The sequence below is a fragment of the Triturus cristatus genome, chromosome 1_1, assembly GCF_964204655.1.
Source record: "Triturus cristatus chromosome 1_1, aTriCri1.1, whole genome shotgun sequence".
Classification (NCBI taxonomy): Eukaryota; Metazoa; Chordata; class Amphibia; order Caudata; family Salamandridae; genus Triturus; species Triturus cristatus.
In genome coordinates, this window is record NC_140579.1 from 125,663,573 (window position 1) to 125,807,751 (window position 144,179).

At 44.4% G+C, this 144,179-nt stretch overlaps 1 protein-coding gene across 3 annotated transcripts; it reads left to right on the top strand.

Moving 5' to 3' along the window:
• The first annotated feature begins 14,414 nt into the window (after nt 1–14,414).
• Nucleotides 14,415–120,056, top strand: LOC146869755 (max-like protein X). 3 transcript variants are annotated; one of them, XM_085614187.1, is made up of 10 exons: nt 14,437–14,489; nt 32,949–33,050; nt 48,526–48,599; nt 51,916–51,952; nt 67,655–67,735; nt 68,821–68,927; nt 72,475–72,574; nt 73,516–73,615; nt 76,815–77,016; nt 113,669–120,056. In XM_085614187.1, exons 3-10 carry the CDS (start codon nt 48,552–48,554, stop codon nt 113,726–113,728), a joined length of 735 nt encoding a protein of 244 aa, XP_085470313.1. In that variant the 5' UTR covers nt 14,437–14,489; nt 32,949–33,050; nt 48,526–48,551; the 3' UTR covers nt 113,729–120,056. The 3 variants fall into 3 exon arrangements, with proteins under 3 accessions (XP_085470310.1, XP_085470315.1, XP_085470313.1); XM_085614184.1 differs by lacking the exon at nt 32,949–33,050 and having other exon boundaries at nt 14,415–14,489; XM_085614189.1 differs by lacking the exon at nt 32,949–33,050 and having other exon boundaries at nt 14,429–14,467.
• The last annotated feature ends 24,123 nt before the right edge of the window (nt 120,057–144,179 follow it).

Sequence of the window (144,179 nt, forward strand, 5' to 3'; positions counted from 1 at the left end):
GTACACGGTGCACAGGGGTTCAGGTTGCACGGTCCCCACGAGGGATAAGGGCCTCAGAATTGCTGAGAGCGCAGATCAACTTCAGAGACCTCGGGAACCCACCTCCTGTGTTGCAGAAATCTTCGGAGTCCTCAGGAGCTCAGGAGATGCAGACCGGTCAGATGCGTTTAGGTGCCTGCTTTGCAGGGGAGTAACTCCTTTAGTCCAAGGGAGATTCTTCAGTCATCCAGTGTAGTGTAGATCGTCGAAGTACTTGGTTTCTGTAGCAGAGTTTAGTCCAGGTAAAATCTAAAGTCCTGTAGTCAGGGGTTCCTACTTTATACCCAAGGAAGGGGGGGACAAACTCTGGGGACCCTCCTAGGGGAGGGACAGGACAGAGGGGTGGTTACACCCATGTCCTTTGTCCAGTTTTGCGCCAGAGCAAGAGCCAATGGCTCCTGCAACCGGTTTGAACTGGACTATGCACAGGGACACCAAATGTGCCCCCAGTGCAGACATCAAAGCACTCTCAGAGTGCACCCACCCAGCCCCAATACACTAAAGCCTGTCTGGGAGGTGGTCACACCTCCCTGTGACAGGAAGCCTATTGTCAAGCCTTCCCCTGCTCAAGCACCGCTCAGCAGCAGGAGGGCAGACTCGTGTCTGTGGCTGGCAGCATCCATTTTGTGATGCCCAGGTCGAGAAAGCTGGTACCAGGTAGACCCGTGCCCCACATTAGTGGTTCTACAAGGGAGGAATCATACCTCACACACCAGTTACTGGTGTGGAGGTATGATTCCAAGGTGTTTGACACCAAACACGACATGTTTCTGTGCAGCCGTTTTAAAGTTAGCATTTTCCGCGAGGTTATAATGCACTTAAGTATATATAGTTTGGCTGCATCACTAACAACCCCGGAGAATAGATTCCGAAGGCTGCAGAGGGGTGCATGGGCACCCTCTCACACAAAACCCAGCACCCTGCCTTCAGGATTGATAAGGCCTGCCATAGGGATGACTGATAGGTTTATATGTGTAGTGATATAAGGTAGATATAGTGAACCTATATCTAAGTAAGGGGTGCATGCACCACCTTACACAGGTTGCAGTAGCAGACCTGTGGTGTCAGTTTGAGTGGTCTCTCAGGGGTGGCACAATACATGCTGGAGCCTCTGGGAGGCCTCTGGGGTACCTATGCCCTAGGTACATAGTATACCATATGCTAGGAACTTATAAGGGTACCCCAGAATCCAATATGGAGTGTACCTAAAGTACATACAATCAATTTAGAGGAGAAAGCAGCTAGGCTGGGGTCCTGGATAGCAGGATCCTAGCCAGTCTAAGTCGAAAACAGTGAAACATCAGCAAAAAGTGGGGGTAACTGTAAGAAGCAGTTCCTACTCTCCTACAAAAGAGACCCGTACCGAGGCCCACTCAGAAAAAGGGACGGGCCCACTGAAATACCTGTATGTACATCAACACCATGTGCGACTGATAACATACTGACATGAATGCCTAGTAAAGCCAAGGCAAAAGTCATGTCACCTCAATTCAAATGTGGCACACATGAACATCTAAGTCGTGCTGTGTGCAGAACATGCCGACAAAAGTGACCTGACTCGAAAGCAACAGCAGGCGACAGTGCCATGGACGAGCCCAGCCAGCCCCCCCCCCCCCCCGGAAGGTGAAGCCTCGGATGCATAGTCCCTGGTTTGTTCAGGTGAGAAGGGGACTGATGGGAGCGATTCTCCCAACCCTTGCTTGGCCTAGGACCATATGCATCCATAATGGTGAGTGGTGGGAGATCCCCCTGGCTAGATGTCGGACCTCTCGAATATTGAGTACCTGGGACCAGAATATAGTCAATGCGGGAAAGGCTGTGGTGGGCCCCCGACAAAAAGGTGTGTTGGATCCTGTTAGAACTGGGGGTCTCTAGTTGGCAGAGGTAGGTACCTTTGACCAAATAGGGACCCTTGCTTCTAAGTCAGGGAAAGGGGATTACACTACTGGATAACCCCTGCTCACCCCCTTGGTAGCTTAGCACGAGCAGACAGGCTTATCTCAGAGGCAGTGTGTTAAGGATTTGTGAACACATACAGTAATACAGTGAAAATACTACAGATGGACAACACAAAGGTTTTATAAAACTAAGTATTCTTTATATAGACTTAACACAAGACCACAAATGACAAAAATCCACAATACTGTACTCAAATTTGACTTAAAGGTGGTAGAATTAGCTTAGTTCAAGTTGTTGGTAAATGCAACACAGTTCTCACAAAAGTACCTGGATGCGTAACGCAAAATAAACAAAAGGCTCGCAGTGTTGGAGATGCGTCGGTTCCTTGCTTTGGGGGAGACGATGCGTCACGCCTCAATGCTTGCGCATAGTAGGGGATGCGTCTTGAGCCTCACCGGAGAGGAGTTGATGCGTAGATTCTCATGCTGCAGCCCAGTTGCGATGCGGCAAGATGGCGCCTTGATGCGATATGACAATACGGTGCGATGCGATAAGATGGCGCCCTTGATGCGACGACGTTGAGACGATGCGGCACGCCCTGGCAACCTTGCTGCAACTCTGTACTTTGGAGCCGCGACCGGCCCTGTGACACGCTCCTCCGATGATGCGACGGCAACCCTCACAGTTGCGACGCGCTTCTCCGGTGATGCGACAGCAGACAGCTACGATGAAGGCACGCTTCTCCAGCGATGCAATGACTACAGCTGCGGCAGCGACACGCTTCTTCTCACTGCGTCACACTTCCAGCGACACGTAGGCTTCTGCAGATAGAATTCCCAGCAAGGAAATTCAGAGGGGAGCTGGTGGTGAAGTCTGTTGTCCCCGAGACTTCAGCAGGAGGCAAGCACAAGTTCAAGCCCTTGGAGTAATATTCTGCAAGATGATGAAAGTTCTGTAAAAGTTCCTTCTCCTCTCCTTGGCAATGAAGACACCACTGCAGGCCAACCCAACAACACAGCACACTGGCAGGGGGGCACTCCAACTCCTACAGCTTCCTTTGGTTCTTCTCCTTGGCAGAAGTTTCTTCTTGTTGTTCCAGAAGTGATCTAAAGTCTTGGGGGCTGGGTCCCCATATTTACTACTACTTTTCTCTTTGTTCTCTGAAGGCAGAGAAGCCTTTGCCTAGTCCAAACCAATACTGGTCAGTCCTGGAGCACTTTGTTGACAAGACTCCTTTCCTTTCAGAGTGCAGGGCAGAGACATCAGACGCACCACAGGAGGTGGAGCCAGCGTTGTGGAGGGAAGGCACAGTCCTATTCAGGTCCCAGGTGCAACTCGTCCCACCCATCTACATGTAGATCTTCCTATTCAGCCCTGTGCTGACTCACCCTCTCTCCTGGAATCCCACAGCCCCTGTCACTCACAGAACCAGACACACGATACACAACCTAGCAGAGGCAGGCTTGGACGGTTAAGCAAGAAAATACCTACTTTCTAAAAGTGGTATTTTCAAACACAGAATGTTAAAACCAACTTCACTAAAATATGTATTTTATCATTCTGAGTTCAGGCATACTAAACTCAAATTTCTACCATGTTCCCTGAGTCAGTTAAGATTATAAGATGTAATAATCAAACTGCCCATTCTGGCTTTTGGGGAACAGGTAGCCTTGCAATAGTGAAAAACGAAAATGGCTGTAATTCACTATTAGGGCATGTCACACGCACCAGGGCATGCCCTACCTCATACTTACAATGCACCCTGCCCATAGGGTGTCTGATATGAAGATAAGGGAAGGTTTAGGGACTGGCAAGTAGGTGCACTTGCCAAGACGACATGGCAGTCAGAGACTGCACACAGGCTCTGCAATGGCAGGCCTCAGACACACTTTACAAGTTGCTTCTGTGGGTGGCACAACCAGTGCTGCAAGCCCACCAGCAGCATTTGGTTTACAAGCCCTGGGCACACTCAGTGCACTGTACTAGGATCTGACAAGTAAATCAAATAACCCAATCATGGAGTCACTAATCAATACATCAATTTACATAGGGAGAGCATATGCACTTTAGCACTGATCAGCAGTGGTATAGTGCCCAGAGTCATAAAACCAACAAAAACGGGTCAGAGAAAATATAGGAGGAAGGCAAAAAGTTCAAGGATGACCCTGCAAAAAGTCCAACAGATCCTATCTGGGTTGTGTGTTCTCCACCCATCCACTAACCCCATCGCCTCGAGAATGTTGGGCAGCCACCTGTTAGCAGGTCTAATTTCACGGGGGGAACAAAGAGTTTTAAACCAAGTTTATTTTCTGCAGCACAGCAGTGTGTCCATATCTGAACAGCTCCCAAGAGTAACTGCTCATTTCTCTAGAACTCTATTCAACACTCCAAACAGAATATTAAGCACAGTAAAAGTAAACATGTCGCATGCATTGAATATTTGTTTACAATCACACAAAGCTACTGGAAATACATAAGATGCACCAGAGAATATAACAGTCAGGTTCCTGGTGGCACCCTTCCCATGTGTGTGCCCTTGTCAGGCTGAGACGGCGGCCTCCCGTGTCTGCTTTGGCAAGGCTGCAAGTGCAACTGCCAGGATTGTCCTGGGACAGTGAATTACCCGGGACAGTCCCCAACTTGCGGGGACTGTCCCAGCAAAAACAGAACAGTTGGGAGCTATGGGGGTCATAGGGCACACAGGATGACTTTGCAACATTGACTAATGCAGTTTAATGCGGTCACCTGCATTAAAATGTTAGTCTAATCCCTGATGCGTGGTATCTGGCAGAGCTGCTTATGTCACTATATTTGCTAATATTTGAGATTTCATGAACGCCTCTGTCGGCTGCAAAGCGCTCTAGCGCCTTTGGGTAATGTTCCCGCTATTTAATAATGCAAATAAATAAATACTTTGTGATGCTATGTTTCCCTTATCTGCCCAATGTATTTAGAAGAGGCCGTGGCAGCGCTGACTATCCCAGCCTAACCCACGCTAGATAGATGCTAGATACTAGATAGGAGCTCCCAAGATGGCCGGGGCCTCACTGCGGGTGCTTGAGCCAGGTGGGAGACCTGACTTCGCAGCACAGTTCCGCCTGCCCTTGAGCGCCCTCCTCTTTCCACAATATGGAGTCCAGCATGTCCTCAAGATTAGCCCTGGGATCCAGCATGCTGCTTCCCCCACCGCCTCTCACCCCTATGGACATCTCCATCTCGGGGATCCTCCAGACCCTAGACCACCACCCTTGAGTGCAACTCCACCTGAACACCTGGCTGAACAATGGCAAGAATTTCCTGCTCTGTAAATATGTAATATATAATTGTCCAAGCCTAATCGCTGTTAAAATGTAATCCTGAGTGAATTTGCAATTTGTATATATATATATATATATATATATATATATATATATATATATATATATATAACACTAGTATATGTAGTAGATCTTTGTACTTACTACCATTCCTATGTGATTTTAGAGTTTATCTGTTTGTATCTCTTTCTGGAGTGACTTTACAACTTGTACATTTGCAATTTTTCCCTCCTTTCACTCCACTTGTACATTTGCAATTTTTACCTGTTTATATCTCTTTTGTAACTCATGTAATCCAAAGTCCTTATGTAACGCAACTGGTTCTTTTGTAAAGCGCTCTGACACCTTCGGGTAACGCTATATAAAATCGCATTAAATAAATAAATAAACCGAAAGCAGTTAGTCACTATCCAGGATAAATTACCTGTCCAGAGGCAAGGCTGCAGGTAAGCCCCGCCCACTCCAAGCTGACTACGACTATAAAAGGACGGGTGGGACAAACACACAACCTCACAGGAAACTTGCAGACATTTTTACAAACCCATTTGACCGCTACCCGCAGCCCATCGAAGCGTTAACCGTGTGAAACTGAAACAACAGCAACACAGCAGCCAAAAACTCATCACTGCCTAAGGGCAAACCGCCCCAGCAGGCACCCAAAACTCATCACTGTCAGAAGGCAACCGCCGCGGCAGCCATCAAAAGCTCATCACCGTCAGAAGACATTTGGCAGACGAAAACAAGACTCTGTGATAAAACTTGCTGACACTTCTGCAAACCAAATTGACCGCAACCCGCGGCCTATCACAGCGCTGACCTTGTGATCCAACCTCAACTGTGACAAAGCGTCACACATCAATAAGGCAACTGAAATATGAGAGGTACGAGTAGGCAATCTTAAATGGTAATAAGATTTATTGTGGAATCACGACATCCACAGCCAGGCGCCCCCGCTGCGTGTACCAGGATCTCCACCAACTGATTAACGTTGGTAGAATCCTGCCACGCATCGTTCAGGGCCCGACTGTAGAACTGCAATCAAAACAACACATGAGCTCTCGTGCTGGTAGCGCGAGAGCGTATAACCATATGCAGCATACTACAACTTCTCTCTTTCTAACAAACAAAAGTGAAAAGAGAACTGATAAAACAGTAACATCAAATTGGCATTATTAAGTCAAAACATAGTCATTAAATTTTACATGCAACCTTCTTGGGCGCGTATCCGAAACAGCAGGTGAAGCAGATGCATGCCCAGTACCATCATGAGGAACCTCATCAACCAATTGTCCACCAGTAGATTCACCAGCTTCCCTCTGAGAAGCAAGCGAAGAAGTAATAGATGAAGAATCATGTAACCAGGTGGTCCAGTCAGATTGTTCAAACTGCTGCTTGGATAATTTCAATAAGGAGGAAACTTGTGAATCAGAAAGTCGGACAAGTGATCTCTTGTTCCACCACCCTTTATAACCAAGGAGTGCTGAACCTTTGTTCACATTTGTAACCTGCACTGGAGAAGAAAATTTAGACAAACCTTTTGTCACTCTTTTTGGATTCTTGATAAGAACCCAATCATTGATCTTCAAATCAAAATCATTAAAACTTTTCTTTTGATCATGCACCATTTTCATATAAGCTTGTTTTTCTAAAACTCGTGAATCAAGATTTATATCATGAAGCGTACTCTTAACTTGTTTATCCTGCAACCAATTGGGGCACAACGTAGTGTGAACATTCCTACCTCTTAACAGGGAAAAAGGAGGAATACCTGTTGTGCAATGTGGCGAAATGTTATATGACCATAACTTGTCCTCAAGAAAATCCTAAACATTTTTTCCTGAGGAAAGAGCTGCTTGAATGGCATCCTTGACCAATCTATTAGCCCTTTCAACCAAACCATTAGATGATGGTGAGTATAAAGCAACCTTGAAATGAGTGACATCCTTTTCCGCTAAAAATGCTGAGAATTTCTGCGAAACGAAATGTGAACCGTTGTCACTAACAATAATGGAGGGTGAACCTTCATTAGCAAACACCTTCCTCAAAAATCTGATGGCATTAGTAGAACTGGGTGAGTCACAAAACATATAATAAATCCATTTGGAATGATAATCAATCAACAAAATTAAAAATTTTAAATCATGAGATAAAAGATCATAAGGACCTGAAAAATCTATAGCGACCTTTTCCCATGGTTTACTTGGAAATGGAACAGGATGCAGGGGTGTTTTCATAACTTTCCACTTCTTGTCTGATAAGAGGCACTCTGAACATGAATCAATATAAAACTTGACCTGGGATTCTAAGGATGGCCACCAATAATATAATTTAATGAGTTCCGAGGCTTTTGAAATTCCTAAATGACCATGATGTGCACATTTAATGATATCCTCCCTTAAACTCGATGGGGGAACAAAGGATTCATGTCTCATAATCATGCCATTGACCAAAGAAAGTTCAGAAGCAACCATGGAAAAGGCTTTTAACTCATGTGAAAGTTTCCTATTTTCTGGCGAACCCTTTACAATATATTGCATGACCAGTTTAAGAGTATCATCCTTACTATAAGCTTCTAACCATACTTGTTCAGTGATATTAGGACACTCTTTGATGGCATCAAGTGCCGCAACAACACATTCTGTGTCCTCAACAGCATCCATATCAGAAGCATCATGAAATGCCATGCGTGAAAGACAATCAGCCCTGAAATTTCTTCCACCAGAAATGTGTTTGATAGTAAAATGAATTCTTGCAATTTTGAAAGTAGCTTAACCAGTCTGGCAGAGGTTCTTCCAGGTCCATCACCATCGAGTAAATGTGTAAGAGGTTTTTGGTCAGTGAATAGTTCAAACTCACACCCCAAAATGTAATTCCTGAATTTCTCGATTGTCCATACGCAAGCAAGTGCTTCGCGTTCAATTGTACTATAATGGGTCTCTGCAGGTTTAAGCATTCTTGATGAAAAAGCTATGGTGTGTTCCTTTCCTGCAACCCACTGACCAAGAACTGCTCCCAAACCTGGCGTCCACCGCAATGAAACATTTGGAATCATCTTGAAAGGCATGAAGTGCGGGGGCTTCAACAATGAGTTTTTTTGTTTGATCAAATGAGGATGAAACCTCATTAGACCAAAGAAACTTTGAACCTTTGCGCAATAGGGCGCGCAATGGCTCCACAGTCTGAGCATATACTTTAACAAAACGGGCATAGTACTCTGCCAATCCTAAAAATGATCGAAGAGCATCTTTGTCTTTGGGAGGAACAGCATGACTGATGGCCTTGACAAGCAAAAACTTTGGCTTGATTCCTTGAGAAGACAAAGTATGACCTAAGTAGTCTAACTGTTGTTTACCAAATTGACATTTGTCAGATCTGATAGTCATACCTGCATCATTCAATTTGGTCAGAACACAAATTAGGTTTTTTACATGTGTTTCCCAGTCATTGGCAAAAACAAGAATATCATGTTGATAGGCTTGGACCCCTGGTACATCCTGAAATAGATTATCCATCATCTTTTGAAAAAAAATGGCCGCAGAGGCCAGGCCAAAAGGAAGCCTAAGGTATTTGTAGACACCCAAGGGTGTGACAAAAGTGGTGAGATCTTGGGAATCAACTGTTAAGCGAATCTGGTGATAGGCTCAGCGAAGATCGATTATTGAAAAAAATCTGGCATCCCCATAGCTGGCAAGAAGATCATGAATTTTTGGGAGCGGGTGACAATCAATTAGGATGTTTTTATTCAAAGTGCGCAAGTCCGCACATAGCCTGACCTCACCAGATTTTTTTCGGACAATACCGGTGGGAGAAACCCATTCTGAGGAGTTACAAGGTGCAATGACCCCATTATTACACAATTTTTTAAGTGTAGATTTGAGTTCATCCCTAGCACTGAGTGGTAATGTGCGAACCTTATGTACAAACGGTTGAGCATTTGGTTTTAATTTTTGAGCATTTGGTTTTAATTTTATCTGATGTTGGAACCCTTTGACGGTGCCAAGTTTGTCAGAAAATAAATTAGGAAATAAGTCTAGAATCTTTTTAAGATCATGTGAATGATCTGTGACATCAATACAATCTAATGTGTTCAGTTCGTTTTCTGACCATCCGGCTGAGGAATAACCTTGGGGAGGATCACCACACATGATGTGATTATCCCTACCAGGAACAAGGTACAGACCCATTCTAGCAAGATCCTGCCAACCAACTATATTGCGTCCCCTAACTGCGACATAGACTTTAGTGTATATTGACCTTTGAAGACATTCCAACCTTGAGTTAAAATATCCTAACATCTCTATGTCAAATTCTCCAAACGCTTTTGGATTGATGTCTGTTTTAGTCAAGGGAATGGAATTCTGCCACTTCTCAAAAAACATTACATCTGATAAAATAGTTATTGGAGAACCAGAATCTGCCATAATCGGAATCTCAATTTTTCTAAATACTGCAACACCTAGGGGACCTTTGACATGATGAGGATTGAAAATCGAATTACATTTAATTGAAACAATCATATCATGAAATTGTTTTGTACAGTCCTCAAGAGATTCTGTAACTTCTATGCTATTAACTCTGGTAGGTCTCTTGACGGATTTGCAAACACTTTGAAAATGGGCAATTTTTTGGCATGAAACGCATCTTTTTCCTGAAGCGGGACACATGGGATGATTGCCAAGATGTGGTCAGGAACCACACCTGAAACACATTGTGTTACCCTTTTAGAAAGGATGCTTATAAGATCTATGAACATTAACAGCATTGACAGAATTTCCAGGATCACTTAAAATCGACTTGAAAGAGTTGATAGATTGATCCTGTTGAAGAGCTTTTGATGTAATGATAGACCTTTCAATGCTCTTGGCAATATTAATTGTATCTTGTAAAGATGGCTTTCTACAGCTGAGAAGGTGCTCTTGTATTTTTCTAGAATAGCAAGCAAATATGAATTGATCACGTATATATATTTCTGGATCTGCCTCAAACTCGCAAGTGGATGCAAGAACACGTAATGCAGCAATGTATTCATCCACTGTTTCATCCTCGCGCTGTTTTCTCCTGTGGAAATTATGTCTCTCAAGCATAATGTTTGGTTCTTGGTCATAATGTCTTGCCAAGCGAGCTACGGCTTCTTTATAAGGATTCCAATGATGCGCATCCCCAGCTTCACCAGCTGGTGTGGGAAATGTTGGTAAATTCTCAAATACATGTTGCGCAGCAAGTCCCAGACAACCATAAAGAATGGCAACTTTGCGATCATGAGAAAATTTAACAGCGTCTATAGCCACAATATGATTTTCAAAAGCTTTAACCCATTGACGCCATTGAATCTCAGGTTTGCCGGGTTGTTGTAAAAAAGGAGGAGGTTGCGCAAATTGCTGAGAAGAGGCCATCAAAGGAATTGGATGGGCAAAATGATTAGAACTAAAATATAGGTAAGTGAAACAAACGAAAATAATAAAAATTATGCAAACAGAATTGTGGTTAATATAATAGCAACATTTGTAAAGGACTTTGTTAGACCTGTCAGCCCAAGGGTGGTCTTTCCCTGTGTTTTTGACCTTGCCTCATTTTTTTCACCCTCTTTTTCGTTGGCCTAAGGTCTCCGAGCGCCTTCCCATTGCTAATCAGTGCTAAGGTGCCGGTGCTCTCTTCCCCCAGTATGGCTGCCACAGGCCCCTGCTACTACGGAGTGGTCTTTTTAGAAGCACCCTAGTTGCCAGGAGCTGGCTGGGACCCTACAACAATGTTGCGACACCAGCCCGCCTTTTTCTCCCATAGCTAGAGTAGGGAAGCTCCTGGAACCTGCTGGAACCTTCTAGAATAAGGGTGGGGTCTGCTTTTGCCGCCTTAGAGAGTGGTCACCTGACCTGGGGATACTTAAGGAAAGGAGGGCAACTTTTCAGGCAGTTGGGGCGACGCTGACCTGGGGGAACCTACGCAGGAGATTTAGGCGGTAGGGCCTAGTCAGGGACCTATACCACTGGGAGTGACAGGGCTTAGGTGCTGCCTTCTAAGTTGCGTAAGGAACACTGAACTAGCCCACTGATCTGGCCCAGCGGGAGGGAAACCCAGGGACGACCTGCAAAGCCTGACTAAGAACTCTTTTCAGTCACCAACTCAAGGAACTAAGTCCTAAGGGCGCAGGAGCCAGCAAGCGCCGAAGAAGAACTTGTAACTTCACCACAGAACTGCTGGGGGATCAGCCAGGTAACAGCGCTGTGACACCCCTGCGCCCCCCTGGCTCCCCCTGGGATCCCCCAACCCTTCACCAAATCACCACCGTTGTGTGGCCTGCCCCTCTGGCATGTCCGGCCTGCAGCTGGTGCGCTCGCCCTTCGCTGGGCACAAGGGAGCGTTGGGCGCCAAAACGACAACCCCAGAGTAAGCCCTGGGCCTAGAAGTCCCCACCCCTGCCGGAGTGCTGCCCACAAAGCTCACCTCCCGGGGCCCGCTGCGGAATCCTGAGCCCCGCCGACACCAACGCGTACAGGGCACGCTCCCCTGGTGGGGACCCAACGTTCGTATCTCCCGTGGCAGCCCTCAGCAAGGAGAGGGCCGCCGGAATCCAGCGAAGGCCTCGTTAGGCCTGAAACCATCCAGCGAGGGTCGCCAGGTCGCCAAGCCAAGTCCCGCGTCACCTGACGGGGGCGGACTCCTAAACGCCGCCCCCGCCGCTTCACAATTTGCTGTGCAGGCCGCGCCCCCGCAGACCGCGCTGCCATTGGCGGCTGCGGGCGCGCCTTCCCCCAAACCTCGGAGGAGGAATTCACGAGCCCTGCGGAGTCCTCTTCGGCCCGGACATCGCCGGGAGACCCACGCGCCTGGCGGGAGGGGCTCCGAGGAGAGTGAGCCCCCGCCCGACCGAGGATCGACGCAAGGGCCCGGTGTGAGGCCGAAGATCAAGGTAACCCCTGGGGAGGAGGGCGGAAGGCCGGAGAGAGGCCCGGGACCCACCCCTCCCCCGGGGACGTCTCTTGTTCAGCCCGGTGGGCCCACCACTGCCCCGAAAGGGGGGGGATTGAACCAGCCATGGCCCCCTCAACCCTCGCCCTGTGATGGGCTAAGTGAGTACCTCGCAAGAGGAGTGTTTTGGGCCTAACCCAATAACTGTCTCAACGGCCAAGATGGATACCTTAAGGAATAGCCAAGTTTAATCCCCTAATGAAATGCTTGGATTAATGCGCTGATCAAAGGCTATGGTTAGTGCTGTGATTCCATGCCATGTTTAGCGCTTTGATTGTGCGCCATGACTTGCGCTTAGATTGCCTGCTATGTTTAGCGCTGTGATCTCTTGCCATATTTAGCGCTTTGATTAGTTGCCATGAGTAGCGCTTTGATTTCTTGCCCTAGTTAGCGCTTTGAATACTTGCTATGTTTAGCGCTGTGATCTCTTGCCATATTTAGCGCTTTGATTAGTTGCCATGTGTAGCGCTTTGCTTACATGCCATATTTAGGCCCGTAATGAACTGCTATGTTGAGCGCTTCAGTGAAATGCTTTAATAAATGCCTGGTCTAGGGTTTTATGGAAATGTTCTAATGAAACGGTCTAATGAAATGCTTGAGAACCTGACTTTGATCTAGATAAAGCTAATTGGTTTTTATTCAACCTCACTGGTGTGGTGTCAATCATTGCGTGCGCTTCCTGTCTCAGTGGATGTGAGTGCTGTATGGTCACTTTACACGTAAGCCTTGGATGCCTACCTGCTCGCGCCACGCTACCCCCTGAGGGACTGGTGACCCCAGGTCCTACAGACTTATTATGCTATATTGAATGGAACGATTTTGAATACAAAGTAATAAAATGAGGTGAAAAAGTCACATTATTTTTCTTTTCAAGTAAGACTGTGTATTAAGGTTAAGACAGCTCCTTCAGAAATGTTCAAAAGTGATATTAACAGCACTTAAGTTAATTGTAAAGTGCATATGAAAGGTGTGTCTGTCACCGTGAAAAGCGCAGGCTGAAATGTACTCAAGATAAAAGTGTGCCTGTCACTGTGGGGGTGTGAAGATTGGATCCTACCTGGAATCAGAAGATCAGCAATGAGAAGAACCTTCAGCGTTGAGTTACCGGTGTAAGAAAGTAAATTAAAGTGGCCAACAGCGTGATGGAGCTTGCGTGTAGCGTGATGAACGATGAGCGTCGAAATGCCTCCGTGAAGCTTGCTTCCGTTGCTAAGATACGCCTACGTGGAGCGTAATGAGCAAGGAGCGTCAACTTCGATGAGGCTTTCCCTCGTTGCTAGGCAACAGAGCGTTGGAGACGCGACGTCTCTGAGAGTGAGGAAATCACCCCAAAAGCCTGAGGATGCGGTCCGGAAATCAGGAAGCGGACCGGAGTACATCAGCCAACAAATTGCCAGCAGGAGCGAGTAGCAGCAGTGAGGAGGAGGCTCGTGAAAAACAAAACATACAAAAAGTATAAATCATGCTGGTGGGTGCCAGATGCGTTGGTTCGTCCTTCGTCCTTGTCGCCAATTGAAATATGAGAGGTACGAGGAAGCAATCTTAAATGGTAATAAGATTTATTGTGGAATCACGACACCCACAGCCAGGCGCCCCCGCTGCATACCAGGATCTCCACCAACTGATTAACGTTGGTAGAATCCTGGCACGCATCGTTCAGGGCCCGACTGGAACTACAATCAAAACAACACATGAGCTCTCGTGCTGGTAGCGCAAGAGCATATAACCATATGCAGCATACTACAACAACCTAAACAGCGACTAAAAAACTCAAAATTAATGTGGAGTAATGAGGCTATCGCCTCGGTATCCAAAAACTCACCACTGTCAGAAGGCATCTGACAGACGAAAACAAGACACACAGATGAGACACACAACCTTCACAGTGCTGACCTTGTGGACCAACTTCAACTGTGACAGTGTCACACATCAATAGGAAAATCGAAACAGCGCCTAAAAAACTCAAAATGAATGTGGAGTAATGAGGCTACTGCTACTCATCACTGTCGAAGGCATCTGACAGACGAAGCCAAGACTCGACACCCAACCTACAACCAATTAGCTGGTCAGAGCTCTGCATGCTGCAATAGGATTGGCTGGAGTGTGTCTCAATGTTCCAATCCTAAATCACCTTACACGTTAGCAGCCCACCCAGGAATGTGTTCAGCCGTGGGATTGGTTGTTAGTCCACCCGGAACTTAAGAGCTAATGTTTCACAAATGACATCCGTTGAAAGAGTTGCGACGGTGCGTTGAAGGGAAGCTCTCTGTGAGTAGTGGGTGGTGGTACAGGGGGGGGGCGCTGTTTGTTACTAACGATCCCTTGCGGCATCGAGTATCGCGGCGTGTAGCTTCTGGTCTCCCGGGAGGGCGGCTGCAGCCCAGTTTCCGACATTGTCCCTAAACTTCCACAGGCGCTCTCTGAGTCCTCCTTGTGATGCGGGAGGATGCGCCATTATTGGGTGCGAACGAGGGGGGCTGCACGTCCCCAGTCAATGCTCCATAGATTAACCCACGCTCTACTGCATGTTAAAAGAGTTTCACAGTGGCAGGGTTAGGTGCACAGTAAATCCCTCCCAGCCCCCGTTGACTCGCAACTAGGAAATTCTTGAACCGTTCATGCTTGCCACAGTTTTAACATTGCTAACTCACGTTGCCTCAGTTAGGTAAATATTTTCATGTCCGTATTAGAATGTCCCAGATTGATATATATTGCCTTGCCCCTCTCCCCATACCATGGTAAGATACAGTGCCATGATTTCACATTTCCCATATTTAGGTGCACATTGGCATTCGAGTCACATCGGGTCCAATTCACGAAACAATTTCCGACCGCACACATACGTATAGGCTCGCACAAACCTCCATTTATCTCTGCCTGGAGTTCAAAAATAATTACTGGTAGGGTTAATAGTTTTACTACTGCATATTTTTCTGCTATCGGTGCGGAAAAGGCTGTGGTAGGAAATCCCATACAATGTGAAGTCGGGGTTGTAGTGCCTGGTTGGCTTTGATAATTTGGGAAGTGTTATATCTCCTTTACCAGGGAAATCTCATAGGGCATATCAACAAGCAGGCGATAAAAAAATTATAGCCGCTTTTGTGGCCGTTTTTGGCCGAAAAGCGGCGATAATTTTATCGCCTAATCAGCAAGGCCACGCTAACGCGTGAAACCTTGCTTTAGCGCACAAAATCTTAACGCCCAGCTTTGCATCTCTAATAAGATGCAAAGTGGACGTTCCTAACCTGACAGGAGAAATGTCGCTAAGCGACATTTCTCCTAACGCTATGAAGCATAGCGTCAGGAAAAGTAGCGATAAACACCTGCTTCAGGACTGACTTAGCCATGATATCCTATGGAAGGAGGATATCATGGCTAAGTTTGTGAGTCCCTATCAACAAGCTAACGTGAGATTATCGCTGGGTTTCCAGCGATAATCTCACGTTAGCGCTAGGATTTTTATCGCTGATGAGATAAGCGTTGCTAATAGCACGCTATCTCAGCGATAAAAATAGGCGCTAGCCGGCGATAATTATCCGAGCGCTAAGTGCGCTCAGCGATAATTATCGCCGGTTGTTGTTGATATGCCCCATAGATTTACTTTAGGAAAGGGCTGCATTAACTCTCCTTCCAGGAGGAGAAGGGGAACTGAGCATGCATAGATTTGATGGGTACATGGGGGAAAAAAACTTCTCGACAGGAAAGAATGTTTTTTCTTAGCAGAAGAAAAAAATGAATTTGCCCAGCATGCTTGATTACCCCTGTGCTTAAATGGACATTATGTCGGTTTTCACACAAAGTAAATATGAGCCAGTGGTACACACAGGACACTTGACGTTCCTAGTAGTACAGCTGGAAACCTGACATTGGCACAGCTTTCCAGGTGTGATACTGGGAGAGTGTGTGAGTTCCCAAAAGTATTAAACCTGCACCAGTCTATTGATTTTAGTTGTGCTGGTTTACTTTCTTTCTTTGTTGTTTGGCCCTCATTGTTCTTTGTATAAGAATGTTGTGGGTGAATAGCTAATTACCTTTGCCTTACTTTAGCCCACTGCACTGTTCTAAGAAGCGATGGAAGGATCTTGGTGGCATCGGCTACAAATGGCTCGTCTGCTCTGAATCTGAACTGATAACTGACTCTACCTGGATGCCCCACTGACCATACACTAGATACTGTAAGGCCAGGGGCTATCTGCTTCTTACTGTAATTGGAGCGTCTTTACTGGTTCTCTTCTCTCTCTCTCCTGTCACTATAGCTAGAGTATGCAGTGGCGGCGGGTGAACTTTGAAAGTGGTGAAGTGAAAATGACTATCTTGTACATAATTGAGCGAGCAAGCAAGATCAGCGAGACTAACTCACTACAGGAGTTTTTGTGGTGTAGGCCAACAAAATATTATGAAAAAAGAGAGTCAAATGGCATATTACAAACATGGTAGCAAGTTAGTAATATTTTGCAGCACAATTTAAAGTAATACAATCACAGGTCGAAGACCGGAGTTTAAAAATACAGGCTCATACGGCAATGTCATTGGCAAATTAGACAAAGCATACAAGATTAAACATATTATACAAGTTGTACATGCTCGGGCCTCATACAACAGTAGTGATAATATCATAGAACACTTTATCACTAAAGATAAAATAAATTGCTTCCCACAAGTCATAAAATAATAGCCATCACAGAAAGTGCCCCCTGGCATCAAGTAAACAAAATCAGCAATAAACCTCCCTAATTTTCTGTTCTCTCAAATACAAGCCTTAAAATATAAATATATATATATATATATATATATATTCATCTCTAAACATCAGCTTGTCTATTTTCACCAAGGGCTCAAATGTACTGCTGTCATAAATGACAGTCGTTTTATACCTATTGATCATCTTCATTAAAAAAATTCCACGGCTGTCATGACAAAGTTTTCACCACCACTGTCACATGAATAGTCATATCAAGAATATCCACATTAAGTAAAAGACATGTACCATTGTGCAGAGGCCACTGTAAAGCAATTATTAGGCATAATTACAATAATTTCCAGAATACCCACACTATGTGAAAAATGGGCTCCCTCATACCAGGGATAGAAAACTCAGAATGTGATATAGAAGACATCTGTACACCAGGGATAGCCACAGTGAATCAGGCTATGTCCCTATTATGTCTAAGGTATAGATCTTCCTCCTCACCACACACCACCACAGCGTTTTCCTGCCAACGTACTGACAGACACAAACTTTGCCATCTGTCTTCTGTGAGAGCACTTCACTGTAGTAGGAGACGTAGAAGAATTGTGTGTGTGTGTGTGTGTGTGTGTGGTATGTATCTCTAGTATAGGTTTAGCATAGCTATTGCTCTTTATTGCACAAGCGAGCGCCTTTTATTTCCTATTCATTGCTGTGAAGGGATAGATAAGCTTGAAAATGCATTTGCCTTTGAGGTGATGAGGACAATTCACCCCTGCCCCCAGAATTTATAATACTAGATTATGAAAAAAGTATTTATTTTGCTATAATAAGCAATACGTGCTTGTGTGCTCTGTACTTTGGTGCAGTGGTTACATACACTTTGCAAATGCTTCCTGAATGCTACTACATGCGTTAGTAAGAAAGAAAAGCCCAATGAAACTGTAAGGTAAGCATGTTACCTAAAGCAAGACCCTTTCAAAATTATGCCACCTCTCTGCTTGCTGGTTTCACAATGGAGAATTCGATAGTTATGATCAGATGGTGCCTACTAAATGATGTGTGGCGTTTTTTTTATCTTCACTAAAGGCAATATGGCTGTGGGAACTCTACTGCATAACATTGCTATGCTACTGTTGGGTCACTTACATACCAAGCATTCAATCAGCAGTGAGCTATGTGATTACTGACAAGGTGTTTGGTGAATTATTGTGCCTGTATCATTCAGATCCGTCACTACATGCGCCTGACTTCCTAAGGCCCATCACTGGCTGTGGAAGAATAATTCTAGATGCCATATCTGTGTCTAAAACCAATTGCATAGTTTGTACGCATGTCAATCTGCATGACTTTCTCCGCAATGCTCCGTGAGGTCGAATATGAGCTGACCTTATTACTAAGGTAGGCAGTATTTTAGAATGCATTTGATTTGACTATTTTCGAATCGTGTGCATTGTTTGAGGAGGGTGGCAGTTCATTATGTGACTGTAAAATATCTCCTTATATAGAGAGCACCCACTGGCCCTTTTTAAAGCAGAAAATGAGCAGATGAGTTAATCCAAGCCTTTGAGGTGAGGTTTCTGTGACTGCTTGCAGCTGTGCTTTCTTTTTACCAAATGGAATGCAGAACACAACTATTTCTATTCAGCTCTGCTAGGCGCTCTAAAGTGGCATTATGGCATAAGTGCTATATAACATGGGTTAATACTTATTTTAATAAAACTCACACTCCACTCTTGTGACCTTTTCCGGGGGCTGTTGTAAGCTAGTGTCCATTCCATTGTGTAGTGTTTGTGCATCCAGGCAGCTGATGCGTTGCAGTATATTATCATACATGGTCACTGTCCTAACAATATAATATGAAAAATGCCAGTAGAACTTTGCCTTTCTGGAGCTCCACTGTCACTCAGCAATCAACATGGGGCGAGAAACCCATGCCTATGGAACCTGTTTCCTATAACAATCACCCACTTTGTAGCCAGCCATTCCTTCATGACAAATAATTGAAAACGTTCACTTTCCTTGTCTCTGCATCACACGTAGAAAGCGCAGTACCCGATGAAACAAGTTTATTTTCCAGTCAGGAGCCTGCCGAGTGCTGCTTTCCTATCAGAACTCAGATTATAGCTGGGTGTCTGTCAATTGTTCCTTAAGCTTTATTCTGGCTTCTTATTGGGCCTTGGGCGATGTTGCGAAAAACGCGTCCGCGCCCGAGCATGCTCCTATGTATAGACATGCAGCACAGTTTTGAGCATGCGCTGCATGTCTATGGAGTTGTGAATGTGTGAGAAGGCTAAAATGAAAAGCGCCACTGGCACATGCACAATTCAGAGATGGAACCTTGCAAATACCCCCTTCCTCTCTACTGCTGACATGCGCAATTTGCCTGTTAGCAGCACAGGAGGACACAGATATAAAAACAAAGCAAGCGACAATTTAGTCAGTAATGTGTGTTTACTTTTCCGATGGTCGAAGCTTGAAAGAGCAGCTTCTCTTTCTGTCAGTTCTGGTGCTTGTGGGGCTCTGCTCTTCTGCCCTCTATGCACCAGCCGCCACTGTTTCTCCATTACTTTCGTTAATGTCCTCCCCTTTTTAGGTCTCGGCCTGGCGTGAGCAGCGCATGCGCTGCTCTCGCCATCGCGAGGGCCTTTTGGAATCGATACGGATTCCAGGCGTGCACGTGGTGGGACAGAAGATATGTTCACGTGGGGACAGGATGCTTTACTGGCGATGTGATACTCATTGGACTTTTTTTTCCGCAGCCAGTGAAGCCAGTCCCCGCGTGCACATCTATAATAACACTCAGTATTCATGGTAACCCCTTAATCCCCTTCACTGTGCTTTTTTGTTCTCACAGTGACATGTCTCGTAAAGATAAAAACAAAGCGTAATAATTCGATAATAACGAACGAGAACATCAAAAAAGAACTCCCTTCCTTCACCTAGCGGTTACACTTTAGAATGCTTTGCAAATTAGTGACAGTGGATCATGTCTGGCAATAGGTTGAACTAACAAGGTTTTAAGGGTACTGGATTACTGTTTTTGCACTGTCAGACCATAAATGTATATTCCACATGGCGCACATCCTGTTCTCTTTATATGTGAACGGGGTGGTTAGTTTTCTTCAGGAAATTCCATCCGACGCCCCGGCCCTGGCAAGAGACAGGGTAGTCACACTCCTCTTAGCTGACAATACCTTGTTGATTTCTAAGACCCCGGTCGGGTTGCAGAAGCTTTTAGACAGGTTCCATCTCTTCTGTTCTTTAAGGGGGCTGATCATTAATACTTCGAAGACCAAATTAATGACATTCAACCCTTATAAGCCCTTTAGGCACATTTTCTCTCTGGGTGGAATACCTCTGGAAAGAGTTAGTACTTTTGATTATTTGGGCATTCGACTTTCTGATACAATGCAGTGGAATCCCCACATTAACAAGATGCTTTTAATCCACAGGCGTGTGACTGGGGCAATAGGCAGGGAACATCGTTGCTCATGCAGCAGATCTGTTGCCCCAGCGCTCACGATTTATGTAGCAAAGGCAGTAAGTTCTGCCCTTTATGGTGCAGAACTGTGGGGGTTTAACAACGTGCAAGAGATTTGCAGTTCGGAACATAAGTTCTTGAGAGCTTGTGAGCCTACCCCCAGATGTTCCACTTAAGCCCTTGATGAGTGACATAAGACATTCTTTTAAAGATATTGCTAGATTAAGGCCATTGCTTTATTGGGCCCGGATGCTACGGACTGCTGAACTTGCCAATTTATGCCGCGGCATTCAAGGAAGTAGTTGGTCTGGACTACTGTCATAGGGTTAGCTGGCTTAATAATGTCAAGAAACTTGTGCTTGCATTGGGATTGAGAAATTGTTGGGAAGGCCAGAACCCGCCCAGTAAGGATGAACTTAAAAAAGCATACTGGCTTTGGGTTGATATGCAGGAACTCAGTAATCCAAATCTAGGTAGGATGGCTGATGAATTTTATCAGTTTAAACAACACATTTTTAGAGCCGTACCTAGATTTTATTCAAATCCCAAGAGATAGGGCACTCTACATACAGTTTAGAGTTGGTTCCCTCTTGGTACGTGAGCGTACTGCAAAATGGAGTCCTCCACGCCAGACAATCGCAGATTGCCCTTGTTGTGAGGCACCAAAAGAGTGTGGCCCACCTTTTGTTTGTATGTCCAGTATACTCGAGGGCTAGATCAAAGTGGCTTAAACCAATTTGCAGACAACTGGGCACCACAACTCCTATTACTGCCTTGCAGACCTTGAAATCAGACTCTAGAGCTCTTTTTGTATGTGGTGTGACAAAGTACCTCGGTTGTATCTGGCTTATTAGATCTAAATTCTTGCGTAGGGAAGTGTAAAAAGGAAATGTGAATGTATCACTAAATGTTGGTTTCCTTTACTCCCTATCTTTTAAATGATATCAAGTAGCTGTATAAGAAGTATCTTTCTTTACTCTTTTTTAATCAAATTCACTTATTATATTGCACTCAAAAATCACTAAGCATGCAAATGACATTTCTTGGATCGGGCATTAGAATATCATTGTTATTTTATTAACAAGATTATTTTTTTTATATTGTCCCTGGATCTAATGTATATACTTGTTTTTACTACTGTTTTTATGATAATTTTTACTTTTCTTTTACTCTTGGTTTGTATGAATGAAATTGCTTTTATGATACTTGTTATCGAAATAAACTCCTGCAAATGCTACTGGGCACCAAAGTGAAAAGAATCTAGAGAGCTCATGCATATGCTTCAGTGTCGACTGTTATGACTTCATGCACTTCTCCGTACTGAAGACTAGCGCAGACCATACACTATTTAAAGTGATCACTTGCTCGCGCGGTGACAGTCTGCCTCCCTTGATGTCTTCAGTTTTACATAGTGCACTCAGCCTGTTTATTATCCTTTTTAATTTAGACTTTAGCTGTCCATGCGTAAAAGAAGCACCCCGTATTTAGAACATCACTTGTCATGCAAACTTTCGGCACCAACAATATCTTCTAAAGGAACCATGGTGCAGGAGAAGTGATGCTTAAAAAAATGGCCATGCCTCCGCCGGTGCCCACCTGCCAATCCTTCCTGATCATCAAATATCCAGGGGGAATGGCCATGGCAATAGTGGGGTTTCTTTGAGCCAGGTCTGTGTTAAACAAGCATTGGCATAGCCAATAGGTCTCGCCTTTGGTACCTTATAAGTGTTTATCCATGGCACTAGTGTGAGTGACAGAGTGAGCATCAACACAGTACAGGCCAGCTCAGTCACGATGACTCCAGTCATACTGTGCCCTTTACAGCTGATGCAGCTGATGTCTTTGATAATAGTTTGTAGACGAGTGAGCAGCACTGATTAAAAAAAAGAAAAACGCGCTCCATGTGTTCAGTTATTAGCTAACAAGACCGAAAGAACCGCACTGAGAAACCGAACTGACACATTGTCAGCAGCTAGTAGAGTGTACATACAGCCCCTGTGTGTGTGATGCTGTGTAACTTTGTCGGACGTTTCCATGCAGATGATTGCTTCTATGATGCTGGCCCGGAGCTTTTGTCACGTGCCCCGTTCCACGGGTCACATGTGAGGGGGGTTGAAATTCTCATGTTTACGTGGGGTGTGTGGTCATGAGTTTCGCGGCTCCCTCGTTCTTAATCACACTCTGTGAGTTTTACTCCTACCAGTGACCTACAGAACATGATGAATGGGCTTTATTGGCCATTAGAAACACATTTGTTATCGGCCTTTGACCACTGATAATAAACTGCGCTCCCATCCCAGCGGTGCTGCTTGCTGTGGTCAGCACCCTTTAAAATAATAGGTTAAAGCGGGCCCTCAAGGACCTCCCGCGCTGTGCTCTTTACCTCTCACGAACCAGCCTCAGCGAGCTGTTCTCGCCAATGGGTTGCTAAACTGCACAGCCTGCCATTGTGTTTTTAGAAAGTCACTCCAAACTCTTCTGTCCCCTTAATATCCATTTCCTGCCTCTGAACACAGTACCCATTGATGTCTGAGACCCAGTGACTCGCAGCGAGCGTGGATTTACAGCCCAGCCTCTTCCCCTCCCCCCCCCCCCCCCCCCCCCTTGCTTCCCTGCCAAGGAGAAGCGTGCAATAATAACTAACGGGAACGAGCAAATAAATATAGCTTTGAAAGAAATAGAGCGCCCAAGGCCGTGAGTGTGGCGTTAGGAAAACTAAAGTTTATTTGAAGTGGGGGAAGTGTGCCTGCAGAAACTGACGAGAAAAAAAGTACAGCTGTGAAGGAAATAATAGAGCGCACAAGGCCGCGAGTGTGGCGCTAGGTAAACGAAAGTTTATTTGAAGTGGGGGGGGGGAGTGTGCCTGCAGAAACTGACGAGCAAAAAAAAACCCCAAAAAACAGACCCACAAAGTGTTTCCCTTGCGGGAGCGAGCCGGGGCACCATCTGTTTGCAAGTTAATACCAAACGCATGTCGCCAAAGCTCGCTCCCGCAAGGGAATCGCCAAACGTGCACGCGTTGCCATTGAAAGTAATGCAAAGCGTGCACGTTTTTGGGCGAAAAAGCGAATCGATTCCAAGAGGTCCCCTCCTATGCAGTGCATGTGCGCTGCGTAGGCAAGACCTAAAAAGGGCCAGTCCTCATGGGAGGTTACAAATGAAGACAAGGCGGTACTAAGGAGGGACTAAAAAGCCTATTAACGAATTAGAAGGCAGCATTTACGAAAGACAATGACACAAGCCAATGACAAATATGGGCAGAGAGTGGGCGGGGCTTTAAGTCCATACTACAATACAGCATGCCTGGCAGAGCAGCACATGCGATGCCCAGGCTCGGCCTAAAAAGTGTGCCATGGCTCATTCATTACTTTGGACTTGTGGCTTTAGAAACTGCTGTACTGGGTCTAACACATTAAAGTCCATGTTCACAAACCCTGCATCCAGCTTTGATGAGTATGCTGAAGCGAGAGAAATGTCAGAATTTCCTGAGAAGGCTGGAGAGGCACTGACCTCTCTCACAGATGTCAGACAGGTACCATGTAGAAACCTCTTTGTAGGCTGGTATTGCTTTTCCTTTGTCAACAATGGTCCATTTTTCAAACCGAGTAAACTCCGTGAGAGTCTCACTTGAAAGAGACGCATTCCACAGACGTGTAAGAATTAGTGACCATAGGTGGTTGTAGGTAAGTAGCGCAGGTTGTTTATTTTTTGCCTAACAATTAATACTAAATAATTCAGGTTAGAAAACCCATTGGTATTTAGGGCATGAGGAGCTTACCTTTGCATGCCTTCCAAGTGGCTGTATACCGTGTGCGGTGCCTTCCACCGTTCTTGGTTTTTTTTCTTTAGCCCACAGCACTTTGCATTCTGGGACTTGCAGTTCTGCTTTGGTTTTCACTGCAATCATGAGTTTATAAATCCAGCATGCAAAGTGCTCAAACATCTAGGGCTCGCTAAGGGTTTGCCCGTGCCATGGGGTCTGTCCCACCTTGACACAGAGATAATATTTGTGCAGTTCTTCTGCCTCATTCACAGATCAAGGCTGATACTGTTTACGAATTGGATTTCTCCCCATTTGTCTTTCCTTGGTACCCCTAGAGCAGTAATTTGCTCATAAAACTAGCACCAGGCAGCACGCAGTAGAACATAACCTCTCAAACACAGGCGTGAACAAAGTAGTCCCTCCTTTTCTAATGGGCACTGATGATAGAACAAGCATAAATGTAGCGTGCTCCCCTGTTAACACTAGTGAACAGCTCTAAATGACTCCACATGCATTACAATTAAAGAGCCCGTGGGACGTGGTTGAGGCAGCCCACTGTATAGTTGCCAACACCCCCAATGCATTGTTGGAATTGTAGTCTTTGTATTATAATGGGACTTCTGAAGGTATAACTTCCAGCGTGCTTAGTGGCGTTGGTTGAACTAGCAAGGCTGGCTGTATGGCAACTATCTGCACCAGTGAAACACCACTAACGTGTCATGCGGCTGTTTCACAGCTATGAAATTACCAAGTACAACCATTTAACCCGAACACCATAGAAGAAAGGAAAGAAAGACTCAACAACTCTCTCCTTAAGCGCCGCAAAAGACAGAAATCACCAACAGGGAGAAGCTTAGAGGTGCCAAGCGTTCTTGAACTCGTATTAAAGGAAAACAATAATGAATGTATTAAGAAAGTGTGGAATCCCAGCCGGACTGGTGGATGGCGAGGTTTAGAAAAGAAAATGGATGGGCGAGAAAACACAGCTCATGAAATATTAAGGAAGGTGAAAGAGAGGAGTAGATGGGTTCAAAGTTAAATAGAAATGTGACAACAAAAAATGTATCAAATTAAGGTTCAAATAGCTCTGAGAAAAAGAATTAAAAAGAAAAAGCAAAAGTCAACACGACAGCTAGGGCACTCATCGAAGAATCATTCCAGCTCAGAGCAGCTCTGGTCCGATCACTTGGCGGTAAATTAAATAAGCTGTGTGGAAAGCGGGCGCATGCAAATTACAACTGTACAGCTGCATATTTAATGATGTGTAATAATAAGAATGAGTAGAGAATCTGTGAAATCCGATGTAAATAATGAAGAACAACTATCTGAGAAACCGCAGTAGTGACTGCTAGCACTAATAGGACACACCATACTTTAAGTGTGCACCTGTAGAAAGAACAACAGTAAAATAAATCAATGACGTTTGTGCAGGCCAAAGGCTCTCTCCTGAGACTTCGGAAGTACTTAGCGGGTGCTTCATTGCCAACCTCCAATAATGAACACAGGTCATTATAAATCATTCTTAACCTGCTGCTACAGTGAGTTGCAGGGAGAGAATTTCTGCAGAAACAACACTGGAGAGGTAGTGGCAAAAGAAATGCATGCAGGTTAGTTTTGTACGGCAAATTTTTTGAACTCTCCAAAACCGAAAGCAGACCACGGCTACTTCTGGGCATGATCTAAGGAGCATCAGCATACTGACCAGAACAGTATAGTGTATGTGAAATAAACAAGTCCCCACTGGGTGATCTATCCTCTGCAGGTCAGAAACAATTGGTGAAGCGATAATGTATGAAGAAAGACTTCAAGTTGCGAAACATACTTTAGTGCAATCCCGGTGTTTATCGCGCTTCTGCACAGTAAATTAAACATGTCCAAGATATTCAACATAGTACTTGTGTATGTGGGATTGAAATGAGAATAGGAGATACTCGATCAATGTTTCTTGGAAAGTATTACACACATGGTTAAGGCACCTATGTTGATTTTGTATAACAATGTCAATGATTTCAAATTATTTCTATAGACGTGCCTTGTTTTATTAAATAAGTACAAAAAAGAAGCGTTAGAAAAACTATGAAGTATGATGCACCACTATTGACTACCAGGCCTGGAATCCCAGCCACACTTTGTAAAACACTAACACTTTAGCATGAAAAGGTTCAAATTTGACTCAGTAACCGAATGTCATGATGGCACCCTAACCAAACAAAACAATTCAAAACAAAGTCCGTAAACAAATCGCTGTACAACTCAAAACAGCCACCTGACGTTTTTCTAAGCTACAACAGTGGATAAAACTATGCAAATATTAGATGCAACTGGAACCCTCGATTTTACCCCCCTCCCAGCCTCCCCCCCACCCCCCCGTTTGAGGGTGTAATTTAAGTAAAGATGTGTAAAATACGTTGAATCTCCAGTCGTAATCAAGAATGAAACTGTGACGTCTGTGATTAGGGGAGTCTAACTGGTAATTGTGGAAGTGAAGGTTTATATGTTTATAGGCGCTCGGGGTGTGTGCCTTATCGGGATCTGCGCTGGTAGTCCAGACGATGCAGCCAGTCTTCCAGGAGGGAAAGCTTCCGAATGCATGCGTGCACGCTGAAATGAGAGCCGGCCATTGATTGTAATATACATAGTTAGAGAAATCATTCAGGAGCATAACCTGTAATCTTGAATTTAAGCATCACAACAGAAGAGAGGAAAATTGAGACTAGTCTTCCCTAATGTTCTATTTTTGTGGAAGTCCTGAAAATGCATTCTATGGAAATGGTATGCAAGCTTTCAGTTACCGGGCCACTGTAGATTGGATAGACAATAGCCTGGGTTCAAAAAGATATGGCATTCACGTACTGTTGTCAAATTGCTGCACAGTGAAAGTAAAGTTATGACAAGCGCGTTCCTCGCGCTAAAAGGAGGCAGCAGGGGGAGGCGCGAGAGGAGGGGGCGAGTGAAAGCATTTCACTTGAGCGAGCAGCGCCAGGAGCGATAATTGCTACCATATGGCGCCGCGCGCTCCCGCAAGTGGATCGCCACACGTGCACGCGTTGCCATTGAAGGCAATGGAACACATGCACGTTTTTGGTTGAAAAGCCAAAGCGATTGCAAAAGGTCTCTTTGCCTACGCAGCGCATGCGCGCTGCGTAGGCGAGACTTAAAAAAGGAAATTTGGGCTGTTGTCAACTAACCGTAGATATGGGGGGCATGTTTGTTCAGGGAACGATTGTTAAGAAGCAGGGCTTTGAAATGGCCTTTCCCCCTATCCTGCTTAATCTCATAGACAATAGAATTACCCAAGGACCCTCTTTCAGGTATCACCCCTGTGTTAGTGTTCGAGGAAACCCAACCACAGTGGGAGCAGACCATGAGACTGCAATACTTGGGCGTAGGCACGAGGGAGTGGCAGCTCACTCTCCTGCCTATGGCCCTAAGCTGCATCTCACTGTAGCGCAGGGGTTTACCAATATCGGGGGGAGTCTCCAGTAACCGAGGCACTATCTGAGAATAGAGTTATCACTAGTTCTACGGCAATTGATTGTTTTTTTTTAGAAAGGTAGTAATTTTTTAGAATACATAATTGATACCTCATGGAAACAGTTTTTGTTAATTAAATGTCTCTCGATGTGTGATCAACCTCGTACACAGGAAGACGGCACAGTCTGCATTTGTACACTAAACATTAATATTACTTACTTGATGATTGTGATGACATTTAGAAATCTACTTATACATTTTAAATGCATATTTAAAAAAAAAATGATTCACATTCATGTTAGTGGAGGGGACCCCGATCCCCCTCTTAAATGGGGAGAGTGTATTATTCCCTCCTAGACAGTGCTCTGTTACGAGTGTCCTTCATTGTGACAGCATCGTAAACAGCACAGAACAATTTGTAGGTGTAAACATATATACAGTCATTAGTACAGTTGACACCGACAAGAAATACAGGTGACATTTTCAAGAATACACTTGTACATCTTATAGCTACATTGTTGATGGTCTCATGTGAGACCAGAGTATCTTCTCTTATGTCACGGGGGTTGTGGATAACAAACTTAGTTGCTTAAAGTAACAAACGTGCGCAATCTTCCAGTGTGTCAAGACCCTGTCTGATAGGTGCAACTCTATCCATTTAAATTCCAAGAATTGTAGAATAAATGTGACCTCTCCTCCTCTCAGGGGAACAATAGGCTTTTCAATGAGTTGCCACCGCAAATCATCTGCCGAATGTTTTTGCTCCTGGTAGTTTTGTACTAGAGGGGCAGTTTAAATTTGGCACCGTATATGGCTTCTATGTTGTCCAATTCGAACCTTGACATGTTGTGATGTCTGTCCAATGTATATTAAGTTGCAAGGGCACCAGATACAGTAATTACATTTGTGGAAGTGCAGTTGGTATGTTGCTGCAGTGTGATATTTATATCTCCATGTACGAAATCTTTGGTGCTGGTAGTATATTCGTATGGAATACAATTTCCACACTTATAGTGACACTTAATGGGCGGTAATACCCACATTCCTTGTATGGTAGTGCTGTGTTTAGGAACACAAGTGTTGGAGCACCAAATGGTCTCTAATGTTTTCCCTTTCATGTAGGAAAATAGGGGAAGTTCTTTTGATATACTCATGGTGTTCAGTATCGGCCAGTGTTGTTTTGTTTTGACAATTCTGGTGTTATGCGGACAGAAAATGGTTACACAGATAATCCTATTGCATATCTTTTGTCTGGTTTGAAGTATTTCTTCTCTAGGGCTATGCCAAGCCCTTTTCATGGAGGTCTTCAAGTCTTTTGGGATACCCCCTTTCCGTCAATTTGCAACTGAGAATGGACCTTTTTTTTTTTAAGAGAGCCTCTTTTTGAGTACAATTCCTGCGCAACCTTAGGAATTGACCATAAGGAAGGCCAACCTTGAGAGCCAGTGGATGAATACTATTATATTGTACTAGGGTATTTTGTTTTGTCAGTTTCCTATAGAGGCTCACAATTAGATGATTGTCTAGGTTTTTAATTTCTAGATCTAGGAATGGGATGCTCTCTTTACTGATGTATGTACATTTCAGAAACGTTTGACAAGTGTTTAAGTTTGTGCAAGCTGATGTAATGGTTCTTCTGAGCCATTCTAGATCATGAAAAATCTCATCTATGTAGCGCTTCCAACACTTGATGTTATGTTGGAATTGGTTGGTTATTGTGTTGATAAACTCTTCTTCAAATTGGTCATCATAGAGATTAGCTAGACTCAGAGCAAAAATTGCTCCCTTTAAAGTCTCAGAGCATTGTTGGTAATATGTTGAGTCAAACATTAAGTAGTTAGTGGTCAAGGCAATTTCTAGAAGGCCTATAATGAATGCATGTAAGGACATGGTAAGGTGCAGGATGTAAGTCCAGAATCTTTCTAATCACCTTGATACTTTGCTTCTGCTGGATATTTGTGTAGAGTGACTCAATGTTAAGTGCCACTTGCTAATCCCCAGTGAGGTCATGCGCTAAACCTTCAATTACATTAATCTTATTTGAGCTAACTTGAACATATATGTATTCAATAATGGAACAGTGAATGTGTTTATGTACTCACCAATGGGTTCTAATATGGAGTCACACCCTGATAAAATTGGTTTTTCTGGCGGACTGTTAGTATCTTTGTGGATTTTAGGGAGAATGTACAGGACTGGAGTCATCAGATATTGTTTATTTAGAAATTCAAATTCCAGTTGTGTGAGCGAACCTTCCTAGCCCAGAGTGGTACCCTCCTGTATTCTTCGCGTAATGTCTGCGAAAGGATTAGTCATAAGTTTTCTGTAGTGATTGTGATTTATTCAATTGCCTGGTAACATCTGCTTCATATTTGTCTATATCCTGTATTACAAAACCCTCTCCCTTATCCGCAAGTTTTGAGTATGGACTCTTCTTTCTTAAGGGACAGTAACAACTGTCTTTCTGGGCATGTGATATCGTAAAGTGTGAAGGTTTTTTGTGGTCTTGAGGGTGTTGATGTCTTCTAGCACTGCCTTTTCAAATGCTAGAATTTCTGGAGGTATCATTGCATTAGATGGTATAAATTATGATTTCGATCGTAAATTAGAAGCTGAGAATTTAGATAACGGTACCCTTTCCTGAAATTTTTTTTTTAAATCTTAACTGTCCTGAAGAATTTATGAAGTTTTGATTGTATCTTAAAGAAGTCTGGTTTTTCTGTTATAACAAAGGACAATCCATTGCTCAAAATGGATATTTAATTCCTGTTTAACTGATGGCTAGAGAGATTGTAATTAGGAATGCACTCTTCTTGTGGGCCAGCAGGACTGTCTATTGTCCTTTCGGACCACATGTGTAATACTGCCTCCGTGTGTGACGGTCCCCTGCATACTGGTTCCATGTTCTCCATTGGTCCTGTTTGTTGCCCCTTCCTCTCCGGGCCTGGCCTAAAAAACAGTTTGGTGTAGGATTGCCTGAGCTCGTACCTTCGCAGTTTGAGGAGTCTGACCTTGCTGAGGATTCAGAGAATGTGAACAATTTGTTGTCCTTGTATCTACCCCAAGTAACGTATTTTCCTTGTCGGTTGTGCTTGTAAAGAATAGTAAGTGTGGGCATGTCTTTTCTTTAGTGAAGTCGATAAATCCGATAATCGTTCTGTTGAGCATCTCAAGCTATTTTGGATTCCTCAAGGTTATTGCACCCTAGTAACTCTTTTACTAGGTCCGCTATTTCCTGTATCTTTTTTGCTATTTTTAAGAGAGGTTTCTATTCCTAGCACCGTCCAGTGCCTGGAACAAGTTGTTGAAATGTGACTGAAGCCGCCCTTGAATCTTTTGTCTTCTCGGAACATTCCAGGTCCCCTCCACTAACACGAATACGAAACCTTATTGCCTGGGCAGATCATGCACTGTTCTGCGAGACATGCTGTATTAGAGTATGCAATTGAAGCTCCTCCCATATTTTTCATTGGCTTGTCTTTGTTCTTTGTAAATGCTGGCTTCTGATTCAGTTTTCAGCTTGTTAGTCCCTCCTTATTACTGCCTTGTCTTCATTTGCAACCTCCCATGGCGACTGGCCCTTTTTACTTCTCTTGCGACACGGTATGTTTTATTTAGTCTGTAAGCATTATTTTCTTTAATGGGCTTTGCCCTACTGCAGGCATGACGTACTTTCCTTACACTCAGTGCGCCACGCGTGCTTTCACTTTCTAAGCAGCCGGGACAATGGCGGCTGCTTCTTTCCAATGCCAAAGGTCTCGCATTTAGGAGAGTTTCAGCTATTGGCATTGTAAATGGCAATAGCTTAAACTCTTGCAAATACGAGACCTATTGCTTTACAAATATTTTTGGGGTTGTTTCCAAGCGCCTCATGCCGCTTTTGCACTTAATAGAAGCCACACCCCTTTCTTTAAATGCGGCTTGTTTAAAGAAAGGGGCGTGGCCTCTATTAAGTGCAAGCGCAGGCTTTGGGCACTTGGAAACAAACAATATTTGCAATTCGATGTGTCTCGCATTTCCAGACATTTACAGTGCCAATAGCTCAGTCTCATAAATGCGAGACCTATTGCATGGCAAATGCTTGATTTAAAAATGTGTTTAAAATGTATATTGCCACTGGATTCAAGCTAGCCTGGCTGATGAGGGCTGTAAGCCCGAAACCGGTTCCCGGAGGCTTGTTTGCGGTCCAGGGAAGACATGGTTTGGCAGTTCGGGCTGGACTGTTCCCATGAGGCACAGGGTCAAGGCTGATTTGCATATAGCTGTGTCTGAACTTTGGTGGCAAAGTGAGCTAAAGAAAGATGATGGATTCAACCCAGATCTGTGACTGGGGGTGAGTGTTTAAAAACTGTCAGCACTCTGTCTATCATTTCCTTGTGTTTGCTTTATTCCTAAATATGTCATCAGAATCGTTATGTAAGTAATCATATTAACGTCAGTGTACAAATGCAGACTGTGCCGTCATCCTGTTTACGATGTTGATCACACATCGGGATATTTGTTTATCTAAAACTGTGTCCATTGAGTATTGATTATAACTATACACCATGAATAATGGGACCATAAATTGTCTGAGTATTCACATATATTCTACAAAATTGCTACCCTTTTTTAGAAAAAAACGGAAACAATTGCCGTAGAACTAGTGATATTGGTCTCAATTCTCAGATAGTGCTTGGGCACATGTGCACAGTGATTGACTCCACATTTAGTTATATATGCTTCACTGTTCATTCCTCTGTTAGTGCTCGGGCACATGCGCACATTGACCTACCCCTCACCTTGTGGGTCACCGGTCTAGTGGTGTGTGTTCGCCCGATGCCACGCTGACATACGACATGAACCGGTTTGAGGTTCAACGCGACAGACCTTGCATGGCTTCAGCTCATAAGTCAGAACATCCCACTGAAGCATTGCACATAGAGTGGATTTATTCCCCTTCAACCAAGGTCCACGTTACCGGTAGTCTGGCCAGCTGAGAGGGATTCATTGTACCCACAGTGAGTCATGAGTTTCACCTCCCTGCGCCTACTTCCGCGTCCCGCGCTCTTGGACATGACTGCTTGTAATGAGTATATGGGCGAGAGGAAAGGGCTAAACTAGCAACTGTTTGCTCTCTCGCCCTTTATACAGACATCCACTGTCTAAACTAAGGAACAGCAATCTACTCTGGATTCCCTAAAAATATCCATGCACATTGATCATGGGTTGTACTGTGGACATCCAGTTTCAGTCAAAGAAACCCTCTTTAACTATTACAGCAAATGGTAACTGCTAGTAAAGGGACGATAAAACAAAAATGCCCTCATCTCCCCCTAGGCATCATCAATCCTTCTGGAAGGAATGCCACCTTTCCAAGACTTCCTTGACACCAAGGGAACTCGCTCTGCACGCGTACATGGGAGCATGTCTACTGGGCAGGTAAGCAGATTAATCTGGTTTAAGTAGCCCCTTAGAAATTACTGAAAGAATGCACTAGTGTTACCCTTCTCTAGAGACTGATCTAATACAGCGCTATTTGTAGTCCCCAGGTAAAATTGTCCTGATGAGACCCTTGCACTTCAAGTGGGGTTGAAACGTCATCGGCAACTTGAAAGGATAGTCTAAAAGCAAAAGCACCAGAAAAAGATCTGGCTGCACTTTTCGTGGATTAAGAAAATTAGCACTAAGAAATCCTTATATATACCAATAACCTTTTTAATTTTTATGTCACTTCATTGTTACATTTTCTCTGTGTCTCGTTAAGGTCGCCCTTCTGGGGGCTCTTTATCACTTCTTTCTTTAAAAAAACACCACCCACTACATCTTATGCGTCAATAAAACCTCATGTATTAAGTCAAAGTTTATTTTTATTATACATTTTCACATTAAACAAATATACTACTCAGTTCAGCTTAGTTGAGTTTAACAAAAGAGAACAACTGGGCTACTGAATTTATTTTATGCTTTTGATTAACCTGTAGCAGATATTCTCTGGCTTATTTCTTTTACTACAGCAGTCTGTACTGCCATCTGGATTATTTCTGTCTGGGCAAAACGCATTACTGCATTTGTGTATAAGTGCAATATATATGCAATTGGTACAGTGTTACATTGAATGTAACAGTGTTTCCGGATGTACTCGAAATCATGAGGATCACTAGGTTTGTGGTGTTAACTCATTTGTGTAAATGTTTGAAAGCCAGCATGTCCGCTTGTACTGAACGTCTAATCTGTGTGTGTTCAGTTGTCCAATGTGAACTTGAAAATCCTGGCCAAATCAAGTCGTAAAACAGTTTAACCCGTTGTGCATAGTCTGGTATATATGTTCTACCAAAATTTAGGAAACCCAATTGTTATATTATTCCCTGCTGGAGAAAGAGCTGTAAGGGGAATTGTAGTTTCTATGCAAGCATGGCACTAGACAGCATGTGGTATGAATAGGTGCGTGGTAGCACTTAGTTCGTTTTATTGAGTTGTCTCTACTCCTAGCCGGTCACAGTCTCCGCACGAGGGACAGATAAAAGAACACAAAAATATGAAACCAAAAGTGTAAAGTCTCTGGTATCAATCTTCTGTGGGGGTGAGCCTTCTCCGTCTGGTCGGAAACCTTTTTAGGACTCGTCCGTCCCCATAACGTATGCGGATGTCCCAAAATGCAAACAAAGATAAAGAACTGGTCAGTCCTCTGTATTATAACACTACTGTATTATCCCTCCACCTGTGCAGGCCGCCACCAATGTGCAAGGGAAAGGGGGTGAGGACATACTCCTAAACCGTGCACTCCTTCATGCAGGGTCCCCTTTAACCCCTTCCCAGTCAGTCTCTTCCTATAGCGCAGTAGCGGCATTTGCCTGGGGCTACGGTCCGCCGGGACCGCAGCAAGGGGTATTGCGGCGTCCTGGCTTCCTTGTGGACGGACAGATACACCGGTGTCTCGTGTTGGGGAAGCCTCCCTCTCCCTGGATGCTCCTCCGTCCTCTGGACTCTTCATTGTGTCCTCCGGGGATCCTCCCTCTGTCCGTCCTCTTCTCAGGGAGTTTTCCTCTTCCTCCACTCGTCGTCCAGTGTGGTGGTGTTCTCCGACGACCTCGTGGTCTTCGCTGCTCCTTGCTCCAACCACCCCCTTTTCCGACCAAGTCTTTCTTTTCACCTCGTCCGCCGACTCCCTGGGTGACGTCATCAAGTGGTCGACATAAGTCTCTCGACCTCCGACCTCCTCGTTTGGCTGCTGAGGGCTGGGTGCCATCTTGGAGTCCCCGGCAACCGGGTGCTCCATATCACACCTATTGATTGTTGTTTTTTTCAATGTGTTTGGTGGTCGTTAAAGTGCACGCTTCTCTAAGAGATGTATCACAAGGCTCTTGCCTTCACTTGACAACTCGTATCCCAAGAACAGGACACTGAGAGGCATTTTTCTTTAAATTAAAGTTACATATGTAGCCTATGTAAGCAAATTCTAGAACTATAAGATCTACTCTGGCTAAATGAGTTGAGAGAACCTCATCTGTCAAGTATGTCATTGGCATAGGACATTGAATGTTGGTCTCTGCTTCTCCCCCCTGCCTGGCTCCTCGACACCAGGACTTGCCTCCCCGTTCATGCCTACATTACGACCTCTGCCCAGCGGCATCCCGCTAATTACCTGCTGGTAATTTAGGGGATGCTTTACTTTTGGTGTAGTTCCCTCTGTTTGGTTTACTTTGTCTTAATTTATTGGTTTGTTCTGTTTTAAATTCACTTGCTTCCTGCTGTTAATTCATTGCTTACTTTCTGGCCATTGGTTTCCCTGCCGTTCCATCACCACTGCTCTCCCCTTCCTGTCGGTTTTTCCTTTGACATCCTGCTTAGCCCCTCCCACCCTGAGGACTACTTTTGGAGGCTGCTGCATGGGGGTACTGGTAGCATGTCAAAGGCAAGCCCATTTGGACTTCGCCCAGCACCAGGAACCCCGGACTTCTGCACTCCCACCGGTACTCCTCTGTGGATCTTCGTGCCCTGGTCGCAACAAAAACTGCTGACTTGTTTCATCCTGCTCCGCAGCAGGGCCCTTCTCCTGTCTTTGCTGCAGTTTAGCCACATTTTCCAACATCCGTCGCTGGCACAGTAACCTGCGCCATGCCAGAATCCAAAATCCAACCGGCACAACTCAAAATCATAGAACACATGAACTTGCAGCTACGCACAGACAATAACACCACTTTCAAGGGCACCCTCTCCTAAAAACCGCCAGGACCGTGAACCGGTCTCAGCGACACCATCGCTGACTTAATCACCCCGTTCGGCATTGATTCGGAACACTACATCTTCCTGGGAAACCTCAACAGCCATCTGGAAGACACAACCGACACCAGCTCCACCGATCTCCTGGAGAGAATGGACAACATCGGACTCAAGCAGCAAGTCACGGACCCCACACATGGTGCGGGTCACACGATAGACCCCATATTCACGTCCAGCAACAAAAACAGATGCCACCACAGCTCGAAACTCACCTGATTGGACCATCCATCGTACACTTCACCATCGCCAGACATGCCCAAACTCCCCCCTTCACCACCTTTTACAGACAGAGTGCCCCCTTCCACAGCTGGTCAAAGCTCACCCAGCAGCAAAGGATCGACTCACTCTGCATCTCACAGCCCAAATACACCACAGTTAACCAGGCAGTACAGAACTTCAATGACTGGATCACCAGTGCTGCCGACAGTCGCCCCCACCAGACAAGCCAAAACACCTAGACCCTCCAAACAAGCCGACTGGTACACCCTTGAACTCTGCACTTCAAAACGCAGGTGCAAACAACTTGAAAGAAGGTGGCTCACCAGCAAGAATCTCACAGAGGCAACCTCAAATCAGCCATTAACGACTACCATTGGCGGATCAAAGCTACAAAAAAAGAGGCCCTAACCCGCCTGATTGACACAAGCGCCAACCAGGAAGGGGCTCAAGACCTGGCTTTTCGACTGAGCCTGACATCAAGCGCCTGGATACCCCCATGGGTGACCAGCAGCGCTAAACAAATAACTGTGGCTTGATTGACCATTTCTGGTCATCCGAATCTTGTAAGACTTCTGTTACAAAGGCTGAAAACAACCCGGGGGTATTCTTATACCATTGTGGTAAACGTCAGAACTATTTTTGAGAACCCAAAGGGCTAAATGCAGATAAGAACCTGCTTTCAGGTGCTATATTTTGGCAGTATATCCCATTTGAAATGTCTAATGTGGTTTTGTATTTTTGTACTTCCTATATTGTTCATTAGTGCCACGCTATGCATGTTTTGTACAGCAAATGTGCGTGTAGCAGTGTTTAAGAGTCTGCAATCTATGACTAAATGATATAAATGGTCTGGTTTCATTACTGGAAACAAGGGATTATTCATGGAAGAGGTGCATCTTTCCTCTACACCCTGATATCCAAGTTGTTTTTTAGCCTCGTGTTTAATGGGGTATTGTCTTTGTGGATGTGGGCTGGACCTCACAGGTATGATGTGATGAGAGGATCCTTCATCCCCACCCACATGATTGCGGTATTACGCCGGAGCAGGGGTCCACCACTTTGCGCATATGAGTTTTACTGATTCTGTAATGACGTTGGAAAAAGCTGGTAAAATTTCCGTTTCCCCGTTGGGGCAATCCGTAACAAACTGTGGTGGTCAATCTTTTTTTTGCCAAGAGAGGGTCATAGCCGAATGACAAGTCCTCACAGAAGAGAACGTTTATAGTATGTGGGATATCCCCTTCCATCTGGAGTTGCAATTCATGTAGTTGACAAGGGACACTCAGTCTCCGGTCTGGTGTTTCCACCTGGATATATTCGCTTGTTGCTACTGCCACCAGACACTCGGTTCAAAAGCACTATCTGTGGCATGCTTGACTTTGCTGCTAGGTACCTTCTTTTTGAATGGAGGCTTGGACTGCAGGCCTCAAATCTACTCGGCCACTCGCTATGCTGTTGTGTAGTTCCTATATAACCTATACAGGATCTGCATGTTTGGATAACAAACTGTGGCATTGGTGGCAGACTGATTCCGTACACCCCCACCGGGTATGTTAGCCTGTCTGTATCAGCTAGCTCACAGTGCCACTAGAATCTCCTCTTATCGGGGAGAGAATAGATTCTGGCAACCTCAGAACATGACAACCCTGATCCCTCAGGATTGTGGAAACAATGCTCTACCTTTCGCTCAGTCACACACTCACTTAGTTTCTGAATAAACATACTGGGCGTTTGTCAATAAGGATTTATTGAACAGTTGTTGTTCTAGTGTAGAATAGATGCGCTGCAACAACCATTAGGCAGTAGCAGAGATATATGATTAGAAGTACTATGAAAGTAAAAGGTACCGTTCTACCATCTTGCAGTAATCATGAATATATACGAGTACATAAAATACATGATAAAAAGTGCGTACTCCTACGATGCCCCCCTAACTAGATGTACCTAAATTTACCTAGCATCTGTGTGGTGTTATGCCAAGAAAACTTCTAGGATCAAGACAACCCAATCACCTGAGAATGAGAACATATGGGACCCCGTCCTGGTCTCGAGTTGGACACCCCGTGAGGTATGTTAGACCACTGCGAGCTGGAGCGTCTGCATGCAGGAACCTCAGCGTCTCTGGTCAGTGTGTCAGCCAGGAAGTCTCGGTCTCCTCTGTCTTTCTAAGCAATATGTGACGTGTATATATACTCATAGGTCTCCCGAGGGGTCCTACTTTGCTGTGTTACTGTGTCGGCCTAAAGGATGATGTCGGGCCTGAACTTTATACAGAGATATTATACAGGAGATATTAGTCCTGCTGTTAGTCCAAGAAGCCTCATGCATAATGTATGAGATTCAAACTAGGGAAAAACCCGCGTTCTGAATGCAGTGTCGTATCTAGGTAGAAGGTCAGTCCCTAAGAACTGTTATGTATGTAATGTAAGGAAGAATCTAGTTGAAAGGATGCAATGTTACCTGCGCCTATATAGGGTACCTATATGGAATATAACACCCACTCGTCTTCCGACATACGTAACTTATTACTGTACTATTAACCTAACTAGATATTGGTATGCATAAAGTTCATAAAAACATTTGTTTTTGCTAAAATGTTTAAAACTTCTAAAAAAAACCAAAAAACTTACAAATGTTAAAAAAAATATATATAATTGCAAGCCATAGCTCTAAAGTGTTCGTAGTTATTGTCCGAACCACTATAAGCATTAGAAAGCTATGTATGCCCAAAAAATTAAAGGAATGTCAATTTTGTGTTTGAGTTCCCAAATTGAGCTTGTTTTTTTTTTTTGAAAAAGGGTGAATTTCTTCCAGTACATGACGAGCCAAATGAGTCCATTGTTTGTGTCCCGGCTGGTAAAGCAACATTTTCGTTGCTTGCTTTCGCAGTAGACTGCCCCTGTAGCACCTCGCAGAGTGTGTCAATTGAGCACAGATGCTGTCAAATTTTTACAGATCGAGCTGTATTGAGCACATACTCGTCCATTCTGGCAATTGAACTTGGGCTGAAAGAACCAAGTGTTCTGTTCATTCAGAAAGTGAATGAGTAATAAAGACACCTTTTAAATCTTGTTTTTATTTTGACACATTTGCTGTCTGTTCAAGGACAGAGGTCAAATGTCAGTTTGTCATTTTACTAAATGTTTCTCCTCTTACCCTGGAAAATTGTTTACTTTTCTTTCTCTTATTAATTAGAGATTTTTGTCAAGTGAGCTATCTGAGAATAATTGTGAAACACAAGACTTTAAGAAATCCAGTTTTTTTCTAACATACAATATTTAAATGGCTTATAAATGAATAGTACAAATATTCCAAATTATATCAGGAATTATAAAGTTTTGTTTTTTTTGTAATTCAGAAGAGTAATGCAAACAAAGATTTAAATAGGAACAAAACATATGAGAACACTTTACTTGGTGATGTGCAAATTACATAACTGCAGAAACTTTATTTCCACAATTTATACTCTATATAAGTTTATCAGGAAAAGCACATGTCAGTGGGAAACGTTGTGGTCATTTCAATGTAAAATCTGCTGATTGCTAATTAGCATGCTACCACGTCATGCTTGAGGTATGTATTTATTAAAAGTGGTTGTTTTTAAAGATTAGTTCAGAAACATTCCTGCTCCTGCCCTGATGACAATGCGGTTAATGAACTAAGAGGCAATTCAGGAGTCATGTGTATCCTACATGTGGCACTTCCCCCTACTGTTGTACTCAGTGGAGTTGAAATGATAAATTAGTCCCCACTGCTATCCAACACCTTCTCTACTGTTGCACTCACTGGATTGGAAATAGTAAATTTTACTCCTCCGCAATCCAACACTTTCTCTACTGTTGCACTGACTGGAGTGGGAATGGTAAATTATACCCCTCCGCAATCCAACACTTTTCCTTCTGTTGCCCTCTTTGGAGTGGGAATAGTATATGGAGCAAAGGTTTAGTCTATTAAAAGTGTTTTTTGTGCACCATACATGCTGAACTTGTGTATTTGAAGGTGCTCTCATATGTGATAAAGATGAAAATGGCGGCTCGTAGAATTAAAATATTTGTCCAGGATCACATAATTTGAAACTAGTTAATGATTCGAGCATTATAATTGGGTTGAGTAGATTATTAAAGTCGCTAGACTTGCAGGTCTGGTAACATTTTAATGATTTTTTGAGGCCTGGACTGTTTAAGGTTTTCTTTTTAGGTCTCGCCTAGCGTTGCAGCTCTGCGAGACATATTGTGGTACAGGATATTTCAGAAGGGGACTTGAAACCCCGCCCATCATTTTCATTGGCTGGCGTCATCGTTTATGCTAAACGGTGGCCTTCGTTAGAAAATCAGGCTTTTTTGTTACCGCCCTGTCTCCTTTTGGGACGGCCTATCCGGACTAGATCGTTTGCTTAACTGCTGTTGTGAGGGTATTTCTTATTGAAAGGAGACGTGTAGTGACAGATCATGTTTTCAAAGTCTGTTTTTTTTTTTCTTTCAAAATGTGATTGTCTGCCAGTGCCCACATTACAAAACAGCACCGTGCACAGTCTACACCGAAATAAAGCGTTCACGCCACTGTATTTTTCCTCACCCTAAATATAATGTTTAGTTTAAACTGATTTCTGTGCTGATATACATACACCATCCCCCCCCTGCCTCTAGATCAAACATGTGCACCATCTGCCAGCCGCCGAGGCTCCCTTCAACTCTTCAGCCAGTCACTGCTCAACACCAGAGTCCAGCCTTCCTTTGTTGTTTATTGAGGTCTCAAGACGCCCCTTCATGCCCAAGGGGCTCCATTCGCTTGGCCTTGCTGTAGTGATGTGCTAACAGTAAAAAGGTGTGAGATCACCATCACTTCAGATATATGTGTGAGATCACCATCACTGCAGATATAGGTGTGAGATCACCATCACTGCAGATATTGGTGAGATCACAATCACTGCAGATATATAGAATACCTACGTGTTCAGTATACAAGAGTTTAAGCTATTGGCATTATAAATGACAATGCCTTTTATTTATGTCTTAAAAACAAAAATAAAAGGCATTGTCATTTACAATGTCAATAGCTCAAACTGGTGTAAATGTGAGACCTATTGCATTGCAAATGCTTGTTTGTTATGCCATCAGACAAGCGTTGTGTGTCCTCCTTCGGTTTCACGTACTCCTCTGCACTCTGATTGTCCTCTCTCTCAGCGTTTTTTGGATGACTCTTGAAAGGAACGAGAAGGACGTGTATCAATGTCCTGATACCTATTGGACTGTTTAAGTGAATCAATTGCACAAATTATAGCATTTTTCAGAGGACTCCTGTTGAGGAGATCACCCTGTAATTTAGTTATTCTTTATTTTTCTTACTCTCACACTTTTTTGGGAAGATTCGGATGTCTGCTTTGAGTTTTATGCTTTTCAGAACTACCCTTAATTTGTGGCTTATTAAGTCTGGCTCCCAAATTATCTCTAGCTATTGATGCTCAGGATTCTTCAATAATTTTAGGTGGTTTATGCTCCTGATCTACCGGAGCAACCTGCGTGAGCCGCTGGCATATAGTCCACGCTGCTGCTTCCCCTTTTATATTAATAAGCAGGATTGAGGACACAGCAGCAAAATTGCAAGGCAGGGTCCATCCCGTAATTATTCTGAATCTGTTAAAGCACCTCAGGCAAAATAGTTACTGAGGGTGTACTGTGTGTTCTAGTATATTCTGCAGCAAAGACTGGACCCCAAGTGGTGCAGTCTTCCACCGGGGGAGCCATCAAGCTCTATATATTCTGACTAGAATTGTGTATAGTGTATGTAGCTCAGGTGCAGTAAGTGATCCTTTATCTGGGTAAGGTGTTGAACTGGCTAAGACTGGGCATGTTGCTTGCTCATTGCTGAGGGGACCCAGTCCAACATTGTGGGAAGGTAGTGGGAGCACGCTGACTTCACGTCTCAGCGTCATTACCTCTAGGCATCTTGGTCAGTGTAGTTCATTATATTCTGGCACAGGACAAAGTTCAACATTTTTTCTTGGCTCAATTCCATAACTTTCGTAGCGTATCCCTAGACACGTGTTTCTGGATTTCTCCGTCATCAGTATGGAAAAAATCATAGGTTGCTGGACATGCTGCCGCTTAATTTACTCAGGCACAATTCCTCTCAGGGCATGCAGGCGCTCCCAAGCTCGTCAGCTCAAGGCGGCTCGAGGGAGCCTTTTAAATTGTGGGAAGGTAGTGGGAGCATGCTGACTTCACGTCTCAGCGTCATTACCTCTAGGCATCTTGGTCAGTGTAGTTCATTATATTCTGGCACAGGACAAAGTTCAAAATTCTTTCTTGGCTCAATTCCATAACTTTCGTAGCGTATCCCTAGACACGTGTTTCTGGATTTCTCCGTCATCAGTAGGGAAAAAATCATAGGTTGCTGGACATGCTGCCGCTTAATTTACTCAGGCACAATTCCTCTCAGGGCATGCAGGCGCTCCCAAGCTCGTCAGCTCAAGGCGGCTCGAGGGAGCCTTTTAAATTGTGGGAAGGTAGTGGGAGCACGCTGACTTCACGTCTCAGCGTCATTACCTCTAGGCATCTTGGTCAGTGTAGTTCATTATATTCTGGCACAGGACAAAGTTCAACATTTTTTCTTGGCTCAGTTCCATAACTTTCGTAGCGTATCCCTAGACACGTGTTTCTGGATTTCTCCGTCATCAGTAGGGAAAAAATCATAGGTTGCTGGACATGCTGCCGCTTAATTTACTCAGGCACAATTCCTCTCAGGGCATGCAGGCGCTCCCAAGCTCGTCAGCTCAAGGCGGCTCGAGGGAGCCTTTTAAATTGTGGGAAGGTAGTGGGAGCACGCTGACTTCACGTCTCAGCGTCATTACCTCTAGGCATCTTGGTCAGTGTAGTTCATTATATTCTGGCACAGGACAAAGTTCAACATTTTTTCTTGGCTCAATTCCATAACTTTCGTAGCGTATCCCTAGACACGTGTTTCTGGATTTCTCCGTCATCAGTAGGGAAAAAATCATAGGTTGCTGGACATGCTGCCGCTTAATTTACTCAGGCACAATTCCTCTCAGGGCATGCAGGCTAACATTGTTTCTTGTACGTGGTAGTGTTCCTTCAAACCAGTTTGGTGTTCTTGAAATGTTAATGGTATTTCTAATGCTTTATAAGCTCTGCAGTTGTTAGGAACTGCGGCTACAGTGTAACTGTCTTGATTGTGCATTTACTGCCGGGAATGTGACCCATGGATAGAATACCCCTTGTTTGTACTCTTTGTGGACCTCTACCACAAAGGTAACCTCTCCTTCTCCCTTCCCTCTGTATCAGTGAGCCCATGTTGGTGCAGAATCTGTGTGAATACATGTCTGCAGCTTCCTGGTATGTTAACCAGTGCTGCATTAGCCATTTGAATATGTGGAGTTCAGAGAGGGTACATCTGTGGGATGATCCTTTTTAAAGGTTCAAGCTTGAACAACCTAAAGCCAGAAATGGGGGTTCCCTACTTAGTTGAAGATCTCTACCACCACGGATGTCTCCAGTTAGTAGGTGAGTAGGGGCTTTGGGCACACAAAAGAAAACTACTCTGGAGACCCATTAAGTTAGTTCCAAGCTAAAAAGTTTGTGGTGCCATATCAATTGTGGAATTGGCATTTCAATATTTATTGAAGCATTATGATTCTTACGTAAAATACTTGTGATGCAATTATTAATAGCAGGAAACAAAACGGAGTAATAAGCATCACGAAAATGGTAAAGAAAATGAACAGTTCAACCATTGTGCTGTTGCAGATTATATGCTAAAATACAAGTACAGTTATATTGGTACTCCTACCTAGTGCTCCCTATCCTAGTGTTACAAGTTGGCTCTTGTTCTTTGGAAACAAGGCCATTTATGGGCAGTCTTCGAAATACCCACAGCCCCTGAGCGTGGAGATACATTGTTTTTCCATGGAGGGAAAGTAGATTAAAATGCATATGTGAAATGCATTTGTGTAAATGTTTTCCCTGAGGCCTAAATAGGAATTCAAATTAGAATTACACCAGTTCTGGGAACTTAAAAATGTTAGTTTCTCAGGTGTGCTTCTGGACTCCTGAGGAAAGTTGGAAATTTAGTCCAGTGAAGACATCTAAAAAAAAAGTAATTTTGGCAATTTTTCTGTTGGTTGTTCCCATTGTCTTTATCGACAATTAGTCGATTGAGAACCAGCACCTTTCCCCTTCTGTGAGTACGCTAAGGTGAGTAGGTCCAGTTATTTCACTCTTGTCTCCCAGTGGCTAAAGACCAGCAGTGATGGCTTTCATTCCATGTACAGTTTCTGTAGGATTCTTTTGTGTGCTTTCTTGGTCTAGTTGGACCAGATTTTGTGGGCACTGCACTAGTTTGGTCGTTTGTGAAAGTGGCTAAAAAATGTACCTGACGTTTTTACTCAAAGAAATATGTTTGCTTAAAATTGGTGATTATCGGACAGTCATATAGCTGTGATGGGACATAGGAGGTGTTTGATTTTTCTTCGAAAGATGTGAATTGGTAGAGACTATTTAGTAATGTTAATGTATGCTTCAGAAATAGTTTATAAGTACAATGGTTTTACTAGGAGGGACATGAGAAATATGCCTGTTTTTGTGAAACCAGGGTTCGTTGTATAGCTGCCCTAGGAGAAAATCTTTAGTTCAGAACAAAATACTATTTCTTCTAATTCTGGTTTGGCATAAGCCGCAAGAATGATTTATCCACTATTTTTAGTCTTTATTAAAAATCCAGTTCACCAAAGTCTCACATTTTTGGTAACTATTTAGGAAAAGTATATATATTTTTTTAAGTTACTTTGTCTGAGCCTCCCGTGGCTAATTAGCATTAGGCTGCCAGCAGCTTGTCCCCGACAGTGGTTCCCTTTAAAGAGGTGTAAACACTGCTCCCAGAGCAGGAATGATGGGTTAGGTGTTAGAGAGGAGAGCTGGGTGAGAAATATGTTACACTGCTCAGGAAGAGCGCATGAGAAGGGTCTAGGAAATTCATTGACTTGAACAGAGCCAGGATGAGGCCTTCCTAGTCTAGTTAGGTGTAAAGGGAGACTTGATGAAGAGAAGCCTTTGTTCTCTGGGCCAGCTGTATCCACATAACCAGGAGGAGGGGGGCTGTTCATTTCCCTAAACACCTCCCAGACTGGGACACCAGAAACAATGCATGGGCAGAAGGGTTCTGTAACGATGGATTTTACCCTGAATAGGTCACTGTGGGATAGCTTGCAGTAAGGCACACACAATGTACTGCAAAAACGGAAAAGGTTTCCCTGGGAACTTTTTCCTCATTGGTTAGGGAATGTCCAGAAGTCGCCCCCACTCGCTGACTAGTGAAACCTACAACCTCAGCAGGTGTATTTCCCGGACTAGTGCACAAAGTTGGAGCCGTATTTCTCCCATGTGTGTTGGCTGGGAGTGATGGATTTGGATGAGCCGAGTCTGTACATGTGCAGGTCTTAGACATGGTGTCCAAACGGGCATGGATTAGGGCAAATTCTTCTTTTAGAAGCCCGCTGATTTGATTAAATAGTATGTTGGAAAATGAAGCAGTCCATGCATGAGGCGATAGATCCATATGAATTGGAGGCTCACAAACTCTCTGGTCGGCTACTACCGACACGGCGGTTCCATTGTTTATTTTCCTCTTTTTGCCTCCCACATTCTTGGTTTGAGGATGATAATTGGCCGCACTTGAGTTAGCGGGGGTTTTAGTGCACCCTTTACTTCTAGTAGTTGCCCTACATTTAGCTTCTATATTTGGAACAGGCGTAGAAACCTGACTTTGAATACTGTCGCCCCTTTCAAGGGGATGGGAAAGGTTAGATGGTGACAAGGCCAGGGGAAGGTCCGGAGTTATAGACAGTCGGCGCTCAGTTCGCTGAATTCTGTGGCCACCACTCCTATCGCCCTTTGTAACATCTGATCAATTGATGTCTGGGGGAGAAGTTGGGTGGAACAAGGGGGGGCATGGCATAAGGCTTTTACAGTCTGTTTGCCCATACTCAGCTCTGTGGTGTCGGCTAAAATTGTGGGGGCTTGCTTAATACTAACAAAAACGACAAGCCCAAAGAATCAGCTTACGTTAGCGAAGTAAATGGTAGGACTTACGGTTGTAGTGGTTAGTCACTCCTGCTTCTTCGTTGCCTGACCCCTGTGCAGAACCCCTCACTTCCTGTTACTTCTCTGTAGGCGTGATTTTCAAACCAAGGGGGGCGGCCCAGCCCAGCCTCCTCCAGCCACAGACGGGCAAAGACGGACCCGCCCTTGGCCCGGGCTTCGCCCGGCACTGCCCGCGTGCGTCCCGCGACGCGGGAGCCCTGTACTCCTTATATGCGCCTCCTGGCGCTTGTTGTGGGCGTGGTTGGTGTGCGCGCCGCGCTCGCCGATGGTGGTGCCGGGTAATGGAGTCCCGGAATGGTGGCGCTGTCGGCAGGACTCTGTGGCGGTGGCGGCATGATTGTGGCAGGATTGATGGCCGGTAAATTGCCACCTCAGACAAACAGGGAAAAGTTTTTTTCTTTAAATGATCTCTGGTTCCCGTCATTGGTTTTTAGTCGTTTTATTTTTCTTATTAACGCTTACGCAGTTTTGTGAAACTGGTTGTGGAATTTTTGTTCTGTATAAACATTTTAGTTGTTTTGGTACTTTACACTTTACTTAAATTAAGCCTGTCTACTCTTTTCCATAGGTTCCAGTCATTGAGTCCTGGATTATATTGTTCTTGTTTGTTGGACCTGACAAGATTTTGGGCTTATTACTTGGGAAAGACTTGCATGCCCCGCAGGTCATCATAACCCACTACTGGATTGATCTTGGTGGTAGTTAACATAATAGATGTACAAACAAGCTTCATCTGAATGCTTTAAAATCGGTCCAACCCCTTGGCGTTTAATATCCATGGATAGGCTAGAACACAGTCTCATGGTCAGTATGTCTAATTCTGCTAAGAGATATTCTGTTCTTTGCAATGCTTACCCCTGAAGCAGGCTCCGTGTACTACTTAACACAGGAACGTTAGCACGCTCTGTGCAATACCAAATATGGAATCCTTGGAGATAGTGGTGAAGAAGGGAACCTGATGGAATATGCACTTGGACCTGGATAGAAAAAGCAGGTAAACTTGTTTAAATGATGTCTTAAAAAGAGGACACCCTTTCCTCTGTCCAAGGAGGTGGGACCACGTAATACAAATCCTGGCTTCCTGTGGACACCAGGAAGAAGTTGAGTCCTCTGCTCCATTCATAAGGCCATCTGGAGCTAACACTATAAATTCCATCAAAATCTCCTCTGCACCCCTAACATGCAGCGCTCTCCAGTAGCTTGTTTGATCACCCAACAAGCCTTCCTTTGGAAAAACCAAGGGATGACACCGGAGGATCCAGGGGTCCACCCTGTGGGATGCTCTTAACCCAAGCCTGAGAACAGAGCTTAACTACCTGCAAGTCAGAAAAGGCTTGAAAGCAGAGCGGTTCTAAGTCTCTATCCTATATCAGTAGTAGCAAATGAAAAATGTCAGACTGCGATCTCCTCCACTCCAAATGAACTTCAACTTTCTCCCATGTGTTTAAACTATAGCCCATATTCAGTGCACTGAAGTAAAGGAAAGGAAACTCGTAGTGCTCTATAAGCCCATGAATAAATAATAGTATAAAATACACCTCCGAGGGAATGTTCCTGTGAATTTGGAATAATTTGACGTGAAATTGCATACAAGCTGGTCGTGATAGCTGTTTCATATGCCTTTGGTGGTTTGAGATCATCAAAACAGGAGGGAAGTTTCAAAGAGGACTGATATGAAGTCATTGGAGTCAAACTGGCTGTGTGGGGGAAGGAAGTGTACTAGGGGTGCGCATGAAAGGAATTGCGTATGCCTGGCGGTGTATTATGAATTTGCTAGTGTTGGCACGAAAAGAAGGTAGCAACGGTGGCAGAAGGAAAGGTATTAACTTTCCCTGTCAAGGAAGAGTTCTTTGAGGTGGTTCAGGGTAGAGTCGAATGGGATTTCATGTTGGATGATACTTGTTCTGAGGTTTAGCGCTGCTCTTGTAGTCGAAATATGAAAAACGGAAGCTCATATTTGGATTCGTCACAGGTGAATGTCTTGACTTGGCTCTTTCATGAACATTATTCATAACCCTTACTTCCCTTCTCAACAGTTTGAAATACATTTAGGAATATGCTATTGGTGTAAAAATGTAATTTCTTTTACCCAACAATGGCATCATGCCTTTAAAATAAGGCCATGTTTAGTGGTATTGCTCCGCCATTACAGAACATCCATTTACACTCTTGTTATTGAATACATTTCTTCATTTTCTTATGCTGTGTGGAAAGTATGTACAATATGCTACAGATAACTAAGACATTATGTTAAAGGTATACGTTATTCACTTAATCTTTTTCATCTTTTTTTAATTTAGAGAGAAATTTGGTGCTCAATTAAATAATGGATCAAGAGAAACAGTTAAAGGACGTTTTCCCCAACCTCTGTCAGGTACAAATTCTAAAAATCCATATTTACAAAGTTGAAGCTATATTGGCAGATCCTTACAAATATTCTGATTCTCAAAAAGTACTTTTTTCTTCATTTGATTGACGCCACACTGGGTAGTCTTAATTGGGTGATGAGTTTTAAAGTTCAGTAAATGGTGCAATCGTGCATTTTGTGATTGTAATGTTCTGTCGCTCTTTGTATAGAGTTTGTAGTAATGGTAGAGTTATATAGCCATAGTTACACAGCAGCCACTCACATCGAAACATGGTAAGATCAGATTAACCAGACAGCTTGAGCCCTTTGCTGGCTGTCTGCACATAAACAGATTGAGTACCTGGAAAGGGAAGATTTAAATAGAATATCTATCTCTATATCTCACCAAATGAGTCGAACATACTGTTCAGACACGCAGTCGCTTACCTTCAGACAAGAATTAAAGTCCGAAAGAAATACTGTCTGTTCTGCTAAGTCTGTTCAAATCCTACTACATCACCACAAGGCTAAAATGGTGCCGCACATTCTCAAAAACAGCCCCAACCATACTGCTTCACTGTTGTGAAAACCACAATCCGAATCCAACTTCTGGCATATTTTCCAAATGGGAAGGAAATGCCTTCTTGAATGAATCGCTTATCTGGCCCTCTGTTCCTTCAAAGAGCCATCACATGAGCTGGTATTGTTGAGGTTCTTCTGTATAAGCGTCTGGGCGCTTCACGGCAGCAGTTAAATATGCAATGTGTGATGGCCTTGATTACATTTAATTTTAAAGAGGGGGAATTTCACTTTAGGTTCAGCAACCAGTGCGTTTAATATGCCTGTAGCTGTCCTCTGACCAGTAACTATGCTCTAAATGAATTGCTTGCCACGTCTTTACGGGTTTGACCTGTAGGTGTCTTTAAATGCTGTTAGCGCCTCTATAAACAGGAGCTTCAAATAAGCTTTTATAATTATCACCTACACCTACTCAACTACTTCTTCGCGTGCCACTTATCAGGGGGCACAGACTACTCGCATGTGAATAGTTCACCTAGGCTCTTCCCACAGGTCCTCTACCCTTGTGTTTTACCTTTCCACAAAGCGGTATGTGTTAGGCACAGCAGATGATTTCCATGCTTTTCAATACCCGGGGACACCATGGACAATGAGATCCATCCTTACCAGAGCCATTGGTACTTGGGTCTGATGGTCCTGGTCTGCCGACCCAATTTACGACGGATCCCATTTCTTGAGCCCTCCTATGGTGGTGTTAAGACGATATGTGCCTTTAGCCCAATGAAAAGATGGGTGTTACTGCAAAACACAGTGCTGTGAAATGGGTCATATCGTGGAGGGTTGGTCCCTGTCATTTACTTTTCAGTATGAGGTTTGGGCATAAAACCCTGGCTTACATTTCCTTAACGCTAAAGCTGGCCAAAGCTCACCGTCCAGAGGCAGACTGTTCTGAGTCTCTCACAGGTATCCATCTCAACTGGTGGAAGTCCGTAATCTACCTGATCACACCCTGATGAGGATCAGGGGTGTGTGAAATCCCGGTGGTATGTCCACCTGGGGGGTTCTGCCATCTGGGTATCTATGGGACCACGACCCGCAAGACTTACACTGACAAAATCTAGGTAGGATGCACAAGGACTTATAGAAAGAGGTATCCCAATGCAGAAAACTTTGCATATCGCTACTAGGTCTGGCGGCTTTATACAAGATGATTACGCTCCCGAAATGTCTTTGTCCTCCAAAATACTCCCCCCCCACCCCCCCCATGCTGCGCCAGAAGCCTTCTTCAGGGCAGTGGAATCCACTATACACATGTTATTTTTGGCAGAAGGTCACCACAGATAGCTTATGACACTATGAAGGGGGATTGCGCTCCTGAGCTTAAAACATTACTACTAGGCAAACCATTTGCTGGTGGCTAACGAATGGGCCTTCACATCACTAACTGAGCCAGCATTGATGGGCGACAGGGAGGCAATGGGCAATGTGAGCTACCTCGATCTGCTGTTCGGGAAGAACCATCTTCAAGCACTCCCATTCCCAACAGCAAAATCCCTGAGGTATGGAGAGCAGCTACGAGAGTAATGGGATTGTAGTCAAGGCTGACACTGGATACTCCAATTTGGGAGGCCAACTTGGGAAGATGCTGCACATGGAGTGGCGTCGCCAGTGGGACCCTATGGGTCTGACTAAGGTGGGAGACATATGGGAGGAGGGCACCCTTTGGGGAGCTGAAGTTGAGAAGCGATTCGGCCGCCAGTTTCTGCAATATTCACATGCCCAGCAGACACTTAAAGAAGGTTATGGAGATTTACTGGTGAATATAGTGGAAGAGACACCACTGGAATTTTGGTAAAGGGAAAATTAATTTTATCGTTTTAAAGGTGACCTACTACAGTCAAAGCCTGTAAACGATGAAGAGTACCCTCCCATGGGAAACTGCTGATACTTGGGGTGGGGGAGGGGAGGCACAGCAGTGGGGAGGCTTTGGACCCAGGTGTCAGAGTTTAAAGAGAGGAGCCCAGAAATCAGTAGCTAGGATTGCGAATGATATTTTCGTTTCTTTTCTGTGGTAGTGAGGAGCAGAGCCAGAAGGAACTTGTAAGGCAGCATATTCATACTTTTGCTGACTCATTGACTTTTGAAACTCTGATTCCCCAGGCAGAGACCTTTTCGATAGGTAGTGCTTGAGAACTTGGCACCTAGGTATTTAGATGTGTTTAGGACTGCTTTGTTAGTGAAGAAGACATATGACCAGTCTCGCCTAAGTTTGTAATTATTCCAATAAAAGGTATTCAGACCCATGTTTTTGGACTGTATTAGCTTGGCACCAAAGCCCTCTTTATTGAGATCACTGTTTTTATTAACTTGGCTAAAATATTGTTGCTCCCATTTGCTTGGTTGGATTAAAAGATTGTGTGCTCGCAGTGCCATCTGGTTTTGGATCTGAAACTCTAGAACCCCTCTTTCCTGAGATGTGCCAGGTTTCAGATGATGTTCAGTTTTGAAAAGGCAGATGATCCTCTCTCTTAATTTTGTTCCATCTATTTAAGGCCCGCTTTTTTCCCTAGTTGTTTCATAACGCCATGACACCCCTAAAACATGAAATATATTTACACAACTTGTAGTAACATTTGGAATGCAAATTACATTGATTCATTTTTACAAAATATAATTATTCTCGTTAAGAAAAGTGTAGTGAGTTGAAGAAAAATACATTGGAGCGTCTGTTATCTTCCAGTATTCCACTTTTGTTATCTCTAACTATTTTCACTGCTCTTTTCGTCCTTTCTTAAATGCCAACTTTAATTCTACAATGACACAGGTTGACAGCACTTTTGGCGACAATGGAGTTGAACAAAGTAAGTTGTGTTTTTGTACTGATTTTTAAATGATTCCTGGTTGAATTGTCATTCTGCCTTATTCGCTTTAAAAACATTAAAACAATTCTACCACTTTTCACTTCATGCTTGGTAGCACTGCTTTTTGGGAATGCAAGTTTTGAAAATTAAGAAACCAATTGCCAAGAAAACATTACCTGGATGTCTTTTAACTTTGTTTGCACCACTTTTCCTTTTACATCAGAGAATAAGGAAGAGATTCAACCCCTCCCTCCGAATTCTCTTCTCACCACGCCTTACTCCTCATAGATTTGTACGATGTTCCTGGACCATCCCCCTGTGTTCCAGATATAGTGGTTATGGATTTCTTAGTAATTCTTTCATGTTACTGTGTTTCTTGCTTATGGTTTGTAGATTTGTACATAATACCTTAAGAAAATGTGGTAAAGTGTGGATTTTGCTTATGCTGTGCAGGAAGGGCCTTGTGCAGAAATCAGTGGGGAATTGTCTTGTTAGAGACACTGGTGTCATAGAGTGATAGCAATTTAAGACCCCTGTATTCACAGTTCACTCATGGGGCTGCTTTCAGTACTTCAGACGGATGCTTGAAAGTAAGTCTGTGTAAGGCTTGCTAGTGTTTGAAGTGGTTAGTTAGTGTTTCTCATCACTTTATGAACTCACTGTAATGGGGTAGAAGATTGTGTGAATTCCCTTGATGCCCATTTAAAGGGGAAGAGGGCATGCGATGTCACATCTGCTGTCCCTATGAATTAATTAAATGATTCCAATGAGGAGAAAGGGGTTGTGGTTGTGTAGCAGTAGACTATATGAGAATGCAACTGCCCGGTTACCGTGCCACGCAGGGTTCTTGGGCAAATAAGGTTGAGTGAACAATAATTTAATCCTAATGTCGTGGAATGTTAACGATCTAGGCAATAAAATGAAGAGAAGCCTGGTGACTAGAGCCTTTACCAGGTATGGGGCTGACTTGATAGTCCTTCAGGAGACTCACTTGATGGATCCGCAACACAATAGCCTCGGAAGGAGTAGATCTATGGTATTATCATATGCACAACATACATCAAGCTGGAGAGGGTGGTCATTTTAATTAAAGTCTCTGACCTTTCAAGTCCTCCGCACCTGGTTGGATGTGGCGGGCTGTTACATGGCTACAATGGAGGAATGGAAGGGGGAAACAGTGATTCTTCACATTTATGTGCTGCCAGGTCTCTAATCACTGACACTACAAAAAGTTGGGCAGCTTCTAGCGGGTTTCCCACAGGCCTGTGCTATTATAGGGGGAGACTCCAATCTAGTGCATGACACACATTTAGATAGAATAAGTACTAAGCCAGAAGTGGAGGTCACAAGTGGGGAACTGGAGGAATCTATGCAGGCCTTAACATTGACTGCTGTATGGAGGGTCCTTCATGAACAGGAGTGGCTTTTCTCCTTTTACTCACACGCACATGGCATGTCCCCCCAGGTTAGACTTTGTCTTGGCACCCAGGGATACTATAGGCTGATAGGCCTTCCACGCAGATGTTCAGCCAGTGCTACTATTCGCAAACTCCACTGGCTGCCCGTGGACCGTCGAATTCAATTCAAGGCCTTAGTTACGATCTTTAAGATCGTTAAACTAAGAAATCCCCCGCTGCTTCGTAACCTTGTCCAACCTTACGTTCCTGGCCGTGATTTGCGTTCTTCCAACCAACTCCTCCTGTCTATCCCTAGGACCCGGCTCTGCCGAACTGGAGGCCGTTCCTTCAGCGTTCTTGGCCCCAAATTGTGGAATGATCTCCCCCTCAGTATTCGGTCCATCGACTATCTCCCAGCATTCCGCAAAGCAATTAAGACTCATCTCTTCCCCGCTCCCTAGTCTCCCCTTCCCCCTCTCCCCTCAATCTGTGCATCTGTTCTTAGCGCCGGGACACCCCTTTGCCGGGGTAGCTGTTGCGCTTCATCAAATCTAGAAAATAGAAAATAGAAAATATGTGAAGGATGTGGAGGTTCTCGAAAGCCACATACTTAGCAAGGGGGATTTCTGACCATGCCCCTTACAGGTAACCATAGCCACTAGTAGAAGTAAGAAATCCCAGGGTTGGAGGATGACCACTTGAAGGTTAGTCAGCAAACACGGGGGGGGGGGGTAAAAACATTGGCCAAGGCTACAGATTTATACTTCTGTGAAAAACGAAGGCACAGTACATAGTGCCAATGGAGTCTGGGAGGCGTACAAGGCCACACTTGGAGTCGTGATAGCTGGAGAGTTAAGAGGGAAAGATTGCGGCGCCTAGAGAAGCCGGAGTACGACATAGAGGACTTAGAGAGACAAAATGTTTCTCACCCGGCAGCTTCCCTCTATCTGACACTGTAGAGCAAGCGCACAGAATATAAGAAGGTGGCACAACATGAAGTTAAAATGTCCTTTCTAGCCAAACCGAAGCATATTTGTGAAGCCGGAGACCAGGCTGGTAAATTGCTGGATTGGATTGGCAGCAGAGAAAGGGAATCCGTGCATGTTCAGGAGCTGCAACTGGAAACGGGCGAGGTTGTAAGGGGTAGCATGCGGATTGCGGATGCGTTTATGACTTATATGCCTGCCTTCTGTGAGCCCAGGGCAGGAGGTTCAGAGAAGGAGATCAGGAGTTTTGTGAGAGATCGCCCGACTAGCACGCTCATCTTAGAACAGCCGGAAAGGTTGGAGTTGAGTCTTACTGAGGGAGAAATCACAGAAGCCTTGGCAGGCAGGGAAGGCTCCAGGTCCAAGTGGGCTACCTGTAGAATTCTTCTGTAAAATGGCAGGTAAGGTGGCTAGACAGATGGTCCTAATGCTCCAGGATGCTCTCCTTAGGGGGTCCTTGCTGGACGATTTACGAATGGCTACAATTGTGCTTTTATCGAAGGCAGGGAGCCTGCACAGAAGTGCGACTCTTCTAGACCAATCTCGTAACTCTGTGTTGATGCCAAAATCCTGGCAAAAGTGCAGGCTTATAGGCCTTGTGAGGTGGTGGCTGATATGGTGCATTCAGACCAGACAGGCTTCATTCCTTGTCATTCGCCCAGACTAAATCTGAGGAGACTCCATAATAACATAACTCAATCAGACGTGAGAGAGAACCCTGGGAAGTGGGGTCCCTGTACTCCCAGTAAGGCATATGATTAGGTAATGGTCTTTTATAGTCTTGCTTCTAGAAAGAATGGGATTTGGTCCCAGCTCCATGAACCGGATCAGGTTACTGTATCAGAAGCCCTGTGCTAGGGAGTTGCCTATCGGTAGGAGCACAATACCGGAAATCTTCATCCATTGCTTCAGGGGTTGGAGCGGAACATAAAACATTGGAGCACATTGCTGGTGTCGCTGCTAACAAGGCACCTATGTTCAAGATGATAGCTCTTACCCAATTGTTGTATGTACTGCAGAATTGGCCATATAAGCTACCAAAGACGTTCTTCTCTCAAGTAGACTCCCTAGTGAGGACCTTGCTATGGGATGAGGGCCCGCCGCAGTCCAAGTATGAAGGTGGTATAGCACTGCCTAATGTTTGGAAATAGGAGGCAGCGCAGGTGGGTGTGGTGATGACTGGGTATACGCAAATAGCGATGACCCGGCAGTACGAGTGGGATGATGGGGAATGGGAGACCACAGCTACAGGAATGTTCTGTATGGAGGCTGATTGAATGGGCGGGCATGTCCGGCCACGTCTACTGTTTTGGAGGTGTGGAATAATTTACTGAAGGAGATTAAATGGGACAAGAGACTCCCACCAGATGCGCCCCTCTGGGAGGGTACTAGATTGAGGTGGGTGGCTGATCTGAGGGGCTTCTTGGGTTGGGATGCTTTTGGGGTCATCCTATGTGTCCCCGAAAGTGTGCTGAAGGGGCCTTTATTCATACTTGGTGGCACTGCCCTGGGATACTTTCATTCTGGAAACAAGTGACCAAATCCTTGGAGGAGGCGGATAGGACCACTATTGATCTGATACCCCACAGGGCCTTGTTGGGCATATGGGAACCCTCAGATCTCACGAGGTACAAGAATATTTTGGTGATCATGGGGTAGATGGTGGCGAAAAGGGACATTGCTTATTAGGAGGGATGTGACTCACTACCATCGTTCAGCAAATGGGAACAAGGTATGATACTATAAAATTATTGAAAGAGGGTTTTTTAAGGGCAGGAGCTGCAAAATAAAAATAGGAGAAGATTTGGTGGACCTTGGATATAGGAGACACCAAGGAATAGGAGGGTGACTACTGGATAACATGCTAGAAGAGGCACAGGGAGGGAGGGTGGAAGGACGGACGATGGGTAGGTACACATAGGGTCCAGTGTATGATGAGACTTTACAATTGGATCGTGTATAGCCGGTAGGGCTTTATCATGCACGGGGGTGGGAGGGGTAGGAAGGGTGAAGTATACCAGAACTGCATTGTTTGGATTATGATCTGCTGATGTGTTAATGTGGGGCCCATGCACTAACTGTTTGTTATATGTGAAAAAGAATTAAAACGTTAAATAAAATTAAAAAAAATTAAAAAAGAATTCAATGTTGGAAAGTGAAATAACCCACCTTCTCTTCAAAAATGTATGCCAACACACAAAACAAATAAAGGCCAAAGAAATATGTATACATTATTTGCCATGTTTAGGTTTGAGAAATGCTTTTGTATTTGTGTGCTAAGGTGGAAGGTAAAACAGCCACTGGACAAAAGCTCGAGGCAGAAATTCACAATTTCAAGGACTCTGAAGGGGCTGAAAACGTGGCTTTTTACCATATAGCCACCCTACACGTCCGCAACCGGATAGGCAGTGCTCAGCGCCAGGACACCCTAGGGTAACCGTTGCGCTTAGGAAGTTAAATTAACATAACATTGTGGTTGGTGATTAAATTTCAAGCTTTGTATTGGAACTTGGAAAACATGTTTCAATTTGTGCCTATGCACGTGATGTGATACTTTTAAAAAAAAAATGTTTTAACATATTTTATTTGCATTTAGGTATCAGCAATACACACTCATTTCTTATCCTGTTCATAAACGTTTCCGGTTTACAGTTCAAGGTGCTATTCCTAGTTGAGTAGCTGGCATTCTGTCTATACCCCTTATCTCGTGATAAGTTCCACCGTGCTACGCATTCATTCAGTATGATGATCTAACATTTCCTCCCCAACTGTCCATCCCCCCCGCCATCCTCCCACCCCTCGCTGCTGTCGACTAACCTGCCGCTTTGGCTCCCGCCGTACGTGTGGTCTGGGTCTCTCCCTCTGTACGCCCCAACTGAGGCCAAACTCGCGCAAACCTTCAGGTCTGTAGGTGTTAGGGTGCTGTGGTCGGTTTATGATGCCTCATCACCCCCCTCCTGTTCCTGGTTATTAGGGCTAACCAGTTGAGACCTGGCCTGTGGGGTGCCGGGAGTGGATTCTTGGTCTACATTCTTCAGGTCATCTACCAGAGCTCCCCAAGCCTGAGCTCTCTCTGGTCTGTCTATGCCTCGCTGTGCATTCCGGAGCAGTATTCTATTTTCGCAGCGTGCCTACTTCTCCAATTCCTGCTTCCAGCTGAGCACACCAGGACCCGCTGGGGCCTTCTATTTTCTTAGTTCGCACCTTGCCAATATATATGCTAAGTCCTGGAACCTCGCCATGACTTTGGTCCGGGCAGTGTGGGGGAACAGGTTGAGCAGCACATGGCTTGGGGTGCATGGTATCTCCTTCCCTGTGATGCGTGCTGTTTCCCTAATTACTTCCTGCCAGTACCCTTCAAGCTGTGGGCAGCTCCACATCATGTGAATGTACTATTTCCTGACAGTGTGGGCAGTTTGCATCATCTCGGTGGAAATAGCGATTGATTCTGTCTGGTGTAATGTACGCTCTATGTAGGGTGTAAAAACTAATTAACTGGAATCGTGCATTGCGGGATACCTTAATGGCCCGGAGGAGTGCATTTTCCCAGTCCTTATCCTCCATATGAGTCCCAAGGTCCGCCTCCCACTTAGCCCGCAGTCCCTCCAGTGGCCTCGTGGAATCTCACCAAATGGCTCGATAGAGGCACGATACCCCCTTGATGACACCTCCGGCTAGGCTTATGTATTCACATGTGGAGTGCGTAAATTGCTCGGTTGTCCCCTGCCCCCAGTGTCTGCGCATGGCCCCTGTAACCACCCCATATAATAAAAAGTGTCCCTGCAGAATGTCCCAGTTTGCTCGGAAGGCTGCGAATGTAAGTAATTCCCCATCTCTATATAGATCCCCTATTTTAGTGACTCCCGCTTGCATCCACTCCTCTAACCCCCTCCAATGGCCCCTATGAGGGAGCGCCTCTAGTAATGCCACCGACCACTCTGGGGAGTAAGGACGTTTGGTCTTTGTTTTTTGGAGACATCTGGCCCAGCAGTTCCTTATCACTCTGTGTTCTGAGACGTGATGTGATACTTTTGAAGAAAATGTTGCAAGTCCTGATTTCTGGAACATGGTGCAACTTAAATTTTGCCCCAGCTTCTGAAATTCTTCATGCCTCGCCAACGCATCAAAGTTGCCATAAAACTTACTACCACATTTATTATATTTTTTATGGAAAGCATCACCAAATCGGCCACCTTTCAGCTACTTGTGGTCAATTCACAAATAATCAGAATTCCATGGCCAAGCTGTTGGAATGGCCCAAAGTAGGGCAATACTCTGGTATTTGTGGATTTGATGGATGTTAGGGACATAAGAATAAAAATAGTCTGTGGTGGTTTACAGAGTATGCCGACCTAGTTTACGAGTGATGCCACTTCTTGTTCCCTCCAATGCTGGTGTTAAGAGGATATGTGCCTTTAGCCCACTGAAAAGATGGGTGTTGCTGCAAAACACAATGCTGGGAAATAGTTCCTATTAGGGAGGGTTGGTTCCTGTTATCTACTTTTCAGTACGAGGTTTTGGCGTAAAACCCTAGCTTAGATTTTCTTAACGCTAAAGCTAACCAAATCTCTCGCTCTAGAGCAGGGTTCTTCAAACTGGAGGGCGAGACCCCTAGGATTACAGGGGTGCGGAATTTTATAAAATATCTACTGGTCCATGGGGCAGTTTGCTTCATAAATCTACTTGTCCTGTAACAAAATCCACTTGTCCCTTTAGTGCCATGTAATGCGGTGACAAATTATGGCAGCAATCTCATATGAGCTCCGGAATAGCCTCTCTGATTATGTCTTTTTTTTTCTTCTTTTTTTGTCCTCATTTTGCCCTTGGAAAGTCGCATAGAAGCTCTAGGAGAGAAGAGAAAGGTAAAATACACTGTCACAGGTAAACTGGTAGTGCTATCACAGGCAAGGCCAGCACTCAGTGTTATTCAAACAACTCTCCAGAGGATGCACCGCGAGATATTGATCCATACAGGGGTAATGTTGCTGCTATTGAATACCCATGATCGGTTTATGAAAACCGTACTCTGAGTATATCCATATCTAGGAGGGAGAGCAGACCAAGCAGCGTTAATCATCGGACGATGGGGAAAAAAAAAAAAAAAAAAAAAACCCCCAACACACACCTAGGACCAATTCAGAAGGTGCCAAAAATGTCGTTTTTTGGGGTTACCGGGTCTTACTAAGTCCATTTTTGACATTCGCAGTACTGATGAACGCCAGTCTATCAAGGTGGGTGGCAGTGGATCCTTCCATTTCCTGCAGATCTCTTCTTGCAAGTAGGATACAATAAAACAAGAGTTTTTTAACAGGACCTTGAATTTCCAATGATGTTCCAAAAATTACAAGCAAGATGTTGATTGCAATTGGATGCCCCACTGATGTTGTCAACAAAGAGCTGATAGCGTCCCAATAAGGTAACACCAATGGGCAGTCAAAAAGCATATGTAAATCAGAAGCTTCTAACAATCTGCACTTAGGGCATGCCACAGTGGATTCAGTAGAAAATTTGGATAACCTTTGTGGGGAATAATAAGCCCTGTGTAGCGTAAAAAGGTGATTCCTACGCAACCACGATGGCTTCACTGTATCCCATAAGATTTTAAAGGAGGAATACCAAATGTTCTCAAGATCTCTCCCGGGGAAAGAGGAAATCCACAACGTCTCAGGTAAGACGAACTCCCCATCAACCTCATCTAGTAACAAGTTATACCAGAACGAAATCTCTTTAGGTGCGGGAGGTCTGTCCATCATCAGGGTCACTATACTACTCTCACCACCTATTTGAAATCTACCCTTGGCAGAGCTCTGAGTACGGGCCCAACTTGCCATCTGTAAATATTTGAATTTAGAGAGACCCGACCCCACTCTAGCCAATAGGTGATCCCAAGATAGCAAAACTCCATCAAAAAAGAGATCTCCCCAAATTTCCAGACCAGCCTCTCTCAAAGGTGTTGCCAGACTATCAAGAAGCCATGCCGGGGAACCGGGAGAGTTCCATAATGGTGACCTACCTGAGAAATAGCCCACCTTTATTGCACCTCTTAGTTTGACCCATGTTCTTATAAAACCCAACAAAATCTTCAACTTAATATTTTTAAAAAACTTAGGATCCCCAAATTTAAACAGAAAACCCTGCTGGTCTACACCCCCTCCTCTCAATAATGCAGCAAACATGCTTCCTATACCCACGTTAATCGGCATCTTAAGCAGCATCCTAGCATGGGAAAGTTGGAAAGCCCAAGCATATAGTTGTAAATCGGGTGCTGCTAGTGCCCCCTTTTCTCTACGGCGCCTAATCTTTTTCCATGCTATCCGAGGTATACGCTCGTTCCAAATAAAAGAACTAATAAGACCTTGCAACTTTTGTAGAATAGAAGGTTCAAAATACAACGGGATATTATTAAACAGAAAAGAAATCTTGGGCAAAATAAACATTTTCACCAAATTAGCTCTACCCAAGATGGAAAGGGAGAGCAGAGACCACGACCTCATAAGCCTTCTACAATCTCTCATGACTATATCTAGGTTCAGCGGTACGATTTTATCTATGTCCCTAACGATAGTAAGTCCGAGATACCGCATGGAACAATTTGGCTGGACCCCTGCCACTGGCTCAGCCTCATTCCATGTCATCATCTCTGTTTTAGATGCATTAATCTGGTATCCTGACATCCCACCATAGTCATTAGCCTGTGCAATGACCGCAGGTAGTGCTGTACACAGATCGGAGGAAAAGATGAGAATGTCATCTGCATACAGGGCTACCTTCCTCTCCCATCCCCTATAGATAAAAGGCTTGATATCCACATCATCCCTCAGTCGTTGGGCAAAGGGCTCGATGTATAGATCAAATAGGAGAGGGGAGAGTGGGCAGCCCTGTCTGGTACCCCGGGTTATATTAAAGGGGTCTGACAACTCCCCATTGACCAACAAGGAAGCTGTAGGGTTCCGATACAGCAAACTGACCGCTCCACGGAAAGCCTCCCCAATGTTAAACTTCACCAAGACCCCCGACAGGAATGTCCAATTCACCCTGTCGAAGGCCTTGTTGGCATCCAACGTGATGACAGCTAAAGGCAAGGAATCCGCAGTCGCCATGTCGATAGCACCCATCAGATCATAAGTCAGCTCAAAGAGCTGGCGACCCTTCACAAAACCTCGCTGATCCTGATGTAAAATACAAGGTGCCACCACCCCCAGTCTTTTGGCCAGGACAGATGTAAAAAGTTTATAATCTGAGTTTAGGATGGAAATTGGTCTATATGACCCACAACTATCAGCCTGTTTACCAGGCTTTAATAACAACGTAATAGAGGCATCATTCCAAGATGAGGGAGGGTGCACTCCCTCCAAGAAAATCTGATTAAACAGCTGGGTTAAGAAGGGAACTATTGCTGGTAATAAAACCTGATAAACCTCCGAAGGGAGGCCATCCGGACCTGATGCCTTACCCTTCTTACTACCTAAGATAGCTCCAGTTACCTCTTCTTTTGTGATAGGTCTATCCAAGGCATTTTTCTGAACAGAAGAAAGAGAAGGAAGAGATACTCCATTCAGCCAGTCCTCGACTTGTTGTGCATCAATGCTCTTATCCTCGTGATATATGTTCTCAAAATAATCACGAAAGGCATTTCTGATATCCTTATCCGCTGAATGGACCGTACCTTCTACCGAAATTTGATCTATATTATTTCTAATACGATCTGTTTTCGCTTTCCAGGCCAAAAGCTTTCCTGCACTTTCTCCATATTCAAAATGGGCCATCTTACCGGCCTCCCATCTCTGAAGAACTCGTAAATTCAAGATGGAGCTCAGTTCCCCCTTTAATGCAGATAATTTATTTTGCCAGTCTTCCAATATCTCTGGTGGAGCGGCAGAATGTAGCAGAATATTCTCCTGCACCGTAGCCATATCAGCTTCCAACGAGGTGACCGTGTCTCTATAAATTTTTCTTTTATACGAGACCTTGTTAGTAATTAGCCCCTGCAAAAAAGCCTTGAACGCGTCCCATACAAAACCGGAGGAAGCTGAGCCAGTATTGTTATCAAAAAAATACTGTGATTCGGTTCTTAAAAAAGAGATATCGTCTGGAGCATTGAGGAATGAGCGGTCGAATGACCAAGTTCTAACTGTGGTCTCTGACAACCCAGCAAATTCAAGGCATAGAGCAGCATGGTCAGAGAGATGAAAGGGAAGATAATAAACCTTTTGTACCAGTTTAACTAGTTCCTGACTGACCAATGCTAAGTCTATCCTTGACTGATGTTGATATTTATAATTACGAAATGAGACGCCCTGTCTTAGACCAGACTTAAGTCTCCATATATCCACATATCCGAACTCCTTCATTTTATCAAGTAAAAAAGACCTAGTTTTAGATGGAGATATAGGTCTGTTAGATGAAGATTTATCGATAAGAGGGTCCAAGACCACATTAAAATCTCCAGCCAGGATAATCGGTTCTGGATAAAGAAGCAGATGGGAGAACACAGTACCTAGAACTGATGGGTCATCCTGGTTAGGCCCATAGTAACCTACTATGGTAACTCGGACCCCAGCTATAATTACCGAAACAATGAGCCACCTCCCACTAGAGTCAGTAAGTTTGTCAACTAGCCTTGCTTTTAATGATTTTTTAAAAATAATTACAACACCTCTAGTATTAGAGTTTTGTGTGGTAGATACGCAGAAATCAACCCATCTATTTTTCTTAACTAAAGAAAGAATCTCTTTTTCTGTAAGATGAGTTTCTTGTAATATAAGTATTTGAGCATCGAAATCTCGAAGATACTGCATAATCTTCCATTTTCTTGGACTGGAGCGCAAGCCATTAATGTTCCATGAAAGAACTCTAAACTTATCCATAACAGCAAATTCCACTCCCCAGCCAGGTGTTCACCTCATGGTCACAAAAAGAAAAACCTCTACCTCTACTAACAGTACTACCTTTCCCCTGCAAAACTATGATTCTCCATACCAGTGAAAGATAACACTGGGCAAAAAAAGAGGACTTTTTAAAAATTTTAACTTGCACCAACCCCTCGTGCCCCCCCAAACCTCCCCCCACCCCATGGAAAACCCTTGCTTTATCTATCTGGATAAACCAGTAGATAGCACTCTTACTGAGCTCCTGTCTGATATATTTACACCCTCAAGGTGTGAAGAGAAAAAAGAAGAAGAAGAAGAGTAGAAAAAATAGGAAAAGCCAATATATTATAAATCCTGCAGTGTACAAAAGAAATTCCTCTTTTTTTTTTTTTTTTTTTTTTTTTTTTTTTGCCTTCCCTATAGCAATGAATGGACCCATTTTTACAAAAACCATACTCTGCTCTGCTCTTAACTTGAGGCCCCCTTATCTTTATTCTTATCTCTACTCTTCCCCAGAGAAATTAGGAGTTCATCAGCCGCCTGCACAGATCGAATATTGTGCATAGTGTTATTATGCATGACCTTCAGGGCGGCTGGGAATACTAGTTGGGCCACTGCGCCAAGGCTCCTGAATGCCTCCAGCCTCCTCCCGAACTCCCACTGCTTATCCAGAGTGGCCCTTGATAGGTCTGATCTAACCTGAAAGTTGAACCCCTTCCCACTCAATGACTTCTGCTTTAGGACCAAACTCAGGATAGATTCCTTCAGAGTGTAAGTACGGAAGTTCACCAGTATTTTCCTTGGTTTTTCCCTTTGAGGGTTCCTCCTGAAGGGGTCTCTATGGATACGCTGGATGTCAAGAGATAGATCCTCAACCGACTGATCTAATCTCAGGGATTCTTTTAGCAGTTGGGTGATATATTGCTTAATATCTGACCCCTCACTACCTTCCGGAATGTTGAGAATACGGAGGTTATTACGGCGTGCATTATTCTCTAAAGACTCCATCCTCTCAGCCAACATCAGATCCTCCTTTTTAAGCTTACCAATATCTAATTTGGCGTCATCCAAATGCAAAGACATGACTGTCATATTATCCTCCAATCTTTCCGTTCTTGTAGCGAGGCTGACTAGTTTACTATCTAGAGACTCGCAAAAATTCCGAATTTCAGATTGGATAGTTGCCGAGGCCTCGAAGCCTTTTTTAATGTCTGCTGATAAAGATGAAAACATCGTCTGGAGGTATGAAGCTAAAGATGGATCATCCCCGCCAGCTGAGTACGTATCTGAAGCAGAAGCAGAAGCTGTACCCCCTCGACCATCTTCCTGTGGTAAATCGATACTATGTGATGACCCTAATAACGAAGACTCAGGAATATTCATCGTTGGTAAAAGCTCCATAGCCGAATGCTTTGAGGATGACAAGGAGGTCAAAGGCTCTGTGGAGCATGGAAGATCTATTTGGTTTTGTAGTAAGGTAGTCGACGGTATGACACTCGGTAAACCCATCGAATTTGACCCATCATTAGTACTTTGGAGCAAGACACTAGACGAGATATTGGACGAGAAGGCTGACGGTTGTCCCAAAGCACTGAGACTCACAGCAGGAGCTGTGGAACTTTGAGTAGGGAGGACTAAAAGAGTACCAGTATTACCCCCAGCCTCGACATCCTCCTCTAAATTCGTATCTGTCTTTCCAACCGGGAACAGTGAGGCGCTTGTTTTAGCAGGCCCTGAAAGAATAATCGGGTCTGTAGTCAATACTGAAGATTCAGGATTGTTCAGCAACGCCATCATGGAAGAAGTATTTTCAAGTAGTTGCTGATCAGGAAGACGCAGGACTTGTGGAGTAGCCTTAAAGTAGGACCGCAAGGACGGCGTAATCCTAGATTCTGTACTTTTAGGAGTATTCTTAGCTGTATTTTTAGCTACCTTGATATTTTTAACGATCTTAGGGTTTTTTACTGTTTTTACTGTTTTATTAGAAAAAACACGTTTCGCCTTAACCTCACCTGAGAGATATGAGGAGACTCTTGTTTTAAAGAGGGCCCCTTGAGTCCTTTGAGTTGTCTGGTTCAAGTTCAAAGACACCTCTGAATTCAATTGCATCAGACCTCCCTCGATCGATTCAACGGTCACACCAACAGTTTTAACCTTTATATTTAAAGCACCTTCCCCCGCTCTCCTTACCCCCTGCTCCAAGTTTACAGGGGAAATACTAGCTTTAACAACGTCCTGCGGGGGAGGCAGCAACCTGAAAACAGAGCTAATGTCAGGGGCTTCTAAACAAGCAGGCACAAATTCCACTGGTTCCTCTGGGCTCCTCGACCTGCCCGAACCCCCTTGCACCAACTCTATCTCCCCCCGAGATTCCACATACCTCGACACATCTCTTGCGCGTTTAGCCCTCTCTCTCTCCTCCACACCCCCCCCTTCCCTCCTACCAAGCTCAGAGGCGATATCCGTGTGAAATTCTTCCCTGCGAGGTCCCTGGAGAAGGCTACGGGCCCTCCTTCCTCGGCGCAGCTCCAGTGCAGCAAGACCCCACAGCTGCAAGCCGAGAATGGCCTGCCCCGGGACTCGACAGTCAACCAGCAGTCCTGGCAGTCCTGGCCTCTCCCCCGCAGCATCCGACCTGAGACCGGAGGGAGGAGCATATGCAGTGGCAGTAACTCCGCGGGGATCAGCCCGCAGATCAACAGCTCCGGCGGCAACAATGACGGCGTCGGACCCAGAGCCAAAAGCCAAAAAGACGCTTCTCCTCGCGCGCATAAGACACCGAGGTATTAACGAAGGAGCGGTGTCATTTGACAGACCCGCGATACGAACATGCGTCCTCGCGTTTATCCTGCTGCCAACGTTTATCCGCTTATCCGCATGGACAGGAGCTCGGCTAGAGTGCTGCGACCGCTCACCTAGCTGCCGCCATGTTTTCCCCCAGACAGCAAGGTCCTATCCCACTCTGATTATGTCAGGGCTCCTTCCATAGTAGCATTTGAATACTAGCAATACCCTTATGTTGCCACGTTTCAGCAGATCTACATTCTAATGCTGAAGGTAAGCATCAGTTCCAGGGTTGGAATGCCCTTTTGAGTCTGTGCAAACCTACTAATTTGCATATTAAGGGTTTTTACCAACTCTTCTCTAATCTTTTCCCATACTGAGAAAGGTTGGCAGTTTACTCCTGACAATGGCAGACATAAAACTTCTTTCAGGGTTGGGGAGAAAATGGTTGGAGGGAAAGTGAACTTGCAAACACTCAGATTTTCCCATGAGCACATCTACACCTGCATATTAGCTCATGCTAAAATAGAGTTCACAAATATTTTCTAGGAGTACTATTTCTTGGCCTACTTCTGTAAAGTCTTGTGAATTCATGAAAGTCATATATCTGCACTTAATGCAAGGACACAAGTACACTTTTGAGACTTTATTTAATAATTGGACCCCTGATTAGGTCTGGCGTTAACCATGACATTTTGTGTATATTAAAATTCTGTCTCTCTCTCTGTCGGCTAGCTTCACAGTGAGTGACAGCATTCTGTTCTTTCACAAGGAGCATAATCGACACATAGCCGTTTTGTTCTGTGCTTTTTGAGACCAAAACAATTTTTGCTTTTGCCAATGTTTGTTATAATGAGGGTCCGGTAGCTCCCACACCAATAAGCTTTTACAAAAAATATGCCAAAACAAGTCACGCATGGACAAAACCAAAAGGCTGATCAACAATTTCAGACCTATTGGCTTTACCAATGGTCGTTTTTTTTTTGTTTCCCATAATCTTATTAAAACTGGTTTACACTGATTTTCCATTATGAATATTTTTCGGATACATTAGCACACAGCAACACATTTGACTAAATGATGCTGCAGGAAAATGGTACCTAAAATGTTACAGTATAGTGAAATGTTTAGCATTTTTTTTTGTTAACATTTTTTTTGTGAAAGCAAAGAATAATCAATCTTGCTTTCAAGTTTCTGCATACATTTGCATCTAATCAGAGCATTCTGGGAGCAGTATGCATAGCCTCATATTGCTAAATATTGAAAACGTGTGTACACATTTTTATACTGGACCCACTGTCAGTAGTACAGTCTGAACTTACAACATGTACTTAGATTACTCACCATAATAATAAAGGTTTTGCATTAATGAACCATAAATACAAGTTTGAACAGCATTAACACACGGACACAAATATTACCTTAAGTGCAGGCAAAGCCTTTCCCTGATCCATAATGTGGTACTGTAAACTGGCAGTCAAAGGGTTTGTGATGTAGGGGGTTGGGCCTACTTGTCCCATGGACAAAATACACATGGAAACTTGTTGCCCTTGACCCCAAACAATATGTCTCGGGCGTCGGGCTATAGGAATTCCACATCCCTGCGTGATGGCTTCGAGTGCTGGTCTCTTGCATTAAATCTTTTTTCCGTTCTTCTCTCCACAGCACTCTTTATTGACAGGAAAGGTATAGTGTCGAGAGCAAATAGTATTGGATCGACCAGTGCCTCTTCGGTTCCAAATACAGGTATTACCCGTGTGCTTGAACACCCAGAACTGTGTGTATTGCAAAGGTTCTTCTGTTGATGTGTGTGGCAAGGATAAGGAGCTTGCTATCCTCATAATGTGAAACTACATGCCAAATGCTGCTCAGGGTGCATGTGGCCTCAAATATTGGCAACAGAGTTTGTTTTGCAGTCATAGTATAGATTGTGTGTTGTATCTTAATACAGTGTTTACTCTGTGCACATGGCCCCACTTAATATGAAAGAAAGGGCCAAGGAGCAATTGAATCTGGATGACAAAAAATAAGGGGCATCTAAATGTACATCCTCTTGTTGCTTAAATACTATACTATAAGTAACAGAACTGCTGGAAGCGAGCAAATCTTTGTTTTTTAGTAACTAAACTGTGGCTCCAGTTGGCAGCATTATTTAGTTCATATAGACGCAAAGTATTTTGTTAACTTCTATGCTGTGTAGAATGTTACAAAATGCTTTTTGCATGAGCTATTGTGTGTTGAGTATAAAGATGTTAATCTTCCTGATGAGCGGAACTAATGAAAGCACCTACTGTAACGCGTCTGGAAAGATTCAAACATAGGCCGCTCCAACAGAAGGCAAAAGATTTCTAAACGTTTCTGATCGCAAGTTCTCTTAACTTTCTTCTAACAATACTAGTAAACAAGGAAGTGAACTAACTTTTAGCGGCTTCGTAAGGGAGTCTTAAGTGGTGCATTTTGGCTTTTGCTTCAGCTTTAGTAGTGTAGATACTGGTGGAAAAATAAGATTATAAACTAGCAGATGAACAGTTAAGGCTTCTGCGGGTTGCATAGATCAGAGTGTTGTGTGCTCAGCATAGTTAAACAAACTGTTCGAGGGCACTTTGTATTCAGTTATTTGTTGAATGAGGGATGCCTTTGATGATGAACCTGAACCCCGGTTGCCTAACTCTTTAAACTTGTTTACCTGTACTAGTGATTGTGGAGCTTTCTGTTCTGCAGTGCTCCCTTGAATATCATGACTGTCCGTTCTTCTTGGTTGTGATTTTGGGCGGAAATATGTGTTCTCCAAGTAGTGACAATGCATCACAATGAATGTTCTCCACCCGCAGATGACGAGGACAGTGACTACAGGCAGGACACTGGTAAAGAGTCCTACAAGGACCGTAGAAGGCAAGCCCACACGCAGGCGGAACAGAAGAGAAGGGATGCCATCAAGGTCAGCACCGAGGGAACTCTAACTGGACAGGAAGTAGCAAACAAGCATTTGAAATGCATTTACGCGAGTTTGAGCTATTGATATTGCAAATGACAATCCCTTTTATTATTTTATCATTTTTAAAACATAAATAAAAGGTATTATCATTTACAATGGCAATAGCTTAAACCCGTGTAAATGCGAGACCTGTTGCATTGCAAATGCTTGTTTGTCATTTATGTACTCTTTTAGCTTTGATGGTGGCAGCATAGAGTGTCTGGGTGGCGGAAGGAGCACAGAGGGCCAGGGTGGGGGAAACAATATGGAGTGCTCGGCTTGTGGGTAAGCAATGTCGGTGGGGTTGGGGGCAGGGGGTCGGAGAAGCGACACAGAGGGGTGGAGTGTGGGAGGTGTGGAGGAGAAGCAAAGAACGAGAAAGAAAGAGGGTGTGGGTGGGGGCAGAACATCAATATAGGATTCTGTGGAGTTTATGCATCACAAACTTACTTGTAGCTGAAGTTTTCTTCGATTCATTTTTTGAACCTTGGCAACTATTGCGAAGTTTACAAATACGTTCAGGTTTTTACCCGCCCATAGAATTACACGTTAGTGCATCTCGCCTGTAGATAATAGATTATTTACGGGTTTGACGTTTTCCAGGAGCAGGTTGGAGATGAGTCGGAGAGGGCTTATTTTGTATTTTGACATGGAGATGGGAGGGTGTTTGATAGCAAACATCTGCACATTCTCTGACTGAGTTTAACAATTCCACAACGTTTTTATTTTATAATGGTTTGCTACTTTGAAAACTGAAGGTACAATTAATGGGACTTTGAGGGTGTATGCTGTGCTTTAAAGTGAAAACGGAAATTCCAGGTTGAGGAACAGATTAAACATTGTTTTTCTGTCAGTACCGTTGTAATCTCTTTAGATCAAATGCAGCATGCGAGCCAGACACTTCGATCCTGCAAGTGTTTACAATAGGAACCCTCAGTTTCATTGGCTTAAACCGGAAGTGCGATTTCGCCTGCTAGTCAACATTAGTTCTTTTTGCCGGGAATGGAAATAAACTGCGCCTTACAAATGAACACCGTTTCCTTTCAATTCACGAAAACAGGGTGGGGGTCAGCCAAGATAATGGAAAGTTGTTGTCATAAAGAGTGTTTAAAATAAAGCGCTGTGGGTCGTGGTTGTATAGTGAAAGTCGTTTATGGTGAATGTGGCAGCTGTGTCAAAAGCCGGCTGTTCCAGTTCAGTGGAGCATGAAGCCCCCTGCAGCATATTTCACCCCTCACGAGTCACGACAAGACTTTGACTCTTTGTGTGACCAGCTCGGCACCACACACACTGAGACCAGCAGTATTGTGTGCCTGTACCAAGTACCTTATGGCACGGTGCAGCACCAAGCATGCAAGAACAACGTGAACTCAGTCTGCTAATTATGTAAATGCTCTTTTTGTGAAGCTGATTTGTGTGATTTCTAACCAAATCGTGCTAGAGAAAAGAAGACATTAGGAATGAAAGAATTGACAAGGACTTAAAAATCGAGAAGCCTTGACACGTCAAAACATTTCTTTTTCAATAAGGGTTATGCCGATATGTGTAGGTAGAAAAAGCATTGTTATGTTCAGGGCTTAATTAAACAAGCCCAGCGGAGCGTGGCGCGCTCGCTTGGCGGGGGCGGGGGAGCGCATTCCAGGCGGGGGAGCGGACCCTTTGAAGTGCGATGCCAAACGGATTGCATGGCGGCACGATGCGCGTGATTGTGCGCGATCTCGCCATGCAATCCGCTTTTCGGAGCACTTTTGGGAGCCCCTTACAATAGTCTCGCTTTGCGATCGCAAGGCGAGACCTAAAAAGGATGCAAATCTGATTGGATACACTTGTATTCGTTGACACTAGACCACCTTAGAGCCACCATCTGAGAGATGACCTTTTGTAGCTTCTCATCCACACAGACAGCTGGCACTGGAGACTGTTTCCTCAGCCATGTGGCTGGTCTTCAGCATGCCGCTGCCGAGCTCTTATTTAACACATTAGTCCAGTGGTTCTCAAACTGTGCGCCGTGGCTCCCTGGGAAGCAGTCCAACCTAGCCAGAAGTGCCGCACACCAAGCACTTTAATGCATTTAATATTAAAGGGTCTGTTGGCTTCTGTTAAACTAATTAGACTTAAACGCATGAGGTCGATCATTTGAGAGTGACATGCCTAAAGCGGTAAACGTAGTGCTTAATTGATGGCATGTTGAGGGAGATGACTTCATTTTTCACTGGATCCCCACGTTCCAACACTCCCAAAGTGGAAGATGTCTGATTTATTTTGTTAGACTCGTTAATAGTTTGTTTTATTCCAAATGCATTTTGCACCAATGCAAGTTATCTGGAATGTCTAGTTGTCCGGTGTATTAAACACACTAAGTGTTATTAAGTATTGACATTTGTACTTGAATCATAGGTACTTCCAGTACACGTTGTACAGTACACACACATTTCCAGACAGGCCTGCTCTCTCCCTGAGGACAGGGAAGTAAAACACCATATACAGCATATTGCCAAGATTTGGAAGCTAGATGGAGACGTTTAGAAAAACAAAAACAAAAAAAATCTGAGGAATTTATTTTACTTGCATTGATTTGGAGGCAATTTTAGGGAGGAGACAGCAAAAATAAAGCTGTATGTGGTTTGAAAAAATCGCGAGTCACTCTGCTGAGACAGGTGTGTTAAGTATGACATGGGTAGAAATGGAAGTGAATGCAAATATTCTTCTAGCACAGAAACAATTTGGCAATGGAGCCTACATGCATAGGGGTGCTATCTTGCACTGTAAGTGGGATAAAAAAGTTTGAGGGTACTCTAAAAAAGGCATGGGCAAAGAAGTGCAACTAGGAATATTTTATTAGAGGCGCCGCCTTAGTAATACGAAACACCCTGCGTATATGATTATAATACCTGCATCAGCTTCATCCCAATTATTTTCAGGGAGAAAAATGCAAGTACTCCAGAGGCCAGGCTTACATCCACCCCATTCTCCAAAAAAAGTAACAGTGGGGAGCCACGGGCAATGACCAATGGGTCAAGGGAGTCGCGAGTTGAAAGTTTGCGAACCACTGCATTAGTCATCCATCACAGGGTGGAAAGTAATATCTTGGAAGGTACTCTGTATGCACCGTTTCTGATCTCTTGTGTTTTTCTATTACATTTTGCGTGCTCTCAACTCGCTTTAACAGTCAGTACATAAGATAATATTTTTCTGTATGCAGCATAACCCAGATACTAAGAGCTCATCATGCAAAAATTGTTGTGAAGATTTTCTTCTTGCCTCACTCCATGCCTTTACCTTCAGAGACCATCTGAACTACACAACTTCTGTCATACATTCTCTCTAGCCCTTAGTTTCCATCTATACTATTGAGAGTAAGGGCCTGTAGAGTGTGATTTATGAGGAAACCCAGTGGGAGGTTCATGAAAGGGGAACCCTGTAAGGTATTAATTGGGCAAAATGTAATAGATCATTGGGGCATGTTTTCATTGGTATTCAAGCAGTTAACACAAAGTCTCTCTTGAAACAGAAAGGTTACGACGATTTACAAGCCATCGTACCCACATGCCTGCAACAAGAATTTTCAATTGGCTCCCCAAAAATGAGCAAAGCTGTTGTCCTACAGAAAAGTAAGTTTCATTACAGGCTTTCACAGTGGTTTTTTTCTTCTTAATGTTAGGTTTTTTTCGCATATCATTTTCTAAATTTGTCTTGTGGGTGGGTAGCAATGCAGAGTCAACTGTAATTGGGTAAGCGGATGGATAGCTCTGTATTCCTTTAGTGACATTCAAAGAATCTTATCGAACTTGACTTTATGAAACTGCAACAATGAAAATGTATTAATTTCCTCAAAAATGAGTCCTATATGCGCTTTTGACAAAGCTGCGAACCGTATCGGGAATGGTTTGTGATGTACTAGGTCTAGTCTCAACTGGAGTGCAAAGAATACCATTCCTTGCACATAACTGAACATATCAAATGAAGATTCAAGATCAAGTGAAGATTTGTCATAGGACTCAAATATCTGCCTAGTATGGCGCAGTGAACTGCTTTGTAGGCAGTCACCAAAGCGCTTGGATGTTCTAGGAACATTTATGTTGTGCCGCTGATACATCTGCACTTTTTAACCAGAGACTCTCTGGTAAAACTTTACAATCCCAGCCAGCATAACGTGGCAGGACCAGTCGGCATTTTAGATTTGTATTTTTAAAACCAATATGAAAGTGTATGTTTGTTTCTGAAATGTAAAACCAAAAACTGTCCTTGATGCTTTTGCTGGGGGCCCAGTTGACATGTCGTTGGAAAGCCTGCTATGCTTAGAGCAGGTCTAAGAATGGCATTTCCACCAGTGTTTATGGTTTTCATAGTGACACCTCCAACAGTATCTCTGCTGTCAGGAGAGCGGAAACCTCTACATACAGCAGAGGGTCCACAAGGGAGACAGACTGGTGTCCTGTTACTGTCATTCTCCAAGTGAGGCCCTTAAACCACTGGTACTGTTAGTCTGCATAACCTTGTAAATCCCCGTTTCTGTATGGTTTCTTCTAAAATGTTTTTTTGTTTTCTTCAGCAATTGACTACATTCAGTTTTTACATAAAGAAAAAAAGAAGCAGGAAGAAGAGGTGTCTACCCTCAGAAAAGATGTCATGGCTTTGAAAATTATGAAGTCGTAAGCACTATTTATTTTACTCATTTTGTAGTTCCTTAGCTACATTGTCGTGGGCCTAAAGTCAGACTTGGAGGGTCAGATATTTGGAAGCATAAATTACCTTACAATCTGAATTTCAGTTTCCTTCATTTGTTATTCATGTCCATGCTTCCTGCACACCTAACTTTACATTTACAGTGTATGTTCAAGGCCAGTGTATGTGTCTCTGAACAAACCTCTGAAGCATCTTTTTAAACCCTAAGTGGTCCTTGGTCACTTGGCTGTCTTGTGACGATTATTCCATGGCAGTGCTCCCTGCGCTCTTCATCTTTGTCTGCCTATGCTGGCCTTGATGTACCTTGGAGTGACTATTCCTGCTGTTTATTAGCTGGTGCTTTTTGACTACTGGTTTCAGCTGTACTGGGCCTTTGCCACGATTGCTCAGAGCACAGAATTATACATTTCACCAATGCATGCAGGATGATTTATCTTTTGTTTAAAAACATGCCCATGTGCTCTATTCTGGACCCTGTATAGCCGGGATAATTGATACACAGGAAGCTCTGTGTAAACTGATTGTATAGTCCAGCCTAGCCTTGATCAAATTAAAGGGGTACAGATAGAGCAGAAAGACGCACTACAACAGTTTTCATCATCCAAATGCCAGCCTAGCCCCTAGCTAAATAAATCGGAATGTCCTTTTCCAGCATGATTCCATTTCTGGACTCACTTTCTGTGCATTATTTCACCATCTAGTGGTTGGATTTGGAATCATGTTTTCCATCATCCCTGTGATGTCAGACATGCACCCTGGAAATTCCTGTGCATGACCACCATCTTTGGATTCTTTTTTCTGCTGTTGGGTCTCGAAGCCGGATGGAGAACCTTCCAGTCGATTTCTTCAAAGATATTCCACCAAAAATAACCGAATATCAGTGCGGGCCACAGAAGGTCACAGTGGAGGCGGGCTTCTCTACCCCTACAGGGGACCTTGTTAATCAAAGACTCCGGAGAATGCACAAAGATGAAACAGCCAGTTGTGAAGGAAAATACCCTTTTTAATTTCTGCCTCAACTGCCACCACAAGTCCATCCAGAGGAAACCCTATGAGGTCTGCAACTTGTGCCTCATGAAGGACCATAGCACTGAACTGCGAGGCCTGCTCAGAGTTTACACGGAAAGGAAGACATTAAGGCGAGGCTGAGACAGCATTTGGCAAACCATGTCGTGGCCGACACCCAAAGGAGGCAGAAGTCTCTAAAGTATCTATCCGGCAAGGAAAAAGAAAAAGGAGCAGCCAAACTGCCCCAGATAATAGATTTGGACTCCAAAAAGAGTCCTTAGCAGTCCAAAAGCTGGAAGCCGCAAGAAACTGCCTCAACTTCAATAGTTGAAGGACTGCACAAGCAAAAAGAGACTAACTGGTACAGACCAAAAGACAGTGATGGAGGAAACCCATCTTACCCTCCTTCGACACTGGCAGGCAAACAAGCATAGTCTAAGCAGAAAGGACCGAAAGCCAAGGAGCTGCTGGCCCAAAGAGGAAGGTGACATTGAAGGCAGACTGAACCACGAATGCTCAAGCATAAGAAACCTAAGCTCGAAACTGACATCTCCTTGAAGGGATTTTACATCCTGCCAAAACCCTTGGAGCAGAAGGAGAGGGCGAGCGGGCAGACCTTGAGCCACCCTCACCGAGGGCAAGGATGTGTTCACTGAGCCGGCCACTACACAAGCTATGATTCCACAGGTTGAAAAGTAATACAAATGTTCCGAGCAGGAACCTCAGTACATTAAAGGGAATATCCCTGGGGACTCCATCATAGCAACAGCCAGAATAAGGGGCTACGCCCTGACATCAACCAGGTCACCACCAGAAAAGGAGAGCTAGAGGATGGATCGGGTGGGCAGAAAGATGGAGAAACAGGTAGCAACCCAGTGGAGGATTCAACTCCAACGAACTCAACCGCTATGGTCACCGGCCGTGGGGGTGAGATGTGCGGCCTCATACAACACCTCCCTGAAGATTTTAAAAAGCGAGCCAAGGCATTCATCGAGAAGGGCAGAACATATCAAACTCCTGACTCTAGTCAGCCCTCCATGTGGCAGGTAAAGCCAACATGCAGATGTGCACGGGGACAACCCTTAGTGGAGACACCTGACTGAGGGTCTCCGGCTTTAAGGCTGAGGTTCAGGTATCGGGCTGAGGCTCAGGTATCAGTCATGAATATGTCCTTCGCAGGAGAAGCCCAGTAGTGGATGAGACACTGCAACAAGAAAAGAACAACAAAACTGCAAAGACATCAGCACATTGCAATTTAAGTGGTCTTCAAGCGAGGAAGCAAGCTGACCTGGAGGCCTGCAGACGGGGGATCTTTCCAGTCAGCCTCCCAACAACAGCAGGGATTTGACTAGCAAACTGCAACCATAGATACTCCACCGGCAGTGCCCAGTATGACAGATCTGTCGCAGATAGTCAAAATGGAGAGCCCAGCCCACAAGAGGCGGGGTGTCCAATCAAGCGGTCCATTACCTCACACAATTGGATACTAAATATAATAAAACCCTGCTACTGCATAACACTTGCCAAGAAACCGGGTCCTACACCCACAAAGAAAAGACCAGTAAAGGAGCAAGACTCGTGCAACTGCGCCAAGAAGGAAAAGGGCACATAAAAAAAAATGAGCCATAGGAACGGTCCCACAACAAGACTTGACAAGGCATCTATTCAGCATACTTCCTAGTACCAAAGCAAAGCCTGACACTGAGAACAATACTTAACCACAGATACCTAAAGAAGTTCGTGTGAACATAACACTTCAAAATAACACTACGAGAGGTTATCCCACTTCTAAAGAAGGGGGACTGCATAGCCAACATAGAGCTAAAGGATGCCTACCTGCACATACCAATGAACCAAAGACACTGGCAGCACTTCCTATGCATCATCGACCAGTTAAATTACCAGTTCAAGGTGCTGCCTCTGCAAAAAATTGGCACCAAGAGTGTTCACAAGATCAATTGCCACATGCCCGGAGACCATAATGGAAGGTAAAGGTTGATGGATGTAATCAGTGTCTCTTCATACCACAAGGCACTGTAGGTATCCTTAGAAGTGTCTAAGCATTATGGGGAATTTATGCTACTCTGACCGTATCCGTACAATACACAATGAAATGGTGCTATATCTTCTGCTAATACCCTCCTTTTTCGGTTTCAGGAACTATGAGGAGATAGTCAAAGCTCATCAAAATAACCCGCTTGAGGGGAAAGATCAGGTGTCCGATCAGGTGAAATTTAGTGTTTTCCAGAGCATCATGGATTCCTTGTTCCAGTCATTTAATGCCTCCATCTCTGTAAACAGCTTCCAAGAGCTGTCAGCGTGTGTCTTCAGTTGGATTGAGGAGCACTGCAAACCACAGGTAATCAGTCACTTGGATAGCAACAGTTCAGTGTCTGTTTTATGTCGGGGAGAACATATGGGGAAAAAGATACTAACATCAGCTCTCCAGTGTTTGTATCCCTCATAGGTTTACTTTCTCTTTGAATTATTCCCTGTAATCTGGAAATATATCAAGGCACATGAATCTACAAAGGATCTAATGCTGAAATAATGATTATTCTTATGATGCTTAATCCATTTTCAGGATGTCAAATTCTTCTAGGTAAATACATGGAGATGGAGAGCCCCATTCATTGTTCCTCACTGATCAGAACTGAGTGTTTTGAAGACAGGCTCCCCATGCAAAGTTTATTTGAAAGACTGAAGCTAGGGCAGCTCCCCAGAAAGATAACACCAATCTCTTTCCCAGATCACTTGGCTTTCTTTCCTGTTTTAATATTATGGGTGATCCTGTTATCCTAATCATAGGACTCTTGAGGAAAAAAGGTGCACGTGGAAATCTAAGTACATTGCAACCCATCTTTTTTTATTGCCCTCAGTTATTTTAACCATCTTTTACAGGAGCAAGTTTCCAATTGCAATGGTTTGCAACACATGAAAGGCACCTACCCCATCTGTCTTCAGAAGTTACTCCCCATTGTGAAATTGGGTGTTCAGTGAAAGTAATCGGAATAATTCTAAGGGGTTTCTTGCAACATACCCTTGGGTTTACTTCCAAAGAGTTCGACTTTTCTGGGGCTTGCCCCCTCGGGGCCCTGCCTGCATATTTTAGGAATTTGTAGGAAGGTTTTATGGTTCGATGCAATATGGCGAAGCAGCGTTTCTATTCTGGTATATAAAGGGGTGCGAGGTTCTGCACCAGGTTGTGTGGGTTGTGCACAAGATTGTTTAGTTGCCATCAGTGGAGAGCTATTGGTGTTAGTTTTATATGCTCCTGTTTACAGAGGTTTAGTACCAGTCTAACTGCCTGGTTCTTAAGTCATAGGGTCTCGTTTAGTATTTGAAGTAGGCGCACCCAGCCAAACCCACCGTTCCCCTGCCGCTTTTATGATTTCTGACATCAAAAAACCTACTCTTTCCCTTTTTGTAAGAAACTCTTATATTATTCTAACACATGCCACAGGCTCATCGGGTGACAATGGTGGTTCCCTGAGAGTGGACCTGCTGCCACTAACTTTCTCTTTTTCGTTTTTAAGACATGGGTTTGGGCTGGTTGTGAAGGAATGATGTTTTGCTCCACAGTCTTGTTTGGGCTTAGTCCTTCTAACATTTTACTAAATATGGGAAATAAAAAAAATTTAAGTGGTCCAGAGACTTCTGCCTCTTGGAGCGATGTCTGATCTTCATCACCTCTTAATCAAAGACTGATTTGAAGGTTTGAAAGGAAGAGTTTGTGACCTCACCCTCGGCTTGGTAGACCTCTTGAGTGTTGAGATGTAGTTCCTTGTATCTCATGGAATGAGTTTGAATTCCTTCTGGTGGTTCGTTATGAGTCCATTCATAGCACACTGATGCAGAGCCCCGCCCTTCTGGATATTGCTTTCTCTTTCTTTCTACTGACCATTCCATCAAAATGCTGATCCTCAAATCTGAACTACTTTGATCTATCCCCAGTAAAAATGCTACAATGCCCGTGCAGATCTCCTTTGTATCTAGATGGTGGTGGCACAGAACATGTTAAAAATTGAATATTTTGTTACAAGTGATGAGGTTCACCATCTTGGCAAGCAGTGTTACAACAGTCAGAACGACTTTGTCTGGGACAAAGAGGGTGCAAGGATACTTACCTCTGTTATGGCCATGTCGAATGCTAAAGGAAGGAGGCACAGCTTTCACAAACTTAGTGGTTTACATGAAAAAAATACTACAGGGTTCCTGCTGTTCATTAGCATGACGAGGGACCTTAGATTTACATTTTACAATCGTTTAAAAAAAGACATGATCGTGATGCTCGAACTAGGCAGCAACAAAATGGTTAACTAAAGAACTGTGTGAACCTCTGCCAACAAGCAAACTCATTTGAGTTGTTCATCAATCCTGCAAATGCGTCCCCTTGCTGTATTTAGAGGTTATTTTAGATGGGTTTCAACTTTAACTGTACTTCATTTATCTTTTCCGATTTGTAAGTTGCCATATTTCTCCTCTAAATCTCCAGGGCCAAAGTGTGAGGTTCCAAATGTTGGGATACAACACCGTTGCTCTATTTGGCAATCATTTTTAAAAGATGCAGTTCCACAAATACTAGATTGCGCCTCCAGTCCCAGAGCACATTTTCATAAGATGGCATATATTCTTGCGACATGAGCTTCGGGCCATATTGAAAGCAGACGATTGATCTGAGGTTTACCCTGACGCATAACCTATGGCAGATTAGGGCCACAAAGCAAATCACTGTGTAGGATACATAGCCAAGAAAGCGTACATGTAACCCTAACTCAGATCCCATCATAAGAAATATGTCATGCAATGAACGTGTCACATGGGAGCACTAGGCAGTTCTATCCATACCAAGACAGTCTCATCAGTAAATAAAGATATGCAGGGCAATAACTCTAAGAACCCTGCAGGCTCTATGTAGTGTGTGCTTCCTAACCAGAAGGGTGTGGCAAATATGATAAGCTTAAAGATGGATTAGAGTGTACCACAGTATCAAAACTGACTAAACACTCATTGCAAGTTGTGGAATCTCCGACAACTAACCTTTTCTTCATCCATGACCCAAGACTCTGGCATGAGTTGTTCAAACCTATTTGTAAGTGACTTGATATACAAACTAGACATGGCAGCCATTTCATCTAGAACATTCAATGTTTACAACAACGGAAGAATTGTGGTTCAGGATAACGTGTCTTTGATGCTGCCAAGAGACCTTCCTCAACCTGTCTATTATAAGAACAGTCGTCCATGTAACCAAACCATGAATCCGTGCTTGATTTTACCCATAGAAGCATCTTTGTCTCAAAACACTTACAAGCATGCGAAATCCAAACACCACACACTTAACCCTTGGCAGAAGAACCCACAATTAAGTCGAAGACCCACCTATTAAATTTAACATACTCCACAACCTCTATTTCCCCTTATAAGTCGTTTTTTTTTCTCATATAATAAATGTTCGAAAAGCGGAATCCCCACCATACCTCGGTATGAAATCTTCATAATGTGCTATAATGCTACAGCATTCATTCATTCATTTTTACATTCATATCTTCTTTCAGTACAAATCTATTTAATCCCAATCCATCAAGCATTACCAAAGCTACAAGCCAAGTAACAGCCAACTCCTCCCGTAAAACAAAACCCTGCATAGCACTTTGCGACCAAAATGCACTTCAATCTACCAGGCCAGGCCCTATCTCCCTAATCTAGAATGTCACACTAGCAGCTGAATCTAAATCCAACCCAGGCTCTCTCCTGTGATGAGTTAAAGGACAGTAATGTACTGTGGACGCTCAAAGCAGGCCTCTCAATCACTCTTAACCTGGTAGTTTCACAAATTACACAGAGCAACAATTCAACTTATGTACTACCTTGGTTCGGAGAGAGCCAGCTTTTGGAATCCACAATTTTCAGAACAGGAACCACCAAAACCCATTCTGGCCGGAAACACGTGGTTGAATTAAACAAATCCATTAACAGTTGCCACGTATTGGGCCTAAATGAGACCTGGTAGACACTTGATCATGCATAATGTTTAACAACCTCAACATTTTGAGATACAGAGTGATCCCCAAAAGAGACCCAAAAAGGGGATCGGGTTTACCCCATCTTACTATGCTCTCTTACTTGTTTTGAAAAGCACTTGGGCGCCTACTTCATACAAATGTAAGACTCTGAGATGTTGAATGTTGATTCATTCTTGCAAGAGGCTGCTGTCCACAAGGTTATGACCCTAAATTCATGGCTGACGTTCTCAACCTCACCTTCCACCCGCACACCTTAGCAACTAAACTTCTTTTAGTGTGCAGTTTCAACATATGGGAAGATCGATTCAAACCGATCATAAATAGCAATACATTGCCCCAAGTAATTAATGGACCCACTCGCATAGCGGGGGACACAGTCAACTTCATATTTTCACATAATCTCGGATCTAGTCTGGCCATTCCTTTTTCTTATGTTTGTGTCTAAAGTGCACATTCACCTCATGGCACTGAATAGCATATGTTTATCAACCTCCATGGTAGTCATTTTATCAACCTAGGAAGGGTGAAAGGCCGAGTGGACCCACTGGGATTTGAGCCTTTGATCATCAGGTCAATCGCAGATCCCACAGACCTGTACCTCACTGAAGATCTCTTAATAGGTCACAATCAGTCTGAGTTTATCTTGTGTTCTGGTCTGGACGGTATGTGGCCTGAAAGTCCAACTGGACTACTCCCCCTTCTAGGCAAATCGGACTTGGCCCTGCTCCAAGAGGAAGTGTGATAATGATGGAATGAAGCCCAGTCAGCCACCAGTGCCTGAGATTAATTCAAGCATTTCCTCCATCATTTTGTTGAAGTATATGCCCAGACGGAGGTCCTCTGCTCACAGGACTCCGGCTATTCCTCACTGACGAGGCCTAAATAGCTGACACTAGTCTGGAGTTGCTTGTGTTCTGCCGGGAGGGAGTCTGGCCTAGCAGCTCAGGCTGGACTGTTGATACTTGAGCGGGATAGATGCTGATTTGCATCACTTTGTGTGTTTTGTTGGAGCAGACGCCATAGAGCAGTGTGTATGCCCAGACAAAACTCAAGCTATACTTTGCTGACCAGGCCTAAATAAGCTGACACTAGTCTGGAGTTGCTTGTGTTCTGCCGGGAGGGAGTCTGGCCTAGCAGCTCAGGCTGGACTGTTGATACTTGAGCGGGATAGATGCTGATTTGCATCACTTTGTGTGTTTTGTTGGAGCAGACGCCATAAAGCAGTGTGTATGCCCAGACAGAACTCAAGCTATACTTTGCTGACCAGGCCTAAATGAGCTGACACTAGTCTGGAGTTGCTTGAATCTGCCGGGAGGGAGCCTGGCCTAGCAGCTCAGGCTGGACTGTTGATACTTGAGCGGGATAGATGCTGATTTGCATCACTCTGTGTGTTTTGTTGGAGTAGACGCCATAGAGCAGTGTGTATGCCCAGACAGAACTCAAGCTATACTTTGCTGACCAGACCTAAATAAGCTGACACTAGTCTGGAGTTGCTTGAATCTGCCGGGAGGGAGCCTGCACTGGTAGTTCAGGCTGGACTGTTGGTATCCGAGGAGAATCAAGGCTGATTTGCACAGGGCTGGTCTCTGTCTACAATGAGACACTGCAGAAAAACAATGGCATGCAGCCCGAGCCATCACCTTCAGCTGGCAATAATTCAATATTACAATCATAAAAAATACATTGTAGAAAAATCAACTTATTCATGGCTTCTAGTCCGGCTTCCGACCCTTGAGAGGAACTAAACCATAGCTGTTTAGAGAGGAGCTTTATATCATGGGTGACGAAGGCCAACTAGTTACCCTGATCCTTCTCAATCGGACTGTGGCATGCTCACTAGACTAAAAGATGGGGTTGGAGTATTCAGGAATGTCCTCAGCTGGACCAGCTCTTTGCCTCTGATTGCAGCCATCCAGTATATATCGAGTTTTCAGAATCCTCCCACAGGTCAGTGTATGGTGTCTCCTGTTAGCCGCACACTCAAGCCAGGGACATTGCAAACTCCATGCTTTCTCAGCATGACCGCTGGTTCAATCTGTTGCTGTTGTGGACGCCGGACCAAATCACATAAATGGGATACATTTTTTATCTGAATGTGTGGGAGCGTTGGGTGGTAGGAATTTTGTGGATCCATGCAGTTTCCAGAAATTTCTGTCTCACAAATGTGAGGGAAATGTTTAATGTTAGAGACTTCAAGGACATTGGGGGTAAAAAGAAAAAAAGCTTTGTGGGATCCACGCACAGCACACCTTCCTTGATTCCCCAGGGTGTCTAGTTTTCAAAAAAAAGTATGGTTTTGATGGGCTTTTCTTGGTGATGGCACAGTCTGGAACCAAATACTGCAGCTACCCCATTGGCATTTTAACACGAAACACTGATGCATACAGGTTGCATTTTGGCGTCTTTTGTGTCACGGGCTTTAGGCTCAGCCACACAAGGGGGAGGGTAGCATTTTTATCAGGAGAGGAAAATAGTGAAACAGTTGTTATTATGAATTTAATTTCTGTCCATTATTGGCTTCCAGTGTGGGGGAAAAATTACAGTTGAAAACATCGGCTATTTCTATTGTTCACTATTTCTTTATTTCAACGACTAGTTTCTTTAGGGAAGCTATAAGCTATATATAAAAATCACTCCTTACTGAATTCGTAAATTGTCTAGTTTTTCAAAAATATATAGCCTTTCGTGTTGCCGCACGTTTTATCTTAGCCCTGTATAGCTTTCATTGATGACTTTTTTAGGGGGGAAATTTGGCATAGATGCCTCTTGTGGGGATAAAAGTAATGAAGGCTTAAGGGTGAAGAACCGTAAACATTAAAAAAAAAAGGCATAGTGCTCAGGGGTTAGAAAAGCATGAGCCGCTGAGGGGCTAATAAATCAGCCACCATTGTTGTGTTCTTTTAAAGCCCTGAAAGCCTTCCTGTTTAATGCTTAAACAATCTTTGCACTCTTAATCTTCTGACATTTTAATCCTTTCTTTGATCGAGTGTAATAGCGCCAAGAAGCTTTGGCTAAATAAATATCCTTTATGTGAACCCCTCAAACTCAAATGAGTATCTGTGTGCCACTCTCCATGCTCTACAAAATGATTTTGCTCTTGCAAACGTATCCTGGATTGAATGAAAGGTGTTTTGTCCCAGGATGACTATAGTACCGCTTCTCAGTGTGTGTATAGGCCTTCCAAAGATTAATGTAGACAGAGCAATCACTCCAGACTGAACTCTTCCTGGCATGGCCGACACAACTCAAAATGATGATAATAAACCATCTGATTGGGGGATCAGGAGCAACTATGATGAATGAAAACCACGTCACCTCAGAACTGGACAAAATATGTTACCACTCGTGCAAATTACAGACAAAAGAGGGCCCCTGAGAATCAGAATGGGGAGAAGCAAGCCAGGGCAAAACAAGTAATCAAAGTGTAGCAAACAGATGGTTCTCCATCAAAGTTACGGCAGGTATAACTCTCTAAATATTCAAGATCATGAGTCCGACCAATTCAGTTTTATATTTTATTTCTCAGTATAAATTCTTATAAATTCATCAATTCAAACAAATAGATGTATTTGTGGGCTCCCTATCGAAGTAAAGCTGGAAACCGCCACAAACCCACAATTAGAATACATTTTACCCACTCGTACTACAAAAACGCATCCACACCAAACATTAAAAGTAGTATTCGAAAATTCCACACATATTATAATGCAATATCAGTTGGCAAATATCCTATTGGCATCAATTAACATAGATGTATGTATAGAGTGATTTATTTGTTCTAATAGGCAATTCATAGGTCTGTTAAAAATAATAGTTGTTTTAACAAACTTAGAGGTTGGACCACACGGAGAAATTGCGCCGACGCACGTTTTGGTAAGAGACACACCACTCTGTACAAAGCCACAACTAAAATGCCCTACCAGCACTCAGCCCTTTGCAATCAAAAGTCTGTGGCAATAAATGTGAAACTTCGCCAATACGTGATATCGTTCAACACTATGAGAATAGCAACATTGATCCGTAAAGGCAGAGCTGACAGTACCCCAGGTCCCAATTCCTGCATCGATTTACAAACATGACATCATTTTTTGCTGTGGAGCTCTGGAAAATCTGTTCAACTGCTGCATAATTTGTGAATCCATTCCAACTTCCTGGCAAGGTTCGATCTTGCATCCTATTTCTTAAAAAAACAAGCATTTACAATGCAACGGTCTCGGCATTGTTAAAGTTAGAGCTATTGGCATTGCTCATGACAATGCCGTTTCTTTAAATGTTTTAAAAACAAAAACATAAACAAAAATAATGTCATGAGCAATGCCAATAGCTCTAATTTTACCAATGCCGAGACCATTGCATTGTAAATGCTTGTTATATAGCGCGATATTGACCCGAATCCAATCAGGTATTGGAGCGCTTTACACAAGCACCCGTTGCGTTACATGAGGACAAACATTCATTGTTTTGTTAGGCACGGGGAGATTAAGTGATTTGCCCAGAATCACAGGAGGTTCAGCGTCATTGCCGAGACTCGAACCCAGTTCCCCGGCCTAGCGCCCTAGCCGTTAGGCGAACTCCTGGTTACCTGCGTACTCGAAACAAGTTTGTGTTGAAATCTTAATTATGCAGCTGATTGTGGGTTATGTGACCAGTCACCAGTTCGGCAAATGTACATGTATGTGGTTTAGCACCAAGAAACCGTCTGCGTGCGCTTTATGGAGCATCGTAAACATAACATAACGTGGACAAAGCTGCGGCTGCAGAACTCCAGTGCCCTGGGTGAGTGCAGCTCACTGAAGCCTCCACTCCCACTGCTAACCCAGTGACGTCACTCGCGGCCCTGCTCCTACAGCCCCTACTACCCCGTATCAGCCTCTGCCACCCCCGGCCCCAGCCACACTCACCCCTTGTCTCCCCGAGGTGCGCATTGGACTATAAACGGGCTCAGCCTCAGAGGTTCCCCTCTCCGGTTCTATGATGACATTTTAATGTAAATATTCAGTAATATACGCACACCGATCTCTGTAAAGCGCTATAAAACCATGCTTTCCAGGCTCCTGTAAATACAAGCTTTGTAAGCACACCGATCTCCACAAAGCGCTATGAAACCATGCTTCCCAGCCTCCTGTAAATACAAGCATTGGACTGATACACGGGCTCAGGAGTCCAACACTCCGGTTCTGAAATGAATTTATATTTTTAATATTTAGTAATAAAAGCACACCGATCTCCGTAAAGCACTATAAAGCCACGTTTTCTGGGCTCTTGTAAACACATGCATCGGACGGATACACGGGCTCAGGAGTTCAACACTCCGGTTCTGAAATGAAAATATATTTTAAATATTCAGTAATATACGAACACCGATCTCCGCAAAACGCTATAAAACCAGTTTCCAGGCTCCTGTAAATACAAGCATCGGTATACTTCTGAGATGAAATTCTAATGTATTATGTAAATATCCAAAATAAATCAAAATTGCATTCTAGAACCAAAGCTCTGGACCCATCAACCCGTGTCTGTTTCCGAGGCGTGTGTTAGAAGAGCCGAATTTTTTTTATAGCGCCTTGCGGAGGTTGGCGCGCTTCTTTTTATGGAGTATTTCAATAATAGTTCAACCCCAGCCCCCAAGCGCTGGCCCCGTCGCCCGTGTGTATCCGAGCCTTGTGTTACTTTGGAAGTTGCTGTGCTTATATTATGGACTGTTTAAATTCTAGCTGGCCCCAGAAACGGAGCCTCGGACTCCCGGCTCGTATGTACACAAGAGCCGCAAAAACAGGACTCTTTTCAGCGCGGTTTTTGGTGTTCTGATGTTAATCAATTTATAAAATATAATTTCATATCATAACTGCAGCTTTTGACCTCTGCCCCGTATGTTTGTCAATGTCAAAGGCTTGTTTCTAAAGGAAACAAACAACATGGCTTTTAATAGCGCCTAGCGTAGGGCGTTGAACTTATAATGTTGAATATGTCTCATTTAACTAAATCCCCGATCCGCAGCTTCAGACCTCAGCTCCTCTGTAAGTGTCCGATGCTTGTGTATACAGAAACATACTTTTAAAGCGCTGCAGGGGGCTTGTAGGGGTGGGGGCGTTACACGTACAGTCAGCGTCTCTGAACCGTCGGAGTGAGGGGCACAGGGCGAGAGATTCGGGGACACAAAGAGCTGGAAGAAATGTCATATTTATAGCACGGGGACTCGGGGACTTGTTAAGCAATGTTCAGCCACGGAAGGGAATTGAGAGCAAGGCAGCATAGTTAAAACAAACAAGGGGCCCCACCTACCAGCACTAACGGACCCTGCGCCGGCTTTATCGAAGAAATTAAAGGATCCGCCGATAAAGAGAGCGGAATGGGTAACGGAGGCGCCAGAAAAATGAAAGGCCAACCTGGAGAGGAGAAGAGGTGATATCAGCGAGGGGGGAGAGAGAACAAGATATGTGCCGAACACGGGAGCCAAGAGCAGGGGGAGAGGACGCCATTAAAACCACTGCCTTTCTCCGAGGCGCAGTAGAAATGCCTTTGAGAAACGCAACGTCCTTTTCGGATTCGGGGGCGTGTTTAGAGAATGAGACTTCTTGCAAAAAACACGCCCCCCGATCCGAAAAGGACGGGGCCTGATCGGAGTGACGGGACCTCTTCTCCAGTGGCTGGCCAGCATTTAAGAGGCCAGCCAATGGAGAACAGGATAGAAGAGGGGCGGGTGCAAGCCCCTCTTCTCAATAACATTAAATCTCCGGACTTCCGGTCTGCCGACCGGATGGTCCCGAGACCTAAAAAGGTCCCGTCTCGTTCCCCGACCGCTGTTGACACATCTCAGTGCTGGATGTTGAGGCAAAATATTTTGCGTTGCCCCTGCTGGAGCGATTCAGAAGAATGGTCAGCCAAACTGGCTTTAGAACAATGTCTGGCACCACTGATAACCTTGTGGCCCCAAGGATGCTCGCAGCAAAACAAATCAAGAAGAAGTAACCGCTATACTGTTGTTTTATTGACTATATAGCAAGGCTTTCGACCATGTTAATCGCCAACTACTGTGCTCCAAACTTGTAGATTGGCAAATCCTACTACGAGGCATTTTGCTGCTCTATTCTAATACATGGGCCGAAGTAAAACGGGATGTCCTACAGCAGTTTCTGACAAAATAAGCATCGAGCAAGGTATTGGCAGCAGCTCTTTTGAATCTGGTCATTAGTGACCTGGTATTAATCAGTCATGCACCGAAATGGGCGAATCATCATAGCACCTCGCTCCTCTATCCCCCCTCTCCTGCGGACAGTGGCGCTCTTCGATGGAGCTTCAAAGACTGATGGATGTCTTATATAAACACTGTTTGTAAACAGCATGATCATCAACTATAAAAAACCAACATCGTGATTTTTGGCTGGAAAAAGGTATAATGAGACCATTGGCACCTTAACAACCGTCGTCTGACTATCTTGATTAAATATAAATATTTGGGACGCTGGCTGGTCGACAAGGAAGGTCACTTACTGCACCTAAACTCACTAAAACAGAAATTGCCTTCATTACAATCTGCCTTTCGAATGATCTTCAAAAGGACAAATAAGTACTCCTTTGAGTTGATGCTGAAAATAACCACTGCCAAACTCATTCCAACGCTGGCACACGGGACAGAGGCTTTCTCAGGTAAATTGGGCATTCAGATCACTGCACTATTCAAACTGCCATACAACACCTCTCCAGCCCAGATCAGGCTGGAATATGCATTGAATGACTAACTACTTACTCAGAAGGCTTGTATCCTAAAGTACAAGCACTCAGCACGTGTAGCAGAGTCAGGATCACTAAAAAATCTCATTTGGCTGGAAATTTCATTTGCAAATAGCTCATGTCAATCAAACGCCCTTTCTGACGCACTGGAGCGAATAGGTGCTGCAGATCTGTGGAACTTAAAAACTACTGCATCCACAGTTCAAAGCAACCTTGAATAGAAAGGTAAAATCAAGCATTGAAAATGCAATAGGTCTCGCCGTTTAAGTTAAAGCTATTTGCTTGCTAATGGTATTGTATAGCAAAGCAAATGGCTTTAACTTAAAAGGCAAGACCTATTGCATTTTTAATGCTTGTTTTCTTTGAATTGGTCCCGTAGTCAGTGGTGTGAAGTCAAGAGTTCACACCCGCCAGGGCAGCATCCAGGCATGGGAGGAATGCGGTGGAAAGCAGGGCAGCTTTGCCAGCATACACCGGAAGGGCTCAGGCACGCTGTTCTCCTCCCCTTGTGCTGCCGGTGAGTGCCTGTGCTCTGCAAGCAGCGCGTGCAATCACTCCTGGAGAAGAGGGGGTGCTGTCTGCCAGTCTGCAATTGGTGTTCTCCAATAACGCATTTCAGGCTGAATGGCTTGCCCCCGTTGACCCGTGCGAGGTCGGTGCGGCGCATTCTGTGGAGTGCGACAACTGTCCCGCTGTGACCGCATTGTTAAAGGCAGAGAGATACCTTGTGGACTGAGCCCAGTCACAAACCCGGCGACTCTGGCAGTGCGTCGGTTCTGCAGCGCTGCACGTTTAGCGCTTCTCCGTGCAATACCCACTGCACTACATGTACATGTGAACTGGTCAGCAATAACATGCATTCCAAGAAAGAACAGAGCCAATACACGTGACCTGCGAATGCCGTGCCCCGTGTTCTGGCCCTTCTTTCTGCGCCTCCCCAGCCACTGACGCCCTCACAATTTCCTGCCAGGTGTACATGTCCTGTGCACCTGCCCTGCTGATTACCCTTCTGCGTGCAAAGTCCCGATCAATAACCTGCCTTCTGTGCATGCAACTTAACCATTCGCCTCTGCCCATGACCTGTTCCTTCCCCGTGTGCTTGTTCTTACCTGCTCTGCCCGTGGTTTCCATGCATCGCTTGGTCTCGCCCGGTCTAGTTCCTCTAAACTAGCCCATGTTCTGTACCCTATTCTGTCTCTTTTGGTTCCCTGTCCTTTGGTCATGTGCTGTCTTTTACTCTCGCTGTCCAGTGTTCAAATGCTGTCCACCTCTGATCAGGTGTGCATGCTGCCATGTCCTGTTCTTTCCAGAGCCTGTTCTGTGTACAGACACTGTCCATGCCTTGCCCTGTGTAGATACTGACCGGGTTATGTATTCTGTGTACATGCATTGCCTATGCTCTGCATTTTATCGGGTGCATGTTTGCTGCCCCTGTCTTGTGTACATGTGCCATCCATGTTTTCTCCATGGCCTCTCCTGTCTGCATGAAGATACATGCTATGTCATATCGCGTACGCTGGTGATAATCCATGTTCTGGGTCCGATGCATGTGATATCCAAATTCGCGCCATGCCCAGGGCAGGTTAAGTGTACACATGCTGTCCATGTTCCACCTCACCCCTTTGCACAGTTTCTCTGTCCAGCTGACTTGTACACGTGCGATCCATGTCCATAACCAGTCATGTAAATGTGTATTTCATATCAACTTAACGTGTCTTGCCATGTACCCTGTCTCTGTCCTGCACCTGCCCAGTGTACATGCGCTGTCCATACTCTGCTCCTGTCTTTTAACGATCCTTTGTACAGATCACACCCACACGCTTGTGCCCTGTCCATAGTCTGGTAGTAAGCGTGCTCTGTGCAGCCGTACCAAGAGCTGCTTAGCCTCCGACATGCCGGAGGTCTGCAGACCGTGTAACACTAACTGGATACACAAGAACACCTTACCGAGGAGGCTTTTAATCACATCCGCCCCAGTGCACTAACCGGCGTCACCACAGAGCTCCATTGCGGTGGAGCAGTGCCTCTGGCACACGGGAGGCATGCGCTGCGTGGCGAGGGGGAAACTTTGTGGGGGAAGCGGGTCACCCACAGCAGAGGCCACATGTGCACAGCACTGTAGCACCTGACACTGCGATGACATCATTGAGTTCTCGAGGCGCTAAACTAGTCACTGAGGACAGCACAAATGTGGCAATGGGCAGCATTAGTTGCACTAGCTAGCTGCCCGGTGTGATGCCATGTGGTGCCACGTTATACACTCCGCGTGTGGTCAGCGATATTCCTAGGTTTTGGGTTAGATTTCCCCCAGGTGTATACCCACCTTTAACGGTCCAAGCAGTGCCCCGCCCCCTTTGCACCGACAGTGGCATCCTCAGATATAATGCCCCGTAAGATGCTCCTCCGCAACCCCGAGTCTGCACGGACCTCCGCCCCCAGTACAATGGCCCGTGCAGACCCTAGACGTACTGCCCGGCAACCACCCAGGCATCGCACTGCCCAGTACACTCAGCTTGGCTGTTGTGCCTCGTGCCCTGTGCCCTGCTGCCCTTCGAGAGCAGCTGCACTATTCTTCAGTTCTACATTTGCGGGATATCCAATTTCGAAGCGAATATTTACTAAAAGCACAAGGAATCCGAGCACTGTGGTAACACGCATCCTGGAGTAACGTCTTGAAAGCCACAAAGCTATATAGTTTAGATTCAGCATACGTCACGTGTAATACGGGTCAATCCTAGTTTACTTCTTGGCCAAAGCCCCGTTGAATTCTCGTATTTGTAGTTTCACTTTTGAGATTGTAAGTACGAGCACAGAAACACCAGCATGCACAGTGCTGTTGGCAAAAAGTTTACAAATGACTCCAGGGGCTAATCTTACCATGGCTGAGCACACAACAGACAAGCGCTCGCCAGGCAGCCGCTGTAAAGTGAAAGCAAGATGCAAAAATAAACATGCGGCGCCATGTCTCCTATTTGTCCGGCCCATCCGGACTGGATCGCACGGCTTGTTGACATAAGCGATTCAGTCCGGGTTTGCCGGCCCGAAAAGCCAAAGGGAGGCAACACAGATAGCTCATTTCCAAAGGCAGGCCACCGTTTAGCACAAACGGTGATGCCAGCCAATGGAAATGAGGGGTGGGGCTTAAAGCCCTTTTCTAAAAGTACTCCTAGACAATAAATCTTGCCGAGCGAGCTGTGCATGTGCGCTGCAACGCTAGGCGAGACCTAATGACATCTCTTTTGGCGAGAGCCCGGTGGCCTGATGCAAAATAGCATGCTGTTTTAGTTCTTACCAGCATGCCAGAAAAGGGCCTCAAAAAACTTCATGGAATTGTTTTCACCATATCAAAGTAAAATTCTGCCAACTCCGGATGGGCTGTTTTTCATCACTAGACTCATTACCCCCATGGGCATGTCAGCCTGACACTAAAACATGCCGCCTATGTGGCCTGTTTCAAGAATCTTTTATCACACCTGCTCTGCATCTGCCATGCTCTCTTTGAGGAACGCAGAAGATTTCTCTGGCATCTGGCTGATTAAATAGGGGTCACTGACCACTCCAGCGGCTGTTAATTATCTCCTGAGTAATGCTCCGCTGCAGGAGCTTTCCAAACTTAAAACATTTTTAGACATTGCAGGGAAGTTATTAAGGAAGAAAACCATCCCCTTCAATGCAGCAGTGTCCCAGGGCGAGTTTTTAAAGCCACAGTTATTAGTTATGCATCCACTAAGTCTGTTGTAGATAACTTGTTTTAATCACACCAAGTTTTTTATCTACTGCACAGCTAACATAAAAACTCAGAGAAAATAGAAGCAATCGGCTGACTTACATGTTTTGACTCCTAATTATTTTTTTTCTCTATTTATTAATGATGTGCTTAAATGACATGGCTGCAATTCAAAAAAGGCATTGAATATCACGTTATGTTCACCTTAAGAGGTGCTGCAATTTTATCATCAAGAGTGAAAATTGTCTGTTTTATGTTATTGAAAATGTACATTTTAAACATCTTATGTTTTCTTATTCAAAAATGTGGTAAACCATCTTTCACATGACTTGATTGGACCTGTGCAACTGAAAAGCTTGTATTTGCCTATATATCTATCTATATCTAGATCTATCTATATCTATCTATCTATATCTATCTATCTATATATATATATATATATATATATATATATATATATATCTATCTATCTATATATATATATATATATATATATATATATATATATATAATTATCTACTGGCGGTCGCCAGTAGATAGTTATAGTTAGGACTGTGTTTCCATAGGAAATCCGCAACATTCTATTTGGAATAACTTTGGCGCCGATTGACGAATCCTCGCGAAATTTTCAAAAAAAATGGTGGGGCGCTCCGCTCCGCCCCTGAAAGTCTCGGGGGGGATTCGTCAAGCGGGGGCTGAGAAAAAGGGGGGGTCCCAAAACGCGTTTTCCCCATGCATTTCCCCATAGGACCTTATAGGACCTTTAGTCCGCGCTACAGCCCGAAGGGCTGAACAGAAAACCTTGAAATTTGGCAGAGAGGTAGTCCTCAGGTCAGGGATGTGCCTTTTGCAGGTCTGGTGTAAATCTGTTCAGTATTTTCTGAGAAAATAGCATTTAAAAGCATATATATATCTATAGGCGCGCACCGTGCACGTACGGTAAGCGCACCCTGCCGTGCACGAGCGCAATTCTGATTGGTTGTTAGATCTTAGTAAACATTCGAATCGGTCGAAACCAGGAAGTGTTGGCCGCCATTTTGTCTCTCGCAGTCTGAGGGGGTGAAAAACAAAGGTGGAGAACATGAAAAGGGGCAGGGTGGACAGTTCCTGACCCCCTAGCCATTGTCAGGGGGACCCCCAAGGGCCATAAATGTTTTTAATATTTTTACGAAAAATCGCGGAGTGCGCTTACCGTGCGCGCACAGTAGAAATGGGAATATTACGCGAACGGCGTAACGTGGGTGCGCGAAGCGCGCCTACAGAGCGCGCACGGTGCGCAAAGCGCACGGTGCGCGCACGGTGAAAAACCTAAAAAAAAATAAATAATAATAATAAATACATAACTTAGCATTTAAAATACCGTACAAATTCACTGAAAAAACCATAGGTTTCACACACGTTATATTTAGGAATTAGCATTTAAAAAACCTTGCAAATTCACTTAAAAAAACCATAGGTTGCACACATGTTATAGTTAGCTGGACATTTCCCTCGTAAAAAACCAATGAAATTCCTCCGTTATAGTTAGTGCAGGAAACTATAACTCACGCGACCGCAATCCTCTGCTGATGACGTCAGATATTACATCACTGTATTTAGACACCTATTTACCCATGTCTTCTTCCATTAATCTTTAGCTATACATACATTACAAATATTTATTTTTCAGAAAGACACTTATGTAATCAGTGATGTAATATCTGACGTCATCAGCAGAGGATTGCGGTCGCGTGAGTTATAGTTGCCTGCACTAACTATAACGGGGGAATTTCATTGCTTTTTTACGAGGGAAATGTCCAGCTAACTATAACATGTGTGCAACCTATGGTTTTTTAAGTGAATATATATATATATATATATAATCTCTCATCTACTGGCGGTCGCCAGTAGATAGTTATAGTTAGGACCGAGTTCCCATAGGAAATCTGAAAATTATATTTTGAATAACTTTGGCGCCGGTTGACGAATCCTCGCGAAATTTTCAAAACTAATGGGGCGCTCCGCTCAGGTCCTACCCTGAAAGTCTCGGGGTGATTCGTCAAGCGGGGGCTGAGAAAAAAGGGGGGTCCCAAAACGCGTTTTCCCCATGCATTTTCCCATAGGACCTTTTGTCGAAGGTACAGCCCGAACGGCTGAACAGAATTACTTGAAATTTGGCAAAGAGGTAGTCGTCAGGTCAGGCATGTGCCTTTTGCATATATGGTGTCAATCTGTTCAGTAGTTCCTGAGAAACTTGCAGTTAAAAGTACATAAATATCTATCGGCGCGCACCGTGCGCGAGCGTAATTCTGATTGGTGGTTAGATGTCAGTCAACATTCGAATCGGTCGAAATCAGGAAGTGTCGGACGCCATTTTGTGTGTGGCAGTGAAAAACAAAGGTGGAGAATGTGAAAAGGGGGCAGGGTAGAGAGTTCCTGACCCCCTAGCCTTTGTCAGGGGGTCCCTGAAGGACCCCGAAGGGTGAAATTTTTTTTAAATTTTTTTTTCAAAAAATCGCGGGGTGCGCGCACAGTTCGCGCACGGTGAAAAACCCTTAAAAAAAAAAAAACATTTTAAACGAGCCATTCCATATTACAGGATACAGTCAACCTATAACTATATACATAGGTAGTTTATTGTAAAATAAATATATAAAAAAATATAATAATACATACATAAATTAGCATTTAAAAAACCTTACAAATTCACTAAAAAAACATAGGTTTCACACGGGTTATAGTTTGAAATTACCATTTAAAAAAACCTTGCAAATTCACTTAAAAAACCATAGGTTTCACACGTTATAGTTAGCTGGACATTTCACTCGTAAAAAACATTGAAATTCCCCGGTTATAGTTAGTTCAGCTAAATATAACTTGCGCGACCGCAATCCACTGCTGATGATGTCACATATTACTTCACTGTATTCACTGATACTGTTAATAAGTCAGTTATACAATAAATTTTACAAAAAAAACCATCCATTTAGACACTTATTTACCCATTTATTCTTCCATTAACCTTTAGATATACATATATAAAAAATATTTATTTTTCAGAAAGACACATATTCACTGGATGATGTCATCAGTGATGTCATTTGAGATGTCATCAGTGATGTCACTGACCATGTCATGAGTGATGTAATATGTGACGTCATCAGCAGTGGATTGCGGTCGCGCGAGTTATATTTAGCTGAACTAACTATAACAGGGGAATTTCAATGGTTTTTTACGAGTGAAATGTCCAGCTAACTATAACGTGTGAAACCTATGGTTTTTTCAGTGAATTTGCAAGGTTTTTAAAATGCTAATTCCTAACTATAACGTGTCTGAAACCTATGGTTTTGTAAGCGAATATATATATATATATATATATATATATATATATATTACCTACTGGCGGTCGCCAGTAGGTAGTTATAGTTAGGACCACGTTTCCATAGGAAAACCTCAACATTCTATTTTGAATAACTTTGGCGCCGGTCGACGAATCCTCGCGAATTTCTCAAAATAGGTGGGGCGCTACGCTCCGCTCCTACCCTGAAAGTCTCGGGGGGATTCGTCAAGCGGGGGCTGAGATAAAAGGGGGGTCCCAAAACGCGTTTTTCCCATGCATTTTTCCATAGGACCTTTAGAACGAGCTACAGCCCGAACGGCTGAACAGAATTACTAGAAATTTGGCAGAGAGGTAGTCCCTAGGTCAAGGAAGTGCCTTTTGTAGGTTTGGTGTAAATCTGTTCAGTAGATTCTGAGAAAATAGCCTTTAAATCAATATATATATCTGAGCCCGCTTACGGTACGCTTACCGTACGCTTACCGTACGCTTACCGTAAGCTTACGGTGGCGTGCGCAAGCGCGATTCTGATTGGCTCTTAGATCTTAGTAAACATTCGAATCGGCCGAAACCAGGAAGCGGCGTCCGCCATTTTGTCTCTCGCACTGAGTGTTGTTTATCAAACATGATGGCCAAAAACATGTTACGGGGCTGTTTTGACAACTCCCTCCCACATAGTCATGTTGAGGGAGTCCCCAAACATCCCCCAAGAGCAAAAACGGTTTTATTTTTTTTTCGGCAATTTCGCGGGGTACGCTTACCGTACGCTTACCGTACGCTTACCGTACGCTTACGGTAAAAAAATAAAAATAAAAAAAACACTATCCACACTTACTCCACCCCCTGTGCTTTTGGTGGCCGCAGGCCACCAAATGTGCAGGGCTTATTAATAGAGAAAAAAAACGTAATTTTGGCAACATGAAATTATAAAATCGAAATAAAAAAAACACTATCCACATTGACCTCACCCCCTGTGCTTTTGGTGGCCGAAGGCCACCAAATGTACAGGGCTTATTAAAGTTGATAAAAACCGTGCACGGAACGAACTGCGTTAAGTGGGCGCGCACGCCACAAATGGCGTAAAGTAACTTAGCATTTAAAAAACCGTACAAATTCACTGAAAAAACCATAGGTTTCACACACGTTATAGTTAGGAAATAGCATTTAAAAAACCTTGCTAATTCACTGAAAAAACCATAGGTTTCACACATGTTATAGTTAGCTGGACATTTTACTGATAAAAAAACCAATGAAATTCCCCCGTTATAGTTACTGTAGGCAACTATAACTCACGCGACCGTAATCCTCTGCTGATGACATATGTGTCTTTATGAAAAAAAAATATTTGTAATATATGTATAGCTAAAATTTAATGGAAGAAGATATGGGCAAATAAGTGTCTAAATACAGTATTAGCATCAGCAGAGGATTGCGGTCGCGTGAGTTATAGTTGCCTACAGTAACTATAACGGGGGAATTTCATTGGTTTTTTATCAGTAAAATGTCCAGCTAACTATAACATGTGTGAAACCTATGGTTTTTTCAGTGAATATATATATATATATATATATATATATATATATATATATATATATATTACCTACTGGCGGTCGCCAGTAGGTAGTTATAGTTAGGACCCCTTTTCCATAGGAAATCCGCAACATTCTATTTTGAATAACTTTGGCGCCGGTCGATGAATCCTCGCGAATTTCTCAAAATAGGTGGGGCGCTACGCTCCGCTCCTACCCTGAAAGTCTCGGGGGGGATTCGTCAAGCGGGGGCTGAGATAAAAGGGGGGTCCCAAAACGCGTTTTTCCCATGCATTTTTCCATAGGACCTTTAGACAGAGCTACAGCCCGAACGGCTGAACAGAATTACTAGAAATTTGGCAGAGAGGTAGTCCCTATGTCAAGGAAGTGCCTTTTGTAGGTTTGGTGTAAATCTGTTCAGTAGATTCTGAGAAAATAGCCTTTAAATCAATATATATATCTGAGCCCGCTTACGGTACGCTTACCGTACGCTTACCGTACGCGTACGGTGGCGTGCGCGAGCGCGATTCTGATTGGCTCTTAGATCTTAGTAAACATTTGAATCGGCCGAAACCAGGAAGCGGCGTCCGCCATTTTGTCTCTCGCACTGAGTGTTATTTATCAAACATGATGCCCAAAAACATGTTACGGGGCTGTTTTGACAACTCCCTCCCACATAGTCATGTTGAGGGAGTCCCCAAACATCCCCCAAGAGCAAAAACGGTTTTATTTTTTTTTCGGCAATTTCGCCGAGTACGCTTACCGTACGCTTACCGTAAGCGTACGGTAAAAAATAGAAATAAAAAAAACACTATCCACACTTACCCCACCCCCTGTGCTTTTGGTGGCCGTAGGCCACCAAATGTACAGGGCTTATTACATCAGTAAAAAAACTATATTTTGGCAACATGAAATTATAAAATCGAAATAAAAAAAACACTATCCACATTGACCCCACCCCCTGTGCTTTTGGTGGCCGAAGGTTTGTAAATGCGACAATATCCCAGCAGGATATACTGAAATTATTTAAAAAGGTATGTACAAGACATTACAAGGAACAAAAGAGAGGAAACTCAAAGTTATTTTTTCAAAAGCGCCAATCGGCGTCATATATTTTTGGATAGATCAACAGAGCACAACAGGGTATAAAAAACTCTGGCAACCCTAGTGAAAAAGTGTACAAAGTGCTCGTGCTAGTGAAACAACGGCGCTAGTGACAACGTGAAAACAAACAACACAACAGCCGGCGCATGAAGGCAATATGTACAATACAGGGTCCATATAACAATTTACTGGATAGTAAGATTGGTAATTTTCTTTTTCAAATGAACCAGGTTTGTGTGCGCCAAGAACGTTTAGGCTGGTGGGTAATGGTCAACGGCGTTTCGATCCTGCCAATTTGAGGATCATCATCAGGACCTGGGTTGCTTAATTTGGGAGTGCTCTGTAAAGAAATAATTAACGAATCAGAGCGGCGGCCAGGAGACAAGAAAAGGGGGGAGAGTGTGGGCAAGACAATGCCAAGAGGGATGAGGCGTGTAAAGGAAAGAGGGGGGAGGGGGGGAGGGGCGGGAGAACGGAGAAAAGGGGAGAATGGGAGGCGGGGCGGGAAAAAGGAAAGGAAAAGCAGGGAGAAGATATAAGTGGAACAGGCAAGGACTAGGAGCCTACCTTGTGCAAGGGGAAAGGGCTGAGTGTTCCACAATAGGTGAATATAATTGTGGAGGGCACGGGGAGGATGTCTCCCTCGGAAAGCTGTGAAAAGGGAAGGGTAAGAGAATAGTTAGAATGAGGGGTGGAAGTACAGTTACAGAGGAAACGGAGGCGGCAAGGTTAGATGGACTCACCGAAGCAAAAAGGAACTTCGCGGGAAAAGCAACCGATGCAAGGGGAGGACCGGTAAGCAGCCTAAGAAAGGGGGTAGAGAGGGGGGCAGAACGTTACCGGCTGTACAGGGGGGATATGACTGCGAACGATCAATTGACTATTAGAAGCTTACCCAAAGTGGAATGGAGCCGCAGTCAAGGATCTGGTCGCGTAGTTAATTAGCGGTCAACAGCAAAACAGGAGTAAATCCAGAGCGGGAGAGAGGACTAGAGGAGCCAACTACATGTGCACCAACTAGGTCGATTAGTGACAGTGAGACGAGCAACGGAGCTGCCTAAATGAAGGCAGACTGGGCGTGACGCGGAGCCGTCGTCTATTGGACGGCGCTACCGGGAGGCGGGGAATGAGTCAGCGTTTAGGTAACTAAGGAGGTGGGAATGCAGCCCGGTTGCTATGGACGCTGAATGGACGGGAAAAGGAGAAAGAAAGGGAAGAGTTGGAAGGAGTTGCTGGGGATCGAACCAGCATGGTGACAGACAAGGAAAAGGGCAGGGAGAGGGGCAAAAAAAGGGGGGAAGAAACCGAGACTGGTTTGCGGACAAAGGGAAGGAACAAGAGGAGGTAAAGACTGACCTTAACACCACCACAGTTATGTAAACAATAATGCAGGAACAAACATAATGGAGATAGAAATCAATTCATTAGTAGAAAACAACAAGGTTTCAAATTATGAACTACCATTCAGAGACAGAGGGCAAGGGATATCTGGGTCTGTAGGACATCGGACAAAGGCTACGGGAAGGCAGAGTAACAAGGAATGGTATGGAAGGTGGATACGAAGGGTTGTATATCAGGTAGTGTAATGAATGGTACCATTCCACTCATCAATCGTGTTCAAGCCATGGTGTACAGAGTTACAACGAGTTATCCATTTGCATTCACTTTTGTCAAGGAGAGCTTGAAGGTTTCCACCTCTGGGAGGCAAGCGGGGCTGCTCAATAACTTGCCATTTCATGTCCAGAGCATCATGATTTTGTTCCAGATAATGTGAGACCAAAGGTGCTGTAATGGTTTTACAGTTAATTCTGCTCTTGTGTTGGATGATCCTTTTCTTAATCATCTGAGTAGTTTGTCCAATATAGACTAGATGACAAGGGCATTCGATGGCATAGATCACATTTTGTGAGCGGCAGTTGGTAAATGTGTTCAGGGTATGTGATTGGTTGTTGAACTTGAAATCTTTAGTGTTGGTTGTTAATTCGCATACGCTGCAAGATTGACATTTGTAATGGCCCAGTATGGGTGGTAAACCCCAACTCGAGGTGATGGTATTGGTTGTGGTCGATTTATTGGGCCAGGTGATGGCATGGACAAGATGGTTCGATAAATTGTTGCCCCGTCTGTATGAGAAAAGTGGCGGTTCTTGGAAGGATTTGTTAGTCCGCAGCAATGTCCAATTACGAGTAATAATTTTCTTAACCTGATTACTACTCGGGCTGAACTGAGAGACAAATGGAATCCTGGAATTGGTTTTCTTAGGTTGAGGTGTAAGTAAGAGATCACGGTGGCAGTACCATGCCCTCTTACGTGCCCGTGAGACCAATTTTCGTGGGTAACCTCTGTTTGTAAGTTTCTTGCATAGGACTTCCGATTCTCTGAAGTAGTCTCTGCGCCACTTGCAGTTTCTTCGAATCCGGAGGAATTGTCCATAGGGTAGCCCATCTTTGAGCCCCCGTGGATGATAACTAGAGTAATGAAGCAGTGTGTTTCTCTCGGTGGGCTTCCGGTATAGTGATGTTCCAATTAGACCATCCTCTGCGTGTATGGTGAGATCTAAAAAAGGCAAGTCATTGGTGGTTTGTTCACATGTGAATTTCAGGTGGATTTGGGAATTGTTCAACCAATTAACAAAGGAGGATAAAGTGGCGGCACATCCTTTCCAGAGTAGCAAGACATCGTCGATGTATCTGCGCCATAAGGAAATTTGATGTCTGAATGGGTTGATGGGCGAGAGTATAAGTGAAGTTTCAAGTCTGTGAACAAAGAGAATGGCAAAATTCGGGGCAAAGCATGCTCCCATCGAAACACCTTTGATTTGCAAGTAGAAGTCCTCTTTGTACAGGAAATAATTATTTTCTAGGGCAATGTGTAATAAGTCCATCACAAATTCTGTGGGAATGCGGGTAGGTTTAGGTCTGGTTTCTAGTAGTTCAAAGATGGCTAAAAGTCCTTCTTCATGTGGGATGTTCGTATATAGGGACTCTATATCAAGACCAGCCATCAATTCTGTCTCTACATCAAAAGGTCTGTCTTCTATGGTCTTGATAAGATCCATGCTGTCCCTTATAAAGGTGTCGGTGAGTGGAACAAATTCTTTAATGACAGAGTCTATGTATTTCCCCAAGGGTTCAAGGGCGGAGCCACAGCCAGACACAATGGGTCTTCCAGGGGGATTTTGAAGGTCCTTGTGGATCTTAGGCAAGACGTAGATCACTGGTGTACGTGGATGGGCATTGTTCAGGAAAGAAAATTCCTTTGAGGAGATAATATTGTTGGTTTGAGCTTGTTTCGTGATGTGGTATATCTTTTTCTTTAAGTCAGGCAGGGGATCACCAGAAAGCTTCCGATAATGGGCCACATTAGAGAGTTGTCTTGTGATTTCCAAGTCGTATTTCTCATTGTCCATGATGACAATTCCGCCTCCCTTGTCGGCCGGTTTGATGGTGAGTTCCGATCTATTTTTCAGGGTAAGTAAGGCCTGTTTTTCAACCAGCGGGAGATTGTAAGGGACATATTCAAACTTTTTTTGTACATCTGCGATCTCATGGAGAACCAATCGCTCAAAAGACAGTATTTCTGGAGGCATGGTGTGTGAGGGGGGATGGAAGGTGGAAGGAAGATGAAAGCGTGGGGCATCAGTGTGGAAAGGATTCGGTCTGTCTGCAAAAAAGTGTCGTAGTCTGATTCGTCTGAAGAATTGTAGTAAATGTGCATGTAGATCAATAAAGTTACTACGTTCCGTAGGTACAAAGCTCAAGCCTCTACTGAGCAGATTGGTTTCTTCTTCCGACAGAATATGTTTCGAAAGATTGAATATTGGGATCACCTCATGGTTGGTACTGAATTGGGAGTCATTGGGTTCCATGGCGTCGACAGGTACGTTCATGGTGTCACTTGGGGTAGTTATTGTTGAGGGCCCCAACGGTAAAACTTGTTTCTGGTTTGCCTTTCGCCGGAGTATTGGTTTTGGTAGTTGTTCCGTGCTCGTGGACGGTTCTGGCCGCGTCCGCGGCCTTGTTCTAAAAAACCGGGTGGCAACAGGGATGGAAGTTTGTGTTGGTTCCTAGAGGTGCTAGGCTCTTCGTTATGTTCCGAATCTTCAATTGAGGTGTTGGAAGAGTCTGAGAAGGTGATGTGCTGGTTGTTTCTGAATCTACCCCAGTTGCGTGTCCTTGGAGGGTTGTAGGGGGTATTATAGAATTCGTCTTTCAGGTATGGATAGGTTTTGTCTATACTGTAATATTTGATATCCTTTTGTATTTTGGTAACTTTTTTGTTAAGTTCAAAGGTATTGAAAGTAGTTATAGTTGAATTGATTTTCTCCAAAAGATTTTTCGCTTCAGGTATGGAGTTGTCTTCCAAAATTAGTTTTTCAATCTCAGCAATCTCTTCCAGTTCTTTTTGGCTGTGCTCTATGGCTGTATCTATACCCAGAACCATCCAATGACGAGAACACGTAGTAGCCAAATGACTGAAACCAGTGCGAAATTTTGGGTCCTGGGTGAAAATTGCTGGAACGTTACGTATTTGAAGACCCAAATGTACAGGGCTTATTAAAGTTGATAAAAACCGTGCACGGAACGCACTGCGTTAAGTGGGCGCGCACGCCTCGAATGGCGTAAAGTAACTTAGCATTCAAAAAACCGTACAAATTCACTGAAAAAACCATAGGTTTCACACACGTTATAGTTAGGAATTAGCATTTAAAAAACCTTGCAAATTCACTGAAAAAACCATAGGTTTCACACATGTTATAGTTAGCGGAAATTTTACTGATAAAAAACCAATGAAATTGCCCCGTTATAGTTAGTGCTGGCAACTATAACTCACGCGACCGCAATCTTCTGCTGATGACATATGTGTCTTTATAAAAAAAAATATTTGTAATATATGTTATAGCTAAAAATGTATGGAAGAAGACATGGGCAAATAAGTCTAAATACAGTATTAGCATCAGCAGAGGATTGCGGTCGCGTGAGTTATAGTTGCCAGCACTAACTATAACGGGGCAATTTCATTGGTTTTTTATCAGTAAAATTTCCGCTAACTATAACATGTGTGAAACCTATGGTTTTTTCAGTGAATTTGCAAGGTTTTTTAAATGCTAATTCCTAACTATAACGTGTGTGAAACCTATGGTTTTTTCAGTGAATATATATATATATATATATATATATATATATATATATATATATATATATATATATATTTTTTCACCAAAAAGAAGAGATACTCGCACTCCAGGAGGATAATTCAAAAGTTATTTTACTTCAAATATTACAAAAACAGCTTAAGCACCATCAGGTTCCCTTAGCTAACCAACGCGTTTCGACCAAACCTATGGTTTTGTAAGCGAATATATATATATATATATATATATATATATGTGTGGTTTTTTTTTTTTTTATGTTTTTTTTTTTTTAAATGTTTTTTTTTTTTTACACCATATGGCTAAAACTATGTATTGATTCTTCTAATCGTTTTTATGGCACTTGGCACTTTAATGGACTTGATTGTCTAAATAAAGTATAATTGATTCCTGAAGACTGCATACGTAGTCTTGGGCTTAAACAAGCACTAAAAACACCCCAATGGCTCCCAAATAAAGGCCCCAGTCAAACAAAGGATATCTAGTGCTATCCATAAAGTCTACTTAAATAAAAGCCGCTCTCAGATTACACATGACTCCTCCCAAATACATCAGGAGCCTTAGTTCAGCATCCATGTCCCTGACCCTTCAGTACTCTGTCAAGTGGCTGAAACCTGGTGGACATTTCCTGGAAATGCAATGTCCTGAAATGTAATGCCCTGGATCCTCTCCTCCGAGCACAACCAAACGAGCTCCAATTCGGGAAACTTGTTAGAATTGAAATGGTTAGGAGTTCCTTTTATTCTGGTATCCCACCTGGAAAGATTCAGTTTCAGCTTCTCAATTCTTCCTGCTGGACTCTTTACTCAACAGTTTCTTGGCTCTTTTTCATCTTTCCCAAATTGTTTATAGAGGTGCTTAGTTCTCTTATGATAACAATTGCATTACAAACACCAAAATAAATCGTATAGGTATGGTCGAAGACATGTGGACTAAAATCTTGGTATTGACAAATCCATAAATGCATGAAGAGAGAATAACCCAACTCGGTAAAGGTTTTTATTTGAATGTATAGCTCTCTGGATTAAGCAGCGGTCAAAGAATCCACTGCTCCTGCTTTGCAGTGCTGTGCTCCACCTTTCTGAATCTCTAGACTCACGAGCTGGCACAGACTTAGTTTGCCCTGGTGGAGCCCAAAGAATGTTGAGAAACTAATAGAATGAAACACTTTATGGGTACATGGGGCAAGTGCCAACACAGCTATTGAGCCAACTTCATAGAGGGGTGGAGCGTGTCTGTGTGAGAGCAATCCGTTATCTCACTGTATTCATGTCTGGTATATGGCATGCCAGTGTCTGGGTTGTTCAGGAAGTTGGGGGTAGCTGAATGGAGATATGATAGGAACTTTGAGTTCCTCTATGTAACCAGTTGTAGAGCCTGTGTAGAAGTGCAATTGACTGACGTGGTGGGGATCCCGCACCAATGAACTGAAGCCAATGTGTTGATAGTACCCATTATAGCACGTTGAAAAAAGATTAAAGCGTTACAACAAACAAATGATGGACGGAATGCTGACAATGCAGACATTCTCCCCCAGTCAAGAGATCTGGGTTAAATCCATCTTTCTTTTGCCCACTACACCACCCCAGTTTAGACATGGCCATATGCAAATCAGTCTTGACCCTGTGCCTCATGGGAACAGTCCAGCCCGAACTGCCAAGTCATGTCTTCCCTGGACCGGAATCAAGCATCCTAGGACCGGTTTCTGGCTATCAGCCGTCATCAGCCAGAATAGCTTGACTCCAGTGGCGTAGTGAGCACGGGTCCCACGTCTGGGAATACCCATCCCACTTAGGGCGAAAAGCGTTACAACAAACAAATGATGGACGGAATGCTGACAATGCAGACATTCTCCCCCAGTCAAGAGATCTGGGTTAAATCCATCGTTCTTTTGCCCACTACACCACCCCAGTTTAGACATGGCCATATGCAAATCAGTCTTGACCCTGTGCCTCATGGGAACAGTCCAGCCCGAACTGCCAAGCCATGTCTTCCCTGGACCGGAATCAAGCATCCTAGGACCGGTTTCTGGCTATCAGCAGTCATCAGCCAGGATAGCTTGACTCCAGTGGCGTAGTGAGCACGGGTCCCACGTCTGGGAATACCCATCCCACTTAGGGCGAAAAGCGTTACAACAAACAAATGATGGACGGAATGCTGACAATGCAGACATTCTCCCCCAGTCAAGAGATCTGGCCATGTCTGAACTGGGGTGGCACAGTGGGCTAAAGAACGGTGATGGGTCAAACCCGGATCTGTTGACTGGGTGTGAGTGTTTGATTGGTTCTGATGCTCCGTCCATCACCACCCCCTTTTGTAACGCTTTGTTCGCCATAAGTTGGCAGGGTATGCTCAGACGTGAGTCCCTTGCTCACTTTCCCACTGGATTCAAGCAAGCCTGGCTGAAGACGGCTGAAATGCCAGAAACCGGTCCTAGGAAGCTTGTTTACGGTCCAGGGAAGGCATGGCTTGGCAGTTCGGGCTGGACTGTTCCCATGAGGCACAGGGTCAGACTGATTTGCATATGGCCATGTCTGAACTGGGGTGGCACAGTGGGCTAAAGAACGGTGATGGATCAAACCCGGATCTGTTGACTTGGTGTGAGTGTTTGATTGGTTCTGATGCTCCGTCCATCACCACCCCCTTTTGTAACGCTTTGTTCGCCATAAGTTGGCAGGGTATGCTCAGACGTGAGTCCCTTGCTCACTTTCCCACTGGATTCAAGCAAGCCTGGCTGAAGACGGCTGAAATGCCAGAAACCGGTCCTAGGAAGCTTGTTTCCGGTCCAGGGAAGGCATGGCTTGGCAGTTTGGGCTGGACTGTTCCCATGAGGCACAGGGTCAGACTGATTTGCATATGGCCATGTCTGAACTGGGGTGGCACAGTGGGCTAAAGAACGGTGATGGATCAAACCCGGATCTGTTGACTGGGTGTGAGTGTTTGATTGGTTCTGATGCTCCGTCCATCACCACCCCCTTTTGTAACGAAAAAAGATTAAAGGCAGCACCTTATTTGTGATTTGTACATCTTGAAATTTAGTGCACTATTTTCCTTCTACCTTCAGTTTGCAACTGTGTGATATGGCCTAGACCAGCCTAATGTGTACGGGTTACAAGGATGTCAGAAGGGGTTCAAAAGGAAATGCATACTCCGCCACATGTAGTTTTGCACCGTGAATATTTTTTGGATTCACACGCTGTGCATTATTCTGCCATCTACTAGTTGGGTCTGGAATTCTCCAATTTCTTAGTAGTCCATTTTCGTCTTTTTTATTTTTTTTTGGCGGGTGATGTTGACTTATTCTCCATTTGGTGTTTCCTGTGACTTCGCATGCCCTCCCTGGAAGCAAATTGCTTTTTTTCCCGCTATTTGGTCTGGATACTTTGCCGAGCGCTCTCCAAGTTGTGGGGAAAATAGAAGTTCAGAACAAGTTCAACGAAAAGTTGAAAAAATTTGGAAGACTATCATCGGGGAAAAAAATATATACTGGGGAAAATTCCGATCGTTACGGGAAGTTTTTCCTCAACATTTAGAGATTGCCCAGACAGGGGACTCCCATTTCCGTGTGATGGAGAAGGCTCCTTTGCAATTTTTCCTGAAATACAATCATAAATTCACGCAGAAAGATCAACATCGTGTGTGTAACCTCTGTCTGCCACTCAAACATAGAAGCGCCGACAGCGAAGCCTGTATGGGGTTCAAGTCAAAGACACTGAAGGCAAGAGAGAAGCAGAGACAGAAGCACTATGCCTTGCAGGGATAGAGGCTGACACCATCCTCAAGAGACCTGGGTCTGAGGAACGATGACGAAAACATCACGGAAGGTGCAGAGGGAGAAGCTTTGGACGCAGACATGAAAATAGTCGAGGTCGAAGGGGAGTCACTCAAGATGAAAGACCAGAGACATCGGGTAACTTTGAAAAAACATTAGTTGCCAGTCTCTAAAATCAGACTCAAAAGTACAAAAGGGAGCCTCGACGTATAAAAACGCTGAACCAAGGCAGACCGAGAGACAAAGAACCACCCGGATTCCTGGACATGTACACCGCAGAAGGCAAGTCTCCCGAAAATACAACGTCGTTGGTAAAAAAAAAAAGATCTCAGGAAGAGTCAAAAATCTCAATGAACGATGATGAAACGAAAATAGACTGTCGACACTCGACCCCGAGGAGCACCCAGCGGACATTGAAAGGAAGAAGCCACGTCTCGAGGATCTTGTACCTGCCGGGGATGGCTGTAGCGATGTTGGGGCGGAGGTGGGGTTAGTCTAGGTATCCATGAAGAAGACTCCGTCTGGCGAGAGTGTGTCGAGGAGGTTCCCGATTTCTACTACGTGTCTGTGCAGGGAGTGCATGTTGAGGGGGGATGCATCTCAAGGCTTCGGTTGTAGTGGCATCCGGTGGGAGGGTGGTGGCCGTGGGGGTGCGGAGGTTGGTGAAGGTTAGTCGCAGGAGAACTGCCCGTGGATGGTGTTAGGGATTGACAGCTGGCAGTTGTTCCTTCGGAGGTTGAGTGCGTGGAGGGCAGCTGAGTTGTAGCGGTGGGTCGTCGAAGGGCCAGGGTCCCTGGCTCTGGTCAGGTCGCGAATGGGTGCAGACGGGCTTGCCTTTGGCGCTCTGAAGCACAGCAGCTGCCATTAAATAGGGAACGGGGGAGGGAAACACAGCTGGGGAGCAGGAACCGGCAGGGGGAGGGGCTGCGGGGGCAGCAGCGGCAGGAAAAAGGGAAGCGAGAACAGGCGCAGTGAAAATGGAGGACACAGCTAAAGGTACAAAATACAAAAGACCAGAAAACCGGCACAATAATAGTGACAACAGAAAACACAGACAAAAGACACGTGGGCACAATTACAGTAAACCGACAAAAAGACAGTGAGAGAAGGCATCCGAGCAGACCAGCAGAATAGCAAAGCTCTCTCACTGGCCCACCAGGGATAAGGTGCAGGCAAGAGCCTGCGGGGGGGAGGGGGGGGCCTCGAACACCTACCTGGAAAGGGGTGTAGGGGGCAGTGGCAGTGGCGCAACGACAGAGCTTCTGGGGCTGTGAGCGCAGTTCCCTGACCAGGAGACTCAATGACGTAAACTCTAAACTGATTCCCCTGAAGCAGGGATTGACTGTTATCCGTTGGGGCCTTCGCCTCCAGATGATATTGCAATGTACAGCCTAGTCATCAGAAAGGCTGCAGGTAAGTATAGTGATCAGCTGGAAGAGAAGACTCGAGCATGCTCACTACTAGAGATTTTAATCCCATCACAAACATGTAACCAGTTTCTTTCAATGCTACCCAGTGTTCTGGGCCAAGGAAGGGAAGCTTTCAATGAGCCTGCTACATACAGAGCGAGAACACAGAGGGCTGATAACAAATATAAGAACTCTTCAAAAGACAATGCATACATTAAGGGAACGGTGCCGGCTGACTCCATCATTACCTCCACAGCGAGGAAGTTAGCCAGTATTCCATCAACTTTCTGGCCGCCTCCAGACAAGGAGAGTAAGAAGATGGATCTGATGGGTAGAAAGTTTGAGAGGAACGTAGCGAATCAATGGCGTATATCAAACTCCAATTAACAGATCTACGTACCAACATTGGGAGGAGATGGCTGAGCTCATAAAGTATCTACTAGAGCAATATAAGAAAAGAGCGGCAAGCCTAGACGAAGAAGGCAAGACCATTGCTAACACATGCTTAATATCAGCATTAGACGCATCAGACACCAAGTCGCCACGGGATGGCAGTAACAACATTGACGCCACTCTTGGCTATGAATCTCCAGATTCAAACCTGAGGTACAGGCAAACATTATAAATACACCCTTTAATGTAGAACAGCTGTTTGGAGGCACCATATATGAAATGCTGGAACAGCTCAAGAAAGATAACGAAACAGCAAAATCCATGGGAGTGTTTCAATTTATAGGAAACCTAGGGAGTGGAGCTATATCATCAAGCAGACATACAGGAAGAGGTATTTTCCAGAGTAGCACAACTCAAGGTTTTCAAAGTAGCAGCCAACCAACAGCACCCTAGCAACCCTGGCAATATCAGCAGAAAGGGCGCCAGTCCTTTTAGGGATGATCACGTGGGAGGAGAGAACTTCACTGGGGAGGTACACCCCCACAAATAAGTGACGTGGCCAACGAACAACCTCTCCCACAACACCAGTGGAAGGCAGAATAAAGAACTTCCTTCAGGAGTGGAGGAGGATAACGTCAGACAACTCTGTTAAACATCGTAACATTTGGATATCGCATAGAACTGGACAAAATTCCACCAACAATGGGACCAAAGAAAAAGGTCCATTCAAGCGAGGAAACATCATGTTTAATCGAAGAGGTAGAGGAATTGCTGGAAAAGAGTGCAATAGAAAATGTGCCCAGAAAAGAGATCAAGAAAGGAAATTACTCAACATATTTTCTAATACCAAAAGTAGACGGATCACTATGCCGGATTCTAGACCTTTGATTCATAAACTAGTTTATAAAGGCGCAAAGATTCAAGATGACAACTTTACAGGAGGTCGTACCACAGTTCCAAAAAGGAGGTTTCATGGTAACGATAGATCTAAAAACGCTTGCATACACATCCCAATGTATCTAAAACATCAAAAATACTTGCGATTTGTGGTGATCAAGACTAGCTGTCAGTTCAGAGTGCTGCTTTTTGGGATAAAACCCGCTCCTAGATTGTTTCCCAAACACCTAGCTACAGTAGCGGCACACTTCAGAAGGCAGGGGATTCATGTTTATCCATACCTGGATGATTGGTTAGTAAGAGCAGACTCCCACACCAAATGCAAGGCACATATTCAAGAGGTAATGAGGACCCTATTCGCACTAGGATTCTCTGTAAATATAGAAAAATCGTCAACCAATCCATTGCAAGAAAAGCTGTTTCTTGGAGCAAAAATCAATTCGATATTCGGGAATGTATATCCCAGCGAAAAGAGAATACTTCATGAAAATCACCTTTAACAGAGTGGATTATCTTGGACAGTGAGGGCTGTGGGGAAAAAGTTTGGAAAGATGGCTTTATTCATCCCTTTGATTCCACAGCGAGATTCCACATGAGACCAATTCCGGATTGGCTACAGAACCAATGGCCACAAGCGACAGGGAGCTGGGAAGATTTAGTGGTTGTCACGCAGAAACTCTAGGAGGAAATGGTGTTTCATATATAACGCAAGAAAGGACATTTGCACACCCAACTCCAAAAATAACCATTACAACAGATGTCTCACATATGGGTTGGGCTGCTCGCATGGGCTCACTCAAAGTCTGACGGGTTTAGAAAGAACAAGAAGCAGTCTAGCATATCAATGTCTTGGATCTAAAGACTGTTCCAAGCCTTAAAAGCTTTTAAGAGTTGTGGGGGAGATCAAGCTTAATCCAACCAATTCCACTACAATGTTCTACATCAACAAACGGAAGGAGCAACACTCCATCCTTTGCCCTATCAAAACTAGCCCAAGAAATCTGAAAGTAGGCAGTGCAGAGACAAATCGATCTAACTGCAGTTCATCTACCAGGGAAGAACAATGTAGAAGCGGATAGATTAAGCAGACAAACATCAAGCTCTCATGAATGGGAACTCATTCAATTGGTACTAAAACAGATATTTCGGAGTTTGGGAAACTCCAGAGGTGGACTTATTCGCAACCCCAACGAACACAAAATGCCAAAGCTTTGCATCCAGATAGCCACACCACCTGGGGAATGCTCTATTTTTAATAAATGCAAGAAGAGCAAAATTACTCTAATGCTAGTTGCCTCTTAGTAAGCGAGGCAAGCATTTTTTTCAGAACTAATGCAAATGGTGCAGGGCAACATTTTGAGATTGCCAAGATCTTCTGCTAAGGGGACAGTTCTACACCCAGAACCAGTGTCTTTCAGCCTGGTAGCCTGGCTCCTGAAGTCTTAGAACTCGGACACCTAGGCCTCCCAGAGGGCATAATGGCTGTTCTCAAAGAAGCAAGAAGGCCAACAACAAGAAAGTGTTATGTAGACAAATGGAAGAGATACTTTTTATGGTGTCAAAAAATGGTCTTATTATGTAAAAACACTAAAGATGCAACTGTGCTAAAAGTATCTTATGCACTTGCTGGACTGCAAGCTGATGTATGCATCCTTACAGGTACATATATCTGCGGTTGTGGCCTACACGAGAGGTCGTGTAGGAAGAACTTTCTTCACAACACCAGTAATTAATCATTTTTTTAGAGGGAGCAAAGAGATTTGTACCACCAAGGAGAATACCAGCACTCACATGGAATCTAAATATAGCACTCACGCAACTAAAGAAGACACCTTTTGAAGCTTTACACAAGGCTCATGCCGAAGACAGTCTTTCTGGTGGCTATAACATCACTTTACAGGGTGAGTGAAATACAAGCACTCACAATTCACGAACCAGATCTACACTTCCACAAGGACGGAATAGTCATCAAACAGATCAACAGTTCTTACCAAAGGAGATTTCACACTTTCACATAAATCAGACTGTACAAATTTCAAGCTTTTTGCAGACAATGTGAGGAGACAGTAACTAAGGTGCTATTGCTAGATGAATCTCACAAACTATTCAGCTTTGCCACAAAGGTGCAGGGATAAAACTAAATCCTACTCAAGAGTTCACTCCACAAGAAACGAGCAACCATTGCATTTCTAGCAAAAATACCCTTACAGGACATATGTATGGCAGTTACAAGAACGCCATGACAGAATACCACCAACTCATCAGATCCACCAAGGGACCTTCATCCAAGGCAAAATCCTTGCTAAACCTCAGCATCATTCAGGAGTTCACCAAACCCCCCAGCGAAGCCATGTATGTCAATTCCTCGCAGGACCTCTGCAACCAGCTCGGCTCCTACTTCCATCTGAAAATCAAGTCCCTCTACGACACCAGACACCAAAACCACTTTTTCCTCCAGCAACGACAGCCAGCCAACCATCTCCGCCTGGACCCTGGTCACCACTGAAGACACCACCACAACCATGAAGAGCATTCACTCAGGAGCCCCCACGGACCCCTGCCCTCCGCACATCTTCCACAGAGCCACCGCCGCCATAGCACAAATCCACAAAACACTACTGGACATTAGACATTCAAATGAACAAGGAAGCTTAAGTGGGACATAAAGTATTACAACACCTGTTTACAAATATAGGCTCATCTTCTTCCCAACCACTTTTAAAACTAACAAAACCGCTACAAAATCTATGCACAACTTGCAAATCCAGAAAAGATTCACGCTGGAAAACTAAATGGTTTCTTAGCTGTAGGAGTAGTTTTGCAACTTAAAGAATTTCTAGATTCACAAGCGACCCACCCACCTCCATCTACAAGATGAGAGCAGGAGGGGGAAAAAGTCTGAAGATGGCAGCCACGAGTGGGAGCTTCTGGGAAGGGCATGCGACGGCACAGGAAACACCGAATGGGGTATTCGTCGACGCCTAACGGGAAAAAAAAACATAAAAATAGAAAGGACTACTAATAAATTGGAGAAATCTAGACCCAACAACTTGGTGGGATATTGCACAACATGTGAATCCAGAAGATTCTTCAAGCTGCAAATTGCACTCTGACAGGCAAGAACCCATTTCGTTATTCAGCTTACAAAAAGGTGCTTAAGACCGGACAGAAATACAAAAATCCCTTTTCTTGGAAAACATTTGGTGGTCTAAGTGCTTTGCTGCGGCCGGAATTCTCCCGTGGTGCTGAGGAATTCCACACGTATGCGGTTCAGACGGCCCACGGCCGTCCTCCGCACACACCCACTGTGATGTCAGACTGCTGGTTCCGTCTGACGCATGAAAGGGGTTAAAGATATTTTAACGTTCAAACCTGGCTTTCTTAATAAACATTTCCAGACTGTTAACTAATAAATGTGGAAATAGTTCTGGGTTTAACGTCAAGAGTTGTTTCTGTCCTACTTTTTTTTTTTTTAACAAATTATTTTTCAAACAAAGTTTGCTTGTCCAACCTTGTTCCTTGTTAACCTCAGTCGCTATAACTTTATTGTAAGCCGATCCGAGATAATGACAAATGTTAAACATTTACAGCAAGTAAAAACTAGAATTGCCATCTGAGTGGAGCGATTGATGAGTTTCCAGTCGTTGTTCATACTGTACTTAGTAGGCAGTTCTGGTAGGCACTTGAGACATTTGATGAGTCCTGCAAGCCTTCAGTTGTAACTGAAAGCAGCTATCCCATGAATATGGCTGTACTTGCTCTACCTTTGAGTTGGGCATGTTGATGCTTTCAGCTGCATCTCTTTTCTTCTTTACATATTAGCAAACAGAATATCACTGTGTAATTGCGAAGTAGTTTCAATGTAAGGCTGTGCTGTATGTCTGACATCTAGCCCACATACAACCTTTTTGATCCTATTGCTGAAAGCTATAATCCTCGTGTGTCCTCTTTTCAGACACTGCAAGAAATTGTGCTGGGTATTTTACATCAGTTGAAGAATCCAATCTATGGATGATGCAACCTCAAGAAGCAGAAAGCTGAAACCCCGTCCACCAACACAGCAAGAAGGATGTGTCTGTTCCACCTTGGATATCTGCCTTGGGCTCGAAACAGAAGACACTTAAACATACAGGCTCTGCATTTCTTTTCTATATGTTGTGATTTGTTAATTTATTACATAGACTATGAAACCAAAGTAGAAACTGGAGCTTTCTGCATTATTCTCCAAGACCTCCAAAAAGAAAAGGGTTGACATGACACTGTACCTTACATTTCAGTCCTTTGAAAGAGCATCTAATGTTATTTCACTGAAAAATGCTTGAAGCTTTCAAATCAGCTGGAACTCTTGTTGAATCTCTAGTTTTCGAAGATTTAAGGAAAGGGACAAAAACTCAACCAATTCTACACACAACCTTTTACATTCAGTGTTAAAGGTAGGAGCAATAACACTTTTATTGTGCAATAATCAACATGAAAATGTGGCCTTGGTGTGTGAGCTTTTTTTTGTGCAAGGTGTGTTAATTAGGCAATAATGCTAGCATGGATTTCGTCACACAAAGAAAAAGAGCTGCAGTAGTATCTGGTTCAGGTGAATTATTGCTTCTATGGTCTAATACAATTACTGGTATCCGTCAGCCAAGAGTACGTGCTGTTGGTGGCAGCCAATCTGGGCATATCCATCCTACACCTCCCCTTTGAATGGCATCCTCTCACCCTCCATTCAAAACAGCCATGCAGATTAGTTTGTGTTGGTCCCAGGGGGGAGAGGTCTAGTCATTCTTGGTGGTGACGTTGTCCGTTGAGGCTTCGGTGCACAGTAACATCTGTCTCTGCTCTACAACTCCCTCTTTATACATAGAATCACTGGGTTGACAACATTTTATTTTTTCATGGAGAACTTGAAAACTCTAAAATCGTGATGAAACTGCATGATTGTTTTTTATAGCCCTCCTTTAGCAAGGTCAATCTCTATGTATGTATGGGCTGAGTTAACAAGCATAGTACTGTCTAAGAATAGAACCAGACACCAATTGCCTTTGGTTTTGAAATGGTGGAATTTGGAAAACAGCAAAAACCTGATTCTTTTGTATTTCTGTCTCTTAAAAGAGAAGCCTGAAGGGTAAAGTCCTTGCCTTTATTGACTTTATGTGCAAAGTGTGTTGTTGTCATTGGTTTGGGCAGCACTGACTCGTGACGCAAACATTCTGCCCTGTGAATGTCCTTCAAGGCGTTTTATGTGATGAAGAGTACACTTTATAGGGATAAGCAACAGCTCACAGCTTCTTTGCCAAAGGCGTACATTAGGGCAGGAGGAGGGGCGGACATTGGACTTAGTTGCTATTTCTATTTGATCATATTTCATTCTTATGCCAGCAGTATTGAACCGCAGGGGCTTTTTGATTTGTTTGCCAGGGATAGAAGCTTAGTACTGATTTAAGAGCCTTTCTCATCACTACCCCTTATAGAAATGAAACTGCAAGTTCTCTTCATTTATCGGTGGCAGTGTACACACATTAATATCACAACCCAGGGTGGCGCTAATGGCAGCCCCAACAAGATGGTAAGCGACTGGGGGAACATGGTATATGCGCTGCTGCTTCCTCCTCCTGGAGCACTTCAACAACACAAGGCTTCTCATGCAACAGATGCACGCAGGGCTTAAGTGAACAGGCGCTTAGTGCCCGCCCATTCACATTTGCTTGCTGGCTATTTGTTTACTTCTGTGGGCTTTGCTTCCTCTTCTGGTGATGCCCTGCCCTAGAGAAATGACCCATTTCTTGTGTTCTTCCACTGATCCCCTCATCAGCCAGGCCAGCTTGAATCTAGTGACACAATGAGCAAGGGGCCCACTTCTGGGCATACCCTGCCTAACTAGGGCGAACAAGCAAACACAAAGAGATGATGGACGGAGCGCTGAAACTTTTCAGACACTCACCCCCAGTCACTGTTAGATCTGCATTGAATCCATCATCGTTCTTTTGCTCACTTTGCACTCCAGTTCAGACCCAGCCATATGCAGATCAGTCTTACCCCTGTTCCTTGTGGGAACAGCCCAGCCCGAACTGCCTTTCAAGCTCCGCACTATTGCTTCTTATGCCTGCCATCCCAAGTGCCCTCTTTATATTCATTTCTTTCCTGCTATTAGTGACCCTTTACACTCTGCTTGTTGTTGTGCTCTGTGTAATGGTTTGGATGATGATTACGCTTGTGACAAATGTAGGAGAAGCGATTCAATGGCCATTCGCTCACAGGCTGAAATGCAACTACCGCAGGAACCTGGAAGAGACCTTGGATTAGCGGGTTTGTTTCTTGATACAGTGATAATTGGAGTAACTCAGTGGTGTCCAAAGCAAGTGCCTCGTCTGGCCATAAATGCGAGTCCTCCACAACAGACCCGCCTCATTGCATAGTTGACTTGTGGTCTCTGCTGCTTCACCAGACTCCTCTCCAGGCATGTGGTGGCTCCTGTCTCTGGTGTTCTGAAAGCAGATGTACATTGCGTGGAAACATGTTTCTGGCCACTACCTTCTTTCATCCTGCCAGCCACAGTGGAGCAGTGTCTGACATCTGGAGGTGAAGCTCGTCTTCGGGTGGAGCGCAGGCACCTGCAGGATAGCGCGCATGTTTAAGTGAAAACAGCTTTATTTTACACTTGGCCAAAACACCTCCAAAATCCAAACCTTCCCCGGAACCCAAGCATCATTCTTGCTTTGCTGTATTTACAATCGATAGCTTCACTTTAGTTCTCTTTTAGTGTGTCCCGGTGCAGCTGTTTGCCTTGGTTCGAGTGGCTTGGTGCACCAGTACCTAATATGGCAGCTTGTTGAACAGCGACTTCCCACTAATTACAAAGAATCGCACCAATATTTGCATTCTCCAGATAAAGGAAGGCACGTTGGATGCCATCGGTGTAAAGCAGCAGTGTTTATTAGGGTAGACACGGAAAAAGTTTGAGTAAAATTCTTGGCACAAGTGTGAGCTGGGGAGGATTACAGTCGCAAGTTCAGGGAGGGCTCTCCACTGCCTTTTGGCGAGGTTGGTCCTGTACGGATACCATATGCATAGTTTTGCCTGTGTGTACTGTTAATGTCCCTCTGCAGTGGTTGTTGAAGATGAGCACATTTCTGCCCTTGTGCTTTACTCCCACTGTTTGATAGTCATCCATTCACATCGCCCTCCTGTCTCTTGCTTTTTTGGTTCAGAAGGCCAATCAAGTGTATATTTAAACAACGGTCAAATCATTTAGATGGAGAAAAAGTGATGCAGAATATTTCTGAACAAGGTTTATGTGACTGACTCTGCCCTATAATTATCTAAATATGTTTGTTCAGAGTTATGCATGCTATAAAACACTGGTGTGTAACCGCGGTCCTCCTCAATGTCCTGTTAACAAAATTTCATCCACACAAGACCCATTTTCATACAGTGAATATCGGTGAAACTCTTTTCCATATGCCTTGCCTAACCTGAACATCTGCCTTGGACCCAGCCCTTGTTGCTACCCTGCTGGTAGTGTGTACTTGTTTAGTGTAGATCTGCATGTGTGGTGTGTGTTTTATTATTTTAGGCTGTTTGGACACGTTCCGGGTTTGCATGCTCGATGTGGAAGTTATATGTGCCTTTTGCACTAGATTACTATATCCTAAAATAAATGCCTCTTCTGGAAGTTGTCAGCGGCTGGGCAATGTGTAGGCGGTCCCTGTAAATGTTTATTGCACTTTATAAATACTCTTAACATAACTGCCATGAACTGAAGTGTTTCATCTTGTATAGAGACAGCTATTGCTTTACGTTGTATTTCTTAGCAATAATATTTTATAGCAGCGTTTTAAAGTCGTCTAGAAGGCATCTGTTTCATTGTTCTATACTGCTGCCCCTCCACTTCCCTCCGACCAGGATATTTCCTCTAACTCATGCTTGGGATGTAAAAGGTCCCCCTTAGTTTTATTTAATGAAGTGCCCGCTTGCATAGCACCCATGTATGCATGAACACAGGATTGAGAAAGGGTAATCTGTTTAGGCAGCCTATGCTTCCTTTCAGACCGACAATTTTTGGTTTTGGACTTTTCAGGCACACCAGCAGCATATCCCAAGTTTCCCATTTCATGTGTTGGAGTTGGATATATAATCTGTTAAGTGTGCGAATGTGCAGAGAGTAATGTGCTATTTATTCCCATTGAGTGTGGGGAGATGCCATAACCCACAAGAGGCAAAGCCTTGACGGTCATGGTTAGGGCCGCCACCCAGTCAGCATGATCAGTATTGTAATACCCCAGCCGGGACAAAAATGGAAATCGCCTAATGCCAGTATTTGTTTCCCCTTATCTGTGCAAACTTTAAATAGTTAGTAGAAAACAAAAGCACATTAAATATGTTCTAGATTTGCCTTAATGAGCCCTGGCTACTAATTAAAGTAATCACAAATAATTCAAGTAAAGAGATAAAGTTCACGTTAAAATGAATATAGACAATTTTATTTAGGTCCTGAGCCTTTGGAGAATATTAAAATGTGAATGAGTGGCCAGTTTTTCTTCTTCTCGGGAATGCACCAACCCTACCTCCACAGTGGCAATAAATAGAATATACATTTTGCACCACTGCATACATTGTTTATGCCGTGGCTTTAATATTAGTTTATAAAAATCAATTCCAGATTGTGAGGGGTTTATTATGTGCAGTAATGTAAAATCGCATTCAGAAGGCCTCTGGAGAGTTGTTTTAATGTTTAAAGTGATGTAAAGGGTAATTTGCAACCAGTAAGCTGTGATACATACTGATGCACGTTTCATGCTACTGTGATAAACTGGAATGTGACCTATGCACTGTAGTAATAAATTTGTGAATGTGGTTATTAGTACAGTTGCTGTAAGTAACATGAGTTTTTGGGCCACATATATTCTGAGCTTGACCACTCACAAATCTGGTGCACACTTCCAGGTTGCCCAGGGACCTGTTATTTCCCTTTTCTATATGCCCGTCGATTCATAGTAAACTAAGAACCACACCAGAGCAGTTCAAGAAATGTATTTAAAGTGACATGAGAAAGAGCTTGTTTTGACCCAATCAAATCTTTTCCAACTCCCTCACATCCGGCCCCCACAATGTGGCTCGTGCTGTTCTATGAATTGACAATTTAAGAGATAATAATCAGAAAAACGTAACAAATTGATATCTTTTAATTAGATGAACAAAAATGTATTTATTTGCAGGTTTTCATGGCATGATTTCACTTCTTCTGGCATTGTCCAAATGGGACTTGAATGAAACTGGGACACAAGCTGGTTCAATGTGTAATATTCATGCAGTAATGTGTTGAAAGGCATTGTGTTGCAATCAGTGCCACAGAGTTCTGTGTATCATTACTTTAGCTTCTCAGGGGACCGGGATAGTAAATCTACTTCATGTTCCAGGATATTGTTTTGAATGAGTTGGTAGCACGTGCAGCTCAATGCGGGATTGCTCTACTTCTAGCTAGTTGGCAATACCTTGATTCCACCCTTCAGTTTAAACAGGTTTAAATGCTGCTTTTCTCTCTGTGAAAGTCTGGAACAGTTGGTTGACAATCTAGTGTGATTTTACTTAAATGCAAACAATGTTTACATTGCCCTCCAACGTCTCACATGACATTTTCATACTTTATGATTTTGAAGAATAAGGGACAAAAGTGAACTGTTTATTCAACCTTGAAATTCAGATGGTACTTTGATAAGCGACTATTGCTACCATTCTCTGTGCGGCAGTGCCACCAAGTAAGTTTGTGTTAATCTTACCTTGTTGGAAGATTTAAAAAACACACAAAATAATTGCAATCCTAGACCCCCTGGGTGCCATTCCTTGGATTGACGAACATATAGACTACTATAAATACGTCTTTACAGTATATTTTAGAACAGATATTACATCAGAATTTGTGGCACACATTATATATTAGTGTTTGTTTTTAGCTCTTGCTACTATCCCCGCCCACCCCACCCACCATTCTCGGCAGTGACTAATTGTAACTGCAAGTCAGCAGTTGTTTGAAGCCTTTCAGTTCCTTGAAAAGCACAATTACGGCCTCTGCCCTTCTGTTATCTTTTCTTTCTTTCTTTCTTTCTATTCAAGATCAGTTATTCCAACCTAAATCCTGTGTTGAAACTGCTGGAATTTACATCATTCAGAAATGCAAACTCTGGCGTATGCTTTGTACTACTTTCAATCTCTCAAATTATCAGGGTTCTGGTTATTTTCCTGATGTGTTCAGAAATTACTTTTGCTAATAAAGACCTCTGTGTGTAATGAATTGAAATGAATTATTTTTGTATTATGGCTGTAATTCAATAAATGTACCTTTAAAAGAGTTAGTCTGTGTCTTCTCCAGTGATTTCATTGTACAAGGTTATAAGGTCTTTGTGGGAACTTGAGGTACATGTGCAATATATATTTATTTTCGGGTATAAAATGTGTATGCTTGGTGCCCTTCATCTGCTTGGTGCCCTTCATCTGCTTGGTGCTCTTCATCTGCTTGGTGCTTGGTGCCCTTCATCCGCTTGGTGCCCTTCATCCGCTTGGTGCCCTTCATCCGCTTGGTGCTCTTCATGCATAATTGTATAAAACGAAGAACGATAAGCAAACAAGATATGCATTGCACAGTGTGGCTAGGTGGGACACTACTCTTGTGTCCTGGATGGTATGGTCTGGCCCACCAAGGACCAGGGAACCCACAGCAAGGGGAGTCGGGGCAGGCCTGGAGCAACCAGGGGAGCCCAAGAAAAGCAGTGTTGACCCTCAAGAGGACCCACAGGCCAAAGGCACAGGAGTCGGGAGGGGACCTCGGGCAAGTTCACAAAGTCACAGCTTGCAGGGCATTTGGTGCGAGGAGGCTGAATTCCTTTGTAGGAAATGTGCGCAGAGGTTGAGGCTATATATAGCCCAATGCACTTGGTTGGGGAATGCCAACAAGTATATGCACGTGCAAAAGTAGGTGGTGCACAGGAGTTCAGATTATGCGGTCCCTACGAGGCATGCTGGCCTCAGTCTTGGTGAGAGGGCAGCTTGACCTCAAGGAACGTAGGAACCCACCTCCTGTGTTGCTGGAACCTTCGAAGTCCGCATGAGCTCAGGATCAGAAGACTGGTCAGGTGCATTACAGTGCCTGTGAAGCAGGGAAGCGACTCCTTCACCCAAAGGGAGATACTTTGGTTGTCCTTGATGCCCAACAGGGTCCTGCATGGAGCCTGAATGGTGCGTGGGTACAGACGATGCTTTGGATGGAGAGGGAGACTGTTGGGCCCAGTCGAAGTTTAGCAAAGTCCACAGTGTCCAGACAGTCGAAGTTCAGTGGTTTCTTCTTTAGAATCTTGTACATGTCGAATCTAGTGTACTACAGCCAGGTAAGCCCTTATCTACTTACGGGAGAGGGTTGGACAGATTCAGGAGACCCTCCTAGGGTCGGGCTTGGACAGTTGGGAGGTCACTCCTATGTCCTTTGTCCAGTTTTGTGCCAGAGCAGGAGCCAGTGGCTCCCAGAACTGGTTTGAGGTGGACTATGCACAGGGACACCAAGTGTGCCCTCGTGCAGACTTTCAGGCACTTGGAAGTGCCCCCACCGAGCCCCAATACATTAAATCCTGCCTGGTAGGTGGTCACACCTCCCTGTAACAGGATGCCTATTCTACCTTCCCCTGCTCGAGCTTGGCTCAGCAGCAGGGGGGCAGAAATGTGTCTCTGGTTGGCAGCAACCATTTTATGATGCCAGGGTCGAGAAAGCTGGTACTGGGAAGACCAGGGACCCAACGAAGCTCGCTTCAGAAAAGTAGAATCATGCCTCCCACAGCGGTTCCCGGTGTGGAGGTATGATTCCAAGGCGTTTGCTACCAAATACGACATGTTTCGTGCAGCCGTTTTCGAGAGAGCATTTACCGCGAGGTTATAATGCACCTCTACCTATATGTCTGGCCGCGTCACAGACCACCCGGGAGAATGGTTTCCGTAGGCTGCAGGGGTGCTCTGCTTATGCAGGGGCACCCTCTCACGTAAAACCCAACACCCTGCCTTCAGGATTGTTAAGGCCTGCTAGAGGGGTGACTGATGGGTTTTAAGTGTAGTGACCTATAGATATAATAAACCTATATCTTTTGTAGGTGGTGCGAGCACCAGCTTACACAGGCTGCAGTGGCAGACCTGTAGTTCTATTTTGCATGGCCTCTCATGGGTGGCATAATACATGCTGCAGCCCATGGGAGGCCTCTAGGGTACCTATACTCTGGGTACATGGGTACGATATACTAGGGACTGATAAGGGTACCCCAGTATCCAATCTGGAGTATACTTAGTACATATCATAACAGTTATAAGGGAGAAAGCAGATAGGCTGGGGTCCTGATTAGTAGGATCCCAGCCAGACTAGTCAAAAACAGTGGTGCATTCAGCAAAAAGTGGGGGTAACCATAAGAAGCAGATCCTACTTTCCTACAATGTTCTTTTGTGAAAACTGTCACTAGACAAAACTCTGATCTTGCGCCACTTCTCATAGTTAGCAAAACACACAAGATGATGGACGGAATGTTGCACATTTGCAAAACATTCACCCCCCGTCACAGATCTGGTTTTAATCCATCGTTATTTTGCTCACCACGCCACCCCAGTTCAGACATGGCCATATGCAAATCAGTCTTGACCCTGTGCCTCATGGGAACAGTCCAGCCCAAACTGCCAAGCCATGTCTTCCCTGGACCGGAATTAAGCATCCTAGGATCGGTTTCGGGGTTTCACCCCTCTTCAGCCAGGATAGCTTGACTCCAGTGGCATGGAGAGCACGGGACCCACGTCTGGGCATACCCTTCCCACTCGGGGTGACAAATGCAAAAACAGTTGATGGACAGAATGCAGAACAATGTCATACATTCACCCCAGTACAGAGATCTGGGCCTAAATCCATCGTTTTTTTGTTCACCATGCCATTCCATTTTGGACCCAGCCATATGCAAATCAGTCTTGACCATGAGCCCAATGGGAATAGTCCAGCCTGAACTGCCAGGCCCGGTCCTCCCTGGACTGGAAACAAGCATCCTAGGACCGGTTTCGGGGTTTCACCCCAGATCTCTGTACTGGGGTGAATGTATGACATTGTTCTGCATTCTGTCCATCAACTGTTGTTTTTGCAATTCTCATAGTTACACTGGAATTATGAAAATGTCACACACAAGCAATCTGAAACCTTGGTACCTATGGGTGTGCTGCACCAAGGGTAGCTACCTTCCTTAAAAGAAAAATACCCACAGTCTGCAAAGGCTGGAAGGTGATACTAAATACGACTAAACAAAGTGTATGTATTCATTTGTAACATGACTTTTCTATCTTTGTTTACTGTAATTATAATGCATGGCTTACTAATGCAGCTCTAGAACATTTTTACAAGGTTTTTCTATTGCTGCTTTAATTATGCTCAGTTGGGGCTAAAAATAGCGACTTTTGGTGATTGTGTTTATTTTTTTACTGGCAGCGACAGCAAAATACTGGTAGAGCCGGTAGAAAACTGGTCAGGTGGCAACCCTACCTCCACTGCTTAACTTTAGGAACACCTTCATTTTTAAAGACTTCTTGCAGCAAAAGTGTAAAAATATGATAACGTTGCTTCAAAATTTCAAAGTCCATTTCATTAAAATGCAGAAATATCTCACCATAGAACATTAGATTATATCAGTGCATTAAGAAGTATTTTTAAAAAGTGATAGTTTTAATTAAATCTAGAAACATTCGTGCCCCCCACCAATCTGACAATAGTGAATTAAGAGGCAAGTCACATGTTATGTGCACTCTTTGGGTGGCCTGGGTTCATGTTTTTGAGTAATTATTTATGAGTGACATTCAATGACTATGAGTGGCACTAGCTTCAATTCTCCATTATTCACCAGAATTATTTGACATTTTTATTGTTGCATGAAAACTCTATTGAAGCAAAGCACCCTTCAGGTGAGCGCACGGTACACACCACAGAGGCAGACAGAAATGATCCAGTGAGCAAGTTAAACAGTTATGTGATCCTGTGCTGCAGGCTCTGCGCAGCGAGTGCATGACTGTGCAACCTCTGTGGAAAGAATGGAGGCAGAAATGCAGTAAAATACGTAAGTAAGTTAATTGCATCTGACCAGGAGGTAGCCAGGCAGCCCACTGTCAAAGCTGTCAGTATTCCAGGACCTGGACACAGCCAAGCCCCAAAACATTTTCCCCAATATTCAGTGAGGTCAGAAAGTTAAAACATAACATATCTCCCCTCTATAACAAATGCAAAACAAAGCCACCGTAACAAAAAGAAAAGAGAAAAGTTAAGAAAATATAAACACTCCAATACTTACACAAAAATAAATATATTTAAACATTGTTCATACTTAAAAAAATCATACAATGTGTATGACTTAACCCTCAAAACCAATGCCATAATGTTATACTTTAGAAGTTAAGCCTATATAGAAAGGCGACCTTTCCCCTATATTTGTCCTCTCCTTCTCCATATAACGGGGTTAGTGCTTACCTTTCACCTATTTATCTGCTGAACAAATGTCGTGTGCTTTTCTCTGAAAATCCCCTCATTTGTCATGCATGAGGATTCTTAGTGTCGTATCTTAATCCCCTTGCATAATTAGTTTGTACATAGGTCACCACCATTGTCATCCTCTGTCATGTAGTTCCTATAATACCCATGCAGGACCTGCGCGTTTGGATAACATACCCTGTGGGTTTGGTGGCAGACTGGTTCCGTACACCCCCACCGAGAAATGTTACCCTTTTTGCATATAAGCTAGCTCACAGTGCCACTAGTGTCTTCTCTTATCGGGGAGAGATTAGTTTCTGGCAACCTTAGAACATGACAACCCTGATCCCTCAAGATCGTGGAAACAATGTACTACTTTTCGCTCAGTTACTCGTGCTCATTTCGTTTATCTCAGAGAGACACAGTATAAACAGTCTGGGCGTTTGTTTCAATAAAGGTTTATTGAACAGTTGTTATTTTCGTGTAAAATATATGAGCTGAAACCACCATTAGACAGTAGCATAGATATATGATTAGCAGTACTATGAATATAAAAGGATAGTACAGTTCTACCATTTTGCAATAGTCATGAACACATACATGGATATGAAGTGCATTTATAAAAGTGTGCTTACTCCTACAATGCCTCTCTAGATGTACCTAAGTGTACCTAGCATGTGAGTAGGTTTAAAGCCAATAGTCCCTCTAGGATTTAGTCGAACCCCATTACCTGAAGTGTGACAATGTCTGAGCCCTTCTTGGTCTCGAGTTGGACACCCCGCAAGGGATATTTTAGACCACAGTCAGCTGGAGTGTCTGCATGCAGGAGCCTCAACGTCTCTGGTCAGTGTGTCGGCCTAGAAGTCTTGGTTCTCTCTAACTACTGATAGCAAGAGGTGCTGTATTTATACAGAAAAGTATATAGGGTCCCTTTGTCCCTTGTTCTTGTGTTAGCCATTGTTGGGTTTGAGGATGATGTGTGTGATGAACCTTGTGCGTAGCTATTAGGAAGGTGGTGTATAGCCCCTGCCTGGTTTCCAAGTAGCCTTATGAATATTCATTCCTGCGGTGTCAGTCTAAAGATGAAGTCATAGAACACTATTGTTCAGGGAAACCCTCCTTCTGCACCCAGGACTAGAACTAGGTAAAAGGTTCAGTCCATGAAAGGCGTTCAATCCTTAAAAGGCTCGTTACTGTGTAATGTAGGGGAGGTGATGCAGGTGAACGGGTATGTTGTTACCTGTGCCTATATTAGGGTACCTATATCAAACCTAATACCTCTGCCGAAAAGCATACAGGGCAGGGTTGCAACTAGCTTCAGGCTTATTTACATACTTGTAACCACAAAAGAGCGATCTAGTTAGAACCCCTGTGGATACTTGTGATATAAAATACACACACCATCACTTAGTAAATCGGAGGAGAAAGCTTCCAAGCTGACACGGGGTCTTGCATGCTGACTCATCACGCATCGGTCTGACTTTCCTTGTAGGGCGTCTTGACCGAGATGGGGTCCTTCGTTCTCTCTCCCACCAGGTAATGGGGTTGGATGTCTCCTAAGGGGATTCTTGGATTAGGCACTCACTTACATGCTTCTCCATCCATATACATGTTAGGTACATTGGGTACATCTAGATAGGGTTCGCATTAGTAGAAGTACGCAAAAGTACTGTGCATTATATGATTGCATATATTCACTGTCTTTAGCATAATGGTAGAAATGTGTCTACTGTTCATGTTATTGGCAATAGTGACTGCATATCTTTGCTTCTGTCTAATGATTGCTGCAGCACATATGTTTTACACCAGAATGGTGCCGGTTCAATAAACCTTTTATTGAAAACGCTCCACCATTTATTCTGTGTACTTTTCGGAGCACGAGTGACTGAGAGAAAAGGAAGTGCACTGTTTCCACAATCCCTGAGGGGTCAGGGTTGTCTTGTTCAGTGGTTGCCAGAAACTATCGGCTCCTCAGTGAGGACTAAGGTGCTGATGGTGTTACTGTGAGCTAGCTGGTATATGGGGTAACATATCCTGCGGGGGTGTTGGGAATCAATCTTAGCACCAATCCCTTAGAGTATGTTATCCCAACCCGCAGATCCTAAGTCTTCTTACGAACTACACAACAATAAAAGTCTATAAGATATGAGAATAAATATGAACATAAACTGCCACATGGTACAGCATAATAGCCCCCATAAACAATATGTGTTACATGGAAAAATCATCAAACTTCCTTGGAGCATTAATTCCTTTACGATCCCTAAGGACTCTAGTCATGTTTTAAACACACAACCTTGTCTTAGATTCGTTTTCTAATCTGCTTTGTTCTCCCAGTTCCTTCCTCATGGAGCTCTTACTATTTTTTTACGATTCCACACATTTCCATCACTCAGCAACAGCGTGTATTTATTCACTTTCTTAACCTGAAGATGTTCAGAATACTTAGATTGACTTTTTCTAACCATGCACCCCTTCTGTACACAAACCCTATCACCTATCACATAATTACCATCCTTACCAGTTTCACTTCCCAACACAACTTTGAACGCTCCACACCTTTAGACATCAGTGACCTAGCTTTCCAACCTCTCATTACCTCAAAAGGGGATTTCCCTGTCACACAATGAGGCTAGGTCCGATATGACCACAACAACTTCCTCATAACCAACCTCTCTCCAATCCTCTCCTCTAGCCAAAGCCAGTTGTAGACCATCCTTCAATGTCCTATTCCACCTCTCTTCAAGTCTGTTGCTTTGGGGGTAATATACTGACAAACAAACGTGTTCTATTCCATGCTCTAGAAAAAAAATAATCATACGCTTGGATACAAATTGAACACTGCTGTCTGATACTATAATTTCCGGTACTCCTTCCCTCATGAGCAACTCTTTTAACCCCTTGCCTGCTCATGACGGAACCACTCCGTCATGAGCCACGGGCGCCGTGTGCTCATGACGGAGTGGTTCCGTCATGTTGCGGCCGCTCCGCCCACGCGGCGCTGATTCCCCGCCTGTGCGGGCAAACAATGCAAGTGGGTGGAGTCGTGACGGAACCACTCCGTCATGAGCACAGCGCGCCCGTGGCTCATGACGGAGTGGTTCCGTCATGAGCATGGCAGCGCCGCGCTCACCCCGAACCCCCCAGCACCGCGGCAAAATTCGTGCCGCGGCGAAGGAGTTAAAAACACAATCACTGTTTCTGAAGTAACTTCCCCCTTAATTTTCACCTCTGGCCATCTTGAATAGTAATCAATTACACCAATGACATACTTGGGGCAGCTTCCTATTACATGTAAAGGATCCGTAATGTCAATTCCTATTTTCTTCCAAGGACCATCAGATTTATCTGTCTCCACTGGAGGGTAACCTACAGTCTTCTGTGACTTCTAACTCCAGGCACACAATACACACACTCTAATGCCTCTCAACCTCTCGATCTAATCCAGGCCACCAATATTCCTCCCTCATTCTTCTTTTGGTAGTGCTCATTCCAATGTGTCCTTCATGTGTCAGTTTAACTATATGCTCTCTTAACCTCAAAGGTACCACCAGTAAGTTCCCCTGCTTCAATACTACCTTCACAAGTGACAATTCCTGACTAACTTGCCGGAAACACTGTGCATCAGATGAAACACTACCTTTATTTGGCCACCCTTCACAAGATATTTTCCAATTTCACTGAATACTTTTGTCGTTTTTTGATTGACCTTAAACCATTCCTCATGGGAAATCCTGCCCTATGTAGCTACACTTATGTTGGCCACCAACCAATCATCTTCCTCATTCAATGCGCCAGTCCTAACACCCAAAGGCACCCAGGATAAACAGTTGGCTAGAACATTTTTCTTCCCAGGTACATATTCCATGCAAACCTTGTATTCCAACATTCCCTTAGACCATTGTGCTATTCTTGGGGATGCTCTTGTTCCACCACTTGTAAACAAATCCACTGGAGGATGATGGTCAGTTTTGACACAAACATTTGTTCCCCACACATGTTCTGAAATGATTCACTCCCCACCACACAGCCAACGCTTCTCTCTATCGTGGAATTATTTTACTCTTCCTCCCTTAATGGTCTTGTGTTCACTATAATGGGATCATTAGTGTCAAACGGTTGAAGTGCTGGCGCCCTGGCAATGTTCATTTTCAAATTCTTAAACTTAATTTCACAGTCCTCAATACTAAAAGAAGTTTGCATGCTTGACCATGAGACTGCGCATGTATTTAGTCTTGTCTGCAAACGTGTACAAAATGACAGTAATATTCGGCTAGTCCTTAAAATGAACATAACTGGTCATTACATGTTGTAGAAGGGGCCTCCTCAATAGCAGAAACCAATTTCATTTTGGGTGCTATCCCCTTTCCACTAATCCAATGTCCCAAATACTCTAAACCTTTTACTTTCAACTTGCACTTCTCCTTTTTACTGGTTAACTCATTCTCTTGCAGGATTGCAGTAAAATGACAGTTTGTCATTTTCATTTTCATTGTCCCCAAATACTAAAATATCATCTTGAAAATATGTCACGCTAGGAGTGTCTAGCAAATAATGCATAGACCTCTGAAAAACGGCTGCCGCCAAAGGGAACCCATTTGTATCTCATAAGCACCTTCTGGTGTGACAAAAGATGTCAGTGGTCTGGACTCAGGATGTAGCATAACCTGGTGGTAGGCAGACAAAAGATCTAAAATGGAAAACAGTTTAGCACCCTTGATGGTGGTCAGCATTTCACCAGTGTTGAGAAGGAAATGCTTGTTAACCCAGTTTGCTGCATTCAAGTCCCTTAAGTCAACGCACAACCTGATGCCACCATTACACTTCTTAGGCTTCACCACTGAAGCTAACCACTCTAATGATTATTTTTCTTCAATCATCCCACTCTCACACAATCTTTGTAATTCTTGACACAGAGGTCCCCTCATCACCAATTGGGTTTATGAGCTATGGGCGTTATTTTTCAGCACAATATTGTGCATGAATCTTTTGAGAGTTACCACTTGATTTCTGAATACTTCTGTATACTCAGTGATGAAGGGTACCCCAGCATCAACTGTACACAATTCGGTTTGGGTACCCAACAGCTTATCTGGATCATTTGGATCCAGACGAATACCCTTTTATCCAGATGAACACCCAGGTCCCTCTGTTGGGGCTAGCCCAACAAACATGAACCCTCCTTGGCAAAATACACTTTAAATTGTATAGCATTCTGCTGAAACTCTAGTTGAGTTTCAATGACACCCACTAACTCAATGGGTTTACCGTAAGCTACCATCCTCACACCTGGATCCTTGGGTACATGTTCGGGAAATATCTTCCTCTTCAACTAACATATACCTAGCTCCTGAGTCTGGCATCATTCTTACCCCTACACCATCAATACCAATATTGCAAAATGGATGATGCTCATTGATTTTCCCAATTTGTTGAATCTCTAAAATTACATCCTGGCTTTCACTGTCATTTTCTACCTCTTCTATACTATTCACTGAGTGTCTGCTCTTATTCACTCTTCCCATTCTTCCTTTACACATCCTGACAAAATGCCCTTTATTTTTGCACCCCCTGCACACTTGTCCTATTACTGTACATGATTCATCTGTAGCTACATGTCCTCTGTATCCACAGTTATAACACATTACATTTTTCTTGTCCCCCATTCTCTTAACACCACTGTACTCCTCTTTTCCTGGCTTGCGTGCTTCCTTCTGAACTGCTTCCACCTTTTCCTCTGACTAATTCTTTTAATCCTTCATCTGTCAACTCTGCTCTCTTCAAAGTCAATTGCCATTTGAAGAGTCAACCTTTCTGTGTTCAGCAGTTTCTCTTCTATTTTGTTGTTGTTCACTTTCAATACCAGTTGATCCCTTAACCTCTTGCATGCTTCGGACGGCCCCCGGCCGTCCGACGTCACAGTGGGCGTGTGTGGAGGAAGGCCGGGGGCCATGCGAATCCCGCCCACTAATTAATTCGCCCGAGTTAACATCTCGTCATGGAAACCCTTGTAGTTACAGGTTGCTGCCAGCTATTTCAAACTGGCAACATAACTCTCTACAGATTCCCCACACAGCGAACTTCTTTTCAAAAACTTAAATCTCTCTCCCACTTTGTTTGTCTTCTTCCCCAAATATGTGTCTAGTTTTCCTACTGCAATTTCATATTCATCTTCTGTTTCACTCCCCTCCTCTACATCTGTAATTAAAGCTGGCAAATGTTTCATAATGCGTCTACTCTAAGCTCCCAATTTATTTTTATTTTTTAACATGGCTAGCTTTCTCGCAGCTGTGAAAATATCACCCCCAACAGCTTGTACATAGGCTTCAAAACCTTCTTTCCAGTCTTCCCATAATATTGAAGGCTCTCCAGGGCTTTGCAAGAAATAAGCACGAGCTAATAAACCCTCCATGGCTGAGACCCGTGAATGTTAACTTGTTGCCAACTTTGGATTGCTAAGTGTAAGAATATCAACACCGTTTAAATCAACATAAAACTTTCATTGCTTATACTTGACCTTTAGAACATGTGATACCAAAAATTAACCCCAGATGACACTGTCCATTATAGGAATGCATGTCAAAATATGCACAGTGTCCTCAAAATAGTAGTGAGCGTGTCACCGAGACTTCAAGCTTAAGTATGCTTTTATAAATTTCCCAAGTTAATTTATCTGGTGTGCGTGTCACTGATCACCAAAAAACACGCAAACACTATATGTTGGTGGGCATGTCAGCGTGAATCATGCTCGGTCACTGGAACGCTGATCTCTGTAGAAAGTAAAGGTTCCTTTAGCAGAATAAGGACTTCAAAACAATGGTCGCCGAACAGTGGGGTTGACACTCTAGATAAGAGCTTAACACGAATGCGCTTCTTAGCGCATGCCATTACCAAGCAACTTAATGCTGACAGTTCTCCGATATTATGCCTTGTCAACACGCGCTTGCGCTTCCTTGCATATGATGTTGCTAAGCATCATTGAATCACCTTCCTCCTACAATGCGTTGTGGCTATGCGATACTTCATAAGCCATTCCCTTCCAGATTAGCCGTGCATGCACGATGACAAACAGCCAAAAATATATTTTCCCCACAATCAAAATAAATAGTCTTACTGACAGGCGAATGCACAGACTCCTTGACAAAGTTCCCTCAAGGCTGTCCATCAACAGCAGGCAACACAGACACTCTCCATTCGATCAGTCCACTTGATCACCGATTAGAATCTGTCGGGAACACCACTGGAACTGCTAGGTGGCTCTCCCCCTGGTCAGATAACCATTCTCAGTCACCAATGAAAAGAATGGAGGCAGAAATGCAGTAAAACACGTATGTTTATTGCATCCGACCGGAAAGGGCACAGCTGTCAGTATTCCAGAACCTGGACTTAGCCAAGCCCCAGAACACTTCCCCAACATTCAGTGAGGTCACGAAGTTAAAACAGAACACTCTGGTCACCTGAATGGTCGCTAGCTAGGTTAGTACAGTTGTGGCACCAATTAAACTGGCGGGCCGTGCACAGGCAGTGGTATGGGCACAGTGGCAAACTAAAGAACCATAACTGCCACTCCGGCCGCAGCATCGCCAGCCTCACTCAGAGACACTGACTTCCTACTGATAGGCTGTCAGCAATTGGACACAAGAGTCTGTCATTATTGTTGCACAACATGATGTCATGATGTCACATGAATGCTGCTGTAGGAGTCTCAGCAGTAGCTATGTGAAATATGCAGCTACTACAGCTGAGCCTTCAAGCCAACGCAACCCACAATCGCCTGGCATATAATTCTGCTTTAAACTAATGTCTTCTCAAAGTGTATAGGGCAGCACTGCAAACCCATACCAGTGCACTCACACACTTTGCCACAAGAGCATGCTTGCTCCATGAGTGCTTCTTGCTTTTCTCTGCCTCAGTAGCGGTAGTTTCATGGAGGTGCAAAAATGTGTGACTTTGTGCAGTGATACAAACCACCACACTAAAATGCGTTAATCAAATGCCTGATGCATGGTACTTGGCAGGACTTCACACCCTACATACTTCCTTTCTTCAACTTCAGTTAACCTTCAACTGAATGCTTGTCTGTTTATTTAACCTCTTTTTAGGTCTTGCCTAGGCAATGCATGTGCTGTCTTCTAGACATGTGGTATTCAGTCTATGAGCTTTAATACATGCCCAACGGTTCCCATTGGTTCTTTCGTCCAGCATTACTAATGATTTTGTTTTGGTTGGTCAGTAGCATACATTTGTCCTGCCGTTGGACAGTTTTGTCCCATCCTGAAAACTGCCCCTGCTACATGGAGACTTTAACTATGGGCCATATGTTTTTCTTCAGTGCACTACTTTGTCTTGCGCTCTCTCCTCGCGACACCTCACTCATCTGCGACTCCTCACTCATTGGCCCCTATTTACAAAGCTGGACAAACCACTGACTCCGCCATTTATAGGCTAATTGCTAACTGTGATGCTAAGTTCTTTGCTGAAGGTTTGCTGGCAGATTTAACAATTTGGGTGGACTCTAAAAGCCTGTTGCCAAACAAATCATCAGACCGGGTTTATTAAAGGAGTGGGTACATCTGTTAACATCCAAATGCTAGCACTTACAATTGAACTACCTAGGCGACGCTTACTGAACCTTCATATGTGTTTTACTGATTTTTGATCTGCTTTTGATGCGGTGCAGAGGAATATCCTTTGGGATAAGCTATCAAAATTGGAAATTTCACCTAAACTCCTGGGAGCGATTCAATTATTGTACACGGATACATGGACAAGAGTTAGGTTGGGCCAAGGCACAACATTAACCAACAACGAATGTCCTAAAACAAGCCTGTGTCTTGGCCCCTCTCTTGTTCAATTTGTATTTTGCTGATATTTCTTCCGGTTTGAATAACATAAATTCACACTCCCCGTCTGTGGCAGGCTTTAAGGTCTTAAATACATCAAACAAGGGGGGGTGACAGAGTGCACACCGATTTCTTCCTGTTTCATCAAATAGTTTATTCTGCTTTTCATCTGTTCGCTTGCAAGCCCGGAAACTTGGTCTGCCCAGAGCCACGTACTTGTTGAACACTTGAAAATGGAGCAAAGTAACACCCCAGTACCGGACGCACAGCATTGCTTCATGCATAACAAACATGCCACGAATTATTCCAATTTCACAAAATGTTATTCCAATTTCATCCAAAGCTTCTCTTTATTCATTACTTGTCCTTTTGTCCCATGAGAGGCACTTACGTTTTCACTATGTCCTAAATGAAGCAGAAATGCCAATCCAGACCTTATTCTGAAGCACGGAGTGTGCATAAGTAATCCTCAATAGTTGATCATTATAACCCAATGCATTTCGGGCCTTTCCTGGCCCTTCGTCAGGGGTTCTCTACAAATTCAAACATTCATGTTAGACTGTGTTTTTAAACGGCTTAAACATGTTGTATACTGCACACAATGTTAAAAATTCATGCCTTAAATTCCAACTCACCCCATAATCAACATCTTACCGCTAAAATTGTAGCCAAACACTACCACGAAGTAGATACCCAGGCCAGCCTCTCCCCAACTCCCTCAGTTTCACTTGTTTTCACTTCCACCTTTTAAACTCTCACTGCTTGATTCCCGTACTCGTGTAAACAACCCCTCTTCCAATTTAATTGTCCCTCCAGCACAACATTATCAGCGCTAACCACACCTTCAAAGTCTGTTCTTGTTAACGCCTTCCCGGCATGTTCATAACCATCCTAGTCCACCGCTCTCTGCTTACTCAGCTTTTTAAACACCTGTGGCATATCCCCACCCCTCCGTACTTTGCTAATTAACATCCACAAACACTTTAACCTACGGAACCCTAAGCACGCCGAAAGTGTGGTCACAATATCCCCACTATGATGTTTTACTCAATCGTGTTCTTCCACTTACGTTTTTGAAATCTCACTGCTCGTATTCACTGCGCGTATACGGAACTCTCTTCCCAGATACATGTTATCCGTAAGTGAAATGCATCAGCCATGACCATAACCTTGTATACCGTATTCCCAACCTGTTCTTAATCTTCTGTGGTTAACCCTCTAAAAACATTTCTTTTTGGCGAGGCCCTACCCATCTGAATTACCTGCTGACAATCGCTGCCACAACCTTTCATCCTACAAGTTCCATAACGCACTGCGATTACCGTCACCTCCTGTCTCAGTATGATTTTTACCAAACAGTTCTGTTAACCACAACCCAAACACTATTCTCATAACCTTCCTAGGCATCAAACTTGAATTCCCCGCCCACCCACAGAATGCTAATGTTATCAGCTCAAGTCTAATAACGAAATGCGGGACATTGTATAATCAACGTCATAAACGACATCTGCGGGTGGGCAATCTGCATCATTGACACAATTCAATAAGGACGTCAAGACCTGGCTCTTCGATTGAACCTCCACACCCAAACCGATCAGCAGCCCCCTGCCCCTCAGCGCCTTGAGGCCCTCAAGGGTGAGTGAGTAGCCGCACTATACAAACTCCTGATTGATTGACTGATTGACACAGAATACAGATGTGCAGATTTAAAGAGAAGGAACATGTTTTATTCATTGTCTTTAGTGTGTTTATAGGCTGAGCAACTGACTCTTAGACCTGTGGCCAGATGAGTGTCTGCTAGCATGCCTTTTTAGAGAGTGTTTTGAGCTCCATCACCATCCGAGCACTGTCTGGTATTTAATTTCTTTGCTTCTGAATCTACTGGGCTAGTGTTATGTTTGTCTGTAGATTGTCCCTCCTACCATCTCCAACTCTGTGCGTGCACCGAGGCACAATACTAATGCGTAGATTAGAAATAAAGGGGTATATTTCCACTTCCTTTCTTATATTTACCAGAGTAGAAAGAATATAAAATGTTGGTGAATTGTGAGAGCAATATACCAGATGGTGAGTTTAAGATATGTAAAAAGCAACTGGTCTAATGTTGTTCACAGCTGTCTTTCAAATGGCTAAGTCAAATCATATAGGCCGTTTAATGCTTGGACTGTTGTTGTTCTGGTTTACAGGGTAAAAATAAATTCCCCCCAGACATATCGTGCAGGAAGGCACGCACACATGAACAGGACCAGTGTCGTCATTTAGTTATATTTATTTTCTAGAACTAAGCAAGCCTGGCACAGGTAAGTGTAAATGGTACTGCTCACGGCCGGTTGAACAAAACTGAATGAAAGTGACTTTGTTACAGGTCGAAAATGACTTTGTTACAGGTTTGTAAATGCTTTGAATACAGTTGAAATGACTGTTAGATTACTTTTGATTACTTTTCAGATTACTTTATGAATTACTTTTTTTACTGTGATATGCCTAGATACCACACTGGGTCATTTCCTAGAGTAAAGGTAAGTAAAGCAGTTTTTAGATATTTGCAGTTTTAAGTTCTCATACACAACAATTTTCACAAGAAAGCAGTAAATACAGTCCTATGGGAGGAAATGAAGATATAGGTTTCAAGGTAAGTACTTGAGTTTGGGAATTGATATTCTGGGGTTAGAACAAGGGTTCCCCCAGAGTCAAGGATGCACTCTCAAATTACCCTCAGCTGCACTAGGGTGGCCGGGTGCAGAGTGCTGAGGTCCAAAGTTACCCAATGGGGGATAAGGTGGCCTAGGGTTGGTGGCTGCTCACGTGCAGCCACAGGGTTGTGGGAGCCAAGCTCCTGGAATTGAGCTCAGGGCAAAGGGGGATTCGAGTTAGCACACAAAGTGCACCCACAGCGGCACAGGGGCGGCTGGGTGCAGGGTGCTGTTTTGGGGTCGGGTGCCCTGTTGTTTTCAATGGGAGTTGCCGGTTTTAGATTTTGGCTACAGGCTCAGTCCAGGAAGACTTCCGGGAGAAACTAACAGCTCGGCAGGTAATTTGGAGGGCTCTGGGGCATAGGTGCACTTGGGTTCTCCTCTCCAGGGCGCAGGGCGGATGGATGCAGGGGTGTCTTCTGAGGTCGGATTTAACCTTACCGGGCCACTCGCGTTTGGGGGGTCTCCGTGCAGAGGCTGCTGGCGACGTTAGGGAGTCCTAGAGCGGTCAATCCATGGTGGATTTGGGCCCTGGAACGCTGGGAGGCCTCGCTGGGACCGGTGGGCCACTCGACTCGGGCCATAGGCGACGGGTGCAGTGGTGGTTCCAGGCGAATGGGTTCTTTGTCCTTAGCAGGCTCAGAGTCTGTCTTGGGAGTTTCTTTTGAACAGAGTTGCTGTTCACAGAAGGTCCAGTCTTTGTTGAAGGCAGTCAGTCCTTCCAGGGGTTCTGGAGGTCGCTGGCTGCAGGACAAGGTGACTTTTGGTGCAGGATCTCTGGAAACTGCAGTCGGGCGGTAGGGCTGGGGCCAAGACAGTTCTTCTCTGCAGTCTCCTCTGCTGGGCGTCTCCTTTTGTCCTTCTTCTTCTTCTTAGGTTGCGGGAATCTGTCTTCTTGGTTTAGGGCTGCCCCCTAAATACTGTATTTAGGGGGCGTTTTAGGGGTCTTGAGGTCAGTAGCCAATGAGCTACTGACCTTAGGGTGACTACACCCTGGGTGTGCTCACCCCAAGTGGGGGAGTGGGCACAATCCCTAATACTAATTCGAGAGTGCCTGCCATCTGCAAGATGGCAGGCACTGAAGAGTGGGCTTCACCTCGCCTCCCCACCTGAGGGGTGCGGTTGGCAGAGGTGGGCTGTACTAATTTTTCCTGCCATCTTCCAGCCGAAAAGGAGGTGAAGACAGGAAGAGGGCCTGTTCCTGATAGGCTGGGGTTGCGTTCCAAAGGTGGCAAGGCCTTTGAAGTTCCCCTGCCACAGATGGCTCTTCCTGGCCTGGGGGAGGTGTAACCACCTCCGCCCAGGAAAGGCTTTATTTCTGGGCTCAGGGAGCAAAGGCTCCCACCCCAAGGGTTCAGAAACATGTTTTGTGGTGGCAGGCTGGTGTGTACCAGCCAGGGAACCCACCAGAGGCTGGTCGTTTTTCAGGGGGCATCTGTAAGATGCCCTCTTAGTGCATTTTTCATTAAATCCCACACTGGCATCAGTGTGGGTTTAATGTGCTGAGAAGTTAGATACCAAACTTCCCAGTTTTCAGTGTAGCCATAATGGTGCTGTTGAGTTTGTAATGACAAACTCAAGTACCATATACTCTTAATGGCATTACTGCACTTACAATATCTAAGAATTGGTCTAGACACTGTAGGGGTACATGGCTCATGCACCTGTACCCTCACCACTGGTATAGTACACCCAGCTAGAGGGGTGGCTGAGCTATGCCCGGGCAGTGAGTTGTAGGCATGGCACACAGGGATGTGTGCCATGTCGACTCTTTACTTTGTTCTGCACCAAAACACCCAGCCTGCAATGGCAGTATGTGTGTGTATAAAGGTACAGGGCCTCTAAGGATGGCACAATAAGTTCCCTGGCCACAGTGCCCTTGGTACTCATGATAACTTTTACAGGGGACTGACATGTAGCCAGAGAGGTGCCAATTGGGGGTGCAAGGTACAGTTTTGTGAAAGAACACAGGCCCTGGGAACCTGATTGGCAGGGACCCAGGGCACATCAAGTCCAAGTGCATCAGTAGTCTGGCAAAAAGTGGGGTGTGGGGGGTTACTGCAACAGAAACCCAGCTTTCTACAGCTGCTGTGACTGTCCTTTGTAAATGATAGCGTTTGATTTGTTCATAGGCTTATTAGTCCCTCCTGAGTACCTCCCGGTCTTCTTCTGTAACCTCCCATCAGGACTGGACCTTTTACTGTGTCCTTACTGTATAGCTTGTATTAGCCCATCGGGAGAACTCTTTCTTTAATTAATCTAAAGCACACTGGTGGCACGCCAGCTTTAGCAATGTCGGTGCTTTTTTTTGCATTTAAATAATCATGTGCGTTTTTCCAAGTAGCCCAGACAAGTTGGTAATATGGCCAACTTGGTAGATCGAGCCTAGCACCACCTCTGCACCAGCACAGCACCACCTCAACATCAGCACAGCACCACCTCAACATCAGCACAGCACCACCTCAACATCAGCACAGCATCACCAACATCAGCACAGCACCATTTCAGCATCAGCACCACCTCCTCATCACTGCACCACCAGTTCAGCACCAACGCAGCACCACATCCGCATCAGCGCAGCACACTTCAGCACAGCACCAACTAAGCATCACTCAGCAACAACTGAGCACCAGCAAAGCACCACCTGAGCACCAGCAAAGCACCACCTCCTCAGTATGACTCAGCATCACCACAGCACCTCCTCAGCAACAGCACCTCCTCATCAGTGCACCACCACCAGTGCAGCACCAACTCAACATCAGCAAACAACCACCTCAGCAGCAGTGCAGCACCACCTCAAAATCAACACAGCACCATCTCAACATCCACACAGCACAACCTCCGTATCAGTGCACCACAACCAGCACATCACCATCTCAGCCCCAGTGCAGCCCACTGAAGCAGCAATTCAATACGAACGTAGCATTTCAGCATCAGCGCACCACCTCAGTTCTGGGCAGCATCAACTTAGCTTCACTTAGCACCAGCTCAGCACCAGCTGAGGACCAGTGCAGCACCACCACCTCTGCATGCCTCAGCACCACAGCATCACTCAGCATCGCCTGAGCATCACCTCCGCACCAGCCCACAATCACCTCAACACCACCACAGTCTGTCCTTGGAATCTGGCATCAGTTTAGTCTTCCCTGGTGTTCGTCCGCTGCTCATATTTGTAGTTTAGGTCTTGTTTCCCAACATCCACCCTCCCATTGTTTGTCTCCCCCATAACAAAAAGAAAACTATAACAAACAAGCATTAGAACAGGCCAGAGAAAGTTGCCAGCACTGCAAGAACAAAACACTAGAAGACATTTTTAATGTTCTTTTTTAATAAGGTCATTCAGTTGTACATAATGTCTTCTTTGTTATATATGAGAGATTTATTATAACATTTAAATGTGCTGCACAGCGGCAATACTGCTCTACGACATAGTTTAAAGACATTAGCAAAGCAATAGCTCTGGCTGAACACACAGGTCCTCATTTATGAACACTTTTGCATTGCTGCGTGAAAACAGCAATGCAATGGTTTCCACTGTGCCCTCCTTGCAGCAGGATGGATGATCCATATTAAATGTACGGCGCTACATGTCGCAAGGAGTTTCAGATACGTCAGTATTTCTGACGCATCTTTAGGCACAAAAGTGGCGCATCGCTTGGGTGTGTCTGAAAACAGACACAACTCCAGCATTGTGTCCTTTCACATGGGCAAGCCCAATGAGAAAAGGGCCTGCCTCAGTGTTAGAAATGGGGGTCTCTAGTTGGCAATGGCTGGCCACTGTCCAAGTAGGGACCCTTCTTCCTAAGTCAGAGTAAGGGGGGCTACACCCTTTGATAACCTCTGCTCAATCCTGTGGTAACGTAGCACGAGCAGCCAGGCTTATCTCAGTGTGTGAAGCATTTATGGCCATACTGTAAAATAGGATTATTCTTGAAATGCTGCAAAAATAGTTCAAAGTGTGCAAAGAGGAGTTCAGTTCAAAGCAGTGGTCTCTGCGACCCTTCTACTTATAAAGTACCTGGATTTCGTAGCAAAACAACCAAAATGTCGCAAAGGAGCTGTAGCGATGATTTTCTGCACGCGAGCCCGGCGATGCGTTGAATCCTTGCCGCTAGGGAGGATGAGCGCCGATCTGCTGGTGCATGCGGAGATGATGCGACAAACTTCTGCACGCTAGGCCGTTGATGCGATGACTCCTTGCTGCGAGGGAGGAGACGATGCGACGATCGTGTTGCAAGTGTGATCAGGTTGCGATGCGAAGAAATGGCGCTCCGCGAGGGAGCGACGATCCTGATGCAATGAAAATGGCGGATACCCGGCGTCCACGCTGCGATGTCGTGAAGCGATGATCTCGATGCGATGATCTTTGGTTAGCGAGCCATTGGCAGCCCGCAAAACGTGCGATGATCTTTGGGTTTAGTGAGCACTTGGCGGCCCGCAAACGTGCGATGAGTTGATCTTTGGTTGCGAGCACTCAGCGGCAGCGCGATGATTTTCCAAGCACTTTCGGCTGCAGGGTCTCGCAAACGCAAAAACAACAATTGATGGACAGAATGCAGAACAATGTCATACATTCACCCCAGTACAGAGATCTGGGCCTAAATCCATCGTTTTTTTGCTCACCATGCCGTTCCAGTTTGAACCCAGCCATATGCAAATCAGTCTTGACCCTGTACCTCATGGGAACAGTCTAGCCCGAACTGCCAAGCCAGGTCCTCCCTGGACTGGAAACAAGCATCCTAGGACCGGTTTCTGGCATTTCAGCCGTCTTCAGCCAGGCTTGCTTGATTTCCAGTGGCATGGAGAGCAAGGGACCCACGTCTGGGCATACCCTTCCCACTCGGGGTGACAAATGCAAAAACAACAATTGATGGACAGAATGCAGAACAATGTCATACATTCACCCCAGTACAGAGATCTGGGCCTAAATCCATCGTTTTTTTGCTCACCATGCCGTTCCAGTTTGAACCCAGCCATATCCAAATCAGTCTTGACCCTGTACCTCATGGGAACAGTCCAGCCCGAACTGCCAAGCCAGGTCCTCCCTGGACTGGAAACAAGCATCCTAGGACCGGTTTCTGGCATTTCGACCGTCTTCAGCCAGGCTTGCTTGATTTCCAGTGGCATGGAGAGCAAGGGACCCACGTCTGGGCATACCCTTCCCACTCGGGGTGACAAATGCAAAAACAACAATTGATGGACAGAATGCAGAACAATGTCATACATTCACCCCAGTACAGAGATCTGGGCCTAAATCCATCGTTTTTTTGCTCACCATGCCGTTCCAGTTTGAACCCAGCCATATGCAAATTAGTCTTGACCCTGTACCTCATGGGAACAGTCCAGCCCGAACTGCCAAGCCAGGTCCTCCCTGGACTGGAAACAAGCATCCTAGGACCGGTTTCTGGCATTTCAGCCGTCTTCAGCCAGGCTTGCTTGATTTCCAGTGGCATGGAGAGCAAGGGACCCACGTCTGGGCATACCCTTCCCACTCGGGGTGACAAATGCAAAAACAACAATTGATGGACAGAATGCAGAACAATGTCATACATTCACCCCAGTACAGAGATCTGGGCCTAAATCCATCGTTTTTTTGCTCACCATGCCGTTCCAGTTTGAACCCAGCCATATGCAAATCAGTCTTGACCCTGTACCTCATGGGAACAGTCCAGCCCGAACTGCCAAGCCAGGTCCTCCCTGGACTGGAAACAAGCATCCTAGGACCGGTTTCTGGCATTTCAGCCGTCTTCAGCCAGGCTTGCTTGATTTCCAGTGGCATGGAGAGCAAGGGACCCACGTCTGGGCATACCCTTCCCACTCGGGGTGACAAATGCAAAAACAACAATTGATGGACAGAATGCAGAACAATGTCATACATTCACCCCAGTACAGAGATCTGGGCTTAAATCCATCGTTTTTTTGCTCACCATGCCGTTCCAGTTTGAACCCAGCCATATGCAAATCAGTCTTGACCCTGTACCTCATGGGAACAGTCCAGCCCGAACTGCCAAGCCAGGTCCTCCCTGGACTGGAAACAAGCATCCTAGGACCGGTTTCTGGCATTTCAGCCGTCTTCAGCCAGGCTTGCTTGATTTCCAGTGGCATGGAGAGCAAGGGACCCACGTCTGGGCATACCCTTCCCACTCGGGGTGACAAATGCAAAAACAACAATTGATGGACAGAATGCAGAACAATGTCATACATTCACCCCAGTACAGAGATCTGGGCCTAAATCCATCGTTTTTTTGCTCACCATGCCGTTCCAGTTTGAACCCAGCCATATGCAAATCAGTCTTGACCCTGTACCTCATGGGAACAGTCCAGCCCGAACTGCCAAGCCAGGTCCTCCCTGGACTGGAAACAAGCATCCTAGGACCGGTTTCTGGCATTTCAGCCGTCTTCAGCCAGGCTTGCTTGATTTCCAGTGGCATGGAGAGCAAGGGACCCACGTCTGGGCATACCCTTCCCACTCGGGGTGAAAAATGCAAAAACAACAATTGATGGACAGAATGCAGAACAATGTCATACATTCACCCCAGTACAGAGATCTGGGCCTAAATCCATCGTTTTTTTGCTCACCATGCCGTTCCAGTTTGAACCCAGCCATATGCAAATCAGTCTTGACCCTGTACCTCATGGGAACAGTCCAGCCCGAACTGCCAAGCCAGGTCCTCCCTGGACTGGAAACAAGCATCCTAGGACCGGTTTCTGGCATTTCAGCCGTCTTCAGCCAGGCTTGCTTGATTTCCAGTGGCATGGAGAGCAAGGGACCCACGTCTGGGCATACCCTTCCCACTCGGGGTGACAAATGCAAAAACAACAATTGATGGACAGAATGCAGAACAATGTCATACATTCACCCCAGTACAGAGATCTGGGCCTAAATCCATCGTTTTTTTGCTCACCATGCCGTTCCAGTTTGAACCCAGCCATATGCAAATCAGTCTTGACCCTGTACCTCATGGGAACAGTCCAGCCCGAACTGCCAAGCCAGGTCCTCCCTGGACTGGAAACAAGCATCCTAGGACCGGTTTCTGGCATTTCAGCCGTCTTCAGCCAGGCTTGCTTGATTTCCAGTGGCATGGAGAGCAAGGGACCCACGTCTGGGCATACCCTTCCCACTCGGGGTGAAAAATGCAAAAACAACAATTGATGGACAGAATGCAGAACAATGTCATACATTCACCCCAGTACAGAGATCTGGGCCTAAATCCATCGTTTTTTTGCTCACCATGCCGTTCCAGTTTGAACCCAGCCATATGCAAATCATTCTTGACCCTAAACCTCATGGGAACAGTCCAGCCCGAACTGCCAAGCCAGGTCCTCCCTGGACTGGAAACAAGCATCCTAGGACCGGTTTCTGGCATTTCAGCCGTCTTCAGCCAGGCTTGCTTGATTTCCAGTGGCATGGAGAGCAAGGGACCCACGTCTGGGCATACCCTTCCCACTCGGTGTGACAAATGCAAAAACAACAATTGATGGACAGAATGCAGAACAATGTCATACATTCACCCCAGTACAGAGATCTGGGCCTAAATCCATCGTTTTTTTGCTCACCATGCCGTTCCAGTTTGAACCCAGCCATATGCAAATCAGTCTTGACCCTGTACCTCATGGGAACAGTCCAGCCCGAACTGCCAAGCCAGGTCCTCCCTGGACTGGAAACAAGCATCCTAGGACTGGTTTCTGGCATTTCAGCCGTCTTCAGCCAGGCTTGCTTGATCTCCAGTGGCATGGAGAGCAAGGGACCCACGTCTGGGCATACCCTTCCCACTCGGGGTGACAAATGCAAAAACAACAATTGATGAACAGAATGCAGAACAATGTCATACATTCACCCCAGTACAGAGATCTGGGCCTAAATCCATTGTTTTTTTGCTCACCATGCCGTTCCAGTTTGAACCCAGCCATATGCAAATCAGTCTTGACCCTGTACCTCATGGGAACAGTCCAGCCCGAACTGCCAAGCCAGGTCCTCCCTGGACTGGAAACAAGCATCCTAGGACCGGTTTCTGGCATTTCAGCCGTCTTCAGCCAGGCTTGCTTGATTTCCAGTGGCATGGAGAGCAAGGGACCCACGTCTGGGCATACCCTTCCCACTCGGGCTGATAGCCAGAAACCGGTCCTAGAATGCTTGATTCCGGTCCAGGGAAGACATGGCTTGGCAGTTCGGGCTGGACTGTTCCCATGAGGCACAGGGTCAAGACTGATTTGCATATGGCCATGTCTGAACTGGGGTGGCGTAGTGGGCAAAAGAACGATGGATTTAACCCAGATCTCTTGACTGGGGGAGAATGTCTGCATTGTCAGCATTCCGTCCATCATTTGTTTGTTGTAACGCTTTTCGCCCTAAGTGGGATGGGTATTCCCAGACGTGGGACCCGTGCTCACTACGCCACTGGAGTCAAGCTATCCTGG

Excerpts from the sequence above, each read along its gene's own strand:
- LOC146869755 (XM_085614184.1), top strand. The coding sequence starts at position 48,552 with ATGGATCAAGAGAAACAGTTAAAGGACGTTTTCCCCAACCTCTGTCAG. Across the intron at positions 67,736-68,820 it reads CTCTTCGGTTCCAAATACAG|ATGACGAGGACAGTGACTAC; the intron begins GTATTACCCGTG and ends CTCCACCCGCAG. Across the intron at positions 73,616-76,814 it reads GCTTTGAAAATTATGAAGTC|GAACTATGAGGAGATAGTCA; the intron begins GTAAGCACTATT and ends TTTCGGTTTCAG.